Source organism: Xenopus laevis, chromosome 8L (assembly GCF_017654675.1).
Source record: "Xenopus laevis strain J_2021 chromosome 8L, Xenopus_laevis_v10.1, whole genome shotgun sequence".
In the NCBI taxonomy this organism is placed as follows: domain Eukaryota; kingdom Metazoa; phylum Chordata; class Amphibia; order Anura; family Pipidae; genus Xenopus; species Xenopus laevis.
In genome coordinates this window covers 118290460-118434638 of record NC_054385.1, presented here as the reverse complement: position 1 = coordinate 118434638, position 144179 = coordinate 118290460, and the positions used below count along the sequence as shown (strand labels likewise).

General features: G+C 40.3%; 1 protein-coding gene and 3 long non-coding RNA genes across 7 annotated transcripts in view; 2 read left to right on the top strand and 2 right to left on the bottom strand.

Moving 5' to 3' along the window:
• Positions 1–35449: 35449 nt before the first annotated feature.
• LOC121397181 lies at positions 35450–72299 on the top strand. 3 transcript variants are annotated; one of them, XR_005963567.1, is made up of 5 exons: positions 35450–35529; positions 58519–58609; positions 61214–61241; positions 65813–65941; positions 72136–72299. It is a non-coding gene; the product is annotated as an uncharacterized LOC121397181 (long non-coding RNA). The 3 variants fall into 3 exon arrangements; XR_005963566.1 differs by lacking the exon at positions 35450–35529 and adding an exon at positions 40194–40533; XR_005963565.1 differs by lacking the exons at positions 35450–35529; positions 58519–58609 and having other exon boundaries at positions 61195–61241; positions 72136–72286.
• A 3712-nt stretch (positions 72300–76011) lies between these two features.
• Positions 76012–77883, top strand: LOC121397182. The gene is made up of 2 exons (XR_005963568.1): positions 76012–76060; positions 77826–77883. It is a non-coding gene; the product is annotated as an uncharacterized LOC121397182 (long non-coding RNA).
• A 16566-nt stretch (positions 77884–94449) lies between these two features.
• On the bottom strand, positions 94450–124095 carry LOC108699355. 2 transcript variants are annotated; one of them, XR_005963564.1, is made up of 4 exons: positions 123402–124095; positions 101324–101527; positions 95512–95811; positions 94450–95376 (listed from the first exon to the last, which is right to left on the bottom strand). It is a non-coding gene; the product is annotated as an uncharacterized LOC108699355 (long non-coding RNA). The 2 variants fall into 2 exon arrangements; XR_001932764.2 differs by lacking the exon at positions 123402–124095 and having other exon boundaries at positions 101324–102090.
• A 16399-nt stretch (positions 124096–140494) lies between these two features.
• mcl1.L (MCL1, BCL2 family apoptosis regulator L homeolog) overlaps positions 140495–144179 on the bottom strand; it is a 5565-nt gene continuing 1880 nt past the window's right edge. The window contains 2 exon segments of the mRNA NM_001137583.1: positions 140495–140611; positions 141789–142036. Of these exon segments, the coding sequence (NP_001131055.1) occupies positions 140495–140611; positions 141789–142036 (365 nt within the window).

The following is a 144179-nucleotide window of genomic DNA, read 5'->3' as shown; positions in this document are numbered from 1 at the left end:
GATGATAAATAGGAAATAAGCTTTGTATACTCCCCAACTTACCAGCCATCTGAACAAAAACACATGCAACTTGCCTTGTTTACGTATGCACAAGGCTACTCTAGCTCATGCTTTTACTGGCATGTGGCTTGGTGGTGGTGGTACTATATCTGCACCTAAACTTGTACAGAACAAATAATTTCTCTTTCTTTTGATGCATATTCTTTGTTCTGTATTCTATGTAGTGCTGAAATATGCACCTTATTTCTAAAGTCTCTGTTCTGATGAGGCACGGAGCAATTGTGAATAACCAAGCATCTAATAATGCTTATAATAGAATGTATCTATAATAGAATAGTTTCTATTATTTGGTAAATTCAGTTGGATATTTCCTCTAGTAAAGGTGGTTTGATGGAACATCCAGAGAGTGTGCTTGTATGGCTTATGATTCTGCAGTATCATAACGTTTTATTGCATAAGAGGTACAGAAACCTAGGAAAATAAAATGCAATAACAGCTCAGCATCATTCGTAAGACAGGGCAACAAATTCCATGAAACACCCAAAGACAGGAACACACCCATTACCAAGAAGAGGTCACACTTATTGTGGTTAGAGATGTTCAAGTTGATGTGATTATGTAATTTTGGGAATTACTGTTGTGAGTTTATGTGCGTTTCTAGATCACAATACATTATACAGATGCAACCAAAGACTCAGGCTTAACCTAGTTACATGGGCACAACATACCTCCCAACTGTCCCGTATTTTGTGACACAGTCCCGATTTTGGCAGCTCAACCCGCAGTCCCAGATTGTTACTGAAACTGTAACAACATTAAAAACCTGACGACAAATCCCCAGAAATGTGTTTAAACTTTCCATAACCCGCCTAATTTTGTAAAATCGATGTGGTATTTAAGGGGTGTGGCCATAAAATGGGTGTGGTTGTATACATTTTCAACTCGCTGCAGATCTTTTTGTCCCCTTTCTATTTTTCAAACATTGGGAGGTATGGCAGACTCTTGAGATGCTTTTTGATGAAATATAATTGAAAAAAAGAAGAAACATCAGTGCATAACACAGAAGGGTTGGCTGTTCACCTTAAGGTCAAAAACAAAAAACTCAAAGAAAAAACCTAACAGTTAACCATGTTATTATGTACAGTGCAATGTGTGCAAGTTCCATCACAAGCTGCCAAAATACACTTCTCAGTGCTCAGTTGCCTAGTAACAATTCTTACACAAATTCCAAGTTTAGGTGATTGAGTTTTCCAGTGCCATATAAAAACAGTGCCCAGTTACATTAAGTAGTGCCAGGTTAAATTCTAAGGTTATTGTGGACACATCTTCTTGGTTGTTATGGGTAATTGCTTTTGGGAAAATGTGTGCTTTTATTACATATGGTGGATAACATCAGTGAGGATAATGGACTATTGGAAGGGACTGTGACTGTGGGATAACAAGTAAAGTAGGTAGAGATGGTGCCTATAGTAACAGTGGGATAATAGTCTCTGGGAAGGGAGTGTGACTGTGGGATAACAGGTATAGTAGGGAGAGATGGTGCCTATAGTAACAGTGGATAATAGTCTCTGGGAAGGGAGTGTGACTGTGGGATAACAGGTATAGTAGGGAGAGATGGTGCCTATAGTAACAGTGGGATAATAGTCTCTGGGAAGGGAGTGTGTAGAGAAGGTTAGACCTACTCATATCTGATTTCCAAGTAAGGCTTGCCTCCAGTGAGATCAATAAACAGAAGCAAAATCACTTTACGGCTTCACTAGGGATGCTGCAGCTGCAACCACACAAAAATTGCACATATATATATATATATATATATATATATATATATATATATACGACCATTACCTTAATTACACTTTCACATAAAGCTCTGATTTCCTCTAAATTATACTGAAGAATAAAAGATAAGTGTCTCCAAAATGGCATTTGTAATATTGATTGTATTTTGTATACTGAGCATGATAAATAAAAGAATGCCAACATTATTGCTCTGCTTCATGCTCTGTTGATGCTGCAGGTGTCAGTAACGTTTTGCTCTGCATGAAGTTTGTGGCGAAAAACAGGAAGTTGATGCAGGCGAATAAATTGCCAGATATCAAGTGCGTATTTAAACCACAGAATTGTCAAGAGCTGACATTGCCTAAGGAAGATGCAAAAAAAAAACAGCAACACTCATCACAACACAACAGACGTCAGTCTCAACCCCTAAATCCAAGTTGCTAGCCTAAAACCGTAGCACAGGACATTTAAAAGACATTTATTTGGCAGGGTTGCCTGGGAACAATCACGTAAACCTTTGCGTTTTATGACTTGCCCGGTAGTGACCCCGTCCGTATTACTGTTGCTAAGATCTGTAGAACCAAGATGGGATTTTTAGCATTGCAGTTATGGTGATTGTGATTAGTTTGCCCTTGGTAACACCACACTCTCTTTGAGGGGTAGGCGTAGCTCAAGTTGGCATTATATTTGGGGCTAGATGTAGGGCATCTGAGGTTGATCTTAGGGTGTTTTGTGGGTCTTAACCCTCACAGGTGGTTCTGCTTTTGTGGTTGGCATAAAGACTGGCAACCAGGCAGTAATCTAGCTCATTGATACAGGTGCTTGAGCAAGAAGTGTGCTCTTTGTTATAAAGATGATATTGGATGCAACATGTATGTGTTTTCTCCTCTTGTGGGGGTTGTGGCAGATGGACCCAAAGCAAGAGATGTGATGGTAAATTTCTGCTTCTAAAAGCTTGAAGACTGGGAGTTCCTGGAAGTTGGAGGCTACAAAAACTGAATGATGCTTCTTCTAGGCTGAACCTTTTTCTGAGGGTGAGAAAGCCCAACCCCAGGAAATGAGATTATCTGTTGATATCTATCTCAGCTTTTGGATCTGAGGAACACATGGCTTAAAAGGCACAGTTCTGCAACCCCCATAAAAGCGGGAAGGGCCACCTCATCCTTGTGGTGGAGTGAACTATAATGACAAGTACTAAGATCGTTGTGGTGCTACAGTTGATAACCTGTATTAATAAAAAGGGCTTTTAGGTTGTACATACATTATATTAGTCTCTGCTGTTGACTGAATTGTAGGTGACTCCTTAGTTGCAAGCTGTTCTAAATACTGTACTAAAATTTTCTAAGTAACCAATTTCATTTGCAGTAAGGCATTATGATAGGTCAAGGTTGGACTCAGACTCCACATGAGCAAATCAACTGTAGAACCTGATCCAGTGACCCCCCAGTTACCAGTGGTGCCCTCTGACTCTAGCCAGCCCAGAGCAAGATACAAGCAAATGACAACAGCCTTTTTGCAGCTACATAATGTAAGAATTACTGCACATAACTGTGCACATAATTACTCACATGAAGACTGGTGCTTACAAGGTCATTCTCTAAGATATCTTTGTTGTTTTCTCTTCAAGCAGCAACAGGTAAAAAAATGCTGTTACAAATAGTTTTCCCCAGACGAGACTTTGCTGAATCAGGCAGTTCTTGAAGTTGTGTGGGTGACGGATGCAGAAAAACAGGCGCTTGTAAATTATCACCCAAATTGTGTCTCGGTTAAAGGGGAATATTAATTGCCCTGAAAGATCCCATGACCATGTCACTCCACTACTCACTTCTATCCCAATGTAGGTGCTGCTTGGGGAGTAGTGCACTGAAAGCAAAGCACACACAGAGGTTGAGGGCCAAGAGTCTTTCTACAAATTGCTCATGGAAGAGTGTTCCCATTGAGCTTGTTGCAACTACCTACTCTGTTGGACCATCATTCTGAAGAAACATCTTCCTCAAAATTTGAGAGAAACTTTCTACTTCCTTGAAAGAGCTTTATGTTTGTTTATACCACATAACAGATTATATGAATGGGGAACATGAGCAGAGAACCAGTAGGGGTGCCTACAGCTTTCTCCTGAATCCTACAGACCATTGTTTCCTACAATTTGGTAATTTCTGAATGACCAGTGCAAGTCATCAGCTTGTGTTTGGGCTCTTAAAAAAATAATGAAGCAGGCGTAAAGTCTGATAAGATCAGAACTCTGATCAGCCAGAACTGAAATCTAACCAACTGGATGGAGATCCCCACTGCCTTGTGAATGTTGGCCTGCAACTACATGAGCCTGCACATTCAATTAACCATCTGACATGATCAGTCTGCAAGTCCATTAATGTGCAGCATGGGGGCTGACCATTTGGATACCCCAAAAACCAGTGCTTTCAATTGGCAACAATTTAAATAAAGCAATATATATGATGAACAGTAAGATCTTTGCTATTAATAATACAGAAACTGCATTACCATGCCATGGAAATTTCACAGTTAAAGGAAGCCGTGTGGAGGCTCATGCTCTATGCTTGAATGCAAACATGCTCAGAAATTAAAGGAACTCATTCATCAAAAATAACATAAGTACAATATTTGGGCATGAGCGTAATATGTAATGTTTAGCACAGCGAAAGCAGTGGTGGGAAATACTCATAGTCTGAAAAAGTCATGTTTGTGCTTGCACCCACGCAAATGTGCTCAAATGGCTGGGCTGTCACGGTGCATTGTTGCATGTTCAATTCATTTGCTTACTTGCAGGTTACCACACTCCAGAGAGCGTATTTACTTACAGCCTGACCACAAGTGCCAAAGCACTAAGGGGTGCAGAGGGACACCCTTAAAGTTAGTTCACTGTTGCACTTGAATCTGGGGTACAGCTGTGCTGCTGACAGTAATCCCTAACTTGCACATCTCATTGATACTCCATTTAGCAAAGTGCACCTATTGCATATGCAACCCCCACCCATGCCTCATGAATACAGTGCTCCCAAACACATGCAGCACTGTGTTCATAAAACAAACAATAGTCCATTGGGCTGTATTCATAGACAGGTAGTAAGTACAAGGCTCTGCTGCACCTGCTGAACGTGTGCATTTTTTCGAGACAAGATGACTATGCGGAGTCCTCCTGACCACCCTTCATTAATACGTCCCTCTTTTCATGGGCGAAGCTCAGGTCTGCCCAGACAAGCGGAAAAGTGCAAAATACATGGCAATGTCGACCCTGTGCTGCACTTTGTAAATGACTCACTGCAGGTGCACCCTCTGGTCAGCCAATTGCTGCTCAGTAATGCTGTCTGACATGGGTCCAAGTAAATGTCATTGAAAACAATAGGGATGATTCTGGGTGTTTTGTCTCCTCTGCTATGCCTGGAATCCTGCCATTCACCAAAAAGAGTATTTTGTTATACAGGTCACAGATTCTGAAATCCATTGTTTATATTACTGCACCATTAAAGCCCTTCAGATTAATAAGAAGATGGGAACGTTTAGAAATGCAGAAGGAAAAAGCTCCATAACTGCAGGGCTGTATTTACATAGTGGGCACCCCTAGGACCACTGCCATTCGTCGCCCCTGTCCCCTTCCCTTTATTCGTGCAAACTTTCATCATCTGGACTGGAGCAATTGGGACTGGCACATAGGACATTTAATATATTATTGTATTTCCTGCGCATCCCCAGTGTCTTTGAACCAATGTGAGTGTGGTTGAGCAGCATGCCGCCCCCCCCCTAAAATCCTGCCGCCCTAGGCCCAGGCCTAGGTGGCTTTTCCACAAATCCGGGCCTGCATAACTGTATATATTTATTAACAGAAAATTGGCCAGAATTAATTTAAGAACCGGAAGTAGAAGTTTTGGATATATTAACTGAACTCCTGCCTGATACTGATCCCCCACACAAATGGAGTAGAGACATGCTGCTATTTCTCCTGCACCCAAGCCCAACACGTGTCCATCTGAGTAACAGGAGGTTATCATTTACGTACATGGAAACGGAAAATTGTGCTATGCTAATGTATAATTTAGCTGTTAGAGTAACTATTGAATTTCCGAGTCTTCGGGCTAGGACAGGGTCAAGTATTGTATCACATGGCAGATAAAAAGCCACTTCTTGTCAACTGATCTGTGGTTACCAGGGAAATGAATACCGTCAGCGGGATGTCTTTTCCAAGCAATGGAATAAGCACAATTCATAAAAAGCAGGTGAAAGGGAACCAGTCTCACCCTCTGAAAGCTCAGCTGCAAGGTTTAGTCCTTGGGAGTCACAGCATTATCAGTAATGATTCCTGTTTAGTGTTACAGAGACATTGACCTCTGTTGACTATTAACAGGAACAAGGTCTCAACTGGATCCCTAAATTATTTATCTGAGGCCAGCTGGTAAACTGGCATCACAAGGTCTTCACTAGGGGTCAGAAAGTGACCACCAGAGATGTCATACCGATACACGCACTGACTAGTGGACATGTACAGCCATGGCCATTTCTGTAAATAAATCATCCTTCTATAGTCTCAAAAGAGACCGTTAGCAGGTTCTACTGAAGTAAATACAGGTTGTCTATGGAGATTCTCATGCATTCATGTCATGATATAAAATATCTAGTTGTACTTAAACGAAAGAAGCCACTTGGATGAGTGGTGAAACGTTTGCAAGAAAACTCAGGAAGATCAGTTGCTTTAGACTTCTAAAATCTAAGCCTGAAAGTAGACACAATTTTTAAAAGTATGCCTAATGCTAGCCCTAAATGTCTATTAGAGAGAGAACCCTTAATTCAAACCCTACAAGCCATCAATACAGCCCTAAAGTTCTTTGAGACAACCCTTAACCCTAAGGGCAGAAACACATACTCAGATTCGGGGAGATTTAGTCGCCCATTAATTAATCGTCTCTTCTTTGGGCGACTAATCTCCCCGAACTGCTGGCTAGAATGTAAATCACCAGTGGTATTGCAATCGGAGTGCTTCGTTTTCCGAAGTCGTCCCAAGTTTCCTTGTGAGGCAACTTCAGAAAACAAAGCACTCCGAGTGCAATCCCACTGGTGATTTACATTCTAGCCTGCGGGAAGGCAGAGGAAGGCAGTTCTGGGAGATTAGTTGCCCGAAGAAGAGATTTGTCGCTGGGCGACTAATCTCCCCAAATCTGAGCGTATGTCTCTGCCCAAGGCCTTCCAAATTTTAAAAATGTAAAGGTATTTGGAAGCATGACTAATGCTAGCCCTTAATATCTATCAATAAACCCTTAAGCCTAACAATACAAGCCTGTAAGGAAAATAGCTTACCCTGGTGGTCTAGTGGACAGCGGGGTCCAGCGCCGCAGCATGGACGCCCGCTGTGCTCCCTCTTACTTCCTGGTGCCGGCTTCCTCTAAGGCGCGTGCCGCACGCACGTCTGTTTCTTAAAGGCGCAGTGACGCTGGCGTGTGACGTCAGTGCGCAATGGCGCCAAATTCAAACGGTTAAAAGGGGAATTCAGTATTCAGCTAATTGCCCGTTGTTAGGTTCTATTTAGAAGTTCCTGGGTGTTATTCCTCGTGAAGCCTGACTGATCTATTGTGTTTTGACCCTTGCCTGCCTGATTTACTACTCTGATCTCTCCAATCCTGATCCTGCCTGCCTGTGACTATTCTGACCTCTCCAATCCGACCTTTGCCTGTCCATTGACTATTCTACGCCCTCTATCCTGATTCCGGCCTGTCTGACCATTCTATCTGCTTGTGCTGGTCCGGCCTGGCTGCTCCACGCTGTGTTGTCTGGTCTGCTCTCCTGTGGTGTTCTTCCATTCCAGTATTCTTGTAGGATGATCGTGCCCCTTTGCTCGTTCAGAACCGTTAGCTTTGCTCCTCTCTCTGTTAAGACCTGGCGGCATCCAATTAGCCGAGGGCTCCTCCCGAGGTGATAGGCGGCGGTTAAAGGCTGTAGTGAGAGCCGAGACCAGGGAGCTTAGCTTGGGTTCTGGATATAGGGTGCCGAACGTGACAAAGCCTTTAGAAGCACCCTTGATACTAAGCAGTTATCAGACTGGAGAATGTTTGAAACCAGCCAGTATATCTCTGCCTATGCAAAACTGGGTGCTGTTCTGCTTCTACGTTAACATTATGTTACCATGCTCAAAGAAGAGACTAAACCACGCAAAGTTTAATGACACTTACAGACCACACGCAGCACATCAACTCATTCTTTCTCTTTATTTGCTCATGTGACAAGGAACAGTATAATGAATATGCAAGATGCTACACAGAATAAATATTTCCTTAGCATTCGGTTCTCCTATTCATGTCCTTTGCTCTTCAGGTAGTCTTTATTAGCTCTCACAGTGTCTTACTTCAATGTATTTAGGTCTCTCTGGGTATCATCAATGCCATCTATAGCAGCTGAAAATAGACATTTCTGGCTTATTCTATTGCCACGTGACAGATTGCATGTGAAGATCAACTTGGAAATATTGCCAGAGTGATATTACTTTTCAGAAAGCTGTACGTCTCAGATAGTGGTTTGCTTACTTTGAGGTCTAACAGTTGGTCAGGGTCCACCCTAGGCTCATAGCAAGGTTATAGATATGTGATACCACTACTGGTCTTTTTAGAGCAAATTGTATTCACTTCTCCCCCTAATTAAGCTTTAGGCTGGGCTTTCAGGTCTACCCAAGAGAGTAAATCGGCATTTTCCCCAAATCTCACCAGGCCTGGCCCCCCAACTGCTGCTCCATGCTTTCAACAGTTTGGAAAAACAAACTCTGCCTCTCAACCCGTTATCAACATTTACATAGAAACATGCAACAATGTCTTAGTGTAAATTATTCTATAACTGTGATTATTTTAGAACATGCCTCTAATAAATGTATTGTTTGTACAGCAAAGCCATTTACCTGTACCCTACCTGCTCCCAGTAGAGCCTTTACGTCTGTTTGTGCCATAACTCTTTGTAAGCCTTGTTATTAATTAATGCTTTGCGCATTCCAAGCAAGTCTAAGCCTGTCATTGCATTGTATGCCTAGAGGCATCGTCAGGTTCATTGTGCATTTCCTCCTATTAACCAAGCAAACAAAGGAGGACAATTGACCCCTTATGGATGTGGAAGGTTTTCTTGTGATCTTTCTATGTAAGTAGCACAACAAATATAATGTTCTGCCTATGGGGCATGCACACACAGGACTAGGGTTTTTGGTCATGCAATGCGGAGAGACACAAACTTCTACAGAAGACACAAGCTCAAGCTTGCTCAAGTAGACTGCATGGAACATTAATGGCCAAACTTCCAGTTTCATAATTGGAAATGAAACGTATTACTGCAGGAGAACATGACACACTCTATCACGTATGGACAGCTTTCTCCAAACCAGGTTATATGCTTTCACCACTGTGGGTCACCACGGCAGACAGATTGGCCTGGATAATCTCTGATAATAAGCACTGTGCTTCACAATAAGGAACATGAGAAAGCGTCCATATGATCCAAAACATGTCGTGGAATAAAAAGAGGCATCACATTTCTGCAGTTTATGTGGCCCCCCTTCGTGTTTCTTATTCTGACATATTATTAGTCTTTACGGTGTGACCAAGTAGAAGTTGAGCCAATCTGTTATTTAATAATGGGAGTGTGCTGGAGAGCAGTGAATAAGCATGGAGCTATCATAAAGATAAAGCAAATTATATTTGATTCTTGGGTGTGTGACTTAGATATGAAGTTATACAAATTAACGCTTTACAGATTTGCCAACTGTTACCCACAAACTGACTGCAAAAACAATACTTTAATGGATATCCCACTGTCTGACTTATGACTTTACAATTTGGCCAAACACATAGATGCTTGATTAGATGGCTCACAGGTCATATATTTGCCCAAAGTGCATTTCAACTTGATGTAGACCTCATACATGGACCAGATGAGTTATCATTCAACTATGACATTTAGACATTTTCGACAGTCATTGCTGCCACAATATCATAGATTCCTTTAGCTTCTCCTTACAGCAGAAAGCAATACACAGTGTTACATTGTGCAACAAAAGTCTGTTTGTGTTTTGTCTTGCAACTAACTTTGACATGGTAACACCAAAAAAAACCCAGAATTTAGTAAGTAAAAACATTAAGGCATTATTAGGACTTTTTATAAACCCCCCTAGGTCATTTTTATACAGAAATTCCCCTTCAGGTTATCATCTAGTAACCCTTTAAGCCTTAGGTAAATTCCAGCTGTGCAGTCTGCAAAGAAATGTTATCTGTATAAAGGTATATCACAGTTTGTCATCATCCCTCGCTTTATCTGTATAGATACATTTACATAGTTACTGGAACCAACAAAATCACCTCAAATTTAGCTAAACACAGAGTCCCTGTTATCCCTCAGTCAATGATCTTGTTCTTTTTGGCCTCCAGTCAACACATATACATTATAATAATATTAAATAACATACAAACAAAGATTACATTATTTATATAAGTAGACAATAAATATGTTAATTTTTCTATCAACTACCCTTTTGGTTGCATTTGTAAATGGCCCTCAAAATGTTCTGTACCAATTGGAGCACATCTTCCACCTTAGCGGTAAATGAGAAGTTTGGCCAGGAGGAGCTTGCACTAATATGATGGTGTAAGCAGTTTATATATCTATGAAGGAATGTGAGGCACATCTTTCACTCAACACATGTACAGCACATGCATCAATGTCCACACCCTTTAGAAACGCATGCACGCTGTGAAATTATTAGGGTTTAACCACGGGATCAGCCACTGGTTCCTTACATTGCAATGAGCTGTCATAGACTGTTCATGTGTTTCCTGATTGTGATAGACATGTCTTACACCAGAGTGACCTATGTGCAATCTATTAACCTCCTTGAACTCCCAGCTACTGATTCATGGTTGTCAGAAGTTCTCGACCAGAGCAAACTAGTACTGATGCAGCTTCTTGTATCCCAGTTAATAGATCAGTGATCCCCAACAAAAAAAGCTTAGATCAGGGGCCCACCAAAAGTTTTCACACCAGGAACCCACGCTCAGTACTATTTTCTTCCTCTCCTCACTCAACCTCTATTCTCCTAGTCTCTTTTCTTTACATACTATAATTTATTATTCCACCTATTTAGCCACTTTGTTCTCATAGAAATAGGGAATGGCCATGAAATAGGCCAAAAGTTTAGCAGCATGAGGGGCCACTGACACCTGGGCCCAATGGGAGTTTTCCTGGTATCCCGGTGGGCCAGTCTGACAATGGTCACACATTATGCCCACACGTTCCTCCTTCTTTGTCTATGTGGCAGTAGTCTATCTTTTCCTGAATGAGCATCTAAGTGTCTCAAAATCTATAAGGTTTATCTCAAGTCCCCAAATATGGCAAGCCTCCAGATTGTTTTGAATCTTATCAACCTATTTCCCTACTAAATTGTGACATAAAAATCATTGCTAAAGTGCAGGCCAATAGACTCAAACAAATAGACTAAGTGGGCCACAAATACATGGTCCACTTAGATTAAACTGGGATAATGCCCAATAAAGCTACAACTTGACCCTTGAGCATGATAACATGGGGAACTGCTAAGCATTTTATATGTTTTCCTGAAATTACATATGAAAGCTTTTGTCAAGTTTTGGGCTGGGGGCCTGATTCCTGGGATGAGTACAGACATTGAACCATATTTTAGGCAACAGCATACGCTGCTCCTTCTCTCCTCTTTTCTTTGCCCTGGCCTTTGAGCATTTGGCTATACAGTTCACTCCTAAGAAATTGAGGGACTCAACTGGGCAAAGTAGTCAAGAAAATATCCTTTTATGCAAATGATATGATACTGTATTTAGCCAGAAAATAAACCTCAACCCAATAGTTCAATCCTTGTCCTCCTGAAATTACACCTGGCAATACCTGCCTCTTTCCTTGTAGAACTAATCTAAATAAAATGCTGTTAGTCAGCATTTTTTCATTTACTTTCCTCTAATTTCTACTTTTGCCCCTCTAAATGGCTCCAGTCTGACGCATACTCTGATGGACACAGTCTTGACCTTGTAGCCAACTTCTCTTGCAATTTCTTTGAAACTTGCAGTCTCACACTTTCCTCTTTGCTTATATCTTATCTTATAACATCACACTTCCTCCTGCCCCCACCCTTGAACACCCACTTGAACTACAAAACAAGTACACCCTCCTTTCATTTTGACTGTTGCTCAAATCTCCTCTTTTTTTCTGAGCAAACTTGGCACTTTATCTAATACTTATATGCAAGATGGCAATAGGCCTCAGTACTCACTACAGAAACCCCAAATTCCATATTGCTGCTCAATGTAAATGTAGCGCTATAATAAACTGAGTGGTACTGTCTCTATTATAAGCTTATGTTCATATATTTGTGCCATGGATGAGACCTTTTCCTTCAGGGAGTAAGCCCTCACAACGGTGTGGAGGCAGGATGTAGTGCAACAGTGTGCCAATGCACAATAATTGGCGCCAGAGGTTCTTTATGCTTAACCAAGGAAATTATTTATTTACAAGGTCAATCCACAAAGGAGCATATAGAGAACATATAGTACAAGGATTATTTTATAGTCACAGCACCAGAGAACACTTGATACCTGCAGGCCAGGTAACAGTTACAGCAGTAGTTAAGCAGCAATTTGGAAGGTACCACAGCTTTCAGCCTTTTCCCTAAGTGGAACCCAGGAGACCTACTAGATCCCTGGCATCTGTACACTTAGTCCCTACTTCTGGGCAATAAGTAATCTTAATCCCTCTGACTCTCCTCGTCGGAGCCTTGAACTGCTCAGCTAAATAACCTATCTATCCCTCCTAGAGTGATCTATTAATAAGTATAGCTATCCACTTTACTAGGACCTAAGCACCTAGGTTCCACTACCCATTTCCTTCCTGTCTGCTTGGTATGGGCTGAAATAATGGACCCAGACCGCATGGTTTCCTAGACCCTTATACTATAGCACAGTGCCATTAGCGTACAGAACTACAGGGGCATAAGCAGAGCATGGACACAGGTCCCCATTAGGACCCATTTAGGTGTCTATAATACTAAGGATTTGCCTGCCAATTTTATGTAAGGATGTCTAAATTATCACATCCCTACATAAACATTGGAACTAATGATTTGTTCATTTTTTGTTTCATCTATAGTAATTGGATCTATAAGCAGAACACTGTTACCCAGGATTTCCTTTTTCTTCTCTTTAAATAAATAGTTCATAAGTTCTGACTAATCAACTTTTCTGTGCAGTAATAAAGCAATCTAATGAACTAACCCAAAGAACATCCACGTTAATAGGAAAACATTGGTATTGAGTTAAATAATGTTTAAATGTTATGCACTAGGCTTTATGACAATGTTCTATATTGCACAAAATAATTCATATCCAGAAAACTCCAAGTCCCATTCATTCTAGATAAGTGAACGTATAACTGATCTGCTTATAATCCGTATGGTGTTTGGGATACTTGTGCAACCTTGAATCTAGAGCTGTCCATACAGGGGCAATTTTTTAGGTATTAGTACAAATTAGCCACACAAATGGATTCACAATTTATACTAATTCAACTATTTGGACCCAGGGCTGAACAATGTGAAGGCAAAGAAAGTCTGGATGAGACTGGAGATTTCCCCATACATATAGGGGGGTCAGTGATCATCAAGAATATGATGTCTCTTATTTTGCAGTGTCATTCCTTTATAAAGGTGGCACAAAATGTCCAGTTGCTAGCATTCTCCATATACAGTAAACTCTACACCAGTGATCCTCAACCAGTGGTTTGTGAGCAACATGTTGCTCTTCAACCCCTTGGATGTTGCTCCCAGTGGAACTCCAAGGAACCTTTTGCATGCATGTGTTACTCCCCAAGTCTTTTTACAATTGAATGTGGCTCACAAGTGAAAAAAGGTTGGGGACCCCTGCTCTACACAATTCAGTCGTCCATGTGGCTTGGGCTTCCTTGCACTGATAGATATGGGAAGCATAACCATAAGCAACAGAATTTTTATCCCAAAATACACCACTGAGTGTTCAACACTATCTTGGTGCTTTTCATGGCACTCAACAGAGGCAAGCAGTTTTCACTTTTTTTAGGTTGTTTTTTTTCGAAAACTCGAATGATTTGAGTGATTTGAGGGTTTTTTTTTACCAAAAAACTCGATTAATTCGAGTTTTCAGGTTGCGAGACTCGAACTCACAGAAGCAAGTTTTTGCCATTCAAGTTTTTCCTTAAATAAGATTCGAGTTCATTGAAGTTCATTTGAGGTAAAAAAAAAAACCTTTAACACTCGACCTTTGATAAGTAACCCACTGAATATATCAGTTTGCCTCTCTCATCTATATGCATAGAATATACAAATAAAACAAATAATTAAAATGTAAAGTTCCTTTCTGGATACTTACTCATTTTTGTTCTGGGTGTCCTCCCCATTAATTTATTTTATGCCTTTATTTTTGCATTATTTTTTGATTCAGATTTGCCCTCAGCAAAGGACAATGAAACAGTAATTCTCCAGTTTTTGTGGAATTATGATATCGAAAGTGTCACGGCAGCTTCAGTGACAATATAGGTGACCAGTGACTCCACTCAGGCTGACTATTATCTGGCCAAGGACCAGCAATGTATCCATAGGGCAAGTTTGAAAATATCATCAGACAAGAATGGCATCAGGCCATTGAAGTGGTCCTCTCCAGCATGGTACCCTGTAATGATCTAGTCAATGGCAAAACAAGCAGATCAGAAAGCTTTGACCTGCCACCTAGGTAGTCAAATTGGGCAAACATCTGCCTGTTTGGTGACAAGCAGGTATTTCATTATATGGCTATTTTTTATGGTGCAAGACCTAATTAAGCAACATATAATGACAAAATGCTGGTAATCAGGAGCCTCCTCAGATGCATCTGAAAATATCTGTGTATAACCATATTCATTAGTCTAAATGAGCCCTTTCCTGTGGGCGGCTCTCAAACTGAATCTTCCTAGAGCAATGTGGAAGAACTTGTGAGCTTAAATATGGGTCCAGTGCCAATTACTAATAATGATGCTTCGGTTACACTCTGATCTCAAACACTGGCTTGTAAACAAATAAAAAACAGAGGCAGAAAACATTTGTGGTGCTTTGGGTGGAACGGCTTTGGGTGGAACCAGGTTTCGGAGCCACGTTCAAGATCATAGGTGAGTTCTTATACAGAACATTGTCCTTTGTTCTCTACCATAACTTTTTTTTATTTTTCCGGTGTTCACGTAGGGCCAACATATAAAATCATAGTCAGTGGTTTAAAGGACTAATATTGTGTAACATTTGTAATATTGTGTAAGGTTTGTATACACCAGATATCTGCAGCAGAAAACTGCTGGAGGGGTTCAGGTTGACTATCCCTGATTTTGCTTTTTGATTGCAATAACTGGCGGCTCAAGACTTTATTTACAACTTTGTAGCATCATTTGTCCTTTAGGGATCCAGTATCGCATATCCCCAAAGAACAACTGATCTTAGTTATTGAATGCCATAGTAAGGTATAGGCAATATTCACTTTTTTACCCCTGTTTATATGATCAATATTCATTGATTGTGATCATAATGAACCAAGCATAGGCGGAGGGTGAATTTTTTGTTTGGGGAGGCTAAAGATGGGCCATTCATAGACTGACCTAAAGCTACTGTGAGGCTTAGTGGGTGCACCACTGGAATGAAAATAACCCCCCACCCCAACTACCTCAAGCGGTTCTGTGGGTTCCACAACTCATATTAAATGGATTCTCCAACCATTTGTGTTCACAGATGTCCCCTTAATTGTAACAAATGGGTGATATATTTGTGAAGTGTTAAACAGTGTTAAGCTTAGATGTGAGATATAGGGGCACATTTACTTTGCTCGAGTGAAGGAAAAGAAGAAAAAATACTTGAATTTCAAATGTTTTTTTTGGCTACTTCGACCATCGAATTGGCTACTTCGACCTTCGACTTCGACTTTGAATCAAACGATTCGAACTAAAAATCGTTAGACTATTCGACCATTCGATAGTTGAAGTACTGTCTCTTTAAAAAAAACTTCGACCAAGTACTTCGCCACTTAAAACCTACTGAACATCAATGTTAGCCTATGGGGAAGGTCCTTCACTTTTAAGTAAACTTTTAGTATGTAATAGAATGGCTAATTCTAAGCAACTTTTCAATTGGCCTTCATTTTTTCATTTTTCTTTTTTGTTATAGTTTTTTAATTATTTACCTTCTCCTTTTGACTCTTTTTAGCTTTCAAATGGGGATGACCTCTTCTAAAAACAAATGCTCTGTAATGCCACAGTTACAATTTACCGCATTTCCTTCGTTCGTACGATTGAACGAAAATTTTTTTTTTAATCCATCGATCGAACGATTTTCCTTCGATCAAAAAAACCTAGCAAAGCCTATGGGGACCTTCCCCATAGGCTAACATTGATGCTCGGTAGGTTTTAGGTGGCGAAGTAGGGGGTCGAAGTATTTTTTATTCTATTCCTTCACTAGAGCTAAGTAAATGTGCCCCTTAATGTCAAGGTGAACACCCCTTTGACTAAAATAAACAAAGTAAGAGAAAAAAAACAAGTGCATCATTTGCTTTTCATGGGGAAAGAGTTAATTCAAGATTGGAGCACCTTTATCTCTGACTTGATTGGCTAGTACTACTGTCAGTCAAGAGAGCTGCATTCTGATTGGGGAAACCATGAGGAATAAGATCCAATCAGAGTGCAGCTGTTTAACAGAACCGGTTTCCACAATGTTAAAGGTATCAACCAGCAGTCAGAAATGGAGTGAGTTTGTTTTAAGGTGCCAGGCAGGTTAGCCTTATTGAAAATCCGCCTATGGAACCAAGGATATGTCTCCTAGGGGATCAGCATTCATTAATCAATTTTAGCAATTCATGAATCCGTTCAGAAGAGTTCATGCAAAACTGATCTCATTTAATCGAAAATCATTTTTTCTATCAATAGATAAATAATTATTGATAGCACATTGTAATTAAATTCATAAATAACAATGATTCATGAATATATATATATATATATATATATATATATATATATATATATATATATATCTTTATAATGCACATTTCATAGTTGTTTACAGGGATTAGTATGACAGGTTAGGAAGGGTGAGTTAACTCCTGTACCTTATATAAACTGTATTATTAATCAAATTAGCATCAGCCAGTGCTTAGCATGAGATACATGTATGTAGTCCAGCCACTTGAATTTGCTATTGCAAGAATTTGTGTTTCATGGATGTATTAACTAGACTTTTGTTACAATTTTAGTGCTTTTCCTGAAGGCTCTGTGGAAACAAGAAAACATTCACACTTCAAGGAATTCTGCAAACCTTTACCCGTCTTGAGCAACAAATCTTATCAAAGTGCCTTTTATTTCCAGTAGATGCTAGAACTAACTGCCCAGACCACCAATTAGAAAGTGCCTTGCAGAAAGCACCAATTAGAAGCAGACAACAAACTGAATCAAAATTGTAGGGGGATTTCCACATAAAGAACACGAAAAGGATCAACAAGGAACAAGGAAGAGAGGTGAAGAAGGAGGACCAGAAAGGAAACAGAAAGGAGAGAGCAGATCCAAAAAAGTATCCAGTTCATTAGCCCTGCCCAGTAATGGTGATTAGATTAAGTTCCCTCAGGCTGTGACCTTTGATTTTCCAAAACCAACATTTAGTGGCAATAGGTAACACTGGTATTACGTATATTCTCATAGATTACAGCTGTACTAATATCAATGTACATATTATAGCTACATTTATATAGCGATTTACAGAGAATGTCAGTGTCATCTTAATGTTATTTCTAAAAAATGTATTTGGTATTTCCATTTATGCCATGCTTCCCCAAAAGGACAGTACATTTAAAGCCTATAGGAGGAGATCCAAAATAGTGTTAGCCCAAAATATTCACTAGTTCCACATATAGGCCATTTAATTCAAAAAACCAAAAGAATAAGACCATGAAGTGTCTTAGCAAGCCAACTGTTTCTGTTAAAAATTCTGAAGACTTGGTAAGATGTATGATTGAAGCGAAGGATCCTTGGCGCCAAGCCGAAGATTTTGTGTCAAAGTCAATAAGCGAGAAACAGCTGTCGGAGAAAGAAGGACGGAAGGCGTTAATGTTTTCTGCTCTTTGGCTGGCGGGAAGCTTTAAATCACTGAAGGACCAAAATCAGGTATTACAAGACAGAATTCTGGACCTTCAAGATAAAATCGAGACTCTAAAAATCTCTGCCAACACCGCCTCAGCGATAAGCATAGGCCACCAGAAAACTGTCCAGGAAAACAACCAGTTACGCAAAGAGAACGGGGAACTTGTATTTCGCTTGAGAGATGCACAGGGGGCAATCCGATCTCTGTCTGCTTCGTCTAATCGTTCAGGGGTTGATCATACAAGGTGCCTTATGGAAATCCAACTTCTGAAGGACCAGTTAAGGAGGAGGGATACGGTGATAGCTGCTTTTAATATCCCAGAAGCAGATAATGAAGATGTTTTCATTGATAATTGGGAAGATGGTCATGCATATGAATTCAGCTCTGTCCGTACTCACATAATGGCTCCAGCTATACTGCAACTTAAGTCAGAGGATAATGTAATGAATGACTATAACACAGCAACTAAGATTAGGGAGTCTAGCCAAGTGAGATCAGGAGATTGGGCTCCACTTACTTTACATATTAATAATGATTCCAATTACAAGGAAGTAGATATAACTAGGACTCCATTGACTAGCACTAACATGGCAAATCTGACTAGGGAACGTGGTTTCATGGGTATAAGTAATATGCGTAGGTCTACTGAGCAAAGCAGAATAGGAAATGATACCTTTGGTCCTCCAGCTCCCATTACAGTACACATTAATACAGGAACTAATTGCAAGGCCACTGGAAAACCTGAAGTTGAGACGCTATTACCCAGCACAGATCTGGAAACCCTAAGCAGATACTTTGGACCTAATATGAAAATATATGATTCTGGTTCCCTCAGAAAAGGAAGTGATACAGTGAGCCCTGTTGCTCCACTTACTCTCCACCTTAATACCGGACGAACAAGTGAAACAAAGCCTGATACTCCATTATTAAACCCAAACCTGACTGCAAGAGAGGTTGGAGCGATAAAGAAAGGAAAGAATACTGGGGGCCATATTGCTCTACTCACAGGACGTATTAACACAAAACCGGACGACAAGGAAATAGCTAAAACGAGACTGTTGCCTATTAATGAAGTGGCAGCTTTGAGTGCGAAGCTTGGGCCCATAAAGGTAGGAGACGATCCAGTAGAAACAATGTTTAGAATTCAGAACTTTAGGAAAGTGCATAGTGATCTAAAAGACGACGGTGAGATATTTGATACTGTAGTCATGAGCCTAGACCAGACCCTAAAGACCAGAATTCCAGGTTCTATCTATAAAGCTAACTCTTTAGACGGTCTAGTCCATGCAGTCAAAGCAATTCAGGGTTGGAGTGAAGCATATGCCCACTCTGCTTTTGTAAACTGCACACAGAGGAAAGGGGAATCAGTTCAAGCCTTTGCAGACCGCCTTTATACCTTATACAGTTTCACAGTACAAAGTTCTGCACAGCCAGACACTGATGATGAAGTCTTTAAATGGGCCCTTATAAAACAGTCTCAACCGGATATCTCCCGTTTGGTGGGATTGTCAGTAAGACCTTCAAACACTTATATGGAAGTGATGGATTGCTTGAGGAGAGCAGAAAGTATTGTGAGGGCACAACAAAGTAATTTTGAAGACAAAATGTCTGTTTTGGAGGTTTCAGCACCCCAGGGAAACCTGAGGAACCTAAAGGAATCTTCAAGTAAAGATGCAGTGAAGTGCCGTGGACTTGACCATTTGGGTCATTCTTCTGAAACCAGCCCTCTAACATTTACAGAGTATCGCCCAGAGGAGAATGCTAAATCCCATGCAGAGCTGAACCAACATCTGCTGGAGTTGTCCCAAGAATTGGATATAATCAATCAATTAAGAGACCAAAGCAATTCTCACCTATCCTTGGGTCATTTTACCTATAGCCACAAGAATTGTGAAGAAGATAGTTAAATCAAATTTTATTTTCATTTTTGCCAAGCTGTCTGCTGATTTGAACTACTACGCATGGGCAGATTTCCCCCCCCCTTCTTTTGTCTTTCTAAAAAAGCTCTAGGAGGGGAGATGTTGACTCTGTAAACTGTTCTAAATTGATACATTCGAAAAAACTCGAATCCGGATAGTCGGGGTGAAAAACTGTAATAATTATTTTTTTTTAACCCGAAAAATCAATTTTTGACTAAAAATACCCTTGAAAACTCTAATTGTTGTGGAAAAGACATCCCAACCTTTGACAAATAACCCCCTAAATTGTTATATTTCTTATTTTTGTCCCTGCTGAGCAGAATCCCCGAGTTACATTAAAGGCAGCTGTTAGAATTGATACAATAGTTGCTGATACTCCAGTGAAATGTATCAACTAATGCAGCAAAATTGAATTACTGAGCTGCCAAACTCAAACACCAGCGACAGGGACATTCAACTTTAAATGTAAAAAAGGTTAAAAATAAAAATGGTGACAACTGAAAAAAAGTCTTTATTTCTGGGGAACAATCTAAAAACAACTGAAAAAGTAACATAGTAAGTAAGTAAGGTTGAAAAAAGACACATGTCCATCGAGTTCAATTTTTTTTTTTATTAACTACCTATCTGCTAGTTGACCCAAAGGAAGGCAAAAAAAAACCATCTGAAGCCTCTCCAATTTGCCTCAGAGGGGGAAAAATTCCTTCCTGTCTCCAAAATGGCAATCGGACCAGTCCCTGGATCAACTTGTACTATGAGCTATCTCCCATAACCCTGTATTCTCTCACTTGCTAAACACCATCCAACCCCTTCTTAAAGCTATCTAATGTATCAGCCTGTACCACTGATTCAGGGAGAGAATTCCACATCTTCACAGCTCTCACTGTAACAAACCCCTTCCCAATATTTAGGCGGAACCTCTTTTCTTCTAATCGGAATGGGTGACCTTGTGTCAGCTGGAAAGACCTACTGTTAAATAAATCATTAGAGAGATTATTATATGATCCCCTTATATATTTATACATAGTCATCATATCACCCCTTAAGCGCCTCTTCTTCAGCGTGAACATCCCCAATTTGGCCAGTCTTTCCTCATAGCTAAGATTTTAAATACCTTTTACCAGCTTAGTTGCCCTTCTCTGTACCCTCTCTAATACAATAATGTCCTGTTTGAGTGATGGAGACCAAAACTGTACGGCATATTCTAGATGGGGCCTTACCAGTGCTCTATACAGTGGAAGAATGACCCCCTCCTCCCGTGACTCTATGCCCCTTTTAATACAGCTCAAGACCTTATTTGCCCTTGATGCTGCTGACTGGCATTGCTTGCTACAGCCAAGTTTATCATCTACAAGGACTCCAAGGTCCTTTTCCATAATGGATTTGCCTAGTGCAGTCCCATTAAGGGTATAAGTGGATATTTTTACATCCCAGGTGCAGGACTTTACATTTATCAACATTGAATCTCATTTGCCACTTAGCTGCCCAGATTGCCAGTTTGTCAAGATCATGTTGCAAGTGCCACATCCTGGATGGAATTAATTGGGCTGGATAATTTTGTGTCTTCTGCAAACACTGATACATTACTTACAACACCCTCCCCTAAGTCATTAATGAACAAGTTAAATAAAAGTGGACCCAATACCGAGCCCTGGGGGACCCCACTAAGAACCTTACTCCAAGTAGAGAATGTTCCATTAACAACCACCCTCTGTACCTGATCCTGTAGCCAGTTTCCTATCCACGTGCAAACGACTTCATTAAGCCCAACAGACCTTAGTTTAGAAAGCAGTCGTTTGTGGGACATGGTATCAAACGCTTTGGCAAAATCCAAATAGATCACATCTACTGCCCCCCCCACTGTCCGTCTCATCATAAAAAGCAATCAAATTCGTCTGACATGACCTATCCTTCATAAATCCATGCTGTTTGTTGCTCATAATGCCATTCATTAGGACAAAATTTTGAATGTGATCCCTTAACAAGCCTTCAAATAATTTGCCCACCACAGATGTCAAGCTTACTGGCCTATAATTGCCAGGCTGAGATCGTAATCCCTTTTTAAATATTGGAATAACATCATCTTTTCTCCAATCAATAGGCACCATACCAGATGACAGTGAATCTGAGAAAATCAGAAATAAAGGCTGGTCTAAAACTGAACTAAGCTCTCTTAGAACCCGGGGGTGTATGCCATCAGGCCCTGGAGCCTTGTTTACATTAATTTATATTAAAGCTTTTTGAATCAGCCACTGACTAGATTGAGCTGAGCCATTAGTGCAGCTATGAAGTGAGCCTGTGAACCCAGACTCCTCTATTGTATATACTGAAGAACTGATTCAACACATTTGCCTTTTCTGTATCTGTTACAACCATACTGGTACCATTATTTAATGGAGCAACACTCTCAACCTGCATCTTTTTACTATTAATATATTTAAAAAACTTTTTAGGGTTAGTTTTCACCTCCACCGCAATTAACTCTTCATTTCTTTTCTCAGCCTTCCGGATTGCTGATTTACAACATTTATTACAGTGTTTATATTCATTAAATGCAGCTTCTGTCCCTACAGATTTGTAGTTTTTAAATGCCTTTCTCTTCTTTCCCATTAACTTCTTTACTTCTGTATAAAGTCACACAAGTGTTTGGAAGGTGAACAACCCCCTTTAAGAATAGGTAAATATAAAAAAAATTCCCTATACTTTATGATGGGTGATATTGTTATAGTTGGCGCTAGAGACTTTTTAAAGCAATACAATAATGGCCTATCAAACAATGCGTCACAGGCAAGAGTTTACATGGAGCGGCACAAATTTGCCATTGAAGCTTCATTTTCAGTTTTAACTACAGTGGGACAATAATAACTTATTACATTTTGTAGTTTGAATTCTTTTAAAATGATGATGCCATGCAAAGTCTGGGGAGATCATGAGCAAGTCAGGCCTATAACAATCCTTCAGGTTGCCACTAGACTGTGGAGCTCTGGTTGGACAAGCCTGATTGACCCCGTGGCAACACCCTATCATATGTATAAGGAATATGCACAATAGAATGTTCTATGTATATACTGAAGTCTAAACATATACTGTATACTCTGTCTGTATTATGCGTTTAAGGCTGTGTTTCAATTGGTCATCACTTAACCCGTAAGCTCATCTGTGACTGTCTTTTTAAAGAGACAGTACATGATAAATTTCGATATTCGAATTCTTCGAATTTTTTTTGTTCCCTAGTTGAAGTACACAAAAATACCTTGAAATTAGAACTTTTTTCATTCGAAAATTAACCTCGACCTTTGATAAATCTGCCCCTTAGGAGCAGAATTATCAAGGGTCGAATTTTCAAGTAATGGGAGTTTTTTTTAACTCCCATAACTTCGAAATTCAAAGAAAAAAAGACCTGAAATTTATTTGTATTCGTTCTAATCGAAGTGAGATCAAATTCGATCTAAAACGATTCAAAGTTTTTTTTTTTTAAATGACTGAATGACTCCAAATAGGTTCTAGGAGGTCCCTCATAGGATAAAACAGCAATATGGCAGGTTTTAGGTGGTGAAGGGTCGAAGTTAAAGTTTTAAAGAGACAGTACAAGATAAATTTCGATATTCGAATAGTCTAATTTTTTTCAAATTCGAATCGAATTTTGGCCTATTCGATAGTCGAAGTACACAAAAATATCTTGAAACTGGAATTTTTTAAGTTTGAATTTTTACTTCGACCCTTGATGAATCTGCCCCTTAATACCATTAGTATATATATACAGTATATATATTTACTATAGTCCTTTACACATTACAGATAAGACACAACAGTTAGCCCTAAACTCCAACAAGAACAGTATTCTGTCCTTGTCATATTGGTTATTTACTCCCTTGTACATTCAAAAGACCAAGTCTACAGGTGCCTACGTGGTCAAACCTACTGTATATGCTGCTCTTACTGGTATTAATTATGGCAGAGTTTTCTCCCCATGTCCATAGCCCATTTCCTAGCTGGATATGTGGATATTTTGCTTCAGTCTTTGTTCTACATAGGGAGCACTGCAGTACAGTTTGTTTTGTACAGTACACAAAAACCTACTGAATAATACAGTAAAACAATGAAAATTAATTTCCGGATAGCACCTTCCAAGTAAAAGGAGTGCAAACATACAAGCATGAGCACACCCTTTACAATCTTTACACCCTTTACACTCCCTTTTAAGCATCACAAAAACATCACATAGAGCAGCAATGGAACACAAATTGTGGGTGACAAAATATCTCACAATACAAAGTCCCTTTCTAGAGTGTATGACTTTTTCTATCCAGTGGTATTGATGTAATGAATGTGCCTGCAGGCTTTTGGGCCTAATTACTCAAATTTAAAATGATGTCACAAAGAAAAGATATACACAAGGGGGGCTTTTGGAAAGGGTAAGTATGGAGGGCAAGAAAAATCAGCACCAATATAACATTTTGCAGTATTACGCAGATATCAGAAGCAATGAGTTTCTGCAGCAAACCAGTACGGTGAGGCTTTTGGTTGGTTGGTCAACCTCGTATTGTCTTTATGGGACCTTTGTGGGGGTTTATCAACACTGGGCAAATTTGCCCATGGGCAATAACCCATTTTCATCCAATCAGATTGTTGCATTCATTGTTTTACTTGCAGCTGGCTTGAAAAAAGCTAATCACTGATTGGTTGCTGTGGGTAACTGCCCATGGGCAAATTTGCCCAGTGTTGATAAATAAGCCCCTGTGAGGCATCTCATTTCTTACATTTTGTTTTTTCTTCTTTATTGCTTTTCTATTCTGTTGGTTCAGAAATGTCCTTAAATAATTATTTTACTGCAGTGTTGCAAGTAGAAGAATCTTTTTTTGCCTTCCTCATAGACATATAATGACTGCAAAAGAGCTAGTAGAGGCCTTTGGACAATGACAATGTTTAGCAGAAAACATGACTAGTAGATGGCTTTATAGATAATACCAAGTCCTATTCATTTGGTACATATCTATAAACCGAGATGCCAACTGGAAAACCTTGAATGGCACTACAGCTCTTGGCTCTATTGAGATACACAAAGGTGCAATTATCGGTTGGCTTCTGAGCAGTCCCAAATATATTGAAATATGCAATGCCACTTGATATATGTTATTTTACTTTCTAGTACCATGGTCTTCGCATTAGTCCCTGCACCATATAGCACAATCAGTATTTAAGAGTAGTGCACAATGAAACAGTGGAGACCTAAAGAATGGCTCTCTTTAAGGGCCACCAATAATGGGGGTACAGAGAGACTGCTGTACAGGTTAGATGTAGGCCCAAAGGGGGGTAGAAGCAGAAATGCATTTTTTAATAATACCAAGCTGGGCCCCAGTTAGCACCTACTACCTCACCAAGGGGGGATATATAGAGACAAATTTATATCAGATCCCCTTCTGCTTAGTAATCATGAGTAATTATAGTAATTATCTGTCACACAGAGCAAGTGCAGCAGGGAGATCCCTTGTGAGCTTATAAAAATGCCCCATTTTGGGGCAACGCCTGCATTGTTTTGGGGCAATGCCACTTTTTCAAAAATTGGTCTTCTGCAAGATAACCAGAATGGGTTGTGACACATGGCATGGGTGCATAAGTCCATTCCCCTCAAGTGCAAATGATGAGTGGTATAACCCTAGGCACAGGATATATATGTACAGTGAACCTGGATGCTGTTAGAACTGGGAGAAACCATGAGACGTCTAAGGGAGTTTGGTACATTGTTGAGTGTGCTTGGCCCTAATTCTGGTTCCTGAAACTCTTGTCTCATTTCATCCTCCCACACACCTCTTATCTACCCTTCCTGTGCAGACCGTTCCACACATATGGGGACTCTCCAATAGATACCTCTAGCCAGGAATTTCTCTCCACCTCTTAATGGTGGCTAAGCACCAAAAGATTACAGCATCAAACTACCTTAAAGGAAAAGTGAATTATTTTCTGCGAAACCTGTCTTACTCTCAGCTGATGAACTTTGAATTTTAAAAATTCTCTGTGATGTGGTTTAACAGGTACACAGACCTATATTTGAGAAAAGGATATAGGGAAACATGAGCTGACCAAATGTCGTCAATGAGATACAATCCAGCATTTGTACTTTGGCACAAGTTGTGAAGGGAAATACATGACTCTGCTGGTCTCCACCTTGTGCGTGGGTGCTATCAGAAGGAATTCTTCAGGGCATTTATTGTCATTGACTCATAATGTTGCATTTATAGAAATACATTATAATTTGGTTGATCCGTCCATGTTACCAGCAGAAGACCCACTGTATTCATCCTTCAATGATTAAACTATGTAAAACCATAGAAATGTTCTTTTAGTAAATATACATTTGTAGCTTGGTCCTGAGTTAGGGCTTGCAAAAAAACAAATCCTACTGAACCATGAACAAGTCCAATAATCACTTATATGCCACTGCTGAAAGACTGTTCTTGAAGTCCATAGTGAGCAATTGAGGTTTAAATAGTGGATTAATACCCCCATGGTAGGTGCTGGGGCCACATGTGTTTAGGAGTATGGGTAACACTTCCCAGACAGACATTCCCAAAAAAAACCCCAGAGAGGAGGATTCTGTCTTTTTGAAAGAATCATTGAGATTTTGTATATCCTTCAACAAATACAACATATGCAAGGTCCAAGTGAACTCCATTTTTTCCCATAGCAGCATAGAGTTACAGTAAAATAAAGAGTTATTATGACATTAGGTTTAATGCTGTATTCTGTGACCTTCCTGGTGATGATTCCTCTTCCTCTTAAATAAATATTAAATATTGATCAAACAAGATGAAAACCCGGTGTAATAAAGAAAGCATAACTAGCTGATAAGCAAAACTGATATCAAAGCAAACTGTGAGCTTTTAGTTTTATTTCACAGAAAGGTAAATTCCACTCAGCTTCACACTTAATTGGTTGTTGACCCACAGCTTGATTGGCTGTACATCATAACATTTTCTCTGATTGACAGCTTTTCTTGCATTCATATAGACACCCAGCATATTTCAACTATCAAACTAAAACTAATGTTTAGTCTTTTAATTGTCCCAATAGTAAAACAATGCAAGGAACAAAAAGATCAAGCCACAAGAATACCCATGGAAATGTCTGAGAGATTCCCTCATAGTAACTAGCTAGTTCACAGCCCTGCGGATAAAGCAAATATTCCTGGAATGCACAGAAATTAAACTGGCAGCTAGTGATGTGTGGGTTGACCTGAAACCTGTAGTAACCCACTGGTTAACCACCAGTGGGGCAGATTCAGGTTGAAATTTGGCCAACCACTGTGGGATAGGGGATAACCAGAGACGTGCACAGAAGTAGAGTTACGAACGAAACAGGGATATGGGTTGGGTGCAGGTCCTACAATGGCAACATTTTACATATTAGGGTCGGGTATGGGTTAAGGTTTTGCGGATTAGGGTCGGGTGTGGTATGAGTTTTTTATGACCAGCACATCACAACGGGCAGCCATGTTGGAGGTCAACATTGAGAATAATTCTCTGTGCACGTACAGACTGGGACAATTCCATATACTATGACTTGAGTTAACTGAGAGCTGTAGATAACTCGAGAGCTGGGATAATTAATTAAAACATTTTATACTTTCAGCAATTGCCCAGAGCTATTGCACATTACCCTGTAGTGTGGTACAGACCCAAAAGCATTTATAATCAGTGAAATGGGACTGTAACCACAAAAATCCCACATAGAAATACAAGAAGTCTTCTGCACTCCATAATCAATATATCAAGGACATTGAGACATTTTGTGCATACAGCTACCAAAAAATATCTTATTCTTTAAACAAAACAGGGATTGTTTGTCCATATATTGCAATATATTTAAGCTGGCCAACTACGTCAAACTCATCCCATATCTGGCCAATCCTACACTCAACCTTTATCTGATTCATTAAGAATTCAAAGTTGGCCTGCTTGAATATATTGCAATATATGGGCAAAAAATCCCTGTTTTGTTTAAGGGGGCATTTTTGGTAGCTTAATGCACAAACCCCCATATGTAATAACATGTTTGTCTCTTGTCTATGTATGAACTTTGTGGTCACAGGCTCAGTGAACTCCCACTTAATAATTTAAAATTTTGTGGTGAGCACGACTTTTCCCTTTTTGCCATAGTTTATAGAGTTTATGATTCCCAGCAACAATCAGGTGATTCCAGTGGTGGCTAACAAAAAGGGCAACCATTTGGTAGTTGTAATGTAGTAATAGAATCAGGATAAGGCAAGTGTAGGACTGGCCAGACCAGGGATGACTTAAGGTGGCCATAGACGCACAGATCCTATCGTACGAATCGAGGATTCGTACGATTTTCGGATGGTGTGTGGAGAGTGCCGACATCTTTCGTCCGACGGAGATTGGTCGTTTGGTGGATCCCGCCGGAGCCCATTGCACATCGTAATCGGATCGTTCGGCCATACGGCCGAACAATCAGATTACCCCCGATATAGCGATGCTTGTTAATGGCATATCAGGGAAAGATCTGCTCGTTTGGCTATGTTGCCAAATGAGCGGATCTTTGCGTCTATGGCCACCTTTAGATGACATAGTTGACCAGCTTGAATATTTTGCAATATATGGACAAACAATTCCTGTTTTGTTCAAAGGGGAAAGAAAGTTCAGTTATTAATGCACAAAATGTCTATGTCCTTAGCAAATTGATTATGTGTGAGTGCAGAGAACACCTTGTCTTTGTCAGTTTGTCATTTGAGGTCTTTGTGAAATCCATGAGTATTTGTAAAAATGAAAGCATCAGAAATGCACAACAGAGAGCTTTGCTTATTGAGAACTGAAAAAAAAAAAACGAATAAAAAGTACCTACAAATCTACGGGTGGGGGTGAATCACATCATTCACTGATATGTTGACTGATTTCAGGAACTGGAATTTATGTTTTTTCCCATGGAAATGTTTCCATTCAGATGCTGAAAAACACCTAAAATTCAGCATTAGAGATGGTGCCAGTGGGATGTCTATAGACACACATGTGGCCTGCAGTAACTGCAATAGAGCAAACAATTGAATATATAAACTAGCATTTGAGTCTCCCCATCTCTCATTTCATCAAATATGTCAGCCTCTGCCACCTGCAACACCACGAAACAAACCAGCCTCTAGAAATCTCTCTTTCCATATAATGAAGTTCTGCGTTGCAGCATCAGAGAAAATTTTCGGTTTGTGTTTCCATTCTCTATAGAGAACCTGACCAAATCCACAAACAAACCTTACAAGTGAGGCTGACGTCTCTAATTGCAGCACAGAATTAGGGCAAAGGCTACTGCATATGTCTTATCACCAGCAGGAAAATGTCCCCATATTCATGTAGAAGTTTTACGAAGAGGATGGGAAGAGGGCTATGTAACAACCAATCAACATTTCTCTTTTACTGGTTTATTGCAGTTGCAATATTGAAAGCAAACATCTCATTGGTTGTAGTGCTTTATGGAGAGGGGAAAACTTTGCCCTTGTTTTTCATGTAGTTGATGTGCAGCATCACAAGGCAACGTCAGAAGGGTTAAACAGCATCCTTGGGCTTAGTAGAAAACAATTCTTCACTGCAACACATAGATACAGCTCAAAAATGCCATTATAACAAACAACGCTGAATGTGGCCTTGTGATAGGCCATTTATAACTGTGTTGCAAGAGACTGGAGGCAGTCAGACTGGGGTTGTTTAACTGCGGTAACTTGAAAGGCACAGATAAGCCTATTTGTTATCACAAGGTTTTTTTTTCAATGGCATGAACTTGAAAACACTCACACATAAACATCTGCTAGTAACTGAAATAATAAATGGCTGCAGATAGCCAACATGTGCATTGCCAAAGTGAAATTGTATTCAGAGGATGTTTATGACTACAGCAGGTCAAAAGTATCTATAAAAGTATAATTAATTAACAAGATATTAATATGGACAATTGCATAAACATCATCATGCTCTAATCATTCTGTGCTTTGGCAATAACAATGCCTGAGCAATAATGCAAAAGGTTAGGGTGTGCTGACACTCTAAGATCCACTCAAGCAGATCTTGAGTTGATTTGGCCACCTACATGCTAGGCCAACTCTGGATCCAGAGCCAAAACAATCAGGTCTTTGGGTAAGGCCACACGAGGAGATTTGGGGAGATGCGTTTTCTATAGTCGCCCGAAGTTGCCTCACTGAGGCAACTTTGGGCGACTATTGAAAACACATTGCCGCGTGTGCATTAGCACAGGCGACTTTTCATTGTAGCCCATGGGGAAAAACGCTGAGGCAGTTCGGGGAGATAGTTGCTCAAAAGACAAGGCGATTAGTCGCCAGGCGACAAAATCTCCCCGAATCTCCTCATGTGGACTAGCCCTTAATAGGGGCCTGATAGGGTTTCCACCTGTCTAGTTTGACCCTGCCAGACAGTTTTCGTAAAGGGCTGCCCAGTTCAAGCTTGCCTGCTCGGTTTTCTTTATTCTCCTAGACTGACACAGCGATCGGCCAATTGCCGACCATCACTTCTTCTCCCCGTGACATCACTTGTCCCACCCATGATGTCACCCCTGCCTGGACTGTGCAGCCTCCAATGCTGGCAGCCCTAGGACCTAAGGAGGCCTGTTGGGAAATGACCACATCAATGTTGGGATGCAGTCGACTGATGATTTCCACAGTCATCTACAAGTTAAAGGAAAACTATATCCCCAAAATGAATACTTAAGCAACAGATAGTTCATAACATATTAAGTGGCATATTAAAGAATTTTACCAAACTGGAATATATATTTAAGTAAATATTGCCCTTTTACATCTCTTGCCTTGAGCCACCATTTTGTGATGGTCTGTGTGCTGCCTCAGAGATCACCTGACCAGAAATACTGCAGCTCTAACTGTAACAGGAAGAAGTGTGGAAGCAAAAGACAGAACTCTATCTGTTTATTGGCTCATGTGACCTAACATACAGTACAGTGAATCCTACGATCCCAGGGGGCGGCCCTTATTTTTTAAAATGGCAATTTTCTATTTATGATTACCCAATGGCACATACTACTAGAAAAGTATATTATTATGAAAATGGTTTATTTACATGAAGCAGGATTTTACATATGAGCTGTTTTATGCAATATCTTTTTATAGAGACCTACATTGTTTGGGGGGGGTATAGTTTTCCTTTAAAAAACAAAAGCAAAGATCTGAATGGTTCCTATAGGCAACAATACTGGTGATGTTTTTCTCCTCTGTTTTACACAGCTTGATAAATAGTCCCCTTAGTGCCAGATTAGGGGCTTAAAGGAACACAAGTGGAAAACATTAGTGGGTGTATCAGCAGTAAGGCTTTAAAAATAAATAAAATATTGAAATGTTTAAGGTTATTGCAATCAATAAGAGAATGTGCACAGAACTTGCAATGACTTTGCAGTTCAGCTGGTCCTGAGATATTGAGAGCCAATAAGTGTTGCAGTAAAATGTAGGGAACCAAATCACCTTTATTCACCCTGGCAATAAGCCCCACACATGGGCATTTGGCAACAGTTCGTTCATTTGCACAATGGCCACTAAATGACATTATAATGATGACAGGTCAGATAAAGGTGCAGTGGGTAGGCAAGACGAGCAACATGTTGCTTACCAAACCTTTGGATGTTGCTCCAGGTGGCCTCAAAGCAAGTGTCTATTTTTGAATTCCTGATTTGCAAGTTTTGGTTGCATAAAACCATGTGTTCTGCAAAGCAGAGTATCTTGTAGGCTGCTAGTAGCCAATCACAGTCCATAACTGGCATCCCCAGGAACCTTTTGCATGCTTGTGTTACTACCCAACGTTTATTTTTTTATTTGTTGAATGGGTGAAAAAGTTTGTAGACCAACCAATGTTTCTGACTTTTCAGTTTTTTGTGGTTTTTATTTAATTGTTTAATTAATTGCCATCCTATTCTGCCTCTATTCAGCTTACCATATAAAATACTCTCTGGTTCCCAGGGTCATTGGGATAGGGTCTATTTATACAGGGGCACCAGGAGCATCAGCTGCTCACCCTAGAACTGATGGGCATTGTGGCATCCCTGTTTGACTTCCACAGAAATGTATCATTATGCCCAGCATATTTATAACTGAATTACTAAGTCCTTCAAGCTGTATAAATACACAGTAAAGAGTGGTAGCCTTTATAAATAAAGCTGATTTTGTCCAAGTCATGAATGTAAGGCATTAATGATCAGCAGGTATTTTTAATGTACTATATTTTTGCAGCCCACGTGAACCATTGATGCTTACAACAGGATGTGCTAATAACCTTTCAAAAACACATACGCAACCACCTGCAAGTGGTTTATTTTAGCACTCGGAATTGAGATGTCATGTGGGAAGTGGAACTCAGTTTAAAAAAGAATGAAACTTCTTACCGGCGGTACATGACTTTTCCCACCTACTTTAGTTGCAATTTGCCGATTGCTCTCCTTCCCTTCACCCTTGTGGAGGGACCAGGCTATGGGCTGGACAAGGACTGCAGAAGACAGGACATTGTTCTCAGTAGTAAGAATAGTCTTTATCATTTATAATTGCTTCTAGGCAATGGAACATAGAGTGATTGCTTGAGTGACAGCAACCAAAATGCTTGACATTTTCTTTTTGTGGACTTGAAAAGTTACCTTTGATATTAAAGGAGGGGCATTTCCAAGTGGCATCTACCTGTCAAGCTGGAAATCACATGGGCAACAATATCTGGCAGTTGCTAATGCCTTTAAGTTGCACATGCAAGGGTGTATTCTCCTCCGGGCAACTTTCTGCAGCCCCAGCAGGAGTGCTCCCTCATGCAAAGCACTCATTATGCCTCCTGAGAAATAGGTTTGAAGAATCTGTTTCCCATTGGCAGAGAATAAATTGTAGAAATGGAATAGTCAGCACAGCTACTTACACCTTTTCTTTTGGTGTCGTGGTGCACGTTCCCCTGTGGCCACTGTCCACTGGCACATGAAACAGCAGTAGAATAGGACAGCACCACTCAATCTTTTCCACAACAAAAATGCCTTTATTGAAGATCTCTGGGCATCACAGCAACGTTTCAGGCCTTAAATGGCCTTTTATCAAGCTTAATAAAAGGCCATTTAAGGTCTGAAACGTTGCTGTGATGCCCAGAGATCTTGCAATAAAGGCATTTTTATCTGGAAAAGATTGAGTGGTGCTGTTCTATTCTACTGCAGAGAATAAATTGTAGGCTGATTCCAACTATATTAAACAATACATAAGTTATAGCTTATTGAGAGGAGCTACATTCTAGTTAAGAACCCCTGTTTTTCTGCCTTGTGACCATGTCCTTAATCTTCTGTCTCTAAAATATGGGTGCCTTATGGGAACAACCCTTGTCTCTATGTGTACATGAGCATTTACAGGAAAAGGGACTATAAACTCTAGTTAAACACAAGGGAATTTCCTTTCAAAATGTTTGGCACTCAAAGTATTTCAAAGACAGAACGTTTATATTAACATGTAGTATGTTGTAGACCAGTGGTCCCCAGCCAGTGGCTTGTGAGCAACGTGTTACTCACCAACCCCTTGGATGTTGCTCATAGTGGCCTCAAATCAGGTGCTTATTTTTGAATTCCAGGCTTGGAGGCAAGTTTTGGTTGCATAAAACAAGATGTACTGCCAAACAGAGACTCCTGTAGATGCCAGTCCACATAGAGGCTACCAATAGCCAATCACAGTCCATATTTGGCACCCCAGGAACTTTTTGAATGCTTTTGTTGCTCTCCATACTTTTTTACATCTGAATGGGTGAAAAAGTTTTGGGACCCATGTTGTAGTCAATGACAAATAAAAACTCACATGTTAGCGTTAACTACTACTAACCTGACTTAAAAAATGTTAACAGTCTCTAAAAAGGGCTATTATAATAGATGCCCCAAAGAGAACATAACATGCACTTATAGATGTGTATCTCTATGTGATATATATGAAGAATTTAGATAACAAACTGACTATTTCTAGAGCACATTAGTCTGCAAACAAGTAGCCTATAATATCATGCACAGGGTATTCTGGAAAACCTGGCGAAAGGGGCCAGTCAGAGAATCAATGTTTCTAAATTGTGGGCCAGTTGATTGTCGGTCATAAATATGTCACCTGATCCCCAATCACAACGATGCAATTACCATGGTATTCTATGCCAGGGTATTCTTTTAGCATTTTTCCACCTCTCTGTAGAATTCCAGCTCATAAAACATTCCATGGTCCATTATCCTTACTCTTGCATTAAACATGGCTATGTTCAATATTAGCTTGGTCATGAGGGATGAAACTGTCCAGAGATTGCCATTTGAGCTCAGGAACGTTGATGACTCTCTGGCCTAAACGAGGAGATTATTGAGTTTTTAGATGGTATACAAGGTCCACATTGGTTGGTAACGGCTTGTATAATAACATGCCATGACATGTGCATTTAATTTAATGGGTAAAACTATCCAGTATGTCACTGGGGCTCAGAAGCTCCAAGTCTGGTGGTGACTGCTGAGTTTTGGTGTGTTACACAGGGTCTTAAATCTTTTAAACACTGTTGGCTCAGCTCAATCTAGTCAGTGGCAGACACAGGATATGGTTCATAAAGCTTTACTAAAAATTAAAGGCACTAGGGCCAGATGGAATACACCCTCATGCACTAAGAGATTTTAGTTCAGTTTGAGTGAAAGATAGCTCATAGTACAAGTTGATCCAGGGACTGGTCCGGTTGCCATCTGGAAGGAATCTTCCCCCTAAGGCAAATTGGAGAGGCTTCAGAAGGGTTTTTTGCCTTCCTCTGGATCAACTGGCAGTTAGGCAAGTTTTCTATAGACTTAAAAGTTTGAACTTGATGGACGTGTGTCTTTTTTTAACCTATCATACTATGAATGTGAATATTTTGTTTAAACCTGTTAGTGTTAAGTTTATTTACTGGGTTTATTTTTCTTCAGCCAGCTGTTTTCGTGTCACTGAGTGTGTCCTCCCTTCATTTACATCTATAAAATGTTCCTTGGGGACCATGACTGTCCCCTCCCTCGGGCTGAACCATCTGTTTTTTCAAGAGCGATGCTCGGGGAATACCATTCATGCAAAAACCAGACCAAAATAACAAAACTAAAAAATCTATTGCCTTTCCAGAATGAGAAAATGTTGTCCATAAGCATTGTAAACCTAACTTCTGTTTGTCAATGCAAAAGTACAAATGCTGTAATAAGGCAGTTAATGTGTAAAAACAGAGGTTAAATCATCATTGAAAGAAGATTCTATTAACCCATTGGTGTTGCTCCTCGTACTGCATGGTTTCCCGAATCATTGGGCCAGTCTGAAGATCAACCAGGGCAAAATTTAGGGATGAAAGCATTCTGCTGTTTTGGACACCCTTGGAAGTATAGCATGATAACTGTTTCATATGTCTACAACCTTGTTTTGGTGAATGGATCTCAAATTAGCAAAGTGTTAGAGCAGATAACACAGAAATGGCATGGCATTCATAGCTCTGAATTCCCAGCCAGTGAGAGGATAATAAAAATAAATGAGGTCAACATTAACTCCGCTTGGCATTTCGAGACCCAGCAATGAGTGTTTTGCTTTTGCGGTAAAAGCTAGAAGAACCCAGTCAGCCATATATAATCCTTTTTGCTTGGATAAAGTCATTGGTGGATTCACAGGTCAGTAGGCATGAGTCATTGAATACCTTTTGGGATCTCTACAAGGATGTGATTGGCTGGAGCCTTGATGAAGATGAGTATATTATTTAGTAATGACGGAGACCAGACACATTAACATCTAGTTCTCTCTTGGAATCAGTCATCCCACATTGTAAGAGTAATAGCTATAATTTCAGTTGGATCTTTACCTAATGTAGATTATACTGTGGATGGAAAACGTACACAATAGTAAAGCAATCCCAATAAGGTACTTGGCTAGAACATCATGTTAATGTTTAGTAGTGTTTACTGCAAAGGTAAAATACATAATGGGTTATTTACAGAGACCCGGGCACAAGTGCAAGACCACTAAGAGTGCAGAAAACACTTCTGTCCGAGTCTGATTGAACTCTGCAGAATAATAGGGCAGCTGCAAAATACAAGACCCTATTGTGGTCTGTGTCCACCTTTGCTCCCTTGCTTGCATTTCTGGTGGGTATGGAAAGGGAATGTCTAAAAGGCTTTCACTGATTATGGAATTGTATCCAAATGTTTGCTGATAATAACAGAATGAACAGGTAATGGATTGAAACCTGCAATGGTCTAAATACATAGTAACATAGTAAGTAAGGTTGAAAAAAGACACACGTCCATCAAAATAGGTGGACCTGTGCCTAAACCAGCAGCCAACAGGCCTGGCCTGCCTTCAGAAGCTGCCCACCTTGAAACAAGTAAGTGATGTCATCATAAACACAAAAGTGATGTCATCTGAGGCAAGAGGTAGTGTAGAAGGGTGGTGGAGAAGCTGATTTGAGAGACACAGAGCAAAATACTCAACCTGACCTGGGACCTACTGACCAGCAACCCACTCCCTAGCCACAGCTTCATTAGCTACTACCACTATTCACCCAATACCCTCTACTGTTTATCATTCACATCAGTCCCTGCCATGGTGGAGCTTACACCCTAGGGTACCTACTAGGGATGCACCGAATCCACTTTTTTGGATTCGGCCGAACCCCCGAATCCTTCACGAAGGATTCGGCCGAATACCGAACCGAATCCGAACCCTAATTTGCATATGCAATTAGGGGTGGGAAGGGGAAAACATTTTTTACTTCCTTGTTTTCTGACAAAAAGTCACGCAATTTCCCTCCCCGCCCCTAATTTGCATATGCAAATTAGGATTCGGATTCGGTTCGGCCGGACAGAAGGATTCGGCCGAATCCGAATCCTGCTGAAAAAGGCCGAATCCTGGCCGAATCCCGAAGCGAATCCTGCATTCGGTGCATCCCTAGTACCTACCATGCAAACACACCATCAGGAGTCAGTTAACCTTCCTGCATGTGTAGAAGCAAAATTGAGTATCAAGAGGAAACTTACACCAAGGACCCAACTGCTACATGGCATCAGTGCTAACCAATGCACCACCCTGCTGCCCACCTGTCACGCAGTGAACCATTCGTTTATTCCCCTGTTTGTGTTAATGTGTAATCTTTACTTGTTGCTTCCATATTTTGGAGGTTGCCTGAGTCTCTAGGTTCCAATGTAATCAAATACTCTGTCTGGTCGAATACGTATAGGTCAGGGCTGCTATTAAGAACCATGGGGCTACATTCTACTATATTTGCAGTGCCTTTCCCCCAGGGGACCCCAATTATTAATCCATTGGTTACCTCGGCCTTGCCAAGTATAATAGGGCCCCAATAAAAGAGTAATGACCTGTGTAATTGTGACCACACCCATGGTCCACCCTAGTCAAGCACCATTATACTGAAACTCTACTCATGACCCACCCAAACTCCAGCAAATCATCAAGTCCCACCCCATTCGTTACCCTGCCACCGGGCCCCTGACTGCAGTATGCCTGTACCCATGATGGGTGGCCTTGGCTTAGAGGAGAAGGAAAGTCTGTTTGCACTTGGGGTGCCAAACGTTAGGCACCACCAAGTGATTGCATTTTTGCATCAAGCATTTTCTGTGCTCAAAATGCATCTTTCTGGGTGATTATTGCAGTGCTGAGACCATATTTAGATAATTTGTACATTTACAGAAAAATATATTTTTAGTGGCCTAGCCACTTCCTCCATCTCGACTTACTGTAAGTTTAAGGAAGAGTAGTTAAAAAATATTTTTATACTGTAAAGTTGAATACAGATAAGCTAATCTATTTAAAAAATAGGGCATTATGTCCCCTTAATCAAATGGAATTTAGGAATTTTAAATTGGAAAAATGGTTGCAGATCTCTTACATAAATTGTTCAGTATAAAAATAAAAACTGGGTATATAGACAGGCTGTGCAAAATAAAAAATGTTTCTAATATAGTTAGTTAGGCAAAAATGTAATGTATAAAGGCTGGAGTGACTGGATGTGTAACATAATAACAAGAACAATACTTCCTGTTTTGCAGCTCTCTAACTCTGAGTTAGTCAGCAACTTTAAGGGGGGCCACATGGGACATAACTGTTCAGGGAGTTTGCAATTGATCCTCACCCTTAAGTCACTGATTGGTTACTGCCTGGAAATTATTGACAGTTTCCCCCCAATTGGATAGTTACATGTTCTTCTGGCACAAATGTGGCACTTTGGAGTGCCACTTAATTAACCTTAATATTAAAATACCTACTCTTTCTCAATCCCTATTCTCTGGAGGATGCTTTTCTTCCCATACCAGCTTTCCAAGGAGTTAAAAGGGATGTGAATCTCTATTCCAAGCACCAAGCACTTCTACAGGTGGAAATCCAGGTACCGGGTGTTCTTAAAAAAAATTACATTTCCCTTTACACCACCATAAGTACTGGGCTTATTTCTCATTTCAGCAATAACATGCAGCATTCTATTACTCAGCATTTTCATTATCAGTCGGGGGATGCACCAGATTTCCTAGAAATGCCCTATCTAGTCTCGACAATCTGTGCCTGGACTCCTGAGATTGCCCTGCTCGGGGGCCCGGTACAGGGACAGCGATGACTCGGTCTGAAGACTAACTGGGGTGAGACTTTGAGAAATTCCAGAAATCCCAGGTTGATGGTCAATTAGGGTGATATTTTGAGGAACACTTACCGTCTTTTCTTCCCTAGGTATTCTTGTAACTATGGCTGGATGACTGATATAGAAATGTTTCTATATATCTGTAAGATATTTAGCCTGAAGGCCATTTAGGTTGACATTTGAGTTGATTGCTTATTTTCTGCCCTCGGTGCTCCTTGGAACTGTTGAAATGTGACTGTTACCCCAATGTTTCTATATATCTGTAACCTAAGGGGGCCCGCCTGAAGGCCAGTTAGGGGGAGATTTGGGTTGGGTGCGTATTGTGCCCTGGGTACCCCTGGAACTATAGCAGGGTGACTGTTACCCCAATGTTTCTATATATCTGTAACCTTGTTATGGGCTAAGGGGGCACAGCCTGAAGGCCAGTTAGGGTGAAATTTGGGGTGAGTGCTTATTTGTACACTGGGTACCCCTGGAACTATAGCAGGGTGACTGTTACCCCAATGTTTCTATATATCTGTAACCTTGTTATGAGCTAAGGGGTGCATCCTGGGGTGCTTATTTTCTGCCCTCGGCGCTCCTTGGAACTGTTGAACTGTGTCTGTTACCCCAATGTTTCTATATATCTGTAACCTAAGGGGGCCCGCCTGAAGGCCAGTTAGGGTGAGATTTGGGGTGAGTGCGTATTGTGCCCTGGGTACCCCTGGAACTATAACAGGGTGTCTGTTACCCCAATGTTTCTAATATATCTGTAACCTTGTTATGAGCTAAAGGGGCTCAGCTTGAAGGTCAGTTAGGGTGAGATTTGGCGTGAGTGTTTATTTGTACCCTGTGTACCCCTGGAACTATATCAGGGTGACTGTTACCCCAATGTTTCTAATATACTGTATCTGTAACCTTGTTATGAACTAAGGGGGCTCAGCTTGAAGGTCAGTTAGGGTGAGATTTGGGGTACCTCCTGGCTCTACAGAAAGGTGAATGGTATCTCTAATGAGCTAAGAAGGGCCCTGACTAAATGCTGAATTTAAAAGAGGGTCTTCAACTAGAAAAGTGAGAAAACTTCTGATTTATAATGGCACTACAAGAAAATCTCTCTTCTGAAATCCCACTCTCTGAAACAATTGAAAAGAATTTGCTAAAACTATTCCGGGAATGTTTTGAGTGTGTCCGGCCCACCAGTGAAGGATACATTTGCCTGCAAATCTCTTATGGGTTCTGAAGCTTTGTCACAAACCTGCCACATTTCCTTGTTTTTCTAGCGTGCACAATAAATAAGGGGTCTTTTTGCTTTGCGTGTTTCCAATAAGAAAAAAATGTAACGTTTGTATTAAATTTAAACTACATGAAAAAAACATTACTAAGAATTTGTAGACGCTGCAAAAAAAATTTAAAATCTAAATTTGCATTTAACTCTTTTTTTAAACATATTGTCGGTTCATCATAAACAAGATGTTTTTGGGGGGGGGGGAAAAAGTCACAGAAATTATTTCTGACTGTGTTAATTCTCTTCTGTGAGCAGTGCATTCCCCCCCCCCCCGCCACTTCCTTTACGCTTTCTGAGAATCCTGTCATGTGACTTCTGAGAATCATTACAAGAGCTATTTTCGACTTCTGTAGCCGGGCAGATTTCTAACTTTGCCCTCGGCCAATCGGAAAGGTGGGTGTGGTCCTAACTGGCCAGCATTCCTCTCTTCCTCAACTAAAGTTACTGACTCAATAATAGATTCATTTAAACCACAATATAAAGTGAAAAAACAACTTTTTTGTAAATATCTGCAACTAAAGGCAAAGTCCTTGCATGTTTATTCATGCACCACGATGAGTCCTTTCAGTGCACATTCAGTAGTCACATTTCGTGGATCTCAAGGGAGGGGATAGGCTCCCAGCAGTATCTGTCATTTGCAATACCAGTAAGGAACGATGATCAAAAACAAGCAGAAGAATTTTGGAAAGTTTTTATTAAGCATCTAGTAGAAAACATAATTCTTCTAAAAAAAAAGATTCTTGCAGGGTACATACAGCAAACATACAGGTATGTAGTGTGATTGTTTGCTTTATACCAGCCTGCTCTTGCACAGCGCTGCAGTATATGTTGGCACTATATATAATTAGTATTCCTTATATATACAGTATAGGGTTGCCACCTTTGCTAGTATAGAAAGCCAGACAAAGGGACGGGTTGGTGATGTCAGATGGGTGGCTCCGAGACGTCGGAGTGTGGAGCGATGACTTTCGGGGTGTACCTAGACATTAGGGGTGCTTCTAGTGGCGTTATAGGCATGACTGGTGACGCTGAGCCCGCATGAATTTTGAAAATTTTACCCGTTTTTCAAACTTTAAAAACCGGGCAGGATGTTTTGAACCGGACAGCCCCCTCAAAAACCAGGCTTGGACAGGTGGCAACCCTAATACAGTAGCGTCATCATTTGCATCAGTCAGAAATCCCACACTAGCTTTTTTGTTATAGGGGTGTCCTGCTCTGATGAATTATGTGCATGCACTACTGCAAGGGAACAGGGCCGGGACTAGGGGTAAGCAGAAGAGGCCCATGCCTAGTAGTAATGTGCGGGTTTGGATTTTTCCGACCCACACCTGCCCAAAGCCCGCCATCCCTCCACCAGTGCTCACCCGTACCCGCTTACCGGCTTCCATTTATAGACCTGTGCCGACCCGTCCTGCCGATGACGCCACCCGCAAAGAGGAGTGCGAGGTCGGCCCTGACCCGTGGGTAAACCTGCAAGTATCAGACTGGCCTGCACATTACTAGTGCCTAGGGCACAAAGCTGGAGGGACGCCAGGCACGTAACTTCTCTGTTGCCTCCCACATATCCCCTCAGTCTTGTGCTGTTCTGCGCCCCCTTAGTCAAGAGAAAGCATGTTCATGGCCACCCACTGCAAGGGAACCGTGGAATTACCACCACCTTGGCAGGTAGCTTTAATATTCACTACTGACTAGCAAGCAAACCGCACACTGATGGCATTATTGATATCACATGCATTGGATCCCCAGAAGTGACAAATTCCCAACTCAGTAGCATAACTTGGGCACGCCCCAGGACACCCCAGCAAAATAATCTTCTCTCCAGCTCTCCAGCCTGCACCATGCCGAAATATTAAGGAGGTAAGAGAGGGGCTGGGGGACTATGATAGAGCAGGTTTCGAGCCCCCTGTTGCACAGCCCCCCCCCCCCCGCGCAAATGCAGGGTCTACTGTATAGGTAGTTACAACACTGCCCCTACTTTTGAGTGATTCAGGTCAGAATGCAAAGTTATTAGTAAGCATTTTGGTGCAATGTTGTGTGGCCACAATGATGCTGGGATTTAAGAAAAAGCACAGCAAAGTGCAAAAAGACCACAACGATTTGAAACCAAAAAAGTGCTTTTAGCATCATGAGCTGAGCTCGAAAATTATCTTTTGTGCACCCATGTGAGCTGCTGCCATATGGACAGGTGCAAATATAGTGTGCATAGACACAAAGGAAGGGGGGCATGCATTATTTTCCTGTTGCACTAGTAATCCCAAATGCATAATAAATATAAAGAACTTTACCTATGAGTAATATAATTTGGGGCATTAATATTCATTAAAGCGGAGCTGTGGGAACTGCTGTAACCGGTTGGCTTATATGGTTTAGCTGTGCAAACACAAGCAGGGGGAACAACAGGATGCAGAGCGGAAGAAGCTCATGAGCTACCTTGATATGGAAGGCTTATATTTGGTGCCAGCATGACACAAAGGCTTATGATTGGTTCCAATGTGTATGTCTGAGTGTGAGAAACATGAGCTCAGCACTGGAACTGGTGTTTACACCAATCGTGGCAATTGTCAATATGTATTTCTCAGCTTTCTTTCCTTCTTTCTGTTTAATTGTTAATTATCCAGAACCCAACAAACTCATGAAATACCAGGTTCCCATGACTAAACAATGGCCATGCCTTTTGCTGAAACACTTTTGTATTAAATAGAAAACAGTGACAGCTGAGATCATCTGCTGCTACCTCCAGGAATAGGGGTTGGGAAACGCGACTGCATCCGGTGGATGGGGAGTCTGCAGCATCAGTCTGACTGCTCCGCAACTGTTGCTGAAGAGCTGCAGACTGGCTGAGAAAGTTGGGCTATGGAGCAGAAGGCTGCATGTTTGGCATGCTGACATTAAAGCCAGTCTGCTGTGTTTTCTACATTTGAATTTATCTAAATGATCAGTTGGTTGGGTGATGGGGAATTTTGAAACTGGTGGACGTAGACCACAAAGGAGCCATGGAGCCACAGGGACAAGGGCAGCCTAGTGCTTCCTGAAACTGCCCTCTTCACCCTCAGAATTGCTTTATCCAAAACTGCCGCTGCCAATTTAGCAAATGAGCACCATAGGGGCATATTTTTGTGTCTTTAGTACTCCTGCGCTTGCATACCGCCCAACATTTGAAAATTAAAAAGAGGGACCTTTTAGCATGAATGAGTGTGCACACGCGCAGTGAGGATGCACACATGGGACAGGGGAAGGAGGTAAGCAAACAGTGGCAGTAGGGGGGTGGATGAGGGCTTGGAATAGGGGTAGGCAGAAAGAAGAGGTATATACCTAGTGCCCCTTCACTGTTGCATCTTAGGCACATGCCTCTACTGCTTACCCCTAGTTCAGCCCTGCACAGGCCACTGGCTGCATTTGAGGAATTGCAGTAGAAGCAGTGGGGAATTGGTGAAGGCAGTGCAAGCAGGAGGGGCTTTGTGAGCACAGGGGTGTATGTGTGAACAGGTCGGGGTGTGTAAATGGGTTGGGTGTGTGCATGAAGTGGAGGGGTTAAGCTGGCCATAGACACAAATATATAGTCATACGATTTTCAGACCGTGTGTGCAGGACTGGATTTGTGGAAAGGCCACCAAGGCCCGGGCATTGGGTGGCAGGATTTTAGGGGGGCGACATTCTCCCCAACCACATCCACATTGGTTTGGAAGCTCTAGTGCTGCTCATGAGATAAAATGGTTTTTTATATTTCTTGTGTGCCAATCCCCAGTGCTCCTGACCTGATGATGAAAATTTGTGCATGTGCATGAATGAAGGGGAGGGGTGACAAATGGCAGCAGGTTTAGGGGTGCCCACTATGTAAATCCAATTGCTGCAAGATTTTTCGTACCATGACAATCAGTCATTTAGTCATCAGAACAGGTTAGAAAATTTTGGCCGGCTAACGATAATATCTTTGAATGTGTCCATAGGTGACTGTCACTGGGACATGACATTTGTACAATTGCTGTTTGTCAATTTATGGCCAGAACATTATCTGATTTGTATCATTGTATTGAAAAGAATGATCCATATCTGAACGTTCTAGGAATAAAATCTGAACGTCTATGGCCAGCTTTAGTGGGAGAGAGGGACGGGGTGTGAGGCCTAGTGACGTATCAGGTTTAAATCCGGCACTGGCCCTGCATCTACCTTCTGCTCTCTCATTTTAACTGAGGACACACTATCAGATTCAGATGAGATTTAGTCGCCCAACGACAAATCTCCTCTTCTTCGGGGTGACTAATCTCCCCGAACTGCCGGCGGGAGGCAGTTCGGGGAGGTTAGTCATCCCAAAGAAGAGGTGATTTATCGCTGGGCGACTAAATCTCATCCGAATCTGATCGTGTGTCCTGGGTTAAAATGTTAGGTACCTACAACCTAAGCAGAAATCGACCCTAGCATCAAATAAGGTGCTAATATATTGGACCAGTGCGTAGAACGAAATAAACTATCCTCATGTTGGGCCCACCATCTTGGTAAATAGCTTGAAGAAGACCTAGGGGCAACATCTAACATCTAAGCAGCCCCAGTGCTTCAACTGATGCCAGAAGAACACTTATAATTCCAACAACAACATTCAGTTTAATTTAATGAGAATCATTAACATGCAAGAGGTTTCCCTGTTTGCTACTTAATCCACACTTCCATCCCATCATATTGAATTCTCTATAGCTCCATTGATTTGCCACTTGGTGCCTGAGCCATGCATTGACATGTGTCATTTCTACAAAATTACTATTAATATCCTATGGCATTAGGGCAGAATTGGAAATGACAGTGTTTTATTATTGAGGCGTTACTCTTGAGCAATACTGAGAACCTATTTCTTGCTTCACAGACATAAGCAGGTAGACTGGTTACCGCTTCATCATATAATTAGTCATTAAAATTCACAAAAACATCTTAAATATAAACAGTGTTGAATTCTTTAGCAGCAGGTGTGCTGCTAATTTCACTACAGTCGTCTGGCCAGCCACGTGATAAATGAGAGTCACCAAGCCTTCTCACCCCCATGATATTTACGGCACTGATTAATTAAAATGTGCTTTAGATCCCTGTGGGATGTCTGGACTGGGTGGTGGAGTGTAATGGATTTATCATGCTGATTATTTGATGAGTTATCTGAATTGGTGATCTAAAGTTATTTACCATTCTCAGAATCGTGGGGGCCTATTTATCAAAGGTCGGATTTTAGTGGTTATAGGCTGGTGGCACATGGTAAGATTCGGGGGAGATTAGTCGCCCAGCGACAAATCTCTTCTTCTTCAGTCGCTGGGCAACTAATTTCCCCGAATCTTACAGAGGTTTTTGAACCCATGAGTAAACTCCAAAACTCTAAAACTACAAATGTCAAGAGATTTATTAAAAATCTGAATACAAAAGTATAAACAGAAAATGATGTTGTAATTATGGTAGTGAAAAAAAAATCCGATAACCTCTTCCAACTGACTTCTATAGGACCTCGATAACTTCTGCCTGGCGAGGTTTGGTATTAGTGGTTTTCATGGTTTTTACACGCAATAAATCTCGAAAAAAAAAGTAGAAAACCACAATTTTTTAGAGATTGGGGAAAAAAATGAAAGTTCCATTGTTAGTAAATGGGTCCCTTACTTTGCTGGATCATCTATATATTTCCATAGTGCAGGAGGGGTCTACTGTTGCCGATGTTGGGGTTCAGCTGAAGCTGAATGACAACTAATGGAACAGTCCTACTTTTTATCACTAATTAAAGCCTGCAATTTCTATTTTTCCCTAAAGATTGTTCTATTCAGTGCTGCTGAACTGTAGTAACCTGAAGGACCTCACCAATGTCATGAAGCTGCGCTACAGCCATTGCACGTGCCTGAAATATTCCAATGCATATGTAATGATGTTGAGAAATGCCTGGCCAAGGACTAATGAAACCGGTCATGACAAGGCACTGTTTCTGCTAAATGTTCTATGAGTCAACCCGCAGACAGTTCACTTGTATATTATACTCAGTTTCTAAATGCTACCCTTTCCCTTTAGTGGTTTGCAGTATAAAAACAAGACAAGCTCCTCATAAGTCCCTACATCCTGGTGAATGGTGGGCTGGTTGACAAGAACAAGCCATTCATATTAGGGACTTTGACTAGTGTGCAACAGACTTTGAGGTTGGTGGGGCTATAAAAAATCTATAGCCAACTGGAAATCTCCAGACTAGACTAACCAGTGGCCAATAATTAAAATTTTTAATTTTAATTAACATTTAAATGGTTACACGTGAGCTGTCATCTAACTACTCCTACAGCAACAACAGGGGTAATGTAGAAAGAGTTTGCCCAGGTTATTAATAACAAATGGTCATCAGTTAAGTTTCATTGGCTAATGCTACTAGAATGGTGGATTGTCAAAGTGAAAGGCTCTCCCAAAGAGGAGTCCAAAGCAGTTAATTGAAGACAAATGAGAGCAAGACTTGACTTGCTTACTTACTGTTCTAGAGAATGAGAGTAAAGTGACCTCATCCACCATATTTTTATGAATCTGCAACCATGTTTTCAGACAAGGAGGGGAATCAAAATTTTGTCCATCAGCAGGTTTCTTGATTAAAAATTCTCAAACCTCTTTTCCAGAATAACAGAAGCAAGCAACTGATTGGTTGGTGTGCATTACTGAACAATTTCCCATCTTTTTGTATAGCTCTAGGTCCAACCTATGTTATATAGACTGTAGAATACATACGCTATGTGAGAGGACTTATACAATGACAATAGGACCTCCAGGATTCTTCTTCTTGAATTGCAGACTTACAAGGACAGAGAATAGCAATAGTCTCATTTGGTCTATTGAACTGATTGGTTAGTCATGCCTGATCCTGAGAATTCCTAGTTTCTTCTTCAATTATTCCTTACAATACAGTAACGCCCTAAAGTTGCCTTTTCTTTATCTATAATAAACATGGGTGGATTTCAAATAAGATTTTGCCTTCAAAATAACTCTCATTATAGTCTATAAATAAAGCTTCCAGTCCAGGAAAGCAATTTCCTCCAACACAAAGGTTATTATTATACATTAACAGCTTGGGAGAGGCCTTGTTTTTATTATCTGTATGCCTGAAAGAATGCAGATCGCCTATATATAGTTTGCATGAGAGTTTTAAGTGACTTTCATATAAATGCAAATCTAGGGTCAGACATGCATCTCAAATATAGCTTGCATCGCTGGCCAACTGCAATGAAATACTGCAATGCAACTGACTTAACTTAATATGCTTAAGTTAATTTAAGGGTTGCAGTACCCACAACCAATTACTCATCATAAATAATATCTGAAAGATATGGTAAAATTGCAGATGATGCCCATGCAAATTGTGGATTTATATGGGTTGTGGTGCATAAAGTTTAAACCAAGGGTTCCTAAAATCTGGTTTGAGACCCAAACTAAATTGCGTTTCTGTTTCATTTATGTCTCTGTAGGTTTCTATTCTGGAGCCTCAGTGGAGCTGTTTGGGCCTTTGTGTATATGAAATACCAGGGCCTATTTTGAAACTTCAAGATGATGTGATAGCCTTTATTGTGACATTCCAGAAAGACACAATGTTGTGGGTGGTCACCTGATGAAAAGAGGTGTAAACTTCTCAAAATGTTGTCTTTCTGGAAAGTCACAACAAAGGCTATCACGTCATCTTTACCTTGGAGTGTGCTGGGTCTCTTTTTTATACAAATTATCAAGGTGCAACATGGCCACAGATTTGGAAGTCACACCACCATCATTGTGAATGTTCATTGGAATAATAAGAGTATTGCTTAGCAAGTTATCAAGGGCCTATTTTGAACTCCATCCACACATGAAGCTTCATTTATGACCACAAGTGTGGCTTGTATTGTTTGTATTAAATTGATTCATTAAAGCAGTGATCCCCAACCAGTAGCTCGTGAGCAACATGTTGCTCTCCAACCCCTTCGACGTTGCTCTCCATTTCCTCAAACCAGATGCTTATTTTTGAATCCCAGGCTTGTAAGCAAGTTTTAATTGCTTAAAAACTAAGTATAGTGCCAAGTACAGTCTCTTGTAGGCTGCCAGTCCACATAGGGGCTACCAAGTAGCCAATCACAGTCCTTATTTGGCAGCCCAAGGGACTTTTTCATGCTTGCGTTGCTCCCCAACTCTTTTTACATTTGAATGTGGCTCACAGGTAAAAAAAGGTTGGGGACCCCTGCATTAAAGGGTTCTTGGGCCCACACATGCTCCTTGCACTTCTGAATAGTTGCGGTGCCTGCCCACTAAGAAGAAAAGTGAGCAAGTGTGCCCACTGACCCTTGGAACCTTGGAATTACACCCACCGTGAACATGGTAGTAATGTTGGGGTTCTCAAGGTGGGTTGCTTCAACAGCCGCATGAATTGTCACCACAAATAATACACAGTGTAAACTGAGCACAGAGACCGTGGCTATTCTGCAAGAGGGAAATTATTTGAGTTCCGGTAATGTCACTATCTACCATGTAAGGACCAAACATGGAGTAGATTCAGTCTCCCTGTTTGCCCGGGTTAGCTCGAACCATAGATTTTTCACGATCAAAACAACAGCCAAAAAGTATGTATCGCATTCGTATTGAACAATAGGGTATACTCCCCCTTTAAAGTGCATTTTGATCTAAAAATAAATTATTATAACAACTGTTTTGTAAGAGAGGCTGAATGATGCAAACTTCCTTAGAATAATAACAAAAAAAAACCTTATTTCACAAACTGTGGGTTGATGTGCAAATTATACATGTACGTGAAAGCAGTTCCCTTAATAGGCATTTCCTAAATTGACACTGCCCAAGCATGGTTCAGGTCTTTTGACACTAACTAGTGAGTAGGCATCTATGTTTCCAGGCTGGGCATGGAGAAAGTATATTGCTGGTAATCAACTGAGCTTAGTTTCTGCCTGTCTGCTCTTCAATGAGTGATTTGTATAGATAAGTTCCTTCTTCCCTATTCAGGCAAAAAAATCTTTGTGAATCTCTTCAGGTCTGTAGTGTAGTGTCTAATTTTGCTCCTTGTCAGGTAGTGATATAATATTATCTCTAAAACAATGCCTGCATGGTGATTTCAGATACTTTACAAACTATGTTTTTTATCCCATACTAAAAATACACAGACTTTCTGCTTCTAGGAAACTTAGAAACACTAGATGGGGTCATTTTCATAAGATCTTCACATATTGTTGCCAAGAATCCCAATACAATTTGAGTTAACTGACCCATCCTTCTCCATGAGGACTATGAAGAAGGCACAGCAGGTTTGAGAGCTTCGAAACACAATAGAGGACTGGCCTAAATGGATTATATAAAGGGTGTTGATCCCTTAAAGTGTTCACAGGATGTACACTTCATTATAGGCCAGGGTATGCTGTGAGTTTTAGGGGCAAATTTACTTAAGGTCGAATATCGAGGGTTAATTAACCCTCGATATTCGACTTTCAAAGTTAAATCCTTCGACTTCGAATATCGAAGTCAAAGGATTTAGCGATATTCGTTCAATCGAACGATCGAGCGAAAAAATCATTTGGTCAAACAATTAAATCCTTCGAATCGTTCGATTCGAAGGATTTTAATCCATCGATTTTTGTTTGACCAAAAAAAGCTACCAAAGCCTATGGGGACCTTCCCCATAGGCTAACATTGACTTCGGTAGCTTTTAGGTAGCGAACTAGGGGGGGTAGAAGTTTTTTCTTAAAGAGACAGTACTTCGACTTTCGAATGGTCGAATAGTCGAACGATTTTTAGTTTGAATCGTTTGATTCAAAGTCAAAGGTCGAAGTAGCCCATTCGATGGTCGAAGTAGCCAAAAAAAACATTCGAAATTTGACGTTTTTTCCTCTATTCCTTCACTCGAGCTAAGTAAATGGGCCCCTTAGTATTACATAGTTCTGAAACACCAAAAAGAGATGGGATGCTACATGCTGCCCCCTAAGAGAAGAATGGTGTCAATCAACTCCTATATTTTTGTGTGGTAGAGTATACAAGAAAAGCACCACATGTGTATACAGATACCAAGACTCATGTGCATGGGCCTTAATAAGGCATCTCCAATCACTTTTTTGGGCTGCTGGGGCTCTTTGATCAATCCATGCCATGTGTTGCCAGACAGAAACATTAATTATTCAGTGCTGGCAATCCAATCCCTGAAAGCCAGAGCCGCAGAATTAAGTATCTACTCTAGGCTGTTTAAAGGGATACTGTCATAGGAAAACATGTTTTATGCATCAGTTAATAGTGCTTCTCCAGACTTCTGCACTGAAATACATTTTTCAAAACAGCAAACTGATTTTTTTATATTTAATTTTGAAATCTAACATGTGGCTAGACATATTGTCAGTTTCCCAGGTGCCCCAGTGATGTAACTTGGAGTGATATCACCCCCCAGCCGCCCATCAGCAGAATAATGGGAAGGTAACTAGATAACATTTACCTGGTAGATCTAAGAACAGCACTCAATAGTAAAATCCAGGTCCCACTGCGACACATTCAGTTACATTGAGCAGGAGAAACAACAGCCTGTCAGAAAGCAGTTCCACAGTACAGCACTGGCTCTTTTTGAAAGCACATGACCAGACAAAATGACCTGAGATGGCACCTACACACCAATATTGTGATTAAAAAAATACACTTGTTGGGTCAGGAATGAAATTTTATATTGTAGAGTGAATTATTTGCAGTGTAAACAGTATAATTTAGAAATAAAAACGACACCATAAAATGCATTGAATCAATTAATTAACAGCATTTTTGAAGACCTGAAGCTGTGTTGAGAGTTTGGAAAAGGTCCACACTTGGAGACCTGAGAACCTATAACATTAAAGGGAAATGATAGCTAAAATATTAGGTGTGCAGTACTCTATGATTCCCCATACTTCAGCTCTTTGGTAGGATGTGAGATGTGGGTGTTTTGTTAGGTGGCAGGTGCCCTGTAGCACTATGGTATGTCAGTGGACTTGCTATTCTTTGGGGGTAGATTGAAGTCTATAAGAAAGCTTTTTATAAGGTTTTTCTGTTGACTCTCAGGGCCAAAGCCTAGCTATGAGGAAACAGATATTCAACCAAGTTCCAAGTGAACGCCTACACAGTTAATTACAGTGTTATTAAGCGTAAATCATTATTTTCCCGTAACTACATCGGCCTTTAATGACAGAGTATGTTATTGTGCTGTTCCAGTATTGATATAACCATGTTTTCATTTCAGTTTTGATTAGCAGATACATTCCTGTACATCTGTACTACAAATCTTGTATTTTAAATTCAATTTCATGTAAAGTAAAGTCTACAATCTTAGTTTTTTAGATACGGCAAGTTTGCATCAAGAGTATCCCACCCACAACACAATTATGGGAAAATAATATTGAAATGTGGGAAAAAAGCATGGGGATTGCACTCAAATTTGCACTGCAGTTGCCGTAAGCAAATAGCACCTTAAAGGGATTGTTCACCTTAAAAGTAACTTGTAGTATGATGTAGAGGGCAATATTCTAAGACAGTCTTCATTTGGTCTACATTTGTTATTTTTTGTGTTTTTTTAATTATTTAGCTTTTTGTTTAGTAGCTCTCCAGTGTAGAATGTCAGCAGTCATATTGTTACTATGGTCCATATTACCCTAGCAGCCAGGCAGTGGTGTTAATGAGAGACTGAAAGATGGATAGGAGAGGCCTGAATAGAAAGCTAATGAATAAAAAGTTACAATAATAACATACAGTAATAGTAGCCTCACAATGCAATAGTTTCTTAGTTGCTGGGGTGGGTGACCCCTTTTTGAAAGCCTGAAAGAGTCTAAACTACAACAAATAAAAAATTAAGACCAATCGAAAAGTATAAGAACTGGTCAATCTATAACATACTAAATTAAAGGTGAACTACCCCTTTAAGCCTTTGTCAAAAGACCAATTTACTAAAACAGGGCAAATTTGCCCCTGTGCAGTTCACCATAGAAACCAATCAGCTCTTAGCTTTAACCAGCCTAAAGGCGGCCGATTTAAGCTGCCATTTCGGGTCTTTAAAACCAATTCGGCAGCTTATCTGCCCATGTATAGGGCTGTCCAACAGGCCTCCCTGATCGATATTTGGCCAAAAATCGTCTAGATCTCAGTTGTGCAGGCTTAATTTTACTGTTGGATAGAGGACTGCATCGGCTCATTGATACAGTCCTCCTCCCGACTTTTCGTGTCCCCTTCATTGTAATGCAATTGTTTGGCCCTAGGACAAAAATGGGTCTGTCGGAGGAAAGATTTTCTCTTTTGGCAACCTCATATAATGAGCCATTTAGTTTGATCCATTCTGATTTGTTACACATACAAATGAAAAGTATTGCTGGCTCTAATCTCTATTTGGACTAATTAAAGAACGACCTCAATTCTAAACTTGCTTATGTGTATTCCTATCCACATCAATACAAAAAGCAAGCCACTGGGTAATTCTCACCGACTGGAGAGGGGTGACCTGGGTGTCCAAACCCCAGGCCCTTCACTTGAAGGATGAACAATTTTGTTTCAATGTAATAGAAAATCAGCAGAGATTGTCACTCACCAAATCTGCCAGGTGGCCCGGGTGCCGTGCCCCGAACCCGTAGCTTAGGCAAAACAAATCTTCGAAAATAAGTGTTTCGTATCAAAGGATACGTAATCATAGGCACTAGTGCCTATGATTACGTATCCTTTGATACGAAACGTGTTAGGATGCATACTTTTTAACAAGATGGAATAAAGTTACGAATTTTAACCTCTATTGCCATGGCTGCAGGAGTGCGTGCACACACTTATTTTCAAAGATTTCTATTCTGATTTGTTGCTATGTAATATTGCAGATCTAAACGGTTGTTAATAAATATTGGGAGACGTATACTCAGTCTGAATTTGTTAGAAGGACTGATGTCTTGTTATATGGTGGTGGTGGTAAATATGCTAGTGTAACACGTCAAGTGCTGTCTGCCCCATGGCCCAACGTAATGTCATCCCTCTCCCCCTGCTCCGATGCTGGTCACTAGATTTAAGTCTGCCTTGGGCCTATTTGCTAAGTGCCTAAATGTAATCCAGAATGCAACCAACCAGATGCAGTGCTATGACAATGTCATGGCTGTTGGTCTTGCTTTTTATGCACCAGCAGCCTAGTAAAAAACTGTATAGAGAGTTTTATACGGGTAAAACGGCTCAACCTCTGGATATGTTGGGGGCCCTAAAATTGATTTGCTGTGGGGCCCGGTAACATCTAGTTATGACACTGGTTTTATTGTATGTACTGTACTTATTGTATATTGCCTGGTAGGTGGTGACGCACAGTAAAATTCTGTCGGATTTGTCCTGCATTATTTGACCCAGTTTTAGGGGATCATTTAACAAAAAACATCCCATGCTCAGTTGTGCAGCTATTTAGAACATGAAATGTGTATTTGCACCCACACCTGGAATTTAGTGAAGAGTAAAAAATCAACAACTCATTCAGAGACCAGGAATGAACTATGTGCCCTCCCCAAAAATGTTGCTAGTTGGTATCCAGCCAATATGAACTGCATTCTCAAGATAAAAGGAATACCAATAACATACCGGCACATTCCATGCTCCATAACTTATCTCCAGATTAAGGTAAAAGGGGGTACGACCCTAAGTTGTTTTTTGGATGATTGAGCAACCTGGAGACTGAAAGGGGTATTAGTTAAAAAAATGCCCATGGTAATTTAGAATATCATTGCTCACAAATATTGTGTGTATAATATAAATCCTGACATTTTCCAGTCATGTATATCTGCTTGATAATACGTAGGAAAGGAGCGTACGTATAATATTTAACAAGTTTATAATTATTATGGAAGACACTTGTATTTTTCCAAGTGCAGTGTAGATCAGATTGTACGCTTGAGTGACTGTTTAATTGTTAACTAGTAGAAATCCCACAGTTTCTATGGTTCTGTTGTCTAATGACTCTGGCAACTTTCTGTTAGATTAGATAGAAGGGAGTCTCCATGGTGAAGCCTTGAAGAGGCCTGGGAAAGAATAAAAACCCTTCCTTTCTTCTAGGCTTTCGTCTCCAGGCCTCCCAGTTGGACTTTTCCCACAAAAAAAAGCAATCAATAGCACAGTGTAAATCATTACTCCCTTTGTGGAGCTGTAAAGGCTTTATTCTATCATGTAATTTCCTTTTAGGATGGATTTTGGAGTAAACTTGGCCCATTATGCTTTATATATATCCACAACAATGTGCAGCAAGACCTCATGTGATTATTACAGACAATACCACTCAGGAGTCACCCAGCTGGAGGGCCACATGATACTTACAAGAGTTGTGTCAAACATTTGTGGGGCTGTGTCACTTCTGGTGCTCATTTGCATGTGATACTTTTGGCACAAAGTCTGCTGTGCCTATAACTGTGCCCCCAGCTTGCGGAATTGATGTAAAGTGCATGGCTGCTGACAATGTCACTTCTGCTACAAGTGATGTCACAAAATATTGCCTGCTGACTCCTGCAGTTCTGCCATCGGATTTACATAGGTAGTCTCTGGAGGCTACCGGGGAGGTCTTTTATATTTCTAAAAAAATGTATATCAATGCCCAAGAGCCGCCCTATGCACAGGCCCTCGAGTGCCTATATATAAATACGACCCTGCTTATTGATGCGACCTTATGTGTGAAACTTGGAATTACTGCCAAAATCAGGGTGGCCATAACAACGAGGCTCCACATAGTCCATTGGCACAAAATAAAGCAAAGGAAGCAGGATGGAAGTAATGGAGCTCGGAAGTAATTCAGAAGTGCAGTCAAGGAGTTTGTTTGGACACCAGCACCTGTAATGAATGGTAATATTGAAGAGCAACATTTTAGTGTGACCACACTTTCAGTTGCATTCATAAATTACTCCTAATAAGTCCTGATCTAACATCTGTCCTCTAAGGGACCCCTGTGAATCACATGGACCCTGGCAAAATCCCTCTTTACTGTACTCTACAGCTGGCCACTCCCACCTCTACTCTGTATGGGGTGTGTTCTTCAAGACAGTGTGCTCTTGTGTTCCTATTGCCCTCCCGTAAAGCCAAAGCTCCAGGGACTGAACTCTCAAAGTATGCACTCCATGAGAGTATGTAATTGTATGTAATTGTCATCTATTGTCAGTCTAGCAATGTCCTCCTACAAGAGGCAAGGTTCTCATCTACACTCATAGTATAGATGTAAACTTATCTTATATATGTCATTCGGTGAAAATGAACCATTGAATGTTTTTAAACTTCTCTTCACTCTAAATCAGTGATCCCCAACGAGTAGCTTGTAAACAAAATATTGCTCTCCAACCCATTGGATGTTGCTCTCAGTGGCCTTAAAGCAGGGGCTTATTTTTGAATTCCAGGCTTGGAGGTGAGTTTTAATTGCATAAAAACTAAGTATAGTGCCAAGTAGAGCCTCTTGTAGGCTGCCAGTCCACATAGGGGCTACCAAATAGCCAATCACCGTCCTTATTTGGCACCCCAAGGGACTTTTTCATGCTTGTGTTACTCCCCAAATCTTTTTACATTTCAATGTGGCTCATGGGTAAAAAAGGTTGGGGACCCCTGCTCTAAATGGTAGCATGAAATAAGTTATTATCAATCTGATGACATGTCATTGCTGAACCAGCCTACACATCCAAACACTTGTAGGTTATTTCTAAATTGCAAGCTGCCATGACAATAGGGTTGCCTCCTGGCCGGTATTTTACCGGCCTGGCCGGTAAAAATGATGATTGATCCCAATGTTATTAATAGGGATAAAGATAAATATATAGGAAGGCTGAATGAGAAAATGCTTAAAATGTTGAAGAAGAAGGGACATTTTACTCTCTGTCTTCTGATGAATTATTTGTGTTTTGACTCTGCGCCGGCTTAAAATGAAAAAACGCCGGTGCTAATCACACGCGGCGGTTTGTTTTCCGAAGATGCCTCACAAGGAAACTTCAGGCGACTTCGGAAAACGAATCGCCTTGTGTGATTAGCGCCGGCGTTTTGTTCATTTTAGCCTGCGCAGAGTCAGGGAAGGCGTTTGGGGAGATTGGTCGCCGCAAAAATGTGGTGATTAGTCGCCAGCTGACCAAATCTCCCCAAAACGCCCAGTGTGTCCTCACCCTTAGGAGTTTATAAAAGGAAAATCTGTACCCTACACAATAGAGGTTTTTTTAATCCTATAATCCATTTAGAGACCTAAACTGGTATAACTGGTTCCATTGAATATGGAACGTCAACAGATGTCAAACACTATTTTATCACTTTCCTCTTCATTCATAGCAGTTCATGCATTAGGATCTACCCCCCGTGCTGTTGTTTCATTGATTCAGAATGCTTCCTATATATTCCCTCAATGGTCAAAGCATTCAAAAGGATAAATAGTTCAATTAGGTTTCACTTTTTTTTTGTTTGTGGGTTTTTGAATTATACGTTTCTCTAGCTGAGAAAGACCCTCTGGGGCCTCTTCCAGCTACAGAATGGAAGGCTAAATGAAATTATAATGTCTCTGAGAATCTTTAATGTTTGTGTTGTACTCTTTGCAAAGTGTCATTATATAGTCACGGTGAGTTTGAGCATCCAACACCCAATTCATGACCACCCTTCACGCATCATTAATCCAACAGTAATGCATATAATTGACAGAAAATATCTTAACCAGAGTCCAGAGGTGGTGGTGACCTATATACCATTACAGCTAATGTGTTGGCGGTAATCATTTAAACCTCAGAAGTTCTAACTGAGAACATGTCGTTTTAGATGGAGTGTCTGGATTAACAGATTGGAAGCAAGTCTGGCTGAGATTTAGATACATAACCAGCAAGATCTTGCAGGTAGACTTGAAAGATGATTAAGGTCAAAAAAAGTAAGAAGAGAAATCAGGTCTGGACTTGGATTCAAAATAGGCCCTGGCATTTCAAGTACATCAAGGCCCAAACAGCCCCCCACTAACCCATTAAATTGTCTCTGGCTATGGCATCTTACAGCAGCACCTCTGGTATTTGCCAGAATCCACAGATTGCCACTCCGGTCCTGAGAGTAATCCTAAAATGAGAGCGGACACAAATATATGGAAGGCAGATCGTATAATGCCACAAGAGGAGAGACTTCAATTTCTGAGATGGAAAGAAGGCAGAAATATAAAGAGACCTCCAGTTGGAACTCCATACTCTAGAGTTAGGAAGGGAGAATAGTTTTTTTATGGATATTAAACAGAAATGTAATACATGTATTTAGAATATGCATGGGATGGACATAACAGGCCAAGGGGTGAGGATTTGGTGATACCAAGGTTGGAAGCAAACCTTTCCACCAGGGTGAGGACTGCATCAGTTTGTTCAAGTGGTCCTCACAATGACCAGCTACATCATTACAGTCAGCCTGATATCCCCCAGCTCAATGTGGGCATATCAAGAAAAGATCAGCTTGTTTGGTAACCTTGCTAAATGAGTGGATCTTTAGGTGTATGGTCATATTTAAGCTCAGTATTTTTTAAATCTGATTACAAACCCCTGATGTCCAATCACCTTCTGCAAAATATTGCTCTCTGTTTCTCATTGCTATGGATGAGAAGAACACAGGGCTGCTCCAGCAGTAAGCGACAAGTTACCTTTGGTATCTTTAAGAGGTGAAATTCAGCTTTTGAAACACATATTTGGCTTTTCAAATGCAGAGAGTGCAAGAAACCCCAGAATCGGCACTGGGAGCATGTAACACATGTGTAAAGCACCCCCTCTAGTAAATGCATGTTTGTAGGCTCCAAAGATTGTGGCGGATTGCATTCAATGAAATACAATCATTGCAGCCCTCCTAGCTATAAGTGTCCCCATTTATTTACATGATGCAGAACCTTCATCATATGGGACTGATCTACTTATTCCCGAGTTTACATGGAAACCCTTTGGCTGCGGAATGCTTGGATCTTCACCTACAACATGTGTTGCTTTGTCCCATTAATATCTCATATTGCGCTGGGATGTCATAATTTTCGGACCAATAGATGGGCCAATAGCCTATAAAATTAGTCATGAGTGACTTGGTTGGAAGCCCACAGTGTGGCCGGCTTAAGTCATTGCTCAGAAAAACAATTTAAAAAAATCTTATTTCATATCCTAATATTGCCTCTTACCTGTCTGTGAAATGGGAGTGGACGGTGTAATTTAAAAACAGCCAAGTTCAAGGAAACACACAACATTGTTTTGTCATTTAAAGTTACCCCAGATGATAACAAACTTTAAATGGCGATTATAGGTAGCCAGATCTATTAAGATTTACTACAAACAGGGGTATGCGTACAGGCTGTACCAGAGATGCAGCTTTATTCTAATCCAGCCTCATACTGTCCAGGGAGGCAGGGAAACACACCCATGGAGCACAGGCAGGCTCTGTTAAGCAGGAGCAATTTGGGGATTTGCATCGCTGTCATCTGGTTGAACACATTTGGTGGATCACGTGTAGGTTTTACTGAAAACAATTTTGTATGCCAGCAATTCCTTGTACATAACAAGTTGTATAAACACGTGAAAGTGTTTAGAACCTCACAGAGGCCCCTTGCGCTTCCTTGGCTTAACCTGGTGTGATGCAAGATCATGAAAATACCGAGTAAAATGAATAAGTAGTGGTTATGTTTTTACTCCTGATTTTTATATTTGTACCTACATATAAGGCCTGGTTTATTTAGGAGCCCTTAGCCCTTAGACATTTCCAATTAGTTTTCCTAAATTAAATATTAAGAGATGACCATGTAAATATTTCCTGTTGTTTTGTTCCCCCAAGGTTCTACGAGGTTTTACTGGCTCAAGTTGCAGTTTAAGCCTCTGCCTCTCTCTGACTTGCCAGACAAAACCCTGCTTGACATCTTACCAAGGTAACAGAAGCCATAAAATGTATTTTGCAGTAGTTCTAGGAGTATTCAGCAAAGAGCTCCCCCTAAAAAATACACAAAGTTAAATAATATGTAGACATGGGGAATTGGTTATCCCAACTGATCTGGTCATTTCCCTTGGTTAGCTCTGTATATATCTGAATATCACTAATAAGGAGCATAAATTGAAATATATATTGAAATTGAATATTAGTAATAAGCATATGTAGGTAGTGGACATGAATTTTTGGAATTCAAGTGTGCTTTTATGTTATTTAGGTTGGTTGTACAGCAGTGTAGGAGGCCCAGCTTTACTACTATTCTGGAAAGTAAAGGAACAGCAACATAATTGTTGAGTTATCCATAAACTCCTTTGAATATAGAGCTGCAAAATATGTTGGCGCTAGGGTTGCCACCTTTTCAGAAAAAAATACTGGTTTTCCTATATTCTTGCCATTTTTTCCTATTAATAACATTGGCATCAAGCATAATTTTTTCCGGCCAGGCTGGTAAAATACCGGCCAAGTGTCAACTGTAGTTGGCGCTCTATAAATATATATTAATAATATAGTCAGCAAACTGCCCTTGACTTGGCCAAGTTACTTCCTAATGCAGGGATGTAGTGGATATTTCCATCCATGTGTAATACACGAGTCCCATCTGATGGTTCTTTATCATTAGTATGTAACCTACCTGTCGGTTTTGTGTTTCCTTGAGATTCAAGAGTAGGAAGTGTAGGAATGGCTCCAAAAATGTCACTTAATCCTCTGGTGTGTAAAAGGGAGGGAATGGGTCAGCATGTTTTTTCCAGGAACTATAGGTCCCATAAACAGTAAGTGAAGAGTGATGCCTGGAAGAAGAAGGTCTCAGGGAAAGTCAGGCACAGTTTGGAAAAGGGGAATAGTGAGAACAAGATATATAGGCAGGGTTAAAGCCTAATCTCAGATACTCTAGGAGCAGACTGTAGAGAGGGCATGTTTACTGAGGATCCGAAATCTCATTTGACATGTGTGGGTGAGGCTAGTTAGCCCTCCAGGTGCATAATCCAACAGTTTAGGGGCCACATGCAAAGCCTCATGGTTTAAGTGTTCCCCAGTAGTCCACTGCAGAGGTGTTCTTTAAAGGTTGTTGTTGGAACCTGAGTGTGATATTGTAAACCAGATTATTAAATCTACAGATAAATACTGAATACTCCTACCTCATGTTATATCATTATTAAGTGTTAAAGAACCAGTAGTGACCATCTGAGCGGTTCTATAAAACTCTTTATTTTCCATACCATCTTGTACTGAAACAATGCATAGTATTGTGACTTTGTAAATTGAGATTTTCACTTTCCCAACAAAGAGCCAGATTCAATCAGGGTTCACGGTTTATCGCTTGAAAAGTCATGGACGCGATTCAATCCGAGGAGAAAAAAAACTTTTCTCCAAATTCAGTTCCATTTTTTGCCAATAGACTTCAACAGACTTTTCACGTGATAAACCTTGAGATAAATTTTTCTGAATAGAATTGCATTACTAATCGAATCTTGTCCATGAGTTTTCACCTTTTTCTCACTGAATTTCATAGTTATATAGGGTTGAAAAAAGACAAAGTCCATCAAGTTGGAATGCAGCAACCAGGTGTTATTTATCAAAGTCTCATTTTCTGCTACAAACTCCGATCAAATCCGCTCGGGTTTTTTATGCTTATTTATTATTACATTTTCCCGAAAATTTGCTTTGCTGCGGGAAAAAATCTGATTTTCAAGATTTTTTCACCTGAAAACTCAGATTTTTTCGTATTTTTCACCCGAAAACTCAGATTTCTTATGCTTTTTGCCCGAAAACGCTGAAAACTTCGAGGTATTGCATGAAACCTATGGGGTGCCGTTTGTCCCATGTACATTATGTTGACAAAAAGTACATTCTGTCTGCAAAAATAACTTCAATATAGTTGAGGCACAAAATACATTTTACCAGGATACATATATAACTGTGGTCAGATATTTTGGTAGAAAATATACAAAAGCAGTATGTTTAGTCAAAAATGAGAACAAAATCTGATTTCTGTACAAATAGGATATCAAAGTATTGTAAACAAGCATTTTGTCTTTCACACTGTATTTTGTTTCTCAAATGTATAAAATCCATGTAACAAAACTAGTGATGTGTAAAGGTAACTACAAGATGAATTATGTAAAAAAAACTAGAACAAAATATATAATGTTGTAAGCGGCTATCATATGTGAATCCACACAATTGATATCTCACTATAATTTACCAGTTTGAAGTGACAAAATAGATGCTTATTACAGAAAGGAATATAACCTATCACAGAATCCATAATATCAACAAATTAACACAAGTTCAACAAAACCAATATCAACACAATAGTTAAGTTAGACAAAACAGATAAAACAGACAAAACAGATATTTTCAGATTATCTATTCTGTGAAACATTTCTGTCAGTCAAATTAGTGAACCAATGAGATGCAAGCATACTTCTTAACCAATAACAAGCACTCTTTAACTGAAGTCCATTTATCTATTAATTCACCTTTCAAATAGCAACAGTTATTTGGCCAATAATATTAGGTTTCACTTTTTTTTCTGATCCTGCAGCTTCTTGCCATGTTTCCACTCCCCTGAGGTTGCCATTTTCTAGCACATGCTCTCCAGAATGGATCCTAGGGGTATTAATGTGAAGCTATTAGCTGACAGCATTTTGAACCTTTCAAAAATAGTTGAGAATTGGTCCTCTACAAGCTCCAACACTGGGGTAAGTCTGACAGTGATTCTATTCATCTCTCTAGTGGTGTATACCAACATATGGGTATCTTGCTGTAAGGTGTACATCTTAAAATTTGCACAACTTGCTTTTCAGACTTATTTAGCTTCTATTTTTTACTACTTCAATTAATAATAAGCATACAATCCATAATTGACTGGCCAGCTAACTTAAAAAGGATAAAAACATGCTATTTATTTATCTCTTAATTCAGGGGTCCCTATCCCTATAGTATAGTACAGGTATTGGATCCCTTATCCGGAAACCCGATATCCAGAAAGCTCCGAATTATGGAATGGCTGTCTCCCATAGACTCCATTTTACCCAAATAATCCAAATTTTTAAAAATGATTTCCTTTTTCTGTGTAATAATAAAACAGTAGCTTATACTTGATCCCAACTAAGATATAATTAATCCTTATTGGAAGCAAAACCAACCTATTGGGTTTATTTAATGTTTAAATTAATTTCTAGTAGACTTAAGGCATGAAGACCCAAATTACGGAAAGATCCGTTATCCAGAAAACCCCAGGTCCCGAGCATTCTGGATAACAGGTCCCATACCTGTATATACCAATACTATATATCTAGCATCTAATATATCTATCCTCTCCCTCTTTCTGTCTCTCACTCTCTTCTATCTATCATTTAATATAGCAATTCTCTCTCTTTCTCTCATCTATCTATCTATCTATCTATCTGTCTATCTATTATCTATCTATCTATCTATCTATCATCTAATATAGCAATCCTCTCTCACTCTCATCTATTATCTATAATATTTATCATCTAATATAGCAACCTCATAGTGAAACATGCTTTACTTATCCTTTAAAGGGGTTGTTCACCTATAAATCAAGTTTTACATTAAGTAGAGGGTCATATTCTGAGACAATTTGCAATTGGTTTTCATTTTTTATTATTTGTAGTTTTTTTGCTTTATTCAACAACTCTCCAGTTTGCAATTTCAGCAATATGGTTGCTAGGGTCCAAATTACCCTAGCAACCATGCATTAATTTGAATTAGAGACAGGAATATGAATAAGTGAGGGCCAAAATAGATGAGTAATAAAAAGTAGCAATGACAAGTTTGTAGCCTTACAGGACACTTGTGTTTTAGGTGGGGTCGGTGACCCCTGTTTGAAGCTGTAAAGAGTCAGCAGAAGGCAAATAATTTAAAAACCACTTCAATTAATAATAAGCATACAATCCATAATTGACTGGCCAGCTAACTTAAAAAGGATAAAAACATGCTATTTATTTATCTCTTAATTCAGGGGTCCCTATCCCTATAGTATAGTACAGGTATAGGATCCCTTATCCGGAAACCCGATATCTAGAAAGCACCGAATTATGGAATGGCTATCTCCCATAGACTCCATTTTATACAAATAATCCAAATTTTCAAAAATGATTTCCTTTTTCTCTGTAATAATAAAACAGTAGCATGTACTTGATCCCAACTAAGATATAATTAATCCTTATTGGAAGCAAAACCAACCTATTGGGTTTATTTAATGTTTAAATTAATTTCTAGTAGACTTAAGGCATGAAGACCCAAATTACGGAAAGATCCGTTATCCGGAAAACCCCAGGTCCCGAGCATTCTGGATAACAGGTCCCATACCTGTATATACCAATACTATATATCTAGCATCTAATATATGTATCCTCTCGCTCTTTCTGTCTCTCACTCTCTTCTATCTATCTATCATCTAATATAGCAATCCTCTCTCACTCTCATCTATTATCTATCATATTTATCATCTAATATAGCAACCTCATAGTGAAACATGCTTTACTTGTCCTTTAAAGGGGTTGTTCACCTATAAATCAAGTTTTACATTAAGTAGAGAGTCATATTCTGAGACAATTTGCAATTGGTTTTCATTTTTTATTATTTGTAGTTTTTTTGCTTTATTCAACAACTCTCCAGTTTGCAATTTCAGCAATATGGTTGCTAGGGTCCAAATTACCCTAGCAACCATGCATTAATTTGAATTAGAGACAGGAATATGAATAAGTGAGGGCCAAAATAGATGAGTAATAAAAGTAGCAATGACAAGTTTGTAGCCTTACAGGACACTTGTGTTTTAGGTGGGGTCGGTGACCCCTGTTTGAAACTGTAAAGAGTCAGCAGAAGGCAAATAATTTAAAAACCACTTCAATTAATAATAAGCATACAATCCATAATTGACTGGCCAGCTAACTTAAAAAGGATAAAAACATGCTATTTATTTATCTCTTAATTCAGGGGTCCCTATCCCTATAGTATAGTACAGGTATAGGATCCCTTATCCGGAAACCCGATATCCAGAAAGCTCCGAATTATGGAATGGCTGTCTCCCATAGACTCCATTTTACCCAAATAATCCAAATTTTCAAAAATGATTTCCTTTTTCTGTGTAATAATAAAACAGTAGCTTATACTTGATCCCAACTAAGATATAATTAATCCTTATTGGAAGCAAAACCAACCTATTGGGTTTATTTAATGTTTAAATTAATTTCTAGTAGACTTAAGGCATGAAGACCCAAATTACGGAAAGATCCGTTATCCGGAAAACCCCAGGTCCCGAGCATTCTGGATAACAGGTCCCATACCTGTATATACCAATACTATATATCTAGCATCTATCTATCCTCTCCCTCTTTCTCTCTCACTCTCTTCTATCTATCTATCATTTAATATAGCAATTCTCTCTCTTTCTCTCATCTATCTATCTATCTATCTATCTATCATTTAATATAGCAATCCTCTCTCACTCTCATCTATTATCTATCATATTTATCATCTAATATAGCAACCTCATAGTGAAACATGCTTTACTTGTCCTTTAAAGGGGTTGTTCACCTATAAATCAAGTTTTACATTAAGTAGAGAGTCATATTCTGAGACAATTTGCAATTGGTTTTCATTTTTTATTATTTGTAGTTTTTTTTGCTTTATTCAACAACTCTCCAGTTTGCAATTTCAGCAATATGGTTGCTAGGGTCCAAATTACCCTAGCAACCATGCATTAATTTGAATTAGAGACAGGAATATGAATAAGTGAGGGCCAAAATAGATGAGTAATAAAAAGTAGCAATGACAAGTTTGTAGCCTTACAGGACATTTGTGTTTTAGGTGGGGTCGGTGACCCCTGTTTGAAGCTGTAAAGAGTCAGCAGAAGGCAAATAATTTAAAAACCATAAAAAAAGCAACGGAGAGCAACTGTTGCCTTAGAATAAGCCATTCTAAAACATATTAAAATTTCAATTAAAGGTGAACTTCCCCTTTAGCTCAAACAATGCACTTGCAGTCATCGAGGTTGTGAAGTTTGTTTAGTTTTTTTAAGCTGTTAATGTTTGTCACATCTTTAGTGTTTTTGCTTTGCCATCATCTATCTATTTATTATCTATCTATTCCCCCCTACTTCATTATATATCTGTATATTTCTTTGTCTGGTGCAGTTTCTTCAGGAGCAATGGCCTGTAGAAAAACAGCAGAATGTTTTTTACTGAGGTAGCCTTTTTTGCCACCACTGTGAAAGCTTGTTTAGAGCTCCTTATTCTGTTGATGTTTGTCACAGCTTCAGTATTTGTGATTTTTACTTTCTACTTGTCTACTTTAACCCGTAGAACATCTATGTCTGTGTTTTTTTGCTTTGTTTTTTTCCTTGTCTATATCTTGTCTATATGTTTATCTCTGTCTATGTATCTCTATTTTCTCTCTATTTCTCTATGTATTAACTATATTTTCTCTCTATCAAATGGTGCAGTTTTTTTTCCCAAGATCATCAGCTATCTATCATTTATAATCTCTCTCTCTCACTTGCTCTCTCTCTCTATATATGTCTTTCATCTGGAGAGTTTATTTTTGAAATCTTTTTGAAATCTTTTTGAAATCTTTTTGAAATCTTTTAATTGAGCTAGTTTCTAGCTGCATTAAGCTGCATCCTAACTCTAAGAAAACAATGCCGTTCCAGTCATAGAAGTTAATTTTTATCAGAGAATAGAAATCTATGTGATTTTTGCTTTGCCATGCAGGAGAAATAGAGAATTAGTTCTAAAAAGTCAAATCCATGTGTCTGTGTCTTTGAAAGTTATAAAATCCATAAAACAGAACCAGTGAAGTGTAAAGGCACTTTACAGAATGAATGATGTTAAAAATAATGTCTCTGATTTACCAGTTTAACATTACAAAATAGTTAAGTTAGACAAAACAGATAAAACAGACAAAACAGATATTTTTTAGATCCAGATAACTATTTTGTGAATTTCTGTCAGTCAAATTAGTGAACCAATGAGATGCAAGCATACTTCTTAACCAATAACAAGCACTGAAGTCCATTTATCTATTCATTCACCTTTCAAATAGCAACAGTTATTTGGCCAATAATATTAGGTTTCATTTTTTTTCTGATCCTGCAACTTCTTGCCACTCCCCTGAGGTTGCCATTTTCTAGCACATGCTCTCCAGAATGGATCCTAGGGGTATTAATGTGAAGCTATTAGCTGACAGCATTTTGAACCTTTCAAAAATAGTTGAGAATTTGTCCTCTACAAGCTCCAACACTGGGGTAAGTCTGACAGTGATTCTATTCATCTCTCTAGTGGTGTATACCAACATATGGGTATCTTGCTGTAAGGTGTACATCTTAAAATTTGCACAACTTGCTTTTTTCAGACTTGTTTAGCTTGTTTTTTATAATTGGGAAATTTTACTGTCATCATTACATTTGCATATTCCAGCTTTTATTTGAATTATTGTTCAATAGCAGTTGCAGAATTTAAATTTGTTTTTTGATTCTTGTCTCCCCATTTAAACTGCATTTTATCTTAACTCAAACAGTACAATTCCAATTCTTAATTTATATTAGCTCTAAAAGCACTGCAGATTCTTTTATAGGGGGTTGTTAATGCTTGAGCTTAAGTTTATGTGATTATTCTCTGCATCTCTCTCTCTATATATATATATTCCCAAATCCAAGGTGCACACCGTTTAGGTTTTTTCCCGGGTGCCATGATAAAGAATATGTAGAATATGTAGACCATAAAGCAGGCACTCACAGGGAGTATATATATATATATATATATATATTTATAAATCTTTATGTATGTATATATATATATATATATATATTACTTTCTATTCATTCTACAAATATATTACTTTCTATTCCTGATCTTTCAATTCAGCTTCGTTCCTTTTCATATTCCAGTCTATTATTCAAACTAGTGCATGGTTGCTAGGGGAATTTGCACCCTAGCAACCGAATTGCTTAAAATGCAAATTGCAGAGCTGCTGAATAAAAAGTTAAATAACTCAAAAACCACAAATAATAAAAAATAAAAACAAATTACAAATTGTCTCAGAATAACACTCTACATCATATTAAAAGTTATCTCAAAGTTGAAGAAGCACACCTTTAATGCTTAAGTCTGTGTGATTTTTTTATTCGTTTTCTGCATCTATCTGTCTATCTATCATCTATATATCTATCCAGTGGAGAATTTATTTTCAAGCTATTTTAATTGAGCTTATCAAACATTGCAGTTTCAGTTTTATTTAATTATTGTTAGAACTCCAGTCTGTGATTTTTGCATTGGCATATACGTACAATAGAGAACTTGATTGAAAGTCACTGCTAGCTTTTGCCTATCACCTTGCCCATCTATTTTCTGTCTCTGTTTCTTTGTCAGTCCTTGTTTTTTCTTTTTTATCTTTTTAACTAGCTACCAAGTTTTAATTGACCTTGTTTCTTGTCTCAGCATTTAGCTTAATGGAAAACTATTGCAAAAATTAAAACTGTATATGTGCTTTATCTTCTCGAAATTAGAAACCATACATATAATCAATTAAAATTATGTCTGTGTGTGTGTGTGTGTGTTGCTTGGTTTTATGCCGTTTGCCTAGAAGATGAATTGGATCTCACTCTTTCAAAATAACTATATCTCTCTATAGGATTTATACTGGAGTGTGGTATTGTGCTAGTTTTTGTTTGTACTGGTGTTGGTTATGTTATTTAACTATAATTCAGTTTCTAGGCAAAATAAAACAATTAAAAGATGTATTAGACCTGTTAATTAAAATCTGTCCCAAATGCCTGCATGAAGAGAGATTGCTAAATGGGGGATACTGAAAAGTTACTTTAATATTTCAGAAACAGTACATAATTTTTGATTTTTTTTTACTTCCATGATATGAAGCTTATAAAAAAGTTTATTTGCACAAAAGTTCCTTTTTAACACAGACATTTATAAGTATACACATTTTTGAGGAATTTAAAGTCATATTTATCAAACAATCATTACAATATTTATCAAGTGGCGGTCTATTGAAATAGTTAATTTTCATCTACTAAATATTCATCAGCTAAATTTTACTTCTTTGTACCCAATGCTTGATCAGTCAAAAGAGGAAAAAAGGTTTTAAAGGAGTAAAACTTGCTGTATATGAGACCCACAACCTGACCTGATTAAAGTCTGTAAGGCTGCTGCACACACTTTAATAGAGATAGTGCCCTGGTGCTAACAGTAGTATTATATAGAATTTGTGAAAATGCTGTTGCACTCTAGGGACTTTTGCAGTAAAACAAACTTTATTAGAATCGACGTTTTGACCCTCAATGGGGTGTAAAAATGTTGATTCTAATAATAGAGTCCAACAGCATTTTCCACAAATGTGTATATATATATATATATATATATTTATATATACACACACACACACACACAAATGAGCATTCACACATTTTGCAGTACAATTTCAAGTTTCTTTCTCTTGTGTGCTGATTCCAAAGCAACCTTTAATCATAATGTATTACACTCTAAATACAACTAGTTATTTAAGGCGTAATTATAGCAGATGCATGTTAGATTTAACCAATAGGTATTGTGAACCGTTAGCGTACACGTTAAAGGGGTGGTTCACCTTTAAGTTAACTTTTAGTATGTCATAAAATGGCCAATTCTAAGCAACTTTTAATTTGGTTTTGATTATATATTTTTTATAGTTTTATAGTTATTTGCCTTTTTATTCTGACTCTTTGCAGCTTTCAAATGGGCGTCGCTGACCCCTTTTAAAAGCAAATACTCTGTAAGGCTACACATTAATTGTTATTGCTACGTTTTATTACTCATATTTCTATTCAGGTCCTCTCCTATTCATATTCCAGTCTCTTATTCAAATCAGTACATGGTTGCTAGGGTAATTTGGACCCTAGCAACCAGTTTGCTGAAACTGCAAACTGGAGATCTGCTGAATAAAAACTAAATAAGTTAAAAACCACAAATAATAAAAGATGAAAACCAATTGCAAATTGTCTCAGAATATCACTCTCTACATCATACTAAAAGTTATATCAATGGTGAAAAACCCCTTTAATACTTAGTACTAATTCTACTGAAAGGCTGCTGTCCCCTTTCTGACCCTGAGAAATGGAGTGAATGTGAAATAGAAACATTTTCAAGTGGGGGAGAGGTAGTAATGTGCATGTGCCTAGAACCTGATCACTGTGCCAGCAATATCTGTATATAATACACAAAAGCCATGAATATCCTGTAAATTATATCCTTATAAACGGTGAGTTCTGATGTCATCAGTTATAAACGGTGAGTTCTGATGTCATTTCTGTCACATGACTCACTGAAACTTGTGTATTATAATAAATAAAGTACCCCCAGTTGCAAAATATGAGGATATTAGAAGTTACCTTGGAGTTCCATGACCTGTATAAAAACACTCGGCCTTCGGCCTCGTGTTTTTATATGGTCATGAAACTCCTCGGTAACTTATAATATCCTTATATTTTACAAGAGGGGGTACTTTATTCACTATATATACCTTGTCTATATCTTATTTCTCAGCCATGTGTCCTCACTCATAGCAGATTAGTAGTTTAGTTTAGTATCTTAGATCACCCACAGCATTTATCCTTCAATAAATGATCATGCTCTATTCAGGCACACTGTGCAGATGAAAGAGGCAAATGCATTTTTGGTTTAACCTACAGTTAACCTTGAAAGTTATTTTACACAGTATTCTGTGTAATGGTTAATAAAGTGACACGTAGAATAATTGTTGTCCCCTTTCTGACCCTTAGCATTGAAAGGTAAAATGAAATTGTTACATTCAGTAGGGAGAGTAGCATCAATGTGCATGCTCCTAGAACTAACTGTTCATTTGGTCCTTGTTGTACTAGATTGCTGTGCCAGCAGTATCTCACTGATATGAAGCACCTTGAATATACCATATTCTTTAGTCATGTGTCAAGACTCTGACAGCAGATTAGTAGGTTAGGTACCTATGTGAGACCAAAGTTAGACAGATGCCACAGGGAGCTGATTCTCAGCCTGCAGAAAACCTGCTGAACAAGAATCAGACCTAAACTAGTGCCAGATTCCTTCCTTGCCCACAGCCTGAACCACTGGGTTAATGTGGGTGCAGGCACAGGTGGGAGATTTTGGTGCCGAAATGCATAGATGGAATTTGATTTTTTTGTTTGGAGAGGCTAAAGTTGGCTGTATACAAGGCAATATATTAAACGTAAGATTTGCACCAGTATGATAACCTGTAACTATCTCTACAATTCCCACCAACTTCAGTACAAAGTTCAGTCGGAACTGTATTTTTCAGGAATACCTTTCAATATTCCAACACTGAAATCACTGTATCCTTGACAGAAAATATGTTTAGGTGCTTTATTGCTCACTGACATAGTAACACAGTAATTTAGGTTGAATAAATACATTTACCCATCAAGTTCAACCTTTGAAACCAACCTGCTAATTCATCCAAAGAATATAGTGAAAGGCAGTGGACACTTATTAAATACAGTGATAGAGTAATGATACCCCAGCACAGTGGGTACTGATACCAGTCACTTTCATTTACAATGCCCCCCTGAACATTGGGTAACATCAATTCCATGCCAGTTTCATGTATTATGCCCCGACTCCCCAGAAAATGTAGGATAAATTCAATGCTAATTCTATGCTTATCTATAATAAGTAACACACTAAATAAGAGAATAAAATCATTACAAATTTAATGTACAATACCCAGAACACAAATAACAGAATAAATGCTTGTTTTTTATCGCCTGTAATACTTAAGAACCAAAGTTTAATCCACAGAGTGTACATCTACTTAAAACATTTCTGGTTACAGCAAGGCAAAGGGTTAATGCTGTTAAGGTGAGAGATGCTGCAAAGTTTTCAGCACTGAGGGACTGTCTAAAGTATTTGTTTGATTAAGACAATTCTTTACTGCAGTTCTTATAGAACTGTTTGGGTGGAAGGTGATGCTAATTATCCCCAGTGTCAGCTGCAGAAAAACTTCAGAGACAGGAATTCCTGCACTTTCCCGCTCCCTAATATCGATCTCCCTTGATGCTGCTGGTTCAAGCCCTGGTACTGCCATGCAGGCATTTGATTGGCTGCAGAATGGGTCAAACATTAACCTCTAGCCAATCCAAGTCCAGTGATACCAGGACTCTCATGGCAAAACATGAAGCATCTAAGCTTTTATTAGTCAAAAAATATAGCTAAACGCAGAGGTGAGAGGACATACACCACCCCTTGCAGGTTTCGCACTATAAAGTCAGGGTTAGGGAGTAGGGCATTTATTTATTTATTTTTTTTTTTAAGGTGTCAAAATACAAACTCTTGCATTTTGGTGCTGAAATTCAATGCACATACATCCAGTCAGCTGATGAAGTGGTTCAAGGGTGCAAAGGGCTATACAGAGGTCTATAGAGATAATAGCACTGCATTTATATTATTATGCTTGCTTTGTTTTTCTCTTGCTGTGATGGGTTTTTAAGTCTTAAATGGGTTGTTCAGCGTGATATTCTGAGACAATTTGCAATTGGATTTAATTGTTTATTATTTGTTATTTTTTAGTTATTTAGCTTTTTATTCAGCAACTCTTTGGTTTGCAATTTAAGCAAAATATTGGGTATTATAGTTTTACATTAACCTTGGTAGCAGGCAAATTGTTAAACAAAAATTACATTGCCCAACATGCAGTGGGAGAGGGAGGCAGGAACATTAAAGGAGAATTCAACCTGTGGGAAAAAAAGTTTTTTTCCCCCACAGGTTGAATTCTCCTTTTTAATCCATATCTTGCCTAGTTTTTACTTAAAGGGGTGGTTCACCTTTAAGGTAACTTTTAGTATGTTATAGAGTGGCCAACTCTAAGCAACTTTTCAATTGGTCTTCATTATTTATTTTTTATAGTTTTCTGACTCTTTCCAGCTTTCAAATGGGCGTTGATGACTCCTACTAAAAAACAAATGCTCTGTAAGGCTACATGTATTGTTATAGCTACTTTTTATTACTCATCTTTCTACTCAGGTCTCTCCTATTTATATTCCAGTCTCTTGTTCAAATCATTGCATGGTTGCTAGGGTAATTTGGACCGTAGTTACCAGACTGCTTAAATTGCAAACTGAAGAGCTGCTAAATAAAAAGCTAAATAACTCAAAAACCACAAATAATAAAAAAAAAGAAAACCAATTGCAAATGACTCAGAATATTACTCTCCACATCATTCTAAAAGTTATCTCAAAGTTGAACAACCCCTTTAAACCCAGAAACCCAGAAGGCCCAGGACAACTGTCCCCCCATTGCCAGCTCTGTATGTAAATATATATATATCCCTATGTACAGTGAATCAAACTTTTAATTGATTAATATTTGGGTCCACATTAGGACGCCTTGTACATGAACTGTGGGTCCTTTTGCTATATATATTTAACATTTTTTTTAGCCTCTAGGGTCACATCATTTAACAAAACAAGGACACCGCAATTCTGCTACTGAACAGGTATGTTTATGTTACAATATGTGAACACAAAACATTTATTTGTATTTCCCATAGAAAAAATAAAAGTAGGCCCGAACTGTCAATGCAGACGTATGGGTTATGTCCAGGTTCACCTTGGAGGCAGAACAGAAGAATTGGTTTCTTGGCCCCTCCCTCAGGATATATAGGCTGGCTCCACCTCTTTTCCCCAGTTCTGTTGTAAAACTTGGTGAGGTGATGAAGAGACAGCAAGATATGAAGGAAGGTCAATAGACACAAGTAGGAATTATAGAGATAGAGAGACAGAGTAGAGAGTCCTGACACCCATACTAAAATCAGCCTGGGTGGGCCTACTAGAAAAGAATTTATTAGGAGTATAAATCCCTTTTCTCTAGTCGGCCCTCTTGTGAAGTGTATTCTGTAGCCCTCTTTGATAATCTGGAGTACCCAACTGTCCAGAACATGTGTTTCCCAGCAGGATAGGAAGGTGGACAGGCGCCCTCCTACTATGGGTAATTGTTGGAGGCAGTCAGGCTGAAGTGGCTTTAGGGGTGGTAGGCTTTCTGTGTCTACCCTGTTGCTGCCACTGTTGTTTATTGGGCCTTGCCCCGTCTTGTGTTACTGGTAAGAAAGTAAGGGGAACAAAAGGAACAAAAATTGCGGTTGGGAGTAGACCATGTGTGTCTACCAGTAGATCTGTTGGCATTAGGGCTTAATTGGTCTTGACACCCTTTTTTTCCTGTTGGAAGGAAGGTGCTCTTTCCACCCGTAACTTCAGTGATAATTTGTTTGAGATCTGGTCCAAACAAAGCAGCTTGTTTTTAGAAGCTGTGTCCCCTGACCACTGGCGAAGCCATAGGGCCCTTCGAGCCATCACCGAATTGGCTGAAGACTTTGCCGCCAGGCGGACGATTTCAAGGGCTGAATCTGCTACGAAGGACAGGGTAGTATCTAGTCTACTGATGTGCCTGTCTAAATCCTGAGCTGAAGCCGGTGGATTTTCAGCTCTCTCTTGTGCCCATTGTTTAGCTGTGCGGGCCAGGCCTGCTGCTGCTGGTCTGAGAATAGCTGCCATTTGAGTGTAAGCTCTTTTTAGGGAAGACTCTGATTTCCTGTCCATAGGATCTCTAAAGGCCGCTTCTTCGGTTGGCAAGGTAGTTTGTTTAGAAACACTATAAATAGCTAATCAATCTTTGGTGGTTTATCCTAAACTTTGCACTGTTCCTCTGGAACTGGATAAGTATCATAAAATCTTTTATTCAAGGTAAATCGCCGGTCTGGTTGTGACCATTCAGTGTCAATAGTTTGGGTGATTGACTTGAATATGGTGAATGACCGGGATTTATTTTGGTGTACACCTAGGACCCTATCGACTTTTGAGAAAGCCGTGGCTTCATCTTTTATCTCTAATGTCTCCATCATCTCTCTAAGGAGCTTCCTGGAAATATCTGGTTTGGCAAATGTAGGTTGCTCTGATTCTGAATCACTGATTGAGTCAGAAGTCACCCCCTCTGATTCTGGTAACATTGAATCATGAAAGGAAATGGCATCAACATTAGATGAGGGGCCTTCCTCACTATCAGACATGTCAGGTGGAAGGTATTGAGCCTTACGTTTGGTGGCTCTTTGTGGTATGGTAGGAGGTTGGAACACTGTCTTTATCTACTCTTAAGAAGTCTCCTACCTGAGGAGGGAGTTGTGGTATTACATGAGAAACTGGTTGCATAGTTATTGGATCATTAGAAATGGACTCCTCATTTCCTTGTAGCTCCAGTATGGCTGAGTTAGTGTCAAGATTAATATCCTGTGGAAATAGGGTTGGTGGCTCAAGAGGCTTACAGTCAGTGCAGTATAAAGATTCTGACTTTCTCAGAGTATGCCTAAATTTTCTGCATTTAACCAATTTTGCTGGCTTCTTAGTTGATTTCTTTACAGAGTTTGCAGCCTGCATGTCGACTCTTAAGTTCCTAAGCGAGTCTGCTCTTTCCATAGTAGAGGTAGCAATTGTATAGTTGCACAGTTTTGGTGTAATAAAGGCTGTGTGTAAACGCCTTGCACGCTGGCCATGAGAGCTCAGTGTGCTGACTGCTCCTGTTGTGATGCGCAACTAGAAATGGTGCTGCGCTATGATGTAATGACTTTGCGTAACGTTGCGTTCCGTCTTTCACGCCAAAACAGAAGCGGTCACCTAAAAGGAAGATGGTGGATTCTGGTTGCACAGAGCGCGCTTACCAGACATAGTGCCTTGCGCTGTATTGGAAAGTTCGCCACACTGAATGAGCGATTCTGCTTACCTAGGGACACAGCACTTTAGTAATAAAGGCTCTGGATACCGTGAACAGACTCAAAGTAGCTCTCCATGCTGCCCATGGGGATTAACCCCATGTATACCTGAGACAATTCTCACTGGGCTCTGTGGTAGCACTGCATACCTAGCCCTGGGGAGTAATAATTAGTCTGATCTACTCCACCTACTGTTAATTGCCAGTAAGGAGGAAGAATCCTGACACAATGGGAGACAGCTCTGCATGCCTCCATAATGTGTGTATAAGGCTGTCCACTAACTGCAAAATGCCAGCCAGGAGGGATCAGCTTGAATCGGTGGGAGACAGAACTGCATGCCTCCATATCAAATGTTGTAAAAAAATATAAATAAATAAAACTAGAAGAAGAATTTCTGTCCTTCACCTCCAAGACAGGACAAAGAACTGGGGAACAGAGGTGGAGCCAGCCTATATATCCTGAGGGAGGGGCCAAGAAACCAATTCTTCTGTCCTGCCTCCAGAGGTGAACCTGGACATAACCCATACGTCTGCACTGACAGGAGGGCCGACTAGAGAAATATATATATATATATATGTGTGTGTGTGTATATACCACAATGAAAAGACTGCACCAGTCAGGTCTTGAAAAAAAGTGAAAAACATTTTTTTTCAACATTTCGGTTCCTCACTTGAGCTGTCCAGCCTAAACGTTGCAAAAAAATTTTTTCACACACACAGACACAATCTCTCTATATAACTTTTACAATTCACTTATAACAACTTCACTTATTGGCTAACTGTGATCTCGTGTATAGGGTCTGCCAACAAAACAAATCAAAATTAATTTAGGCATACATGTCTGGCCTGCACTGTATCTGTCACACACATGTATAGTTATCTTTAAATTGTTCTATTCATTACAATAAACAGCACAAACTAAAGAGCAGAGGTGAGACTCCACTTCTTTTCTGGCTGATCAACAGATATTGTCTAACAGTAAGCTTGATTGGCAGGTGACACCTTCTCCTCTCTTCCTATCTGTGACTAAATGGTCCATATTAAAACTCCATATTAAAAGTCTAATTGTGGGTCAGTCCAAGACTGATAGAAATTAAAACAATCTAGTGCTAAGGGAAGTTGGAGTTAGTAAGCAAACATTAGTGCAGTATAAAATCAGGAACTGCTTAGGGCATTTTATGAACACTTGGCAAATTGGCAACTGGGCAGTAGCCAATGATGACAAATCAGACGTGCATTTATTTTTCTATCTGAAGCTGGCTGAGAATGGCTTATCACTGAGTGGGTTGCAAATTTAACCAGTGTTTATAAATGAGCACCATATTTTCTGCTTAAGTAATGTGTAAGTAATGATTTTTCTCTGCAGATGATTATTACTTTGAATGGATTTGATGATGTTTTTTTCGCTCCAAAACTTTTTATTTGTGAAACTTGAAAAATTTGAAAAAAAAAATAGATATGTGAAAATTTAATATTTGGTGCAGATTTAATTAGATTTCTTCTCGTAACCACCAGAAAATAGCCCCTTAATAAAATAACTTTTTTTTTTTTTTAGACATTTTCAACTTCCAACAAAACCCAGCCAAGTTAATTCTACTATTAATCAGGTATGTGTGTATTTGAATACCAACAAAATGTTAATTTCCCCACTGTCAAAAAATATACATACCCATTAGCTAAATATTTTTTACAGGAATACAAAATATACACTATTTAAAGAACCTGTTGGTTGAAAACTATGGCAAAGTCTTTAAATTAGGCTAACCAGATCACTTGAAAATTCAGCAACATGTCTAGAAAATCCAGCTTCACTGACTGTAGTTTAATTTGAATGAGCAGTGCAGCCCTGCAACATGCAAATTCAAAAGTACTGAAGTGTCCAAAAATGCACTGCCCACTTGGTTCAAGATAATAGTGAAACTTTCCTCATACAGGTCACCACTTTCCTGATATGAATACTTTACGTAAAAGAGAAATGAGGAGAGCACTCAGTAAGCATGAAAATGCTGTGGTTACTTGTTTAATGCCAACCACCCAGGGCCGGCCTTAGGCCAATTGGACCAATTGGGCCCCGCACCTCTGGGGGCCCCGCACTGCCTCTTTCCTTTCTATTTTGTGCCTGTATGCCCTTATTTTCCTAAATACTTGCTGTGTCAGTAGCCAGCAACACTTTGTCTAGGGGCCCCGCCAACATGGTCCCAATTGGGCCCCACATTTGATAGGACCAGCCCTGCAACCACCAATATAATATGTGTACTGGTGGTTACTTAAACAAGTAAAAACAGCACTTTCATGCTTACTGAGTGCTCTCCTCATTTCTCTTTTACTAAAAGTGATCTGGTAAATTGTTATGCTTTATAAATAAATCACTATAATCTCACGATACTCAGGGCCACCATCAGAAATTATTGAGCCCCATACAAGTTATTCATCAGGGGCTCCCCCTGAACACAAGCACATAGTACCAAAGGTTTTGGCCATGCCCCTTGTATGCAATACACAAATGATTAGCTAACAGTTACCTAGGTAGATTTTGCTTGCATAAAAGTATGAACTTCACAAATGTTTTTTTTTTTTTAACTATGACAACTATGATACAAACTGATACTAATATTAAAGTGGTTGTTCACCTTCCAAACATTTTTTTCAGTTCAGTTGTTTTCGGATTGTTCAATTTAGAACAGTTTGTAGGGTCGGCGACCCCCCCTCCCAGAGCTGCTTTAGAACGTGAAAAATTACACCTTAAACTTCAGAAAAACAGTGACACATACAAAAAAGAAAGTAATTGGAAAAAGTCATTATTTCTGGTGATCTCTCTGAAAACAACTAGTTGTTTGAAGGTGAACGACCCCTTTAATTGCCATGCGTCCTATTGGTTTATGCCATTAGCCCTATGCTACTTTAGCCTAATAAGTAGCATTTCAAATGAATATAAAAAAATCTGTTTTCTCTTTTGAGAAACGGATTTCAGTGCAGAATTCTGCTGGAGTAGCACTATTAACTGATTCATTTTGGAAAAAAATTCTTTTTCCCATGACAGCATCCCTTTAAGCAATATGGCTTGCAGTTTGGCTATGGTTTTTCCGCACCTTATAACTATTGTTAAATGAAACTGGTGAAGTGATTTCCTTTGTGCGATACCTAATAATGTTAACCTATACGGTTTATGGCAACTCTTTTCTCTACTTTCTCTCCCTTTGCTCCTCCAAATTTCTATTACTTTCGATTACTATTTTATTTTATTTGTGTTTGCTTACTTTGTGAAAATAAATAAAAACATTTGTTTATAAAAAAAAAGTTACATATCCTTGCTCTCTCTTTCTCTGTTGGATAGCGGGTTTGTTAATATCTGTTTTTTTTTTTTTTTTTTAGATGGAACCTATTTTGAAATCCTAGATTGTAAACAACTTGCAGACGAAGAGGTTGCATTTATAAAAAAACTGAAACCCAGCCACATCCTCGCATTTGCCACGGGAAGTGGAAATATACCCGCTCTAGGATTTTCTCCAAGGCCACGAATATCGTTCATTCATGATGAGGATCGTGTTTATCCAATTGCACACACATGCAACAATGAGCTTCAGTTGTTTGTCAATGCCAAAACAACCAAGGATAATAATTTTTTATATTTCTTATTGACTGCTCTTATGAATGGGGCAGTATTTAGCACTGTCTAATTAAAAATTTAAAGCACAGTCATTGGTCTGTAGCCTATCAAGCAATTGTATCCCATTCAGAACTGTTAAAAAGAAATATGAAAAATTATTATCTTTTGTTGTATATTTTCTGTTCATTTAAGGAGGAACTATCATGAATTCTGAATAGATAAAAAATAGTTTATGTAAAAAGGACTTAATTTTCTACCATTGTGAAGATAACAGATGAAGATCACTGCATCAAGAGCAGCATTCCTTCCTCACTTCTGGCAAGCTGCCAAAATCATTGTTTCTCCAAGTTATTTAACCAGTAGTAGGATTGCTTATGCTAACAAATACTGTCTCTTTTTTTCATCCATTCCTCGTGAAGTCATCAGTAAGTGCTGTATGTGTTATAATCATTGTGCAAGGCACAGTGCTGCCGTGCATTCAAGGGAGTGTGCATGAGAATGTAAACACAGGAATATTGTTTACAGCACAGTGGGGTCTTCTTTTCACTATGCCCTACACAATATTAATAAGATATACAGCCTTTACTATTGACTTTACATGGATTCTCTGCAAAGCATGGCTGAAAAAGAGACAGGGTTTGTTAGTACAAGCACTCCAATTATTAGAAGAGTAATAGAGTGTGCAACAATGATTTTGACAGCCTGCCAGAAGTGAGGAAGGAACATTGCAGAAAGCTATGAATTCAGTGAGCTTCACAACAATACAAAATTAAAAACATGTTTAAGGAATGATTTCTTTTTACAGAAAACTATTAAGGTAAATGGTCCATGGGGGAGTTTAATCACCAGCCATAAATCTCTGCTTCTGCAGGTGACTAATTTCCTCCAAATGCTTTCCCACTTGTAATAAAGTAAATCGGCTGGTGGTCAAACCAAGAGTCGCTTTGGTCTTGCGACTTTAGAAGACTAAGGAACACATGCTTCAGTCATCGATTCACCATGCTGTTGGTTAGCATTTGTAGGAGATTAGTTGCCTGCAGAGATTCATTACTAGTGATTAAACTCCTTGTGGGCCATTCGGTTATACTTGGCACTAAAAATTCATAATAGTTCCCCTTTAATGTTTAGTGTGTGTCACAGGCAGTTTTCATTGTTTCTACACTGCAAGAAAATGGTGTTTTTTTTTATATTTGCTTGCACTTCAAGAAATACTGTACACTTGTTTTTCATATTTGCGTGCACTGCAAGAAATAAACTTGTGTGTGTTCATATTTACTTGCACTGCAAGAAATACACTTGTTGTTTCACATTTGCTTAAACTTGTTTTTTCATAGTTACTTGCACTGCAAGAAATAAACTTTTGTGTTTTTATATTGCTTGCACTGCAAGAAATATACTTGTTTTTTCATATTTGCTTGAACTACAAAAAATACTCGTCTTTTTATAGTTTCTTACCCTAAACAGATATGACAGCATCTTAGTCAGTTATACATTTCAGTGTTACATAGGTCAATATGTCAAATCAAGGCATTTACTATAGAATATCTTATTCATGATTAAAGGCTTCCAACCATTACACATTTTCAGAGTTGTAAGAAAACTAAGATGCTAAGAAAAAACAATTAATGAACATATTACTAATATATTTTGTGTTCTTGTTTTTTGCTACCTGGGGGGCAGTGGTGGCCTAAGGGTTGGGGGGATTTCAAAGTTTTGAGATGCTGGTATGGGCAGGTGTTTTGATATCCAGGAAGACCACACCTAATCAATTTTTTGGGGCAACCTCTCTGTAGGGTATTGTATGAACTGATTAATTGGTATGAACTGATTCCCTTCTTTTGGACAGGATGGTTTGACTTCCACTTCATGGCGATGAGCTTTGACTGTATAAAGAGAGGGTTGAGGAGGGTGGCTTATGTTACTTGATTCAGTGACAACGTTTTGGGAGTAACCAGAAAAATAAGTGCTAATTAAGCCCAATTTTCTCCTGTCACTTTTGTTCAGAACCTCTTGATGGTAGGGCAGACAGGAGCATGAAATCTACTGGAGAATGAGAACATTTGGAACAGAAATCAGGACTATTAGACTTATCGTATTAAATCTGTATGGGTTTTAAGTTCTATGTAGGTAGCACATTTGTATAATTTTGTCCCTAAAGCTAATTAAGGGAGTGGTTCTTCATTAGATTAACTTTTAGTATATTATAGAATGGCTAATTCTAAGCAACTGGATTATTTTTTAAAGTTTTTGAGTTATTTGCCTTCTTCTGACAACAAATGTTGTATGAGGCTACAAATAAGCTACTTTAAATGACTCATCTTTCTATTCTGGTCCTTTCCTATTCATATTCCAGGCTCTCATTCAAATCAATGTATGGTTGCTAGAGTAACTGAGACCCTAGCAACCAGAGTGCTGAAATAGAAAACCGGATAGTTGCTGAATAAAAAGATTAGGGGCTGATTCACTAACTTCGAGTGAAGGATTCGAAGTAAAAAAACTTCGAATTTTGAAGGTTTTTTTGGGCTACTTCGACCTTCGACTGTGACTTCGAATCAAAGGATTCGGAGTAAAAATCTTTGACTATTCGACCATTCGATAGTCGAAGTACTGTCTCTTTAAAAAAAACTTCGACCCCCTAGTTTGGCATCTAAAAGCTACCGAAGTCAATGTTAGCCTATGGGGAAGGTCCCCATAGGCTTGGCTAACTTTTTTTGTTCGAAGGATATTCCTTCGATCGTTGGATTTGAATCCTTCGAATCTTTCGGTTCGAAGGTTTTAATCGTTCCATCAAAGGAATTATCCTTCGATCAAACTATCTGCGCTAAATCCTTTGACTTCGATGTTCGAAGTCGAAGGATTTCAATTCCTAGTCAAATATCAAGGGTTAATTAACCCTCGATATTCGACCCTTAGTGAATCAGCCCCTAAATAACTCAAAAACCACAAATAATAATAAAACCAATTGCAAATCATTTCAGAATATCCCACTCTACATCATAATAAAAGTCAATTTAAAGTTGAGCAACTCCTTTAACATATCATTATGTGTTTCTAGGATGTAATTCCACAGTTCTTAGGTAAGATGGGGATGTCCTGTGACATTTTTAACTGTATCCCTTGGCCTGTTCAGGTGAGGTATCAATGTGAGTGTGGCCAAAACTGAAAGAGCCTGAAGAACATAGTATTGGGTAAGTTAAATGTGTCTTTCAGATTCTCAAAGGTGAACTCATTTCCTTGGACTATGACATGCTCCAGGTGTTTTATATTGCACTGAGCTTGTATTTTGTGGTCAGGTATAGAGCATAATGAGTGAGCTGTGGGTTATGCCAAAGGGGTATGTTACCAGAGTACTGTGATTCCACCCTAACATGAAAAGCACACAAAAGGAAATATAGACAGACTGCTATAGGGAAATTTGTGTCTGTTAGAATACACAGAAAATGCTTTAGGACAATCAACAAATCTATAAACTTGGAAGCAAGTTTTGGTTGTATAAAAACCAGATGTACTGCCAAACAGAGTCTCAATGTAGGTTGACAATCCACATAGGGGCTATTAATGGCCAATCACAGCACTTATTTGGCACTCCAAAAACATTTTTCTTGCTTGTGTTGCTCCCCAACTCCTTTTTCTTCTGAATGTTGTTCACTGGTTCAAAGGGTTGGGGGATCCCTGCCATAGGCAGAGGGTGATATTTTTTGTTTGGGAAGGCTATACCGTCCACTGCTTGTTTCATACTCAAAACACACAAAAAAGTACATACAAGAGTCATTCATGGACAGTGGGCAAGTTTGCACCTGGGCTGCAATCCATATCAACCAATCTGTGATTAGCAATTTTATCTATCTTCAGGTTCAACACTGAAAGCAAAACTTCATTGCTATGGGTTACTGCCCAGGTGCACATGTGCCCACTGTTTATAAATAAGCAAGTGTCACCTTTATGCGTCATTATGCACCCCAGAATAAATGCAGTGCAAATTAAATGCATTATTAATTATATGTAAATATGTTAAAAAAATTATGTATTACCAAATACAGGTATGGTACCTAATATCCATAATCCTCGGGACCTGAGGTATTCTAGATAACGGAACTTAACGTAATTTGGATCTTCGAAATCATGTAAACATTAAATAAAGCCAATAGGTTGGTTTTGCTTCCAATAAGGATTAATTATATCTTAGTTGGGATCAAGTACAAGCTACTGTTTTATTATTACACAGATAAAGGAAAATCATTTTTAAAAATTTGGATTATTTGTTTATAATGGGAGATGCAATCTCTATGGGAGATTGGCTTTTCCATATTTCAGGGCTTTATGGATAACGGGGTTTCTGGATAACGGATCCCATACCTTTGAGAATAATTTCAACTGAACATATTACTTTAGCGATTGAACAGTAATGAATCGTACAGAGTAAGTCAGCACAGCTTCCTGGCTTTTTTTTGATTTGTGGTGCAGGTTTCCCCCAGTGGCCACTTTTCCACAGGTATAAACTTTTGGTTGAAAGATGAAACAGCACCACTCCCTTTGTAAAATAAAAAGGAAGTGGTGCTGTTTCATCTTGCAACTGAACAGTAATGAAATGAAATCCTGGAAAATGTAGTGTAATAAAAATCTTGCTTCATGTAGACTAGTGCTTTAGCCAAGTTTAGAGGTTCTAAAAATAACCAGATTTTAACTACATTTAATCAGGGACTCATAAAGATATTAAACACACGCAAACACAGATTAAGACACAGGTACAGAAATTCTGATATAAGTATACCCAGGCCTATTTAGACAGGAGCACACATAGAGATGCAGTAATACTGGGACAGGCAGTGAAAATGAACACACATATTTGGCAGGCACATAGATACACAACATATACACATTCTTAGGCAGCCCACAAGACACTGGCATACACAGATGCAGACGATCAGAATCCTTAGACCAGGCCAACACTGATTCAGAAGAGATTTGTAGTTACACATCCAGTAAATAAACCAGGATCTCTCAAATATCCCACACCTGATGCCCCAAGTTTCCCCAGGTGCAGCTTCTCTGTTCCTTCCTAAGAAGCTGAAGTTGTTAAAGACAGCCAGAAATCAAATGGACCAAGCTAAATAATTTGGCCAATGACTTATGAATAGCATCTCAACCTGATGATTTTATTGCAAACAGCTCACATTAATTATCATAAATATGTAATATACATACAGACACATGGGCTGCAGCAGCACTGACACTCCACTTCTCATAACGTCTGAGCTGGCACAATTATCTGAATCTCACTGGAGTTCCCGCCTCCTCCTTTCTCTCTCTGCTCTTGCTCCCTCCACTATTTGAGATTGACAGTGGCACTCTCCAATCAACTTCATCCTGCCAGAATATACATGCTTCCTTAAAGGAGCAGCAGTCTTCACGGCATCCATCTTCCGGGTCCTCAGTAAGATGATTGGGAGATCAGCAATCTCTGTCATTTTGGCACATGTACAGTTGTCGCAATCCGCAGGGCCGGATTTACATAGTGGTCACCCCTAGACCCACTGGCATTCATGGCTCCTGTCCCCTCCCCTTTATTCATTGCAAATTTTCATCATCTTTACTGGAGCAATGGGATTGGCGCATGGGAAATTTAAAAAATGATTGTATCTCCAGCGCATCCCCAGTATTTTTGAACCGATGTGGGTTTGTTTGGTCAGCATGCCACCCCCCTAAATCCTGCCGCCCTAGGCCCGGGCCTAGGTGGCCTTTCCACAAATCTGGGCCTGGGCAAACCAGCAAATTGCTCCAATTGCGCATGCGCTGACATACCGAACTCCCAGTCAGTTTACGGAGGAGCCGTAAGATGGATGCCGTGAAGTCTGCTGCCAGAATCTGTGACAAGGGGTAAGTATAAGGCATGGGGCATTTCCCCAGGGGAAGTTAGCCTGGAGGAGGGAGGGGGGTCCTACGTGGGGTGGGGTTATGGGATTTTTTCCTACAGGGTTTCCTTCTCCTTTAACTCTTGCTTAGAGAAGGTACAGCCGTTTTGGATGCAGGCTTATGGTTCTTGTTAGGATTTTATTTAAGGCACATACCCTATTTGGAAACCCTACCCTGCTGGTTGGGAAGGCTAAGCCTCCCCAAGCCTTCATTATAATCCCATGGTTTTACACTCATACAAACTGCTGGAGGGGCACCCATATTGTGTCCCTGTATGTAGCACAGTATGAACCTGTTTATCTTAGGTTGGTCCTGATAGGTTTCCCAATATCCTGCTGTCTCCTGCCTTCCCTATACTCCCCTGCTTGTGCCATACTTTGCCTGCCCTATGCTCCCTGTGTGTGTCATACTCTGCCTGCCCTATGTTCGATGTATTGATGTCACAAAAGGATATGTCAAGGTTCCGGTAGTGTGCTTCTTCTGCCGGTTTAAATAATGTTCCCCCTCAGACTTGTAGGTAAAGCTCAACCAGTAATGTAGAGAAAACCAGCACTCACTAGCACGAAGTTTACATAAAAAGACAAAAAATAATACCAATATAGTGGTAGTATTTTGTAAAATTTTAACACACCTTTTATTGTTTAAGCGAAGTAATGACATAGGTAATTGTTATATGCGCACTTTTTACTAAGATCATTGTGAGTGTAATTTTAAACTTATTGGCTAATAAAATATTTACACTATGTCAGTACCTTCTTATAGAGCTGCAAGATTTGGAGCAGATTGGTGAACCATCAGCCCAATAACTCTCCCAATGCATCTCAGACAAGATACGCAGTTCTTAATATGACTTAGAAAACTTGTTTCCCATATGAGTGATGAGTGATATTCCTGCAGTTAGCACCAAGTATTATGTTTTTGGTATGTTACCATTAATGTGGACATGGTCTTTAAAGTTCTTGTAGTTTCATGGGTGTGGTTTAAAAAGAGGGAGTGTAGGCCAAAAGGCCAGAACAATTCATGCCCTCTGTACCACAGAAGTTGGACAACACTGTGCTCCTGATAGCAAAAACTGCACTGGCCTGGGGCAAGTGAGCAGCAATCCTCTTCCTCTCTCCCTCCTTCTTTCTTCACAATCCCACAGCCAATACATGCTTAGTAGAGTAAAAAAGCCATGCAAGTGGCACAAAACAGAAGCAAGTCACACAGGTACCCAGTTTTCTGTTAACAAGAGCACTAAGCCAGGGTTTCAGGTAAATTATTACAATCCCTGGGGGTCCTTAATATTTTGGCAACCCCCAGTGATTTGGGAGTGGCAATGATGGGGGGGGTGCTGTTAAGGACCCCATGTCGTTAAGGACCCTTCCTTTAAAGACACTGTACTTTGGGGATCTCAAGGTACAAAATCTGTACAGCCAGATATTGAGTTTATATAGAAATGATTACCAAGGGGCATGTTTAAAGATTAATTTAAAAAAAATGACTACAACTTTTAATACATAAACCCATAAATATGCTGTACCCATAAGGGACTTAGGGGTAATGTCTGTGCTGAAATCTCTGCACGATATTTTAGGTTTATCCCCCAACATTCTTCTTTACATAGTGATTTATGGGAAATTGGTTGTGCAGGGCTGTACTTAATGCTCTGTACCCCATTAATGTTTTTTTCAATCTAGGGGGGCATACCATGCAATCTCTGCCTCTGGCCCACTGCTACCTTAAAGCAGGCCTGACTCTATTAATATTTATTTATTTAGTTTTGCCTTGCACTAACCCCAAAGAATTCACAGACATTCCAATAATATCTATATTAGAGAAGTGAATCAATAACTTTAGAAGACATTTTTAACTTAAAAGCTATCAGGTTATTTAAAGAACATGTAAAGTACAATTCACTTGGTTTATTCTACTGCACAAACAAAAAAGCTGATTTAGGGCTGCCTGCAGAAATATATATAAGATGCTGGGGCAGTGCTTTTCCTTGGCAGGTGTTGGTTTCTCCTAACATAAACACTAACCCAAGGATAAACACACACAAACTATTTCACTTAGATGTACCTAACATGTTGATGCTTCACATGAAATGTGCTTTACATGCTCTTTGAGACAGGGGCTCATTTATCAACACTGGACACAATTGCCCATGCACCCATGGTTACCCATGGCAACCAATTGTTGCATTCATTGTCCTACCTGCAGCTGCCTGAATAAAGCCAGACACTGATTTGTTACTATGGGTTACTGCCCATGGGCAGATTTGCCCAGTGTTGATAAATGAGCTCCTGTGTGCTTAGCTATTGCATGCAAGAAATGTATTATTTTTCAAAAAAAAAGTTATGTATTTGTTTAGAAAATAGTAAATTCAGATAAAATCAGTATTTCATGAATACTTCATATACTTTGAAGGTGAACTATTACATGCAAGACAACAATTCAACAAAATATGTAATTGCTATATGACATAGTCCTGCAGGTTTGCATGGGCAACTGCCCATGGCAGAAATTAATTATTCAAAACATCAAGCCTGTGAGGTCTGTTCAGTTCATTTGCTTTTCAGCAATAAATTGCCCCACAATATTCACAGCTTTTTCATAAAGTTGTTCACAGTTGTTGAGGTTTACCAAATCCTGTGGTATTTCAGCAGTCAACATCTCTAAAAGTTCAGGGGGTGCATTAATTCTGACATCTGGTACTTCAACCTGGGTCAGGTGTACTTCTTCTATACTGTTTTCTTCCTCTGAAGTGTTGTGTAAGTGCAGGTCTGTTAGATGATTGTTTAGTTCATGCAGCTGTAATGGAGTATAGTTTGACTCTGTTGAAAGGCTATGATTGTTATGGGCTTTTATGTGGTCAGACAACATATTATTGATAAACTTTTTAAAAAACCCAATGCAAGCAGAATAAATCCGTATCATTTAGTGGATCAAGCAAGCACATATTTTCTAAGTTGTAAAAAACTGATCTGAACGTGGAACTAATTAATCTGTTTATGTCTCTCCACAAGCGCTCAATCCTTTCATTGTGGACGGAGCTTCCTCTTATTACAGATGCTGCTGTTCTATGATGATCTGTCATAACTTGCCACACTTTCTGATTTTCACCACCAAGATCTGTTCTAACATGTATGGGCCATCCATGCACATGTACTGAGTTTTGAAACAAAGAATAAACTGTATCTGATTTGTTATTGGTGGAACAAGCAAGAAATAAAATAAGCCTACTAAACCCATCTATCGCTCCATGGATCACAAGCTTCCACCTAATCAGTTTATGCAATCCATCTAAGTGCCAGACATAATTCGGGGCAGGGTGAATAATACACTCTCCTTGAGATGGTTGGTCTTTTTCTCACTGCAATCCCTTCGGGATCAACTTCATGAAGTATTGTTCTAAGGCGATGTCTCTGAACATATATTCCACGTGCTCTTAAGTGACCATTTATGAAAACTTCACCTGCATGCATGTGACACTTTTTAATATCTTTTATCTCCTCTTTCAATGTAGCATCATTAATGCTGGTGAATTTCTGCCATGAAATCCCATTTGCATCCATCAGTCTATAGACCATATTTCGACTGATATCCAATCGTCTTGCAATTTCAGATATGGTCAGCCTTAACTCAAACAATCTCTTATATTATTAACTAGAACTCCCTAAAAATAAGGAAAAAATTGTTATAGATGAAGTGTTTGACTCATAAATTGTCAATACATTGTCTTAAAAGCTATATGCAAAAGTCTGTGTAAAAATAATTAGTGTAAATGCTACAACAGGATTTACAACTAGGGATGAGTAAAATATTTTCAAAGCAAAAAAATGCCTACAGACTCTAATGTATAGTTGAAAAAAGTTGCACATTTTGAAAAATATTGCAAGAAAAACATCCATTGACTTTTGTCAATGTGTTTTCGCAAATTTTCGGTAAAACACGTCAGATTTGTCCAACACTATTTACAAATGTCATTCACATAATGTAAATTTTCTACTTAGGATTACCCATTGGCACATACTACTAGAAAAGTAATTTTTTAGGAAAATTATATATTTAAATAAATCAGTGTTTTACATAGGAGTTTTATATAGGTCTAGTTTTCCTTTAAGTTTTAGTATTTTTTAGAATATCCTATCACTAGCACATTTGCAATTGGTCTTCATTATTTTTTATAGAGTTGGAATTATTTGCATTCCTTTTCTGTCTCTTTTTATATTTCCAATTGGGGTCAGTGACCCTGAAAACCAAAAAATATTTCTCTGAGAGGCTACAATTTTATTGCTATTGTTATTTGCTATTGCTTAGCTTCCTATTAAGGCTCTCATATTTTCAAATTCCATGCATTTATTTATTTAAACCACTATGTGGTTGCTAGGGTAAGTAATAACATAGAAACCAATTAGCCACTGAAATACCACATTGGAGAGCTACTAAAATAGAAAGCTAAATAACTGAAAACAATAAAAATGAAGACCAACTAAAAAATGTCTTTGTATACCAATGTCTACATCATACTAAAAGTTAATATAGGCTTTAGTAAGAGTAGAATCAAGTTAAGAATGTGCCTTTGTAAATAGTGGATAGGAGAGAATGAAAGACAGAATGGCTATTATTAGCAGGTTTTTAGTTGGTCTTCATTTGTATTTTTTATAGATTTTTAATTACTTGCCTTCCATTTCTGCCTCTTTTAAGCTTTTAAATGGAGTCACCAAATTACTATTGCTCTATGAAGCTCTAATTTTATTATTTTTACTTTCTATTACTTTTACTTTTTTTTTTTACTTCTACTCAAATCCCAGTCTCTCATTTTACTGCTTGGTTACTAGGGAGAGCTATTTGATTACAACTACAGGACTTTAGCTGTCATTTGCATGCTCCAATGTTCATGCTAGTGGATGCTATAGTTCAAGAAAACTGGAGTCAGATGACTAAAAGCTGCAGTTTGTATATCTGTGCAGCAAAGAGATTATAATCATACTCTCCCTGGATGTTTTATGTCTGAACTAAAACTCTGGGTGGTAAGCAGAAATTATAACTCAATGACAGGTGGGGGCTGCCATGACCTTACAACTGTTACTTAAATAAAACTTGCCAGTGTTACAACTACTACTCCAATTTAGGAAGGGTGAAGGATATGGTTTGTGCTCAGGGTCGGACTGGTGCATTTGGGGCCCTCCAGGTTCCAAACCGTGGGGGCCCCATGCACGCAAGGAATCCTACCGCATGTGCAAAATCCTCCACAGCGTACTACACTTATTTTTCTTTTAGTTAGTTTAGGCTGATCAGGGAGGGGGTCTGGGCTGGCAGGGGCCCTTGAGAGCAGGGGCTATCATATGCACCTTTGTGGTAATAAACAGATAAAAATAGGGCTTGCTTGTGCCCGCTGATGTTGCACTCTGTTCCCCACACCAGATTTTTAATGGCAGCACAAGAAGCAGAGTGCAGCTTTCCCCAGCGCAAATATGTTTCTTATGTGAGCTCTTGCATGATTTGGTGCTCTTACACTTGTGCACCTAGAACACAAATGACTCCATGTGAGTTATGCTATTTTTAAACATACCTCAAAATTCCTTATTACACAGTGTTATGCTGATGTATAAAGGCTGGAGTGACTGGATGTGTAACATAATAGCCAGAACACTACTTCCTGCTTTTCAGCTCTCTTGCTTTCCACTGGTTGGTTACCAGGCAGTAACCAATCAGGGATTTGAGGGGGGGCACATAGGTCATAACTGTTGCTTTTGAATCTGAGCTGAATGCTGGAGATCAATTGCAAACTCACTGAACAGTTATGTCCCATGTGGCCCCCCTTATAGTCACTGACTAACTCAGAGTTAGAGAGCTGAAAAGCAGGAAGTAGTGTTCTCAGTGCCGATTCTACTTACAGCGCCGCCTGAGGCGGCTCCTCCAATGCCGCCCCTCCCTCGCCGGCAGGAACACTAATGCGAAGAGCGTAATTGTGCTCTCTCGCAATAGTAAAGCCGAATTTCCGGTTTAAAAAACCGGAAATTCGGCTCTTAAAGGTACCAGGAGCGGCTTTTTGCCGCCCCTGGAAACCTCTCCTGCGTTGCCGCCTGAGGCGAGTTTCTCAACTCGCCTCATTGGCGGCGTGCCCCTGAGTGTTCTGGCTATTATGTTACACATCCAGTAACTCCAGCCTTTATACATTACATTTTTGCCTCACTAACTATATTAGATACATTTTTTATTTTGCACAGCCTATCTATTTACCCACTTTTATTTATACACTGAACTGATCCTTTAATAGAGAAGGGAAGTAATCACTTTTACAGTTATTACAATTGTTAAAGGATTCTGAGAGTGTTAGTTCAGCACATTGTCAACAGCATTTTAAACATCCTGGTTTTAATGGTTGAATCTATGACTCTCCATTTTTTTGTTAGCCTATGGAGTATAGTTATGAAAGCATGAAACTAAAAAATATAAATATAGATGTTTTCATGAAAACTTAAAGGAGAACTGTCATGAGATATAGTAATTTCTATTTTTAGGTATTACACAGTAAAGTTAACAATAAAAAATAAAACCTATAACATAATAAAACAATAGCCTTATGTCACCTCTGCAGCCTCAACCAAGCTTTTACTAATCCATGCAGCCAAACTCAAAAGCAGCATAGTCTGCAACAAGGTGTCATCATAATCAGCTCCAAGTATGCTCCTATGTATCCCCCTGGAGGAGCCAATTACCTGATTCCCCAACAAATACGATGTCATAAGGAGATGACCTTTATCAGAAGCCTGCCATTTGCAAGGAATTATGGGGATTGTAGTTTCAATAGGGGCAGATTTATCAAAGGTTAAGGCGAATTTTCAAAGGAAAAAACATTGGCATTTCAAGCTATTTTTTGTGTACTTCGACTAGGGAAGAGTCGAAATTCAATTTGAATTTGAAAAAATTAAAAGATTTGAATATCGAAATTTATCATGTACTGTCTCTTTAAAAATTCGACTTTGACCATTCATCATCCAAAACCTGCCAAATTGCTGTTTTAGCCTATGAGGGGCCTCCTAGAACCTACTTGGAATCAATTGGTGGACTTTGGGAAAACTTTGAATCGGATTTGATCGAATGCAATATTTCTTCGATTAGAACGATTGAAAATTGGCAGAATACAGACCTATTCAAAAGAAAACGGACGATTTGACCGAAAAAAAACCTTTAGCTTAATTTCGGCTGATCTTTTTGAATTCAAAGCTTTTTCAATTCAAAATTCAACTCTTGATAAATATGCCCCTTAATGTGACATTTGTTCCATTAATATGTTTAACTCTCCCCCCTCAAAAGTTGCTTATAATGGGGATCAGAGAGGAAATATGCCAGTGTGAAAGAATTCTATAAACATAGCTATAATCTCAGTCATAAAGCAGGGCAGGGATGCTTCTTTTAATGGGTGTCAGAGAGGAGCTGTGCCAATGTGAAATAATGTTGTGTTATAAACATATTTAGAATCTCAGCCATACAGCATGAAGTACGGCATACAGGCAGTGTAGGACAGGCAGAGTATAGCAAACACACAGGGAATATAGTATGTTGTGTACATAATATATTCATACTCCAGCAGTTTGTGTGAGATTTGATCAGGAGAACAATGCAGTCAATTAGAGTTTGGGTCTAAGGTGAACAGTACAGGTTTTTACAATACTGTGGGAGATTATAGGTTTGAACAATACATGCCTGAGAAAGACAAGGAGCAGTACTACTGAAAATGATCCTCTACAATCAGTTTGAAAAGTTATTTTCTGTCAACCAAACCAGAGGCACAAATTCAGTTCTTCAATTATGCTCCCTGTCTGCAAACAAAGAGGTGTTGCGCACAGATATGATGTTACTAGAGGATGAGGGAGGAGAAATATGACTCAGGAAACATGGGCGGGCCTAAGTAAATATTGCTGAACTGAATAGATACAGGTATGGGACCTGTTATCCAGAATGCTCGGGACCTGGAGTTTTACGGATAACGGATCTTTCTGTAATTTGGGTCTTCATGCCTTAAGTCTACTAGAAATTCATTTAAACATTAAATAAACCCAATAGGCTGGATTTGCTTAAAATACGGATTAATTATCTTAGTTGGGATCAAGGACAAGCTACTGTTTTATTATTACAGAGAAAAAGGAAATCATTTTTAAAAATTTGGATTATTTGGATAAAATTGAGTCTATGGGAGACCGTAATTCGGAGCTTTCTGGATATCGGGTTTCCGGATAAGGGATCCTATACCTGTACTACTACTTTCAGATTCTGAAAATGCTTGATCTGGAGAGCTGTTAGAAATGAGTGAGAAGAAAGTGTTTATAACACACATTTTATTGTAGTAATTAATGTTATATATCTGTGAGAAAAATGGTATGGTTTATAGTTCATGGCAGTTCTCCTTTAAACCAAGTAATACCTGTGAAAAGAATAATTCTTGGGCACATTTGCACTACAGTACCAAAGAGTCTAATGAGTGCTTTATTCAAATGTATAGGGCATGCTATAAAATCCTCACACCCACTTGCTTACATTTATCAGCTAGAAATCAGTAATCATGTACAATAACATTAAAACAAAAACCTGATCATGTGCTCTCACCTCAGAAGATGCCATATTTGAACACTGATGTGGAAGTATGCTGGAGCTCTTGAGAAAGCAGCACTAGCTGATCTAAAAGAGGTGGCTATTGATGTGTAGATCATATTACATTTAGAAGAAAGCTTTTGATTGGAAAATAAAATCATGCAGTGGATTGGTAACAGGAGACAATAGGGGTGGGGGGAAACTAATAACACGAGCCGTGATTTGTTCATTGTTAGTAAATTTTAATTGGTTTTCAAAATTCTTACAAAATGATAAAAAATAATGCTACATTGACAAAATAAATCTGATAGCACAAAACTGATAAAGTAATCTTACTACATAGTTTGTAACAGAATATTAGTTAACAAAATTAATTAGATGATATACTGTAGATATCTGAAGAACAGACACTGATGTTTATCCATTTTGTCAAACAAAAGAGATAATGTGAAAACATACATATCTTTTAAGTAAAGATGGTTGTACATAATGTATTTGGTGAAACTAAAAGCTGTATGTTCTTTTGTAAAACAACAAAAGTTGAGCAAAATGTGTTGGAAGTTGAGCAAAACATGTTTGTGCTACAAAAAAGTAATTTGCACTTTTGTTACAATACAATAGATATATTATATGTACACAATTTATTTTTGCTAACTATTATCAGTTTTGTTCCACAATACATATTTAAGCAAGACTACATATATTTTGTGGCACAAAATCCATGTTCTCATTAATTCTGTCCAAATGATGCAGAAAATCCTATTAACAGATTAATTTTGCTTACAAAATGTACTTTTTGTCAACATAATGTACATGGGACAAACGGCACCCCATAGAAACCCAGCGCACATCAAGAAATCATTGGGACTTCTCCCATTGACTTATATGCAACCTCAACAGGTCTGAGATGCCGGATTTTCGGATTCAGACTTTTCCATCCTCGGGGTTTAATAAATTCCAAAAAATTCATGATTTTTTAAAAGTCAGATTTTAATATAAAAAAAAAATCACGAGTTTAGTAAATAACCCCCTTAGTGTATGGGCAACTAGGGTTTCTAGGCCAACGCTTCCTACAGCACAACAACAACAGCAATAATTCCAATGTAGAGCATTACACATGAACTGTTACTATGATGCTGGCATTATAACTTACAGAGTGCAGACACTTACCATCTGCTGCTTCTCCTAACAATAATATGGTATTGTGATTAATATTGTTTTATTGTCCTAATTATAATACAAGTAAGTCATGGCTGCCTAGAATTAGAACTGGTGAGATATATGTCCTCTTTTCCTTTGTGTCTGAGAGAAACTCCCTATAAGGGCAAATATAAAAGCTTCGCTCTTGTGGCTTCCTGTCTGGCCATGACCACACATCAGATACTGCAGTTTAGTTCAACCATACATTGCTGCATTGTGTGTCCTTGGGAAGTGAGGCTACTGTGTATACTTTGTATATATGGGAAGTAAAGTACAATTATATACTGTATTCAGGATACTTTGCATGTACCACAATAGACAATGTCTGAAAGTAGAACTAAACCCTAAAAATCAATAGGGCTAAAAATGTCATATTTTATATACTGAACTTATTGCACCAGTGTAAAGTTTCAGCTTGTCAATAGCAGCAATGATCCAGGACTTCAAACTTGTCACAGGGGGTCACCATCTTGGAAAGTGTCTGTGACACGCACATGCTCAGTGGGCTCTGATTGGCTGTTGAGAAGCTAAGCTTAGGGCTCGTCACTAATTATCCAGCAGAAAATGAGCTTCCCCTGTAATATAAGCTGATGCTACAGGTTTGCTGATTATTAAATTCTGATGCTAATTGCACTGGTTTCTGTGCTGCCATGTAGTGATTATGTGTATTAATTACTAATCAGCCTTATATTGTGACATTTCTATTCTATGTGTACTGTATATTGTGAGTGGGTCCCTAAGCTCAGTAAGTGACAGCAGCACAGAGCATGTGCAGTGATTGACACAACTGATAACAATATATAATGGGTCCACCCCAGCTACTCCTGTAACTACATTAGACAGATGTTCCAAAAAGTCCTGACTTTACAATAGGTGTAAACTGTATTAAAGATGGAGCAAAATATTTTGAACCAGTTCAAGGCCACATCTGAGAAAAAGACTTATATAACATCTGTTACATTCTCACCAACTCTGCATCATCACCATTTTCATGGTCAGTTTCACCTGTAGCCATTAAATCTGCTTGTTTTTTCCCAAGTGTGGGAGGGAACCCACCAAGTTATGGGAAGAATGCATAAATGTAATGCAGATAGTTGCAGTTCTGTGCTTTGGAAAGATTTAAGTGGGGCAAGGGCAGGGGCGATTGCATAGTCCCTTTAGATATTTAGACATAGTGTTCATATTTCCCGTTTTATTTCCTGTTCCCTAATAAAAAAAATCCTGATTGACCATCCTTAGATCTTCTATACCATTTATTACCTTCTGTTAATATATTATCATATTATTATTATGAGCAATGGAGATCAAAACTGTACTCCAGATGAAGCCTAATCAGTGCTTTACAAAGGAGAAGAACTAAAGTATGAGTTTATGCGAGACTAGTAACCAATGGAGAAGCAGATGTTTGGTTTGAAACAGGTTACCAGTAACTGTGAACTGTGAACTGTGAACACAAAATTGGAGGTCTAAAAGGTTTTTAATACATTTCCCTTTATTTTCAGTTTATCTGTTTGTGATGTTCTTCCCTTTTAGTTCTTGTGACAATGATGAGAGCTGCTAGTGACAAGGAGAGAGCAGTGAGTATTGGCAGGTAGATGTACAGCCTCATCCTGCAGCTTTTATCTGAAACATAAATATCACAAAACATTTTAGAAATAAAGGTACCCTCTAAGGCCAATACAGCTCTGACATAAGAATTACTATTTATGCAAGGGTGTAAAAACAACCTGACTCCAACTGATCTGGATTCATACCCACCAGCTGTGCTTTTTTTGAGGCTGGTATCAGGACAAACTTTCTTAGTGGTAATGGAGACATTTTTCTGGTCAGCCGAGTTGTGTATCAAGCACAGATACTCCTCATCCCAGGATTCAGGCTGCAGTGACACATGGATTGTGGTACCATTGGTATAGGGCTGGTACCGCTCTTTGTGTCTGTACATCCAACTGTAGGACAGAGCTGATGACTTTGTTGGGGCAGAACAATGAAGAGTGAAATTGCACCAGTCACTCGTATTCTGTTCCATCTCCACATTTATAACTGGGGTGGGAACAGGCTCTGTGTTAGAAACATATTCACATTAATTTTTCTTGTACAGAAAAAAACAGAAAGGACATATAAAAGATTATATTAAATAGTTTTAACAATAGCATTTTGTGTAAATAGGCATGGGATGGGATATGATAGACATATAAAGGTGATAGTGCTTGGGGCACTTTGTTGGCCTTGGGAAATTGTGCTCCCCATGGGTGACAAAAGGCACAAACATATCTTAACACAGGTGAATGTGAATCACCAGGGGTAAAACATTTAAATCCTGTAATTTTTAAAAATACCTGATTATGAGTTTAAGTATTAAGGGTTCCACGTAGGAAAAATTAATTTAGAGAGCATGCGCTGGGGTAATCTGCTACTTTCACTCTGCTATCAGTATTCAGTAACTTTAAAACTCCCAGTGATGGAGCCAGTGAGATGCTACTTGTATATTCAAATAACCCAAAGCCACAGGCTCTATCATTTGAAACATCATTAGGGTAAGTACAATGAAAAGATAACTAAACCCTAAAAATTAATATGGCTTAAAATGCCATGTTTTATATACTGAACTTATTGCAGCAATGATCCAGGACCTCAAACTTGTCACAGGGGGTCACCATTAGGGATGTCGCGGACTGTTCTGCGGCGAACTTGTTCGCGCGAACATCGGCTGTTCGCGTCCGCCGCAAGTTTGCGAACGTCGCGCGACGTTCGCCAATAGGCGTTCGCGTCAAAATCGTTCGACCATTCGAGCGCTAAAATCGAACGATTTTCGTTAGATTCGAACGAAAATCGTTCGATCGAACGATTAAAATCCTCCGATCGTTCGAATCGAACGATTTTCGGATGTTCGAAGTTCGCAAACTGTTCGCATTTTTTGCCGGTGTTCGCGAACACATTATCGGCGGTTCGCTACATCCCTAGTCACCATCTTGGAAAGTGTCTGTGACACTCACATGCTCAGTGGGCTCTGATTGGCTGTTGAGAAGCTAAGCTTAGGGCTCGTCACTAATTATCCAGTAGAAAATGAGCTTCCCCTGTAATATAAGCTGATGCTACAGGTTTGCTGATTATTAAATTCTGATGCTAATTGCACTGGTTTCTGTGCTGCCATGTAGTGATTATGTGTATTAATTACTAATCAGCCTTATATTGTGACATTTCTATTCTATGTGTACTGTATATTGTGAGTGGGTCCCTAAGCTCAGTAAGTGACAGCAGCACAGAGCATGTGCAGTGATTGACACAACTGATAACAATATATAATGGGTCCACCCCAGCTACTCCTGTAACTACATTAGACAGATGTTCCAAAAAGTCCTGACTTTACAATAGGTGTAAACTGTATTAAAGATGGAGCAAAATATTTTGAACCAGTTCAAGGCCACATCTGAGAAAAAGACATATAACATCTGTTACATTCTCACCAACTCTGCATCATCACCATTTTCATGGTCAGTTTCACCTGTAGCCATTAAATCTGCTTGTTTTTTCCCAAGTGTGGGAGGGAACCCACCAAGTTATGGGAAGAATGCATAAATGTAATGCAGATAGTTGCAGTTCTGTGCTTTGGAAAGATTTAAGTGGGGCAAGGGCAGGGGCGATTGCATAGTCCCTTTAGATATTTAGACATAGTGTTCATATTTCCCGTTTTATTTCCTGTTCCCTAATAAAAAAAATCCTGATTGACCATCCTTAGATCTTCTATACCATTTATTACCTTCTGTTAATATATTATCATATTATTATTATGAGCAATGGAGATCAAAACTGTACTCCAGATGAAGCCTAATCAGTGCTTTACAAAGGAGAAGAACTAAAGTATGAGTCTATGCGAGACTAGTAACCAATGGAGAAGCAGATGTTTGGTTTGAAACAGGTTACCAGTAAATGCAACTTGCTGATTGGCTGCAGGGCTGGTCCTATCAAATGTGGGGCCCAATTGGGACCATGTTGGCGGGGCCCCTAGACAAAGTGTTGCTGGCTACTGACACACCAAGTATTTAGGAAAATAAGGGCATACAGGCACAAAATAGAAAGGAAAGGGGCAGACAAGGTAACATAATAGGGGCACACAGGGTAAGAGAGAGAGGGAGGAAATAGGAGAGTGGACTGGGCCAATTAGTTTGGGGCTGGGCCAATTCAGCTTGGGAGCAGGCTTGGTTGGATTGGGGGCAGGCAGGGCCTATCAAGGTTGGAGGAAAGCTGGGCCTATGAGAGTTGGGGGCAGGCTAGACCTATGGATTTGGGGATGGGCTGGACTCTCAAAGTTGGGGGCAGGCCAGGCAGCATCATGTGCTGAGGGAAATATTATCTGTGCTGCCCTGTGGTGCGGGGCCCAATTGGGCCCAATTGGTCCAATTGGCCTAAGGCCGGCCCTGATTGGCTGCTTTGGGTTACTAGACCTGGTGCAAACCATGTGATTATTACTACAATACCTTGTTGGCCCACACTGTTGCTGATTGGCACTGTTTGTTACATTGTGTATGGGAAGTCTTTCTCCATTGAGAAGATTGCTTGTTGGCTCTAATTGTGTCATTATCATGTCTCTATTTAAGGAGTCCTACTATAATGACACAAATTAGAATAAGAGATATTTACTGGCATAAGAGATGTTTACTTGTATAGAAACATCAGCTTGCTGTTTTACCTGATCAACAAGTCAAATTCTGTGTTGACTTCTCTAACACTGTATGTTCTGGAGTAACATACCAGAAATACTTTTCATACTATTCTCACAGCTCACATATAAGTGTGTATAGGACAACAGGCTGCAAACGTGATCTAAAGCGATGTTTCCTGTAAGTAACATAGTTAAGAATTTGCACTGATGACCCATAACTAGTGATGGACGAATTTGGCATTAGCGAAATGCCCTTTTTTGATGCCAGCGTCCGTTTTTGGATGGTGGTGTACATTCGCCGGCAAAAATGCACTAGCGTCCAAAAAAATGGATGCCGGCATCAATTTTTTTTTGGACGCCGGCAAATTTTCGCAGCAGTTTCGCGAATTGCAGGAATTCGCTGCAAATTTGCACCTGGCGAATAAATTCACCGATCTTTACCCATAACAAAGATTACTTCTATTAGTCTATGTGCACGAGACCCAGGGCCTTCATCACACACTCATATTCCCAGCAGATATGGGTCCATCATGTTGTCATACTGTACAGTACAGTACAAAAGAAACTGGGCCCTCTACAGTTGCACAACTTGTAATGGCTGCCGTGATTAGATCAAGCGCAATTAACTGCTGATCAGTTACTACAATCTAATGTAGCTAAGTGCTCCTTGTGACATAAGTGAACATTAATAGGACTTCTGAAATATCTCTTCTAGAAAATTCCAACCTTGAGGAAGATCTTTCTTTCCTTTTTTAAGACCCTTTTTTCTTATCTGGCAAGAATCAGGGGTGTAATTACGGAGGAAGCAGACCTTGCAGTTGCAGGGGTGCCCAGGAGTGTTAGAGGGCCCAGTAAGATCCTAATTCATGAGCGGTGTCAATATATCTTGGTAGTATAGGTCAACTTACCAATGTTTAGGGGCCCTAAACTGGATTTGCTGTGGGATTTGCTGACATCTAGTTCCACCACTGAGCCCAATGATGCTTTTGAGTGTGGGCATCTGGCTGTTTTACTGTGTTAGTACTAAGCTATAGATCCTACCATCAAAACACCCAGGGAATCAATACAATACATCCTTAGGCCAGGGTGCTCTTAAGACACTACAGCCTACTGGTACAAAGTGCGATAAGTCAGGACCATTTCCAAAAAGAATTTGCCACATCACGAGGCCACTTCAAAGCGCCATGTGTCTGTTGTTTTAACTGTGGAGTCAGGAATGCTTTAACACTGGGGAAATTGTCACATGACAAGAATGCCTTACAAGTGACACAAAATGGTTGTTATCATAGCTTTGACTTTAGAAATCCATCAACAACCAATAAAGTTGTCACCCATGAGGAAGCTAAAAGGGTACACAATTATAAATGGTGTATTTGTGCCTGTAAACAATCTCTAGCAGAGTGATACTGGGAATAAACAACTTTATTTGGTTTGGCGAAGGTTCTCATCATTTTGCTCTGCTTGGATGAAGATGTACATTTCCTGGTTGGCATGTACTTCCTCTTTGTCACACAACAGGGGATTCTGGGTATATCTTCAACAGATACCGGGTAAATGCAGGTGCTACCATCTTAATTCATTATTTCGTTCGGCGTCTTTTCTTAATCATTTAGGTTTTACATTTATGTGTTAGCAGTTTAGACGCTCACCAAGTTTAGGATGTGGCTCGGGTGCAAGTACCCCGAACCCGTTGCTTGCTTTATCTTATATGCAATCTTAAAAGCCAGGGTCACGCACTTCTATTGAACCTTTGCAAAAGAAAGAGGGTGTGTTGCTCTTGTCCAATCAGGTATGGATGTAAAAGGTTATGTAAAGATACTGGAGAAAAAATAAATCCCCAAGAGCTGGCATGAGATATGTACATAGTTTGAGTACTGAAATGAAAGAGAACACAGTAGGTGTAAATAACAGAGGTATGAGGAACTGCTTTGTGAATTTCTTATTCATGTAAGAAATAGGAGTCAGTAGCATTGTCTAAACTGAACCCATGGACCAAGGCACATAAATGCCTCTCCAATAAATAAAATATTGTTCATTCACACAGCAGTGTCTGATTATGTACTGGCACCACTGGATTATGCCTAAATATAAGTGAGCTAGAACCAAACTTACTAAGGACTTCTTCCCTGCACCAGTGGTAGAACTACTGGGGGAGCAGGGGGTGCATTTGGGCCAGGGCCTGCACCCCCTCAGGGCCCCCGGCAGCTCGCACCCTGCCGATTTCCGGGAAGATAATTTCGTACGGAGGGGGCCCGGCTGCACGTTTCGCAGCACCAGGGCCCGCCCCCCTCTAGTTACGTTACTGCCCTGCACCTAGGGTTTCCGGCCTGGCCAGTAAAAATGATGGTTGATCCCAATGTTATTAATAGGGAAAAAAGATAAATATATAGGAGGCCGGTATTTTTTTCCAGAAAAGGTGGCAACCCTACCTGCACCCCTTACAACCCTCCAAATCTGTGTGAGCTTGCATGCCTGCTATAGTAGCATGAATATATAGCAGCTTATATGGCTGCACTGTTATTTGTGACTCCCTATGGGACAATCATTACTGACTGACCAATCACAGTACAACAATAAGGGACGGGGCAGCTGTGTTAGGAGGTAGTGCCGCCATCAGAAATCATCGTGCTCTGCACAGCAACGTTTTCTGGGCCCCCTGCTCCCTGCTCATCCCAGAACCCACCCCCAAGCCCCAGTCAAGTTCCCGCCCTCCCCACACCACAGTAAAAAGTCCACACAGACACCGGCACTAAAAACGGTAAGCCCCTCACTATAAAAAAAATTGTGCCAAGGCCCCCCATAAAAGTTTTCAAAAACATTGGTGGTCAGGGGCCCCATAGAATACTTTAAAATATCATTGGTGGCCAGGGGTTCAATAAAAAAAAACATTGGTGTTCAGTAGAACTTTACCTTAGGTTCTTCTTTAGCTTCTTCGGCTCCTTTCGTAGCTTCGGGTCTTTTCGCGGCTGCAGGACTTTAACTCCGGGTATTTTGTCATTGTATATTTATTCAGTGCGGCTTCGGGTCTTCGGGACTGCAGGAACTTTGGAGCCAGGCCCCCCTTTAGCCCAGGACCGGTACAACTGTACCCCGTGTTCCCCGATGATGGCGGCCCTGTTAGGAGGTGAAAAGAGTGAGGAGTATAACATGGCAGTATGGCCACAGTTGGGCAAGATGTTGTCAAGGTTACAGCTTTGCTTGTTATTATTTCAGGGCAGACATGGAGTGCTGCTTCCAGTGTTACCTGTTTGGTATCAGGTGCCTCTAGGTGTATGGCCCCAAAAACTGCCAAGGGCAGTTCGTGAATGTTATTATTTCAGGGGACATAATAGCATCTGGTCCCCACATGGTATCCTAACTGTGATCTATTTCCAATGCCCAGAACCAAAAAATGATTTATAATCTACTAGAGGTTGTGCCCATAAGGCAATATTTATACTGCACCGTTTATGTTGTGTGTTTCAACAAGGCCGTGTGTGTTCAAAACATTCTGTCCTGGAACATCTAGTAGGCAAAACTCTCAGATCATTGAACATAGAAAACTTCGATATTTTTTCTTTCCTGTTAAGTTGTAGAAAGTGGTTTACGCTTTTATAAAATCGCTTTCATCCATGCTTGGAGCTTTTCATTACAGACCGTAGTAAGTAAGTAATATATGTTTCATTTTAATTGTACTACGGGTATTGGACCTTGGGACATGGGGTTTTCTGGATAATGGATCTTTCTGTAACTTGGATCTTCATACTGTAAGTCTACTAGAAAATCATGTAAACATTAAATAAACCCAAAAGGATGGTCTTGCTTCCAATAAGGATTAATTATATCCTAATTTGCTGCTGTTTTATTATTATTACAGAGAAAAAGGAAATCACTTATTAAAATGTTGATTATTTGAATAAAAACTTTCTCAATAACCGGTTTCTGGATAATGGACCCTATATTTGTCAACCCGCAGGGACATCGCAAATTCACTAACAGGCACAGGCACCAATTCTCTAGCGAAAGAGACCGTTGCTAGCGGTCATTCGCACTCTATCGCCAGGCGACTTTTCACTCTGGTGAAAGGTCGTTACTCGGCAAATTCACTAAAGTGCAGATTATACTGAGCGTTACCTCTTTCGCCAGAGTTGACTTCACCATCTCAGACCAAGCGAAGTTTTATAAAGCAGCTAGATCTTCCTCAGTTTTACATCATATCATAAATTCTCTTGTCTTTATTAAGGTTCCCTGGACATTAGTAGGGATGTCGCGGACTGTTCGCCGGCGAACTTGTTCGCGCGAACATCGGCTGTTCGCGTCCGCCGCAAGTTCGCGAACGTCGCGCGACGTTCGCCATTTTGGGTTCGCCTTACCTGGCGCTTTTTTTTGACCTCTCACCCCAGACCAGCAGATACATGGCAGCCAATCAGGAAGCTCTCCCTCCTGGACCACCCCCACACCCCCTGGACCACTCCCCTTCCATATATAAACTGAAGCCCTGCAGCGTTTTTTCATTCTGCCTGTGTGTGCTTGGAAGAGCTAGTGTAGGGAGAGAGCTGCTAGTGATTTCACTGATTTGAGGGACAGTTGATAGTAAGTTTGCTGGCTAGTAATCTACTTGATACTGCTCTGTATTGGAGGGACAGAAGTCTGCAGGGATTTGAGGGACATTTTAGGGTAGCTTTGCTGGCTAGTAATCTACCTTCTACTGCAGTGCTCTGTATGTAGCTGCCTGCTGTGGGCACTGATCTCTTCTGATCTCATCTGCTGACTGCTGTAATAACCCAATAGTCCTTGTAAGGACTGCTTTTATTTTCTTTTTTGTTGTTTTACTTTGCTACTTTAACAGCCAAGTGCTATTAGTCTAGCAGTGTTGGGGAGTGGGACTGGTGTGCTACTGTGCTGCTCCTAGTAGTTCAGCAGCACCAACTCGAGAATATTTTTTTTTTTTAATATACATATAATTTTTTTTTTTATTTTACTTATCTTACTGTTCTTTAAGGTGTCCAGTGCTGTTTGCTGTTCTTCATAGTAGTGCACCAATAGTAGTGCACTTGCAGGCATTATTTGCCCAGTGGCCATCTAGCTGTGTGAGCTTGTTCACATTCTGTCTAAATATCAATAATAATACCGTCTCCAGAAACACCACCTGAGTGACGTTTTTCAAGCAGCAATAATATATTCCGTATCCACCACTGCTGTAGTGTATACGTTGACCTTGTAGGCATTATTTGCCCAGTGTGTTCTTCATTTTCAAACCACTGCCACTTAGCTGTGTGAGCTTGTTCACATTCTGTCTAAATATCAATAATAATACCGTCTCCAGAAACACCACCTGAGTGACGTTTTTCAAGCAGCAATAATATATTCCGTATCCACCACTGCTGTAGTGTATACGTTGACCTTGTAGGCATTATTTGCCCAGTGTGTTCTTCTTCATTTTCAAACAACTCCCATCTAGCTGTGTGAGCTTGTTCACATTTTGTCTAAATATCAATAATAATACCGTCTCTAGAAACACCACCCGAGTGACGTTTTTTCAAGCAGCAATAATATATTCCGTATCCACCACTGCTGTAGTGTATACGTTGACCTTGTAGGCATTATTTGCCCAGTGTGTTCTTCATTTTCAAACCACTGCCACTTAGCTGTGTGAGCTTGTTCACATTCTGTCTAAATATCAATAATAATACCGTCTCCAGAAACACCACCTGAGTGACGTTTTTCAAGCAGCAATAATATATTCCGTATCCACCACTGCTGTAGTGTATACGTTGACGTTGTAGGCATTATTTGCCCAGTGTGTTCTTCATTTTCAAACCACTGCCACTTAGCTGTGTGAGCTTTTTCACATTCTGTCTAAATATCAATAATAATACCGTCTCCAGAAACACCACCTGAGTGACGTTTTTCAAGCAGCAATAATATATTCCGTATCCACCACTGCTGTAGTGTATACGTTGACCTTGTAGGCATTATTTGCCCAGTGTGTTCTTCATTTTCAAACCACTGCCACTTAGCTGTGTGAGCTTGTTCACATTCTGTCTAAATATCAATAATAATACCGTCTCCAGAAACACCACCTGAGTGACGTTTTTCAAGCAGCAATAATATATTCCGTATCCACCACTGCTGTAGTGTATACGTTGACCTTGTAGGCATTATTTGCCCAGTGTGTTCTTCATTTTCAAACCACTCCCATCTAGCTCTGTGAGCTTGTTCACATTCTGTCTAAATATCAATAATAATACCGTCTCCAGAAACACCACCTGAGTTGTTGTTGTTTTTGTTTTAAAAATAATGCCAGGCAAAGGCAGGCCGCCACGCAGAGGCACTAGGGGCCGTGCTGCTATGCTATCCTGTGGCCCTAGGAAATTGCCCAGTTTTAAAAAGGCAATGACCCTGAACTCCCAAAATGCTGAAGAGGTAGTTGACTGGCTTACACAGCACACCCCATCCTCTACCGTTTCTAACTTTACCACAACATCCTCATCCTCCACTGCTATGGGCACCCCACGTAACACTTCCTCCACCACCGGCGCCCCTTCTTCACTGGAGTCAGAGGAGTTATTTTCACATGAGTTTCTTGAACTGAGTGATGCGCAACCATTATTGGCAGAAGAAGATGAAGGAGATGAGGACGTTACACCAGATTTAATTCTGGCAGAGAACACAACAGAGATGGACATAATGAGTGATGACGAGGAGGTCCCCGCTGCTGCTTCCTTCTGTGAGCTGTTAGAAGAAATTGATGCATCTGAGGAGAATGATGATGAGGAGATTGATGTTTTGTGGGTGCCCAGTAGAAGAGAGCAAGAGGAGGATAGTTCAGATGGAGAGACGGAGAGTCAGAGAGGCAGGAGGAGAATAAGACTTAGAAGAAGCAGGGAGGACAGCTCGCAGGGAACAGTAGGGCAACAACATGTATCGGCACCTGTGGTCAGCCGGCCAACGCACCCGCCATTGCCGCCAACGCCGCCGACTTCTATTTTTACCCCCAGATTGCCAGCCTCAAAAAGGTCAGCAGTGTGGGATTTTTTTAATGTGTGTGCCTCTGACAAAAGCGTTGTAATTTGCAATGAGTGCAGTCAGAAACTGAGTCTTGGGAAGCCCAACAGCCACATAGGTACAACTTCTATGCGAAGGCACATGAACGGCAAGCACAAAGCACTTTGGGAGCAACACCTCAAAGGCAACAGGCAAACTAAAAGCCACCCTCCTTCTGGTCCAGCATCTTACTGCTCTACCTCTGCTGTCCTTGACCCGTCTGAACCACCCTCCACTCCGCCTTCCACCTTGACCACCAGTTCCCATTCCCAGTCATCTGCCCCCAGCCAAGTTTCTGTGAGGGCCATGTTTGAGCGTAAGAAGCCAATGTCTGCGAGTCACCCCCTTGCCCGGCGTCTGACAGCTGGCTTGTCCGCACTCTTAGCCCGCCAGCTTTTACCATACCAGCTGGTGGACTCTGAGGCCTTCCGCAAATTTGTAGCAATTGGGACACCGCAGTGGAAGGTACCCAGCCGCAATTTTTTTTCAAAAAAGGGAATACCACACCTGTACCACCATGTGCAGAGCCAAGTCACCGCATCTCTGTCACTTAGTGTTGGGCCAAAGGTCCATATGACTACTGACGCATGGTCCTCCAAGCATGGTCAGGGCAGGTATGTCACTTACACTGCCCACTGGGTGAACTTGGTCATGGCTGGGAAGCAGGAAATGTGTGGCTCAACAACGACAGTGGAGTTGGTGTCACCGCCACGGATTGCACGCGGTTCTGCCACCACCTCTACTCCTCCTTCGCTCTCTACCTCGTCTTCTTCCTCTTCTTCGTCCTCTGCTGCTGGTCCTCCTCCTCCTCCACACCTGTGCACCCCCAGCTCCCCCTAGGCTATTCGACGTGCCAGGTACGCCGTTGTCATGCTGTCTTGGGGATGACGTGCCTGGAAAGCAAAAACCATACCGGATCTGTACTCCTGTCATCTCTGCATGCAGTCACAGGCCGATCGGTGGCTGACCCCACACCAACTGAAGATCGGAAAAGTGGTGTGTGACAATGGAAACAATCTGTTGGCAGCACTGAGACTGGGCAATTTAACACATGTGCCCTGCATGGCACATGTTCTGAATTTAATAGTACAACGTTTTGTCTCAAAGTACCCAGGATTCCAGGACGTTCTCAGGCAGTCCAGAAAGGTGTCGGCCCATTTCAGACGTTCCTACACAGCCATGGCACGCCTTGCTGACATTCAGCAGCGGTACAACATGCCAGTCAGGCGTTTGATTTGCGACAGCCAGACTCGCTGGAATTCAACGCTCCTCATGTTGGAACGTCTGCTGCAACAACAAAGAGCCGTCAACGAATACCTGTTTGAACTGGGTGGTAGGACTGGATCTGCAGAGCTGGGGATTTTTTCCCCCGTTACTGGGTGCTTATGCGCGATGCCTGCAGGCTCATGCGCCCTTTTGAAGAGGTTACAAATATGGTCAGTCGCACCGAAGGCACCATCAGCGACCTAATACCCTTTGCTTTCTTCCTGGAGCGTGCCGTGCGACGAGTGACAGATGAGGCTGTAGACCAGCGTGACGAGGAGCAGGAAGCGCACGATTTCTGGTCGGAATCACCAGAACGAACCCAGGCACCTGCTGCAACGCAGGGAGAGGTGTCAGAAGTGGAGTCAGAGGAGGAAGGTGGCTTTGTGGAGGAGGAGGACCAACAGGAGCAGGCTTCCCAGGGGGCTGGTGGTGACCTTTTGGGGACCCCTGGTCTTGTACGTGGCTGGGGGGAGGAGACCGTGGATGATGCAGTCCTTGATAACGAGGAAGCGGAGATGGATACCTCTGCATCCAACCTTGTGAGAATGGGGTCTTTCATGCTGTCATGCCTGTTGAAGGACCCCCGTATCAAGAGGCTTAAGGAGAAGGACCTGTACTGGGTCGCGACTCTACTAGACCCTCGGTACAAGCATAAAGTGGCAGAAATGTTACCAACATACCACAAGTCTGAAAGGATGCTGCATTTACAAACCAGCCTGCAAAACATGTTGTACAATGCTTTTAAGGGTGATGTCACTTCAGGAACTCATCAACATTCCAGGGGCAGAGGTGCCAGTAATCCTGCCACGAGCGCACCTGCAAGGACAAAGCACTTTGGCCACTCTGTAACGTCAGACATGCAAATGTTTTTCAGCCCAAGGCAGCGGCAGAACCCTTCGGGATCCACCCTCAAAGAACGCCTCGACCGGCAGGTAGCGGACTACCTGGCATTAACTGCAGATATCGACACTCTGAGGAGCGATGAACCCCTGGACTACTGGGTGCGCAGGCTTGATCTGTGGCCAGAGCTGTCACAATTTGCCATGAACCTCTTGTCTTGCCCCGCCTCAAGTGTCCTCTCAGAAAGGACCTTCAGTGCAGCAGGAGGGATTGTAACTGAGAAGAGAACTCGCCTAGGTCACAAAAGTGTGGATTACCTGACCTTTATTAAAATGAATGAGGGGTGGATCTCGGAGGGTTACTGCACGCCGGAAGACTTGTTCTGAGTTTCTGATTCTGACTCCCCATGCAGCTGTCCTTCTCTGCACGCCTCATGACTCCACATACAGCTGTCCTTTAGCGTCCTCCTCCCTCCACCACCGTTACAAACTAGGGTGCAAACCCTACTGGTTTAATTTGAATCCAGGTAAATCCTGAGTTTTTCTGGCCTCTGTGCTTCAGTGGCTGCGACCAAAAAAAACAGAATATTTTCAGCATTTATATGGCATATTTTTTCTGGCCTCTGTGCTTCAGTGGCTGCGACCAAAAAAAACAGAATATTTTCAGCATTTATATGGCATATTTTTCCTGGCCTCTGTGCTTCAGTGGCTGCGACCAAAAAAATTGAATATTTTCAGCATTTATATGGCATATTTTTTCTGGCCTCTGTGCTTCAGTGGCTGCGTCTAAAAAAACTGAATATTTTCAGCATTTATATGGCATATTTTTTCTGGCCTCTGTGCTTCAGTGGCTGTGACAAAAAAATGAATATTTTCAGCATTTATATGGCATATTTTTTCTGGCCTCTGTGCTTCAGTGGCTGCGACTAAAAAAAACAGAATATTTTCAGCATTTATATGGCATATTTTTCCTGGCCTCTGTGCTTCAGTGGCTGCGACCAAAAAAACAGAATATTTTCAGCATTTATATGGCATATTTTTCCTGGCCTCTGTGCTTCAGTGGCTGCGACCAAAAAATTTATATTGTTAGCATTTATATGGCATATTTTTCCTGGCCTCTGTGCTGCAGTGGCTGCGACAAAAATTTTTTTTATATTGTTTGCATTTATATGGCATATTTTTTCTGGCCTCTGTGCTGCAGTGGCTGCGACCAAAAAAAAACAGAATATTTTCAGCATTTATATGGCATATTTTTTTCTGGCCTCTGTGCTTCAGTGTCTGCGACAAAAAAAAATTATATTGTTAGCATTTATATGGCATATTTTTCCTGGCCTCTGTGCTGCAGTGGCTGCGACAAAAAAAAAATTAATATTGTTTGCATTTATATGGCATATTTTTTCTGGCCTCTGTGCTGCAGTGGCTGCCACAAAAAAAAATTAATATTTTCAGCATTTATATGGCATATTGTTTCTGGACTTCTGGTTCAGTGGCTGCGACAAAAAAAACATAATTTTTCAGGAAAGTACACATGCCTAATTTTTCAGGGTTCTGCAACAGTGGCAAAATCGCATCTTTTATGGTCACCGCAGGTGATCAATAAAGTAGACCAAAACTGGGCCCACACTGCAGAATCAGTGTTTTTTTGGTTCACTTCACTGTACATTGAATTACCTCTGCCTGACCGTGCACGTGCGCACAAGCACGGTGACTGCTAAACACACCACTACAGAAATATTGCCACCAACAGGACGAACATCCTGGAGGTGACAAGCAACTAGTAATTAAAAACTATTATTTGCTCACTTGACGGTATCATTCATTAAAGCTCTTTGCGTCTTTTTGCGTTGCAGTAAGCACCGCGTTTCGTCTTTGCGTGTGAACAGGCTGTAACTTTTACACGACTTGATTGGCATGTAGACGCCGGACGTTTTAAAGCATTTTATTACACAGGTTTAGAAATGTAGTGTGATTTCTGCCCTTTACAGCACAAAACGCAGCGCTGTGTCAACAATGGATTTTTTAGAAACATTTTTGCCCTTGATCCCCCTCTGGCATGCCACTGTCCAGGTCGTTGCACCCTTTAAACAACTTTAAAATCATTTTTCTGGCCAGAAATGTCTTTTCTAGCTTTTAAAATTCGCCTTCCCATTGAAGTCTATGGGGTTCGCGACGTTCGCGAACCGTTCGCATTTTTGACGCAAGTTCGCGAATATGTTCGCGAACTTTTTTTCCGACGTTCGCTACATCCCTAGACATTAGTAATAAAAAGTGGTCACTTCAAGCATTTGCACCAACATTTATAATAAAGACGTCCATACAACTTTAAATTACCCGCCCTATGCAAATTGACCTAAGCGCAAGATCAATAGTGAATTTTCGCTAGGCGCAAAAAATGCTATTGCGTCCTCGCTATGAAATGGTCGCACTGCCGAAGTAAAGCTAGCAAAATTCGCCAACGTTCAGTGCTCATGGCGCAGCTTCGCATATTAGTTAATTATAGTAGTGGTAGAGAATTTGTGCCTGGCGAAGTGGTGCGATTTGTGCGAATCGGTTGCTGGCGACAATTCGCCCTTTAGTGAATCTGCCCCTTGGAGTCAGTAAGGATTTTTTCCCCCTCTAAAGCAAACTGGAGAGGCTTCCTCTGGATCAACTAGCAGTGAGGCAGGTTATATATAGACTTAAAGGGATACTGTCATGGGAAAAAACATTTTTTTCAAAACGCACCAGTTAATAGTGCTGCTCCACCAGAATTCTGCACTGAAATCCATTTCTCAAAAGAGCAAACAGATTTTTTATATTCAATTTTGAAATCTGACATGGGGCTAGACATATTGTCAATTTCCCAGCTGCCCCAAGTCATGTGACTTGTGCTCTGATAAACTTCAGTCACTCTTTACTGCTATACTGCAAGTTGGAGTGATATCGCCCCCCTCCCCTTTTCCCCCCAGCAGCCAAACAAAAGAACAATGGTAAGGTAACCAGATAGCAGCTCCCTAACACAAGATAACAGCTGCCTGGTAGATCTAAGAACAACACTCAATAGTAAAAACCCATGTCCCACTGAGACACATTCAGTTACATTGAGAAGGAAAAACAGCAGCCTGCCAGAAAGCATTTCTCTCCTAAAGTGCAGGCACAAGTCACATGACCAGGGGCAGCTGGGAAACTGACAAAATGTCTAGCCCCATGTCAGATTTCAAAATTGAATATAAAAAAATCTGTTTGCTCTTTTGAGAAATGGATTTCAGTGCAGAATTCTGCTGGAGCAGCTCTATTAACTGATGCGTTTTGAAAAAACATGTTTTCCGATGACAAGATCTCTTTAAGGTTGAACTTGATGGACATGTGTCTTTTTTCACCCTAACTTACTATGTTACTCTGAGTGGCTCACTGTTCAGTCCTTTTCATCAGAGAACTTACAAGAGAACAATCTTCTACCTGCAGCTTTCTTGGGTTGATCCAAAAAGTGTCCCTGCTCATACAAGGGCCTTAAACAGCAGCAGCCATAGGTAGGAGAAGATACTTCAAATTCTACTCTTGCTTGTGCAGGCAGCAGATCATTGCCTATATAAATTGGCAGCAATCTTCTCTTTGCCATAATAGTCTTGGGAAGTCCTACAGCAGGTAGGGTTGCCACCTTTTCTGGAAAAAAATACAGACCTTCCTATATATTTATCTTTTTTTCCTATTAATAACATTGGGCTCAACCATCATTTTTACCGGCCAGGCCGGTAAAATACCGGCCAGGTGGCAACCCTATGGCAGGGGAAGATGGTTTCTAAAGTAACAGTGAGGATAACAGACCAGGTTGAACTTATGGTAACATGAGTGTCCTATTGTAAATAAATAATTGGTATCTACAAAATCTGTTTTGCCCATGCCCCACCAAGCATTTCAGGCAATAAATCCTACTTATACTGTGACTCCGTGTTGTCCTTGGACCCTCCTCTGTTGCTTAAAATAAAAGTACAAGAGAACAGTCTCGAGACGTTTGCTGCATTATTATTATGACGACGTTCAGAGGCGAAAATGCTTTTGATGTTTTCATTTACAATAGAGCTATTTTTACTGGTTTATTTACTAGTGCTTTCTTCCTCCGCTTGGTAGGACAAGACTAGAGGCATGTAAGAACTTCAGTCATCATTGTTTAGCTGTTGAGAAGTTCTAGGGCCTCTAAATACTAAACAAGCACCTGTTATATTGTATGGTACACGACATGGGGGTACCTATACTGGCGTAGGTATATGATACCTCTCTGTGCAAAGTTAAAATACATAAATAAAAGTCTATAGGCCCTTTAAATTACAAGTTTAAGAGCAGACAGATAAATGACACTAGATATACATGGGATCGGCCGCAGACCTACTGTGATAATATTTATTTAATTTACATATCAGCTATTACTCAAATAAGTTATTCATGCTGGATGCATACCTCCCAACTGTCCCTTTTTCGGAGGGACAGTCCCTCTTTTGACAGCTCAACCTGCAGTCCCTCATTTGCACTGGAAAATCCCTATTTTCTCTGCAATGAACAGCCCGAAAAAGAAACAAACTTTCTAACTTAATTGGCTTTTAGCAAAGAGCATAGCTAACAGGTGCAAATAAGATACTTTGTAACAATTTTGAGACACAAAAAAAACAGTTAAGATAAGGAGAAATATTTTCAAACTTTCATAACCTGAAAAATGAACACGGTAATTAGGGGGTGTGGTCACAGAAAGGGGCGTGGTTAACATTTTCACTGCGCTACGTGCGGAAAAAAATTTGGTCCCTCTTTTTACTTCCAAAATGTTGGGAGGTATGCTGGATGTAATGCAAGTTCAATGTCTGATGTCCATGGCTCTAGCAATGTGGCACTAAACTTTGTATCTGGGGAATTAGAGTGAGACTTGGAGGAAGTGAACTGTTCTTACATGGACACAACTCCTGCACTTGGAACCTACAATTCTCATCAGCATTTCCAAGGCCAGATAATAGAAAAAAGTCATGTTCTTTTTTATGGACATTCTCGCTGAAAGGGTTGTATAGTTATATGGGCACACTTTGAACCAGCCTAGTGACTCACAGTGCCACATCAGAGTTTTGTTGTCATTATTCTAACTGCAATAGGCCAGTAAAAGATAACTATCTTAGGTCCACGCCCTTCCTTTGCCGGGCCGTTATTTGCCTTGGCCAGACACCTGGAAGCCAAAGTCTGTGCCCTCCCCCCCCCCTTCATTTGGCTTCCATGTGGACAGATGAAAAGCTTAAGATAGGGTCTACTGACAGCCTCCTATCAGATGCATAGTCTTACTGGTACATTCACTTCTGGGGGTCTTTGCACAAAGCAAGGAAGCATTCTCAGCATCCTCTAATTTGTGATTGGCTGACCAGCTCTCAGTTTAATCCTGACCAATCATGGCCTTTCCCTGCTGGAAAGTCTGAGAAACTTCTACTAAGAGATACAAACAACTACATCTGTATACTGTAGCTATAATGGAAAATTAGCAATGTTCTAAATTTTAAGCCTGCGCAGATGTATCCTCTCTTTCACCCTGTTTTATGTATTATAACAACATCCCACTATTACCAAGATGCCCGCACCTCCAGCACTATTAGGGTAAGGCCACACGAGGAGATTCGGGGAGATTTTGTCGCCTGGCAACAGTGAGGCAACTTCGGCGATTATAGAAAACGCATAGCTGCGTGTGCATTAGCGCAGGCGAATTTGCGTTGCAGCCTATGGGGAAAAACGCTGAGGCAGTTCGGGGAGATAGTCGTGAAAGGGTAAACCTGGTCCTAATCCTGGGACCGCGCAAAAGACGAGGCGATTAGTCGCCAGGCGAAAAAAATCTCCTCGAATCTCCTCGTGTGGACTAGCCCTTACTGATGCTGGATTTCTATGTGATTAAAGCATCTAGTCCTATTTTCATTAGATGGAATGATCCATTATCCAGAAAACCCCAGGTCCTGAGCATTCTGGATAAAAGGTCCCATACCTGTACCAAAAAGCCAATTACTACTGCATGGTGTGAGGCCTGTGTCTTATCCAAATGTTCTACTTTCAAGACTAAACTCCTGTTTGGTTTATCTCTCTCTACAAGGTTCTTGACTGTGATCTTGGTTATCCAGGTCATCTCGTCATCTGTTATTTAATAACTATGTGATCAATAACAGTTCCCAAGAGTCATTATAAAGGCCTAGCATATAATGTTCCTAGGTTAGATGTTGAACACTCACTAACGCAACTCAAGGTTCTACCAAACCAGTGGGCTGGAAAGGTGTGAGCATGTAGTAAGCAGTGGCATAACTAGATAGTCCCCAAAATGTCTAGAGGTTGACTTATTTTACCAATATTTACAGGGTCTGCTTCCTCTGTAATCACGCCCCTGGTAGTAATACATACGTTACACGCATCTCATTAGGATGCTATAGGTTTTTAGATTTAAAAATAATAGATGATGATAGATATTGAAAATGACAAGACTGTTGCAGCCGCAGAGTGTTGAGCTTCAGAAAGAGTGTCAGACTTCAGAAAAAGGATTAGCTAAAGGTAACTTAAAGGCATGGATGAGAAACCCGTGTTTATAGGAGGAGGTACAACATGGAACTAGCCGATGTCTTGCGCATTAGACCTTAAATGATGTCTGAGGATAGAGATGACATCTCAAGGACTATATCATGCATAGCTCTGGTACATGGTGATCAAACTGCCAATTCAAGCATGGGACTCACTCAGTGTTCATTCAATAATTATAAAGAGCAGGAGAAGTAGTTGTCAATGTAAAGTGTCAATAGAAGCATGGGCCTAATTTTAAGTTGTACCTCTGAGCAAGAGACCTAACATAGACCTGTCAAACCACATGGATCTTCTGGGAGTCCAGGATTTATACTCTAGACAGGGGTGAAGTTGGGGAGTGACTGGGACATAATCAGACCTGGTCTAGAAGTAAAGGTGCAGGTGCCAAACATGTGCTGTGGTCACATTCGGAGAGTATCAGCCAAAACTTGCAGTGCACTGGGTGCAATATATCTGTATGCATGTGGCTTTAAACACCACCTATTTTTCTTATAATCTGCAGAAAACCAAGCTGTTGAACAAACATGGGGATTTTGTGTTGCTTTGTATAGGTTCATGTTATGAACTCAGATACTGAATAACACATGGCTGGTAGCCAGAGAGGCATACCTTTCTAATCACACCCTTCCAATCGGCATTCCACACAGCAGATACCTGCAGTAATGCATAATAAATCCATGATAAAGCTGCAAAGTACAGTTCTGGTGACAATCATGGAAAATGGCAAAAGGTTTCAATGTCCCCTTCTCGCAATCTGTAAGTTCTGGCAAATGTCAAAGGGACCTCTGTAAGATGCCATAGACATCATTTATTGGCCTTGTTTTGGGCCTCTGTGTACTAAAAATGCCAGGGCTGGAGTCTGGACTTACTGGCAATGTAATGTCTCGGCTGAACTAAAGTGCAAGAATGGCTTGGAAATATCTCACCTAGCAATGGTGATATCGATGAACAGTCTCAAATTATGTGACCCAAATGGGGAGAGGTCTTGGTTATAGCAGAAATTGTCACTTCTGCTTGTCTTCTGTGATTACCTGTTGTATTGAATATTGGCACTAGGGAAGGCTTCAACTTCAACAATTGGCCCATGGCTAAAATAAATGCCAAAATTAGTCAATACTAAGGGGCACATTTACTAAGCTCGAGTGAAGGATTCGAAGTAAAAAGTAAAAAAACTTTTTTGGGTACTTCGACCATCGAATAGGCTACTACGACCTTCGACTATGACTTTGACTCGAACGATTTGAACTAAAAATCGTTTGACTATTCTACCATTCGATAGTCGAAGTACTGTCTCTTTAAAAAAAACTTTAACTACATACTTCGGCTATTTAAACCTACCGAGGTACAATGTTAGCCTATGGGGACCTTCCCCATCAGGTTTTTTTGATTGAAGAAAAATCCTTCGAATCGATTTTCACTTCAATTGATCGATCATAGTATTTGCGGTAAATCCTTCGAATTTGATATTCGAAGGATTTTACTTCAAGGGTCGAATAAGAGGGTTTATTAACCCTCGATATTCGACCCTTAGTAAATGTGCCCCCACATGTAAGAACTGGACCCAAGTGATAAGCTTAAGACATTGGTGCAGACAGGGGGTATGGATAAGTAGGAAGAGGCTGTTTTGCACCAAAGCCCCTTAAATTCTACTCACTGCTTAGTGGGCAAGTTCTAAAGGGGTAGGTGGTAAACCAGGCCAGAACTTTACTACAGCCCTATGATATTAAAGCCACACCAACAATTCCCTTTTTACTTGTAACTTCCTATTCTGCAAAACAAAAGTTCCCAGTTTGCTTTTATTTAAAGGGATTCTGTCTTGATTTTTATGATGTAATTTTTACTTCTAAATTACGCTGTTTACACTGCAAATAATTCACTCTACAAATTAGAATGTAATTCCTGAACCAGAAACTATAGTTTTTTTTGTTGTAATATTGGTGTGTAGGTGCATCTCAGGTTATTTTGCCTGGTCATGTGCTTTCAAGAGACGGCACTGCTTTCTGGCAGGCTGTTGTTTCTCCTACTCAATGTAACTGAATGTGTCGCAGGGGGACCTGGATTTTACTACTGAGTGTTGTTCTACCAGGCAGCTGTTATCTTGTGTTAAAGCTGGCCATACACGGGCCGATAAAAGCTGCCGACAGACCAAGTCGGCAGCTTATTGGCCCATGTGTGGGGCCATCCGACGGGCTTCCCCGATCAATATCTGGCCGAAAGGGTTAAAAATTCTGTTGGATCACGGCCACATCTGTTCGTTGATACGGCCTCCCGATCAGACCGCCCGTATTGCCTGCATTATGATCCAATCATTGGGCCCTAGGGCCCACGATTGGATCTTCCCAATTTCGCCCACCTCAATCTGGGCATATCAGGGAGAGTTCGACTAACGACATTGCCAAATAAGCGGATCTCTGCATGTATGGCCACCTTTAGGGAGCTGCTATCTGGTTACCTTCCCATTGTTCTGTTGTTTTCTGGGGGGGAATGGGAGGGGGCTGATATCACTCCAACTTGCAGTACAGCAGTAAAGAGTGACTGAAGTTTATCAGAGCACGTCACATGACTGGGGCCAGCTGGGAAACTGACAATATGTCTAGCCCCATGTCAGATTTCAAAATTAAATATAAAGCAATATGTTTGCTCTTTTGAGAAACGGATTTCACTGCAGAATTCAGCTGAAACAGCACTATTAACATTTTTGGAAAAACGTTTTTTCCCATGACGGTATTCCTTTAATATTTTTTGTCTTTTTAAGTTGTCTTCTGTCTTGTTTCAGCTCTCATTGGGATGCTGGGAGTTGCAGCACAACAACAGCTGAACAGTTAAAGCTTGGTTGGACAACTGTTGCAGAATATATGTCCTTTGTGTTTTTCTCTGTGCCCTATCCGCAAGGAACCCCTCTAAACTTGGGGCGTGGGGCAAATTCCCTTTCTGTTGTGCCCTAAACCAGCAATGAAATGGGACAATCAAAGATCACCATGATAACATTTATCCTGACTAGTTATTTATTGCTCTATCTAGGAACCAGGAAGCAAATCCATCTCAGGGCATCAGAGGAGGAGTCATAGATAAATCAGATGAAATGGGAGGGGCTTGCTGAGAGAGAATGGAGGGGCACATAATCCAACTGTATTTAGGGCAATGTGAACTCCCAGTGGCACAAGCTCCAAGATAATATGCCAACTACACTGCTCTAAGGTGCTGAATATTAAAAGAAGTTTTTTTTGTATGATTTTCAGTATAATAAAATGATCTGCCACTTGCTTGCAGCATGGCACCATTACTTTTGATCCCATGATGTGACTGAGCTGTGGGTGTAAATTTGCTGACCCAGGTTTAATGGCATTGCAATAACAGAACACATGTAGGAGTTGGACTTACAGTAAGAGCTGGTAGGTGTTTTTGTAGAACGTATGACAAGATGTCTAGTATGTCCAAGCTTAGTGATTTAGCACAGAGGTCGTTAAACATGCCGGAACCTGACTAGAGAAACCCAAGAGTCTGCGTGGGCCTATAAAGTACAAGCATAAGATGAGCCCTCCAACAAGCTGAAGGTGACATGTCCGTGACAAGCTCAGCCATAGATCCACTTTTGTATGTATTGCATACAGCTGAGGGATCTGTCTGGCACCTGCCATTACCATTCACTGTCTGAAATTACTCTCATAAAAAGATCAGTAGGAAGATAGTAAAGGTGAAAGAAGAGACAAGTCTATCAAGTTCAGCATTTCCAAACACTCAGCAAACCGATACAGGGTAAGGCACACAAACCCCCCAAAAGAGAAATGGCAATTTGGATGGGGAATATATTATTACTGACCCCCAAAGTGATTGTTGTTCTAATTGCATGCACCTTATTGGGAAACAAAATTGTAATGGGCCAGTGAGTTTACTTTATCCAGTCAATCCTAAAATCAGTCAGTCCATAATCATCTTCAATACACATACAAAAAACACCCGGGACCATCAAGCAAATAAACCAAATTCATTTGATAGCAGATGGCATATGTTGATGAATGATAAAAATATTGGGCCTTGCTATACACCCATCTGATAGGATAGCAAATATAGCATGTAGAGATGGTGCCTATAGTAACAGTGGGATAATAGCCTCTGGGAAGGGAGTATGACTGTGGGATAGCAGGTATAGTAGGGAGAGATGGTGCCTATAGTAACAGTGGGATAATAGTCTCTGGGAAGGGAGTGTGACTGTGAGATAGCAGATATAGTAGGGAGAGATGGTGCCTATAGTAACAGTGGGATAATAGTCTCTGGGAAGGGAGTGTGACTGTGGGATAGTAGGTATAGTAGGGAGAGATGGTGCCTATAGTAACAGTGGGATAATAGTCTCTGGGAAGGGAGTGTGACTGTGAGATAGCAGATATAGTAGGGAGAGATGGTGCCTATAGTAACAGTGGATAATAGTCTCTGGGAAGGGAGTGTGACTGTGGGATAGTAGGTATAGTAGGGAGAGATGGTGCCTATAGTAACAGTGGGATAATAGTCTCTGGGAAGGGAGTGTGACTGTGAGATAGCAGATATAGTAGGGAGAGATGGTGCCTATAGTAACAGTGGATAATAGTCTCTGGGAAGGGAGTGTGACTGTGGGATAGCAGGTATAGTAGGGAGAGATGGTGCCTATAGTAACAGTGGATAATAGTCTCTGGGAAGGGAGTGTGACTGTGGGATAGCAGGTATAGTAGGGAGAGATGGTGTCTATAGTAACAGTGGGATAATAGTCTCTGGGAAGGGAGTGTGACTGTGAGATAGCAGATATAGTAGGGAGAGATGGTGCCTATAGTAACAGTGGATAATAGTCTCTGGGAAGGGAGTGTGACTGTGGGATAGCAGGTATAGTAGGGAGAGATGGTGCCTATAGTAACAGTGGGATAATAGTCTCTGGGAAGGGAGTGTGACTGTGGGATAGCAGGTATAGTAGGGAGAGATGGTGCCTATAGTAACAGTGGGATAATAGTCTCTGGGAAGGGAGTGTGACTGTGAGATAGCAGATATAGTAGGGAGAGATGGTGCCTATAGTAACAGTGGATAATAGTCTCTGGGAAGGGAGTGTGACTGTGGGATAGCAGGTATAGTAGGGAGAGATGGTGTCTATAGTAACAGTGGGATAATAGTCTCTGGGAAGGGAGTGTGACTGTGGGATAGCAGGAATAGTAGGGAGAGATGGTGTCTATAGTAACAGTGGATAATAGTCTCTGGGAAGGGAGTGTGACTGTGGGATAGCAGGTATAGTAGGGAGAGATGGTGCCTATAGTAACAGTGGGATAATAGTCTCTGGGAAGGGAGTGTGACTGTGGGATAGCAGGTATAGTAGGGAGAGATGGTGTCTATAGTAACAGTGGGATAATAGTCTCTGGGAAGGGAGTGTGACTGTGGGATAGCAGGTATAGTAGGGAGAGATGGTGCCTATAGTAACAGTGGATAATAGTCTCTGGGAAGGGAGTGTGACTGTGAGATAGCAGGTATAGTAGGGAGAGATGGTGCCTATAGTAACAGTGGATAATAGTCTCTAGGAAGGGAGTGTGGCTGTGGGATAGCAGGTATAGTAGGGAGAGATGGTGTCTATAGTAACAGTGGATAATAGTCTCTGGGAAGGGAGTGTGACTGTGGGATAGCAGGTATAGTAGGGAGAGATGGTGTCTATAGTAACAGTGGATAATAGTCTCTGGGAAGGGAGTGTGACTGTGGGATAGCAGGTATAGTAGGGAGAGATGGTGCCTATAGTAACAGTGGATAATAGTCTCTGGGAAGGGAGTGTGACTGTGGGATAGCAGGTATAGTAGGGAGAGATGGTGCCTATAGTAACAGTGGGATAATAGTCTCTGGGAAGGGAGTGTGACTGTGGGATAGCAGGTATAGTAGGGAGAGATGGTGTCTATAGTAACAGTGGGATAATAGTCTCTGGGAAGGGAGTGTGACTATCCATCCCAGTTTTTACACACAAAAAAAACCTATTTGATAGCAAATGACGATGATGAATTCTGAGTAAGCCATAGATAATAAGATATGGAACTGTAACAATATTGTTCTGCTAAGTTCCAGCGAATTCTGGTTTTGCAGAAGTTCCGTGATTAGATAACGCTTAACTGTAGATGTGATGATTACAGCACATTTCTTTAATCACAAAGGTTTTGCACATAACATGAGTATATAAAGATTATGGGGCAACATTTTATTATATAAATAACGTGCAGTTTGCCCGGGATCAGTAACCCCCAACTACCTAACAACAAGTAGCAGTCCCTTACACTTCGTACCAGCTGTAAAAATGTAAAACTATTTTGCTTTAAAACTGCTTAACTTTAAAACCTGTGCAGTTATGGTTCTTATATGGTAATATCCATATCAGAGCAGATAGCAGTCTGGCCAAATGGAAAATTTCATAAGCTAAGGACCATAATAACCCCACTCTTAGTTTAAAGGGTAAGCAGAAGTAGTCAGCACAACAGATCTCCAGCTTCCAACACAGTGCAACATTCCCCACTAGCCACTCTCCACTTTTATGTACAGACAATTTTGAATTGGAACACCACCACTACATTTCTTTAAATGAAAAACACCTTTAATGCATCATTTTGCAGGCATTATAGCAACATTTCAGGCTGTCCTTGGCCCTTTATCAAGCTGGCTTGGTTTAAAGGGGTGCAACTTTATGCAGGGGCACAAGATTATGTCTAAGGAGGTTTTTATTTATCCAGATTATGATATACAGTAACGAGCAGTGATAAGTCACTGATTTACTGCTCTTCCAAGAGGCTTCTTCAGTTCAATGGAGTGGCAGGGAATTTCCCAGCATTTAAAATCACTAAGGGTAATGCAGTCACCACATCCAATCACAAAGGTTAATTGTAGATTACACGAGTGTAGGAGGGTAAAGGTTTTGCTCACCTTTACTTCAGACAGTCCCCGTTAGGCTTATACAGCTAGACCTCAGTGGGAGGAGACAGTGTTAGGAGATATTTGTAATATCTCAGTATAAGAGTGAGAGTCCGGATCAGAATAGCTAGTTGAGCAGCATGAGGCTCCAGTGAGGATGCCAGAATGTTTAGCACCCTGTTGTGCCACCCACTGGCTCTGCTGTGGTTTGAACCTGGGACTATCTGATTTTTGGCTGCTCAATTTAACCGCTAGGCTGGTAGAGCAGCCAGCATGGGTTAATCTCCCTTCCACCCATTTCCTTGGTTTCATTATTTCACCCCAGCAACCTTACTGGTTGGATATGGTCAGCCAATCAGGGCTAAACCTGTCCTTTATATGGCTAGCCTTCCTCAAAGCCCACTCTTGCTTTAATCCTGCACCCTACCTTTTGTTTGTGCCTCTGTTCCCTTGTTCACTTGTGCTCCAGCCTAGTATCCAGTCCTGATCCAGTCCCATCCTCATCGTGTGTTCTGTCCTGCTTCACCCTGTTCCAGTCCTGTTCATCACCTGCTTAATCCCTTTCCTGCCTGATCTGGATTCTTTGCCCATGTCACCCTGTTCTTGATCCTGTTCCTGCATCACCCCTTCTTGTCTGTGTGCACAGTAGCAGCTCCTCGCCTGAAGGACTCACTCCCTTTCTTTTAGCAATCCATTACACCTGTCTGTATAGGGACTCAAGCAGTAAGGCTCAGGAATACAAAATTCCTGGAGTAAGGCCCCACTGTGAGCATCTGCTAGGGCTGGGAACAGGGTGGGATTGGCCTGCCATGACCCCGGGAAAAAACCCGATGGGCCCCATCCTTGGTGGGCCCCTATGCCCTTGCTTTAGTTAATATGCGACTTGTGGTAGCTTAATAAAATACTGTGCGGTCCATGGAACGTGAACACATATGCGGCGCAGCGGCAGTGTGGGCATCACTACAATCAGTAAATGGCATCTGTAAATGGCAGTGGGACCAAAGCCTCCCTGCCGTGTCAATCACTTCTCTTCCGCCCATATAGTTAGGTGTTGGTTGGAGTCGAGGCTGCTATCACGTGAGCGTTGAGCCTGCTAGATTCTGGGCAGGGTATAGCAGCCACGGGCGATGCACCAATGAGGCAAGTTAAAAAACTTGCCTCAGGTAGCAGCACCAGGCGGGTTACCATTGGGTCAAAATGCTGCTCCTGATACCTTTAAGAGACGAATTTCCGTTTTTTAAACCAGAAATGTGACTTTTCTAGTGCGTACTATTGCGCTCTCCGTACTGGCACTGCGACTGCCCCTGACCCCTACGTAGCAAAGGTAAGAGGGCGGCATTGCAAGAGACGCCTCAGAAACACAGCTGATAGCAGCAAAAACATGTATAAAACAGCAAGTACAATATGGCTGGGAAGCTTCATTGATGACCCCATTGCCTTTTGCTTCCACTTCACTATTTTCTCCTGATCCTGTTCTGAAACTCCTCTCACATCCTGAAACATGCAAGGCCAAGTACCTGTATGGCCCATTTTCAATTTAAAACACAGCTGAATTCACTTCAGATTAATGTTATTTTAGCCCTAAGGTACACTATAAGGACACATCCTTGAGAAACCAAAGCAGGTCATGCCAATGGCAAGGAATGCCTGTAGGTAGAACGTATGGACCCCGGTGAGATACTCATCATCACTAGGAATGTAAAACAGTCTTAACTTGAGCTATAGGCATGTACAAAGTTTAGATGAGGGATCTAGATGCCCTTTAAATGTAAAAATAAGTATTTGCATGCTGTAACTTGTCCATGTTTTGTACCTTACTGGTCCTTACTCATCTCTACTGCTTCATGATTGGCTGATGTATATAGTAATAGCCACACTGTTAAAATGTCCAACCTTGGAGAGTATAATTATAGTAATTATCTGCTGATGATGCAATGTAGGATGAGTGATAATAACTATACATGGTGATCACAACTGAGCAATATCTCCTGCACCCTGAAGAGGAAGCCTGAGTTGCACGAGGTTCTATAGGGAGTGCAGTGTTGAGAGAAGAGATTTGGTGCTGCTCTAACCTCCCATTCCCTTGGCCTACATGTTAACCACAAGGTTTGCAGGGGCGGCTATTTCTTTCACAATGACGTGAGTGAAAGGGATAAGCCTTCTCCTCTTGGATCTCGCAATGGTAACACAATCCTATGAGCTAACTGGAAACTTCATAAATACAAAAACAGGAGAAGCAGTGGCGCCTGTGGTAATACGAGCCAAACTATCAATAGTTCCCACAGACACACTACAACAACTGCAATATGAACTATCAGGGTATTTATAGTTGTCAGTTTGTGTGAGAGATATAAAGAAATGTGTCAGCATCTCACAGGCACATTGCAAGTGTCTCTTCTTACCAGCCATGACAGGCGGGGGAAGTCTCCATTGTGTTGTCAAATGGTTGATGAAAACGGAAGTCCAAGCCGATTGTACCTGCTGCAAGTCCCAAGAGAGAGGAGGAAGAACAAGGGATAAAGGACAGAACATGGTTAGGGTTACCTTTACAATTGTCACCGAAAAGATCAAACATTTGCTAAAATTAACCCAAGACAAAGATTGGTCAACCAAAGAACACGAGCGAGATGTTAAAAGTGTCAGGGCTATAAATAAATTAAGGATAATAATAAAGATGTCATCGGCGTGGATTCTTGAGAAATAAAATCTTAGAGAAAGGTCAGAAGTAGTCTCTATGAAGGCAGGACAATTTAAAAATTGATAGCAGAAGCCAAATGAAAGGTGGGATATTTTAAACATGGAGCTTTTCTAGCATATATCACAAGGTTTTTTGAGGATCTGGAATCTCTGGATATTAAACTGAGGCGCAATTTTGTCAAACGAGTGGCCCACATTGAGGTGACAGATATCGAGCTGATCCGATCGTTAGCCCTAGGCCCAACGATCGGATCATAATGTAGGCAATACTGGTGGTTGGATAGCGGGACCGCATCAACAGACAGATGTGCCCGCAATCCGACTGCATTTTTAACCCTGCCCGATCGACATTTGTCTGACTTTTGGCCAGATATCAATCAGGGAAGCCCGTTGGAGGGACCCACGCACGGCCTAATAAGTCCATCAAGTTCAACCCCTCCAAATGAAAACCCAGCATCCATACACACACCTCTCCCTACTTTTAATTAAATTCTATATACCCATACCTATACTAACTACAGAGCTTAGTATCACAATAGCCTTTGATATTATGTCTGTCCAAGAAATCATCCAAGTCATTCTTATAGTCATTAACTGAATCAGCATCACAACATCACCCGGCAGTGCATTCCACAACCTCACTGTCCTGACTGTGAAGAACCCTCTACGTTGCTTCAAATGAAAGTTCTTTTCTTCTAGTCTGAAGGGGAGGTCTCTGGTACGGTGATCCTCTTTATGGGTAAAAAGGTCCCCTGCTATTTGTCTATAATGTCCTCTAATGTACTTGTAAAGTGTAATCATGTCCCCTCACAAGCACCTTTTTTCCAGAGAAAACAACCCCAACCTTGACAGTCTCCCCTCATAATTTAAGTCTTCCCTCCCTCTAACCAGTCTAGTTGCACTGAGTCTCTGCACTCTCTCCAGCTCATTTATATCCCTCTTAAGGACTGCAGTCCAAAACTGCACTGCATACTCCAGATGAGGCCTCACCAGGGACCTATAAAGAGGCAGAATTATGTTTTCATCCCTTGAGTTAATGCCCTTTTTTATGCAAGACAGAACTTTATTTGCTTTAGTAGCCACAGAATGACACTGCCCAGAATTAGACAACGTGTTATCTACAAAGACCCCTAGATCCTTCTCATTTAAGGAAACTCCCAACACACTGCCATTTAGTGTATAACTTGCATTTATATTATTTTTGCCAAAGTGCATAACCTGCATTTATCAACATTGAACCTCATTTTCCAGTTTGCTGCCCAGTTTTCCAATTTAGACAAATCACTGTGCAAAGTGGCAGCATCCTGCATGGAACCTATAGTTCTGCACAATTTAGTATCATCTGCAAAAATAGAAACAGTACTTTCAATGCCCACCTCCAGGTCATTAATAAAAAAGTTAAAAAGCAAAGGACCTAGTACAGAGCCCTGCGGTACTCCACTAACAACACTGGTCCAATTAGAAAATGTTCCATTTACCACCACTCTTTGTAGTCTATCTTTTAGCCAGTTCTCTATCCAGGTACAAATACTATGTTCCAGGCCAACATTCCTTAATTTAACCAGTAACCTTTTGTGTGGCACTGTATCAAATGCTTTAGCAAAGTCTATTGTTCATGCAAAGAAAATAAACAGGAGCTGCGGCTTCGCTTCACTTCTTCATCTGACTATGCGTCATGCACTGGCCGATCATTGGCATATGTAGGGGCTTATTTACTAAAATATGAATTTATCTTATAATATTAATAAAAAAGAGCTCGACCAAACTCCCATGATATAATCAGATAGTGAAAAAACTCGATAAAATCAAGTGAAACCCCGAATCATACACAGTTTTCATGCTTTTTTCCTGAATCTCTTGATTTTTTTCACGTTTTTGCCCAAAAACCCTGAAAATGTCAGATTTTCAGACTAAACACAGAACAGACCATGATAACTTCAAATTGAGATAGGTGCCTCTACCGTTGACTTATACAGGACCTCAACAGGTCTGAGATGGAGGATTTTCGGATTCAGGCTTTTTCCAGCATCGGGGGTATAATAAATCGTCAGGGTTTTTTTCCATGAAAAATTTTCATTTCGTTTTTGCCAAAAAAAAAATCTTGATCACAAAAATTTGAGGTGTAGTAAATCACCCCCTAAATGTTTAAACCTGTTTAATCCTCAAACCAACCAATATCCATATTACATGGATATCTATCAGGATCAGTAGGCCACCGTGTGCTTCATTTCGTGTTATATTATTGGTACCTTTATGTAGTACTTTGCAGCTTTAGGCTGCCCATATTTAAAAAGCAGAAACCTGATTTGATATGGGTTTGGCAGGCAGTTTTGATCCCACCTGGAGTGGCCAAGTCAGCCAGTGGCCCGTGGTATCTGCAAATGACTGGACATGCTACTGTGCATTGCAGAATTAAGGCCACGTTGTTGATCTTGATTATTTACCTGTATTTTGGCCACCATCCAACATGTTACATGACTAGCTCTGCATCTTTGTTACCATCACTAACTTTAACATTCTATTTATACTGGAACACAATACTGTCAATGATCCACTTCCCTGCAAATCTAAACAACATATGCATATTTTTTTTTTACATACAGTATCCCTCTATATTGCAGAAAATGTGAGCACTCATGGGTCTTGGAGGGGTCATTTCAACTAAATGAACCTTTAGTATAATGTAGACCATAGTTATGTACACTTACTGTATCTGCCCTATCAACTAGCCAGTGGATTGGAGATCAGAATGCAAGATGAACAGGAGAGAAAACAGAAAGAAATTTAAAAAATGGAACCTCACTGGGGCTCAAGTTTTTGGTTACTGGGGCAGTGACCCAAAAAAACAGATAACAATTGAAATTGTTAAGATCAACTGGACAGTTGATAAATCCATTCGAAAACACATTAAATATGAATTGAAGACAAAGGATATATAGTACGGGTATGGGATCCATTATTCAGAAACCCGTTATCCAGAAAGCTCCGGATTATGGAAAGGCCATCTCCCATAGCCTCTATTTTATCCAAATTTTTAAAAATGATTTCCTTTCTCTCTGTAATAATAAAGCAGTAGCCTGAACTTGATCCCAACTAAGATATAATTAATCCTTATTGGAAACAAAACCAGCCTATTAGGCTTATTTAATGTTCATGATTTTCTAGTAGACTTAAGGCATGAAGATCCAAGTTACAAAAAGATCCATTATCTGGAAAAACCCCCAGGTCCCGAGCATTCTGGATAACAGGTCCCATACCTGTAGCAAAAAGTCTAAAGCAAAGGGACTTGCTGAGCAATCTTGAAAATGTTTCACCATTCATCCAAGCAACCTCTTCAGTTCTAGGTGAACTTCCCTTTTAATGTATAATGTAAGTATGTTTGCTTTTTTGAGAAATGGATTTCAGTGCAGAAGTCTGCTGGAGTAGCACTATTAACTGATGTGTTTTGAAAGAAAAAAACATGTTTTTCCATGACAGTATCCCTTAATCCCAAAAAGCTTGAGTGCCAGTGTAGGACAGAGCTTTAGAGAGTCTTCTGTTGTGCCCAGACCTTAGTCCCTAGCCTAGGACTTTGTCATCAATCCTTATTCTTAAGAGTTTATATGGAAACCCCAGTATAAACAGCTTTTGATTTGCTTTCCTGATGAAGGGCCAAAACATTGGACTAATAAAATTCTATTTTTCTTTATCTCCAGAATTCCTGTGAAAGCGATTTAGGTCCATCTCCCTGTCTCTCTACATAGATATATAAGAATATAAACAAATTCCAATTTTGCCCTGGTCTATTCTCGTCTCATTCTTTAGCCATTAATAATGTCTAATGCGTCCAAAAGAGAAATGCTTAAAAAAAGATTTGTATCATTTATTAAAAGGGACTTCATGCATCGAATTTCCCACAGCCGCGTAGATCAAGCCAGTTACACGTAACCAGATCCTTCTTGGCGTGAGTATCTGAAATGTCAGTGTATAAACTGCAGGAGCCCCCTTTTTTTTTTTTAACTGCGGCTGGCTTTCCAGTGGCCGAAAACAATTGTGTCATTGCAATAAAATGGAGTTCTAAATTAGAAAGCTTTCATGTGGTTTTTGGATATAGATGTTACATTCCTCCCTGAGAGTTTGGGATGAAGGAATCCTTAGCCGAGCTGGTTGGCCCCTTCGAAAATATCCATATAAGGATACTAACTTATTCCTTTAACCCCAGTACAAAACTAAAATGAATCCGCAAAAATGCTTCTGGTTTTACTTTCTGAATTCTGAATGATGAAAATAAAGAGCGGGACTGTGTTTACCAGAAGAAAGCTATTAAAGGTTAGAGGGAGTTATGAGCACATGATGTTTGGGTTTCATTGTGGCAAAGCAAAGAGCTAAATGAGATTTTAAAAACTTGTTGAAAAACAAGCCAAGCCGTGCCAGAGAAGTAAACATTCCTTTTGTATTTGACATGGATGAATAAACAAGCTCTGCTATGTATTAGAACTTACAGTAATTGTCTATGTCATTATCTTCATGGTAAATACCTTTGGCAACTGAAGAAGGCTTCTGAGCTGTGCCAGCAGACAGCTGCCAATAGAAATACATCAGTTGAGATCTATATCTTCTGCAGCTATGATATGAGATCTATACCATCAGCACTTGTGGTGTGAGATCTATATCATCTTGTATCATATTGGATTACATTAGCAGGTATGCTATCTCTTCTTTCTAAGACAAAGCATGGTCAGGAGAAAAAACTCTGCTGCCATACACATGCCAATAATACACAATAAATGTGGGGCGACTAATCTTCCCAAATCTCCCGGAAAACGAAGCAATCCGAGTGCCATTGCTTTGCTTCCGAATTGTCCGAAGTTGCCTCCCAAGGAAACTTCGGACGACTTCAGAAAACCAAAGTGATCCGTATACCATCCCGCCGACAATTCCCATTCTTGCATGTGGGAAGGCATTTCGGGGAGATTAGTCGCCTGAAGAAGAGGAGATTTGTCAATGGGCGACTAATTTCCCTGAATCTGAGCGTGTACCACCACCCTTAGGTTATAACATAGTTGTGGTGGGTGAAATTCTCTATTTATCAGCTAGCCACTGTGTACTCAACACTCAAACCACTGGCATAGAGATGGGTCTAATGAATAGGAAAGGCACATGAGAGGGGAAAGTAAATTAACACTAATGATGGAGTAAAGCAGCTTCCCCAACCAACATGTTGTTCTTCACCCATTTTGATTTTGCTCCCAGTGGCTTCAACGCAGTTGTTCATTTTTACATTCTTGTCTTGGAGGCAAGTTTTGGAGGCATAAAGATGCAGGTTTACTCTAAACAAAGCTTCTTGTTTGCTAGTCCACGTGTGACAACCAAACAGACAAACACAGTAGTGATGCAGGGTTGACATGAAGTTGCCCCACGCTCAACTCAAAACGAACCCAACCTGGTGGGACATCATTACTAATATGCCTGCCTTGACATCTCCGAAGGAATCAGGTTAAGCACCACAATATAGATAGAAATGGTAGAGGTAATAAGGAGGAATCGCAGTGCACTGATGTAGAAGGCTGGTGGGGATGTTGACAGAGTTCGGTCCACCACTTTCAAAAAAGGTATTGTGCAGACCCCAACCCACCCAACACTAAACTACAGCTGTTATTTAGCAACACCTGGAACTCTTTTCATGACCTGGGTGCACCCCCCCAAAAAAAATTTTTTTTACATTTGAGTGTAGCTCACTGTTAAATAGGCTGTGGACCACTGGAGAAAGTAGGGTGAAATGTTACCTTAATTATTCCTATAACTATATTAGGGTGACTATAACAAAAAAAATTAATGGTTCTGCCCCTTATTTTGAGCTAAGGGTAGATCTGAAAAATGCTGCTGTATATTTTTTATGGCTTAGAAATGATGGCCTAGCGAACTTCTCCAGTAAGATGCTCAAGACAGAAGTTTCAACTGCTTGGTCTAAGGGGCAGATTTACTAATTTGCCAGCGTGACGTCATTTCGGTACTTCGCCGATTTACTTCGCCGGTCACTGTCGTAAATTCGCTAGCGAAGGAAATAAACTCTGGCGGTACTTCGCTCCCTACCGCATGGCAAATTTGCGCTCTGGCGAATGGACGTAACTACGCAAATTCACCAAGATGCGGATTTTACTGAACGTTACCTCTTGCGCCAAACTTGCCTTTGCCACCTCAGACCAGGCAAAGTGCAATTGAGTAGATAGGAGTTCCTCAGAAAATAGTTGAAAAGTCCCAAAAAACGCTGGCGACTTTTCATTTTTCAGAGTGATAGGCTGAAAAATATCAAATTTTTTCTGGGGTAAACGGCTTCCCCCCTACATATGGCACATAAACTATACACTGGGCTCATGTGTAGGGCAATATAACAACTCTATTTTATTTTATTAAGCTTCCCTGGCCTTGTGTAATGTAATGTATTTGCTGCAACATATACGTCCATTGAACTTTAACTTCCCGCCTATGCATATGAGGCAACGCTAGCACAACTTCACTTCGCTTGCCACAGTAACGCTAGCGCAACTTCGCCAGTGTTCGGCGCCCTGGACGCAACTTTGGATTTTAGTGAATTAGCATTGTCCTAGCGAATCTACGCCTGGTGAGGTGTTGCAATGTGAGCAAAGCCAACGCTGGCGAATTTTTGGAGGTTAGTAAATTTGCCCCTATAAGTGGATGTGGTAAATTGTAATACATTTAGGGTTTTTTTTAGGGGTCCTTCTTTAGACGACTATCTCCACAAACTGCCTTCCCGCCAGCTAGAATGTATATCGCCGGCGGGATGCCAGTCAGATCGATTCGGCTTTCCGAAGTTTCCTCGTGAGGCAACTTCAGGTGACTTCAGAAAACGAAGAGCTCCGAGTGCCATCCCGCCAGCGATTTAGATTCTACCCGTCGGGAAGGCAGTTCGGGGAGATTAGTTGTCCGAAGAAGAAGCGATTTGTCACTGGGCGACTAATCTCCCGAAATAGTAACGTGTGCCCTTACCCTTAGCAGCTTCGGGGTATGAAAAATTCAAGTTTTTTTTCACCCTGAAAAATTCGAGTTTTGCCTTTTAAAAGCCCAACCAAAAAAATTTGAGCTTTAATAAATAACCCACCTTAAAGTCTATGGTTATGTAGGTGAGGGAATGTTTCCTGACACCCCCTGCTCAATCCAGCAAGAAAGAGAACTACCCCAAGAGAACTATTTCAGAAGAAACATCTAAAGCAAGTAGAATAGATAGTTTGACCTATTGTTCATGTGAACAGAACACTAATAACAATGAAATTATTTTCTTTTTCAGAGTTCATATTCCAGTAAATTGCTCAGAATAATGCCATAATCCTCCCTGGGTAATTTAGCCTTTAAGAGTTTGCAAGGTGTGCAATTAGCCAGGGTCATGGAGTGGTAGATGGAGCTATGACACATAAATGAATAAAAAAAAGTATGAAAACAATATAATTTTTTCACATCAAAACAGCAGAAAACAAACACTTTTTCATTCAAAAGCACAGACGTCAGCTTCATTTGTTTTGGAATCGTAAAAACAGAGATGATGCAGGTAAAATCAAACCTGAAATCTGAGTAGTAGACAAATCAGAACCCAGAAGATGAGCAGATAATGAGCAAGAAACACCACAGACCAGTTGATGGAACTACAGTATAGAGTAAGGCTCTGTGAAACGAAAGAATCAGCTTCATAATCACAGGGACCTTGGTTGTGAGGGCCACACATGGACATTGCTCATGTAATTAACTCAACCCCAACACCAGGTTCTACAGCACATGTAATGCTTCTCTGGCTGGTACATTATGGTTGGCTGAATGGGAAACATTCAACGGTATTTTGTCAGCTGTTCGCCAATGGACAATATGCCCCATGTACCATAGCCCTTCAGTTGCCTATATACAGACAGTTTTAAACTGTCAGTTTAGCACCTTCAGACCAATGCTACAGATTCTCTGCCTGGTGCAAAATAATTGGCTCATCCTAGAAAAGATCAGTTTGTTTGGCAACCTACCCAAATGGGCAGATCGTTAAGTGTATGGCCACCTTCAGTCTCAATAATTCAAACAAAGATATATTTTTTGATTACGCAGTCTGCATGCTGTGACAGTTTCCATGTTTATTCCCAGTGGCAGATATTCGTAAGGACTATCTGGGTGCAGCCATCCATGTCTCATAATTCCCAGGGGCCCCAGTATCGTCAGATGGGAATATGCCATGAGTTTTTATCAAAGGTCGAGTGTTAAGAGTTTTTTATACCTCGAATGAACTCACAACTCGAATGGTATTTTATTTAAGAAAAAACTTGAATGGGAAAAACCCAATTCTGCGAAACTCAAATGAATCGACTTTTCCGTGGGAAAAAACTTGAATCGCTAGAATTATTACTCGAACATCATGCAGGCTGTTAACATCTTCAAATGGTTCAAGGGACCTTTGCCATTGACCCCTACATGACATCGACAAGTTTTAGATGGTGTATTTTCAGATTCTTGCTATATCCACGATCGGGGTATAATACATTTAGAAAGATTTGTGTTTTTATTTATAAATAAACTTGTTTTTTGTTAACCCAAAAATTGAGTTTTGACCAAAAAACACAACTCGAAACCTCACATTTTCGTGGAAAAAACAACTAGAACCTTACTTAATCTGCCCCATAGTTTTAGATATCCAAGATTAACAGCATACTTTAAAAAAGGAAACTTACCCAAATAACTCAATGTACAACATCTATTGATGGTAATACTGCCTGGTTATGTATACTCATTGCAAATCCATCTGTTTATGGTATTGATTACAAGTTAAGGAAACTTCTGCCAGCCAGTAAACCCCAAACGTAACTGAATAATCGCATGTCCCCCACTTCACATTAAAACAAACACCAAGGATAAGGTCCTTTTTACTGGTTACGCCCCGTCAAAGATGGTACTACATAAACAACTCTCTGAATAAAAACACTACAATTGTTTGGGGAAAAAGCCACAAGTCCTGGTTTACCCACAGGGTGTTGTTTCACCAGAGCATAATAACAGAAACACAATAAGAGAACAATATGATACGTCAATCTTCTAAAGGGTTACTCCTGGTACAGCTACAGGTTTTTGTTGAAAAGAAGATAACAACCTTTTGCAGGGTACAAGCTAGAGTGATACTGAAACATTCCTATCAGAAATACGAGCATATAAGTATTATGTACAAGCCAAAACCCCCTAAAATGAATATCAACTGAATTACCCCAGAGAACAAGGATGTTCCCTCTAAGTTGGAAGGTACCATGATACTACTGAAGCAGCCCTGGGTAAATTAAAGCTCTATTAGGAATGGATTTTGTTTATCTCTATTTCCAACTCAATAATGATCTTGTCTCTAGTCTTTCTAGTTCTTTTATATTTCTTCTCTATATTTGTAGCGCTGTATAGTCAATGTCTTTGTGCCAGTGCTTGCTCTTGCTTGGAAACCACAACACCTTTTTTTTCTTCTTAGATCCCTGGAATGTTGTGGTTTGTTTTATATGAAAAGGGTTACTATGGAACGCTGGCACAACTCCAGGGTGGATGTAAATTAGAAAACCATATGCAAACGGAAAAAAAAAAATGTGCACGTTTCCATGGGATAATCCGGCGAGTGGAAATTCATGGAAATTTCTGCCCTGTTAAACAGTAAGCTCTGTAACAAAAGGCTCTTGTAAAGAAGCGTGGGAGGCAGTTCAGTGTGGGCCTGTGCCATGCATTTTAACTCCTGGACTCCAGGACAATGATCAGATAGAGAAACAACATGTTTGTGACTGTTGGAGAAACTCAGCAGAGGTTAGAAATGGATCTCATCCCTCTGGCACTTTCTATCCCTGGCTGATTTACAAGGCAGAAAATTATATCAAGGCTCTTGAAGAAGAAGATTTTGTTGTGGCAAAGAACGAGATAAAAGCTTAGGACTTGACACCCCCCTATTAAGTAGACGGACGCAACTGTACACCACGGGAAAGATCAGTCTCACAGTAGGGTTTGCATTTATAAACCTACAATTAAAATCAATCTTACTGTGACAAGAAGCACCAGCAGTACTTTCTCACTGTATTACATTTCTGTGCCCGGAACCAAACCATCAGGTTGTTTTTACAGATAATTTCTAACATAATGGGCACTAACAAATCACACGCAACACCTAAAAGTGTTTTTCCAAATGTGAATCAGTTAGCACCCATAGTAAAGACTATGGCACATGGGGCAGTTTATTCAGCATTTTATTCTGCCGAATGAGAGTAGACAAGATGTTTTGTCCAGGGCTGTCTTCTGGCAGATAGGAGATGGGACAAATTGGCCCATTTGAGCCTAACTCGACGTGCGTCCTTATCCAAAGACCCACACCTGACCTGCCCAGCTCTATAGTCAAGAAGTGGGGCAGGGCACGCAGGTACGTGTCTAAAAAAATGTGCTGACTGGAGGCTGAAGCCAGCACAGAAAGGTTGCAGGCATGGAGAGTGGAAGAGCTGAACCCGAATTCACCTGTGACCCAGCAATCTTGTGTGGAAATCGGAACGACCTGCAGGTTTTCAGCCAGCCTAAGCATCTGTGTGACTTGATTTCATTGCACCGTCTCATATGCTATTGCTGATCACTCCCCGACCTGAATGTTGGTTTTATACAGGTTAAAAGGTGGCAACTCTAGATGCACCAGATAGTGGGATTTATGTTGCATTGGCAGATCAAGTTTAAAACTCTGCAGATCAATGAGCCAAGCAATATCCATGGTACATGGATATCAGTCAATTTGAACCACCAACGTGGAAAGTGGCCAGTCCATATCCTTGGACCTATTCTACTTGCAATGTCAACTCCCTCTGATGGCCATTGCTTATTTATATACCTGCATCTTGCCCACCATGCCCCCTCCAGTGTTATCAGAGAAGGGCATGCCTGGTGGGGTGGGTTTCAGGTTGGGAGCGGGTTTGGTCAACCCACACCCACTGATTGGGTTAGGGTTGGAATTTTCAACCGCTTTGAAATGAAACTTCCATAAATTCTGCAATATCCTTATAAGTAAAACAATACTGTATCTACTATAGTAGCCAAGTACCTTATTAACATAGCAACGTTGAAAAACACCCAGCTAGGCTGCTCCTCAGGCTCACGTTTACCGTTAAAGGGGAAGGAAACCTAGTCGGCGCAAACCCCCCACCCCCCCTCCCGTTTGTTGCCCACCCTCCCTCCTCCCCCCTGGCCTACCCGTCCCGCTGGGCAAATGCCCCTAACTTGTTACTTACCCTTCTGCGCAGGTCCAGTCCAGGGAGTTCATAGACAACATCTTCCACGCAATCTTCTTCCTGCTGTGAACGGCGTTTTGGCGCATGCGCAGTAGGATCATTTCGCCGGTACGGATCTACTGCGCATGCAGCAAAAGTCACGCGAATGCGCAGTAGATCGTACCGGCGAAATGATCCTACTGCGCATGCGCCGTTCAAAGCAGGAAGAAGATCGCGTGGAAGAAGATGTCGTCTGTGAACTCCCTGGACTGGACCTGCGCAGAAGGGTAAGTAACAAGTTAGGGGCATTTGCCCAGCGGGACGGGTAGGCCAGGGGGGAGGAGGGAGGGTGGGCAACACACGGGAGGGGGGGCTGACTAGGTTTCCTTCCCCTTTAAAGGAACTGGTCTACATGTGGCTTTACAGGAAAAAAGTTTTGTAATCTCTCATATCTTCACTAGGCAGCAGGCCTGATGAGCGGGGGGAGGGGGCCAAATGCCATTTGTTGATTGAATAGGTCCTATGAGCTATTGAGAATTCATCACAGAACTTGTTTTCCCTGTGTTCTCTCTGCAATCCACTCAAAGCTTTCAAACTGATGTGTGCAGTAATACATGTTCCTGATTCTGTGAATTAAACTCAATGCTCAGATAATTTGGCAGTAGTATTCTGAAAGTGAACATGTTGACCCAATATAAAGTCCTTCAAAACAAAAAGAAACTCACAAAATGCCTCCAGCTCTAGGGAGTTTCCTGGAATATTAAGTCTCCTTGAAACTTTGCATAAAAGGTTTCCCAGATTGGCATCCTAAACTCTGCAGCTTGCATCTCTAATTGTTACACTTGACTAGGCTGGAAAAAGACAGGCGCCTGGAGATATTTTCTTCTTGGAGCCACCACACAGCTGAAGAAGTTTTTATGTTTGAGGAACTGCTACGGTCTTATTCACAGAAAACATTCTGAAGGCGTTTCATGTGTGCTTAAGTTAAAGGCATAGTGGATGCAGAAGTCTGAACATTTTCCTGAGACGTTCGTATGAAAATGAGATTTCATAAGCATCCTGATTTGTCTGCAACATCTATTGATCCAAATATTCCACCATTCTGGAGAAACACCCTTTACATCAGGTGCCTTTCTAACTAAAGATAGGGTAGTCTCTGTCCCTGGACTGTTTAGTTTTGTTGGCAGAATAGGGCATCTCTTGTACAGAACTTAAAGAATGTTCTGCTGCTATAGAAAAAGAGAAGCTTATCAGGATGGCTTATCTTGAGGAAGCATCCTTATCTTCTTCTCAACTGAAAGATCAAGCTCAAAACTGAAGACCAAGTTCAGTGTGTGTGTGGTTTTACAAGATGACGTTTCCAAAATCTAAGCAACCGACGATTAAAATCTTGCAGATGGTGCTAAATAGACCTTTGCTGTCCATGGAGTCTATAAGGGTTAGTTCACAAGGAGATTTTGTTGCCTGGCGACTAATCGCCTCGTCTTCTGTGCGACTATCTCCCCAAACTGCCTCAGCGTTTTTCCCCCATAGGCTACAATGAAAAGTCGCGATACGTTTTCTAGTCGCCCGAAGTTGCCTCACACAGGAGCCGCGTGTGCATTAGCGCAGATGACTTTTTATTGTAGCCTATGGGAAAAAACGCTGAGGCAGTTCGGGGAGATAGTCGCTCAGAAGATGAAGCGATTAGTCGCCAGGCGACAAAATCTCCCCACATCTCCTTGTGTGAACTAAACCAAGGTCAGAGCAATATTCATGAGGAAGGTTAGCCCTTTCAGAAGTCACAGGAGGTCAATGTTTTAAACCCATCAAATGAAAGCAAAAAGAATATCAAGTTTTCTAGAAAAAGTTACAGAACTAAAGCACCTCATTGACAAAGAAGGCAGGTCTCATTCCGCATAACTTCTGGACTTTTAGGTGGCTTTAAAGCTTCTTCTTTACTCATGTTTAATTGACTATAATTAGCAAGTCTTAATTCCATACAATGAAACATATTAAGTTGCTTTTCACGATAGTTCCCTTTAAGTGTTATTAACATTCCTTCATAATAAGGCACCATGATTCCCATTTTCAAAATAAGTGGTTAATGTGAAACATGCCCTTGCAACGTGAGTAATCACCAGCTGTTAACTTCTCATTCATTTTCAAGGAACGCTTAGCAAAAGCTTTGATGTTGTGGCAAACTCGATATGATTACAAACACGAAGGCAGAATATCAAAGGGCTGATATCACTGGAAACGCATGTCATATGTTAAAGCCATTTAACAAAAAAAAAAAAAATTTAAGGAGGCCCTTTATCTGGTTTAAAATGATAGATATGAGGAATGGCAAAGGCATTATATCTCCACCTGCTGGGATACTTAGCCCACCCCAGTGGGAGAGCGTGAGCTACAATCAATGCCTTTAATTTTCAAATTTTGAGACAATGGTTTTCCCATTCTAAAGAAACAACATAAATCAAGGAACTGGAGCCGAACCCTTGTAATTGCACAAGACCTATCCAACCAGTTTGACTGGCTCTTCGTTACATATGAAACCAAGAGACTAGGTTTATTCATAGTCTAATAAAACCTCCCACCAAAAATGTTTCAGACTTTTATGGGAATGGGATTGGTCTATGCGCCAAGTCCTAAATTGTGCTATATTTTTACATTTCAAAAAACAGAAAGGCAGGAAACAAAGGGCGATTCTGGCACAACTCTGCTGGGAAAGCTTGGAGATAAATGACACTTTCCGCATTCCACAGCTAAAATTAGCAAAGGGAGTGTCTAGGGAAGGACTCTGGTCTCATTTAATTGAGCAAAACATCAACATGAAAATTGAATCTTAAGCACTGGGCCAAACCCTCACTCAAATCGTTCATGTTCTAAAAATGTTTGTGCTCTGCATTTTAAAAACAGAAGTGTATCTTTGTTGATAATTCAGGAATAATCAGGAGACCCTGCATCTCTTCTTGGAGCTATGGCACTTCGGGAGCAATCCACGGCTAGTAGTTTTCTTCGACACAGGTCTTACATTAAGAAACAATCTGTACCTACTTTAAACATTAGGAAACTTAGATGGGCAGTTGTTATACAACTGATCAATCATTACATTCTAGATCACATCCTTTGCTTAAATTGTAGGTGTTTGGGGGTATTGCTTGATCCAGAAACTGAAAGCCTATAATTTTACACAGAGGCATCTTAACCAAAATAAGATTTTATTGTAAACATAGAGCAGAAATTATTATAGCTTTCTAGAAAAACGCTCCAACATTTACACAATAAAAATATAGGGCAGGCAACATGCCAATGCTTACATTTTAGTTTTCTGATTTGCAAACTAGTTATTTCCCCCCCGAGAGGAATTCAATTTCCATACAGGCAAGAAAAGTGCAGACCTTTACCTGCATATTCTGTTGTACCCCATTAGATCAAAGTAAGATTAAGGCTAATGTTAATCATGCAACTTGACACAAAGTTGTTGCACAGGTCCTGGGTCAATAGAGTTATAGTTCCAGTACGGAGGCAAAGAAACACCTTGATCCTAGGATTACTGGAAAGATACTACAGGCAGGTAGAAAAACCTTACCCTCAAATTAGAATAACTTACCCATGGTAGCCACTGCTGCAATAAATTTAATATTGTAGTACTACAAAGCTGCTTTGTTTTGGGGGTTGCCTCTTCGATAAGCAAGACAGGGTTATCAAGTTCTACAACAACTTCAGCAAGTACCTTTCATGCATGCAGGATGTAGTTTGCATAGCTATCAATGCAGCAATTTAGAGAAATCTGAAAAATGCAGCAAGATTGGTTGAGTTCTAAGCCAGTTTTAGTAGGCAGAGAATCAGTGAACATTTAAAGAGTCAATTTCTAAAACTGAGACGTTAAAAACAAAATGGCTAGCTGCAAAGGGGCAATAAAAACTATATACACAGGTTATTTACATATATAATTTTATAGCTGCACAAATACTTTTTGGTAGGCAGTAGAGGTGGCAAAAAAAAAAAACAAACAAATTGGGAAATATGGTAAATGTCAATACACCAACTTTTAAATAAACCTTTCACATACTATTTGTACATTAGCTTTCATCGCTGCTTTCCTAATAGCTAAATTTCTCTAGTGCATATTCAACCGACTTATGATTGCAGTCAATAAAATAAACCCCATTGTGATTTGCTTGCACCAGGAACAAAAAAAAAAAAAAGGTTTGAATAAACTAAGATTAGAAATAGAGAAAAATCACTTATTTGTGAAAGTAAATATCTAATAAAGATTGGTGGAGTAATGTCCATTCCGCTTTCAAAAAGCGACCGCAGCTGAAATTCTGCTAGCTGTAATACCATATATAGCAGTGAGGTGTCAAGGCCCTCATCCAGGGACCAATGAAAGCAAACCAAGAGTCAGCGTTTATCCACGCAAGATTTTAACTTGTCTTGGATGCAATAAATATACCAACTAAAGCACCCAGATTTTCTTTAAAACTCCATCCCTTTACAGAGAACTATCGATGCTCCAAAAAAAGAAATCAAAGTGAAAGCCAGACACGGTGTAGTCCTTGATAGACCCTTAGTAAGGGGATCAAAATAGTAAGACGTTTAAATTGCGTGAGAGTCCAAGATCTGCATTCTTGAGCTTCAAGTGTGGCGAGACACAAGTTCCAAGAGCTCAGTCCAATATCTATTTGGCTGGCTCTGTGTAAAGCTGAAGTTGTCCATACACCTGCCAATAAAAATCTTTAATGGACCTTGTAGAGTAGCATTCTGACCATAACCCAATAACATTGTACTATGGATATTGGTCGGTTTGAAAACTCTATCTGCTGGTGAAACAGGTCAGTGCCTGGTGCATCAGCAGATAATTAGCGAAGCAACTGAAGCCCCTCTTACCTTCCTGCAGATTGATCAGAATTGAAAGGCAGTCAAACAATGCATGGCTCATCATACTCACTCTGACCAATCAGCTCAAGGGATGTACAGTCTGAGTCTATACAGCCCATGAGCCGATTGGACAGAGCATACCCAGCCAGTGTGGGGCCAGCTTAAAGGAACAGTAACGTCAAGGAGAAAAGGCTCAAGCTACAGAGCTTAAATGCCGTGTAAAACATAATGGCGCAATTGGTCGACTATTTAACCTGTGCCTTTTTTTAATTTCTGCCATTGCTACACAGCAGCTTCTACATAAACTATAGTGTTACTGTTCCTTTAAGCAACACTTGCAGCTTTCCAAGTCCATTCCCTACTCGCAGTACAGACCAAGGCAAGTAAATGTCTTTCCCTGTGATTTCTTTTCTTGGAGGGACACGATAGTGTCTTTTTAAGAAATACAACTCAAAAATATATTATATTTGGGGGAAAATAAAAATATTTGACACAGTCAATCCAGGGGACTTGGCAATGTCTTTTCCACTTTCTCAGAAACTCATATGGGACAGCACAAGCAGCCAACGGTAGTACTGCCTCCTTGATTCTGGCCTTCTTGCTATTCCAATTTCGTTTCCACAATCGTGTTCCGGAGATGTTAAAGATTGCAGAAAACACTATAGTGCAGATTTAAAAAGCCTTCGGCACTCACATTCAGTTCATCGGATCATGTACGCCAAACCGGCCCCAAGAACAGCAACACTTGAGAAAGCCATCAAAACAGTTTTCAGTCCACTTTCATAATCTTCTATGTGAAAAAAGTCCACAAAGCCATCCTATGAAAAAAAAAAAAAAAGTTAGATTATAATTCTCACTTAAACACAAAAAGTAATAGGCTGCTCTTAACCATCTACCACTAAATGAGCTACTATGTCCCAATGGTCACCCCTTTTAGATCATGAATTTATTTCACACATGGGCTGTGCTGAGCCACTCACTCTCCCAGAGCTTTATATTTATTTACCTATTTTAAAGGCGCTTGTTTTATTTCAAAGGAATCCGGTCATTGGAAAACTGTTTTTTTCCCAAAACGCATCAGTTAATAGTGCTACTCCAACAGAATTCTGCACTGAAATCCATTTCTCAAAAGAGCAAACAGATTTTTTTATATTCAATTTTGAAATCTAGCTGCCCCTGGTCATGTGACTTGTGACTGCACTTTAGGAGAGAAATGCTTTCTGGCAGGCTGCCGTTTTTTCTTCTCAATGTAACTGAATGTGTCTCAGTGGGACATGGGTTTTTACTATTGAGTGTTGTTCTTAGATCTACCAGGCAGCTGTTATCTTGTGTTAGGGAGCTGCTATCTGGTTACCTTCCCATTGTTCTTTTGTTTGGCTGCTGGGGGGAGGGAAAGGAAGGGGGGTGATATCACTCCAACTTGCAGTACAGCAGTAAAGAGTGATTGAAGTTTATCAGAGCACAAGTCACATGACTTGGGGCAGCCGGGAAATCGACAATATGGCTAGCCCCATGTAAGATTTCAAAATTGAATATAACAAAAATCGGTTTGCTCTTTTGAGAAATGGATTTCAGTGCCGAATTATGCTGAAGCGGCACTATTAACTGATTCATTTAAAAAAAAAAAATTTCCCCATGACAGTATCCCTTTAAGGGCATTTATTTTATTTTACACACCAGGCCACTCCAGACAACAATGTAGTATGTGCTCCTTGGATAAAGGGTAATGGTTTCCAGTATCTTGAGATAGCTGGCCAGATTAGCCCTGTGCATGTAGTAGCCCTGCTGCAGAGACAATAGCAGGAATACCAGGAGACACTCCCCCCCCCCCCCAACTCATGCACAACTAAAAGTAAAGAGATTTGTCCCTTAACACCACCCTTCTACCCTCTTATAAAGCAGTTTCAATTTTGAGGGGTATTTCCCCTGTTCTATCCTTTGATTGCATGCCGAATGATCACATCCCAACTTTTCCTTTAAAAAAAGAATACTCACCCATCCCTTTTCCTGTATTATCCAGTCTTTTTTGCTCATCATTAGGAACTGCGTGAAGTGCTCTGCCAAAACTCCGATGCAGTCTTCAAGGTTTAAGCTCTTTAGATGCTTTGCAACAAACGCGCCAAAGCTTATGACCGTAACAATGCGGCCCCAATTTGTAACTCCGTCATTAAAGACCAAAGCGGGAACCTCAGAAAGTTTCTGCAAGTCTTCTCTGCTATGTATAGACAACCTTTGTAGCATGCCTGAAATAAGGGGTGAAACAGACAAGTTTATAATACACCTATTTAAAAAGGAGCAGACGGTCTCTCGTGCTGCGCTCACAGGCTCCATCTAGTGGGCACAAACCTCTACTACAGCAATATTTATCAAATTTGCACTTTTTTGCATCTAAAAAGGTCAAGTTGTGACAGATGTGCACTCATGTTCCAAGCTAATACACACACCCCATAAGTAGTAAAAAGGCACTAAGTTTGCCCTTGAGCATTAACTCAGCAACCAATGGGATGTTTGCTTTTAAACAGGTGACCAGTAAATTCTACCTGCTGATTAGTTGCTATGGGTTATTGCTCCAGAGCAAACTTAAGTGTCTTTAATTACATAACCCCCTAAATGCCTGTGGGAAACTGCAAGGAAGGCTGTGGCCAGTCAGACTAACAATGGAAGAATGAACACTGAAATTACACTTTTAAAGTAGCCATGTGAACACAAATCTCAATAGACAAATACTAAGGGAATAACACAATATAATTTTAACTTTTAAATAAACGGTTTTAAAAGCATAAGCAAAAACTATTGAAAAGGGTTTCTAGTCTCTGCCCTGCTGACTCCTGATTAAATAGATATAAAGCTGCAAGCCAGTGGGATTGAAAGATCTAGGGGAGTCTGGGTTCACATTAAATAGCTTTAATAAGAGTAAAACAGAGCAGCCAGAAAAACTATACTGTACTGTCAATAGCATTCACAGAAGTAGATCAGAAAGTTGCTTATTGCAACAGTTTGATTATACAAAGGCAAGTTCCCCTTTAAACTACTCAATAATTGCTTTAGAATATGAAGGGATGTACCCCCAGATAACACAAAGCATCAAGAGATACAGAAGGGGGGTTTTGTCTTGCTTTAAATTAAGTCAGGGGCAGAGTGAAGGCTGAACTATATTCACAACAGCTTGTTATGGAACAATTTATCCCTCAAACAAGTATCTTTCAGCCATGCCCAATACTAGTTACTCTCCATGTTTCTATCCCATAAAAGTTGCCTTGTCCTGGTATTTACCTGCAGAAATCACCAAACCTCTTCTATGGGAAACTCCACATATACGTAGGACCTCTGCTCAGCATCACATGTCTTAATCTCAGGGACCCAGATGTTCCATGCCAACCTTAAGATTATATGAAGAAAGCTGGGAGTTGCTGGCCCGCAAAATCCAGGCTAAGACTGAAGCCATCTCAAGCTATATATCCCAACAGCACACGTTACTCAGGTATGAGGTTATACCTTAGCATATGTACAACATGCATTTTCTGGATGTAAGTGGGAGCTGCCATACTGACCGACTACACTGAAGTGATCACCATACACTATCTGTAGAGATCAACTAAACAGACAACATTATACAGCAGCTGATACACAAAATAAAACAGGCTCCCACCCAAACCGCTTCACTCCACAAACATTCTTACATCTCTCTCTGCAGCACTTTACATGCCAGAAAAAGAACAGAGAAACAGAAGTAATGGTGGACTTCCTATTTCCTAATAAAGAACAACCTCAGCTGCCCAGGAGCCACAGAAGAACTAAAAGCAGCCCTTATATTCCACATTACGTGACCGGCAATAATGCATTTAACTGGGGCACCTTTTTTACAGAGCAGCAGCAGCAGCATTGTGCAACTATACTGGCAGTGACCTTTGCAGCTTATTGACACAGAGTTACAGGAAGCAAGAGTTTAAGGAAATTAAATATTCTTTATTTCGAAATACAAAAAAAGCAAAAGTTACAAGTGTCCCCCAAAAGTCCAGGCAAAACAGAAGTTCCATTTTAAGATGAACACAGGGCTGATGTAGGGGGATGGTATAAAGAATGGCACAGAGACAGGCTGCTTTGCATGTAAAGCCTGGCACAGACATCAGAGAGAAGCAGAAAGCCAAGCAAGCAGGACATGGCTGCTGTAAACAAATGAGTTCATACACAAGAGGTTCAGCCCCAGGTAGAGGCAAGATTGGGTGTAGGGGGAGGGGAGCTGCAGCCAACAGCTGTGTGTGCACCAGCACATACACACTAACCCTACACAGGTGTTCACCAGGGGTTCTTCAACTTCCAAACACTTTTTTTCAGTTCAATTGTTTTCAGATTGTTCCCCAGAAATAATTTTTCAATGACTTTCCA